We start from the raw sequence: 144179 nt of genomic DNA on the forward strand, positions 1-144179 counted from the left end.
GAGTTTTAATAGGTTATTTACTGTCAGCAGTTTCCAACATTTTATGATTACAAAAGTTACAATGCATTGTTTAATTTTACATTTAAAAATCAGAGGTCAACATTAATTTCGGTAGTATTGCCAATACTCATGATATTTATGTTCACACTGCAATGAAATTAGTCCATATAGTCAGACTATAAAGCCTCAATGTGGTTTATATTGTCAATTTCCATATTACAGTAAATTTAAAGTGACTTCTGCATATATAAAAGTTTTCAGATAAAACACATAAAGCATAAACCATAACTTTTACGTTGCAAAGAATACATTTCGTAACTAACGTTTAAAAGGCATCATACATATGTACCTTGTACTTTTGAAGGATTTTCAAAGGAGAAGGGTTTCTGAAGACAAATGCATGAAGCATATGGCACATATGACTTTAAGCAAATTATGAACCAAATGCAGCTGTATAATTTCGTGGGGTATAATTGGACATGGCAAATGAAATAATACATATCTTATATCATTGTATTAAAGATGCCTCGACTATTTTTATAAGAAATTACCACTTACGGAAAACCTTTAAAATGACCCATGTTGATATAATGTATGTTTATGTATTTTTGTATATGCATTATTGTATTCAACTATACCATAATCAATTGTTCTCTAAATGCACATTTTCTTGATTTTCGGTGGACAGGCTAGACACAAATAATTTGTTTTATATCTCATATTGTATCTAATAATTTTCTGTTAAAGAATGTATATACTTGTAGGATTTTACACTAATCCTAATTTGGATCAAATTGATCCGACAATACCATAATACGAATACTTATGTATTATATTGTATATCAATAAATTTGCAATGAAACTGTCCTGATTGTTTCGTTTAAAATTCCACCTTTTTATTTTATTGTATTTTTTTGTCGTTTATATACGAATATATATCAAATCTTTTTTTATTTGAAACCAACTATAGTAAGCTTCCTGCATTTACAAAAAGACCAAATTGCATTGAAATAAATTTTGAAAAAATTGGATGATTGTGCTATGTTAGTAGCACAAATGTACCTAGTATGTTCTGTTTGTCAAACATCGTTGCGCTGCAGTGTAACTGTTTTATAAAAAGCAATGACGACTGCACAAGTAGAAGATTTATCGACGTCAATAGATAATAAACAATGCTGACATCATAGCATTAGTCATATATATTGCAGTCACATCATATTTTTTTTGTCTGGTTGTACGAAAAAAATGTCCTTACCTTACTGTGTGTAGTGTGTACTACAACATATCGATTTTTCTCAGAAAACTAGTGAGGCGAAAAAACCAAAGATGACTGCGCGTCATATCGAAAGAAAGTGCACGTAATGAAGGTGAAGACCTTTTATATAGGTAAATACATACCTTGGGGATTCATCACTACCTGTACAGTTACTACACAGTAGTAAGCTACGTATACATATAGGACCGTTTGTATAAGAGTGGCAGTGTTACAGTTTAGGTACACAAACAGAATAAAATGTCATCTCTGTTACGACAAGGAGAGGGCAGTTGGATATGCATAGTATAAATAAAACGAAGGAGTATTAAGTGTATAAAATGATTGATATGGATTTTCTCAATGGTAAGGCGTATATTTTAACTTTTAGTATTTCGAACTAAGAGTTTATAAGTGAGACGTTCTTGCACAAAGATATCTTTATTGAACAAGAAAAGGTATACTCAGTGTTTCAAGAGTTAGACTTGTTTTCTGACAAGTGGTTCTATAAAGGCCAACCAACTAAATAAATTTACATAAAAACACAGTGTTAAAGTTTGTTTAAGTTTTGTTAAGTAATGTTAAAACAATTGAATATAAGTTAGCTACTGTGTTCTTTAATTAATGTATAGGTTTTCATATAACACTAGATAGAAAAATATGTCTTTCTGCTCAAACTCCATCCAGGGTAGCCATTTTGAAATAAGATGCACTAAAATTCTAAATTCTAATGTTTTCATCTGTTCATCATCAAAATTTCAATATGAATTTCCAAATTCATATTATGGTTATCTAGGAATAATCACCTTTCATTTTTTTACTTTTGAAATTCATAATTAAACAGCCAATCAGCGGCCGGGTTAAAATTCTATCCTGGGCTCAATCTTGTATACACAGGGGCTATTCCGAAGTTTTTGTTTTTTTTCTTCATTTTTGTTGGTTGTTCCCCAAATAGTGAAGAGTGAATACATGTTTTTTGGGGGGGGGGGGGAACTGTGGTATGTTTTACTATATCATTTTGTAATAGTAAAAATTCCTGTTTTTATAGTGTCACCTCACTGAAGCATGTCACCAAATGTATCGATATACACATTACACGCAAAACAGTCAAGACTACTCATTTTGTTAAACTCTAAACTGGATCTCTAACTACCATTATACACTATAGTGTATTCCAATAAGAAAAGTCTGGTTAGAGTCTTTCTCAGAAAGGTAACACAGATACATAAATGTATATCTATAAATAGTACGTTAATTAGTTTTTGTTGTTTTTATGTTGGTGGTGATAAAGCACCAACAGTACAGAAAGCCGTTCCAAATATACTGTTGTAACAATAACCAAAACCGTTCTGGATAGGTTTGATATTTAACCTTGGAATTCCGGAATACGATTTTGATACAGTTGATGTCGCCAATACGCAGCAATACGATTACATATTTTGTAATAGCCCTGATTGTGTATATTTATTTTTGGTAATCAATTTGCGATTTAAATCATTCATACCTATAATTTAATATACAATCTTTGAGTCAGAGAATCGGAAGAGTCCAAATATGTCGTAATAGAGAGCATCAGTAATGTGATTAATGACAGTTTTACATGTTGTTCTGTAATTAATTGCCTAAATGAAGTCATGGATTTATTTATTTACGCTGTGAAGTTACAATATTACACGAATTTCAATGACATATGGCACACGTATTGAACATGCTAAGGATTTGTGCACGCAAACCTTAATTTTTAGGAATTGTCAACCAACATGACCACCATTTTCTGATTTGTGATAGGTTAAAATATAGATATTGCATTTTTCAATTAAAATTTGCATACAGGGTTTTTGTGAGTTGTCAAACACATTTTCGAAAACCTCCTTTGTCATGGTAACAAAGTAAAGGGCTCAATTTCGACAGCGTCTCATCTTAGCTAATTATTTTGTGTGTTCTCATCTTAGCTAATTATTTTGTGTGTAAGGGTTTTGAGGGATGCCGAGTGCAATATATCACAAATCATATGTTGCCGTGTTAACGCAATAGTGGCTTCCGAATTCCTTGTCCACAGGCAGCCGGGAGATTGGGTGGTATCATCATGCCGGGATTCTATTCCCAGATTAGACAAAAAGACGTATGACCTTGCGTTGTCTACTCACTCCGGTTTCATGTTCACTATAAAGCTAGAGCTTACTGGTATAATGTATATGTTAAGGGAGAGGGACGACTGGTTTGTTCGCTATCAGTATAATGTGACCGAGTGGGTTATGACGTACTGTGTCTTCGTTGGTATGCTTCAGAGAGATAGCACTATAAAAAGCGCAAGAGTTCTTCTATTAATTCACAACACGGATGTACTGCAGCCTCCCAAAACATAGACATTCACACAACGCAACACATTGTATGAGGTGAGCCCACCCTGAAATGAGTTTGGCTGTTACTAGTTATAGGACGCTAAGCCCGACCAAGTCCTTTTACATTTAAACCCCTATCGCGATTCTATTTGTTATGAATTACTACGATATCATATTAAATAGGGGTTATTCTATTGTGTTTTGTTTTGCCACCAGAGGTTCCATAAAACCTTTGTCATCTGTTCTATAGCTTACAAAACAATATCGGTTCCTCTTTATCTTATTGTAAATGACTATTGCGCAATTCGGTGCCCTTCTGTTTCCACAAAACTTCGACAGGTTTAAATTCATATACTGCCACAAGTTATAATGATAACATGTATAGTGTGACCGAAAACAAATGTCAATGCATCATTAATCAAGCCTAGCTCTGACACATAGCTACATAGTGATACCCACCTACCAGTACAATTGTCTGATAAAATTATACAGTCTCCATAAGTGCGAATTAGTGCTAAGGTAGTAGAATGTAAATACCTCCTGCCTTGACAGATTTTTTTATTCTCATTCATGACTTCACAAGAACGGTGGGATTGGAGTGGGAGCTTACTCCATTCCTCGCTCTTGTACGACTATCTTCAATGTGGGAACCAATGGTCCACACAGCTTGGTATAGTGCATCCTCGATACTCTTGGGGTTCCGATTACTTACGCTCTCTACACCCCTGAACTATCTCATAATAAAATTGGAGGCGACAGAACAGGTAATTTAGTCATTTATGTACATCAAAAGAGCCGTATAACGGTACTGTGGATGGCTGTGTGGCTTTGACGTTGGGCGTCGCTCTCTCTGTAGTCTTCAAAAGCACTCTTAACAGGCCTGCGATTCGTTCAGCTGTTTTCCGCTGAGCAGCTTCCAACTTTACAATGAGATAGTCCAAGGGTGTAGAGATCGTAAGTGATTGGAACCCCTGGAGTATCGAGGATGAGTATAGTGCCATCTATAAAACTGGCCTAAAAGGGATCCCTATCAAACCCCTATCGATCCCCTATTTAGGGTCGACGGAAGAACTGCTTTCTTCGCAATCATAACTGAGATTAAGTCGTGATCATAACATAGACTAAAAATAAAACATTTAGTTCATCTGTGATATCAAAGTCCTTAGATACATCATTATGTATAAATATGCAAGACCACACACTTATGTTTTTCTAACGAATCGGAAAGCACGAGTTTATTGCGCGGACGAATATATTCATGAGTGCGCGGAGAATCAGAAGTTAAAGTCACCACAACATGTAGGCCCTTTGCTATTCTGATAACAGAAGTTAATGATCTCGAGAGCTTGACCCAGTTTCAGGAAAGTTCCTTTTCTTACAGGAAGTTGTCGTTACTAAGAAGTATATACATTAACTTCTGTAATGTTTCTCTAAGGGGACATACAGTTAAATAGTTCCTTATAGTTAACGTGTACACGGAATGGTTTGGTATATAAGGCTTGATAGATGTGTCATTGTATAAAATTTAGAATGGAGAAAGTACGAGTTTCATAGCGAATACGGTATTAGAGATAATGCGACTTTTCTCTAGAACACACCTGAAGCCCCAAGCCATTGACCCCGATTCGGGACCCCTGACCTGTGACGTCACGAGGACAACGGGACCTACTCTACTCGCATAAGATAGAGTGGCGATTTCTGTGTCTGCCATCTAATATAAACTATCTGTTTGTAAATATCGATTTTTACAGACACAAGTACCTGTGTACATGTCAGGTACCTATTTAATATTATCCTCAATCACAGATATGAGTTTGGAATACGCTTGAAAATAGGGATTTATACCATGCAAATATTGATGTACCTGTCGTAGATAAATGAACATTTCTGCGCGATTTCTGCACAATTATACACAATATAATGTGTATAATAATCCACGTACGTTGCAAATCTACGGTATTTGGAACCACATATACATGAATATTATGTAAAGGATTCTTGACTATGTTATCCAAAACCCGACTCGGGTCGTTGTACTGGTCAAACCCGCTTTACAAATTTCTGACTTTTTCATATAACCTACCCATACGAATTAAGTTATGATTCTAAACAGATTTTTTTGCATATATGTAAATGCATCTACTTATTGCGTTTTATCTTAAATCGATCCATTTTTTGACGAAATACATTCAGCTTTCATATAGTACAATACATCCGACGATTTGTTGATATTTCGCTCAAGTTCATTTATTAGTGTCTTTAATTGAAAAATAAATCATGCACGAGTCAAACGAAAAAAAAGACTGAAGATGTCTAAGTCTAATTCAAGTTGCAGATATCAAGTACAGAACAAAATCAGAACTTCCGAATAGCCAATGTCGTGCTGCGTTTATCTCTTTACCTGTATACTGCAGTAACTAAAACGCGTGGTCAACCGAGACTAATGAGGGGGCTAATAACCAGATTACGTAAGAAAGGTGTTTAGTGACCTGTCACGCTTCGTTGATTAGCTCACGTCAGGTGTCAAAAGTAAGATCACAGGTAAGTTAGCGATGGACCGTCATTTAATTGTTGTATTATGTCATATTTGTTTACACTTATAAATCCTTGGTTTACAGTAAAATATACCGTTCGAACATAACATATAACAAGTGTATAAATCACTAGATGTATACATAATTGTATATTTCAGAATGACCAATGTATACATTTGTCTCGTATATATATTTCTAGTTATATGTATATGTATTTTTATAACAGAAACTACAAAATTATTTACAAATGGCATGTCGAGAAAGAACAATGCAAATATGATGCACAATGTCAGAATTTTGATATTTCTGGTAGTTGCTAGATTTTGGATATCCAATTCTTTGTGAATTTCGGTCAATATCGATCATTATATAATACTAATAATGATAATCTATATGACCGATAAATGTACTGTTGAATATTGTTAAAATAACATATGTTCTCATACATGTAAATGTAGCTATAAAAGGAAGATAGACTCGTTACAGCTATAAATGAATTATGTATTTTAAATTCAATTTCTCAAGTGTTTTTTTTTTATTTACTCCCCTACCAATTTATGTCTATGATATTTACGTGTATTGAACTATGAAATACATTTAACACATTTTCTTTTAGTTATGCTGATTCTTGAAATCCATAGGCCAAGTGAATTTTTATTTATACAGAAACATATTCAAATGGATAATTATATGACCATCATTTTTCGAATTCGTCTCTTTTTATATGACATTATGAAAATTGAATATTCCCCAGGTTTGATAATTTAGTAAGCTGTTAAAACAGAGATATGATCTCTACTTAAAAGTTTTTACACAAGGTACACCTGGCTTATACCAGAAACATAAATAACTTATAATTTCCGCTAATCTACTTATGTTTTTAGCATGATTTCAGTTGCAATATTTCCTATATTATACATAATTAAATCGTCACCATAACTGTATACTGTATATATATCTGTAAAATTCTCGTAACCCCATTTTAAGAATACATATATGTCCACCTTTGTGCTATAACCCCACTACCAAACACCTCACTGCCGTTGTCCTCGTGACGTCACATCCGGTTATTCCCCAAATCAGCGTGAGCGGCCGATTCCCTGATTAGCAGTTGATATACAGGTAAAAATCGAGCACTTCGGAGGGCGGTATCTCGGTACTGAAGCGGCCGATTTTGATGCGGTTTTCAACATTCTTGTCAGGAGATCAAACATAATAACATATCTAAATATCATTTTCCAGTTCCTTATAGTTAACGAACGTTCGTGACACTGGGACCTGCTGTATTACTGTTTTTTCTGTACAGTTGGATATCATCATACAATTCAAAGACCAGTTCAGACCGAATGTGAACAACGAGATGTGATGGAGCATATTATTTTCCAGATATTACTAGTACTAATAGGTACGCTATTAAACTATAATCCTTCTGACATAAGGGACATAACTCATTATTATGATCCATACAGTAAAATGATAATATGTTCACGCAAATTACCATTACCTAAACATAGTACATCAGTAAAACAAATCGGTATCAGTATTGATAACAATTATCAGACTGTGACATTTGGAGTTTTGACAAAGCTTGTGTAAGCTTTAAAGTGGCAAAGTTTATAATCCTTATCTGATAGACATATTGTGTGCCTGGCAAAATATCCCAATAGTAGTTATTCATGCACGTCATACATACATATATTTTATGCAAGGTCTTCTACACAAGACAAAATAATAAAAATGGCTGCCATGAGGTTTTTCTGGTTGGCTCTCATTCTCCTGGTTTCTACCCATCCAGCACAAGTACCTGACAGACTGAAACAAGCTCATCAAAATCTGGAAAGTATTGCTTCCTCAAAGCAGAATGGCCGACATCCTTTGTCTGTTATGTCCAGAAGCAAGCGCGCCGCTGTTTCATACGTAAACGAAATGGACGGAAAGCTGTTACAGGAAAGCGGCCATGATGCATTTAAAGACATTCTTGCGTCAACTCCAGGTATGTTTCTTCGGTTAGGTGTAAATCTTTCGTTCCCTATTTCTGATTTGATGAAACTTACTTTCGAATACTCCTCATCGAATTGGAACAGGCAGAAAGACAAACTCGCTGAGGATCTTTACGATCCGTATTACTCGTACGCTTGGAAAATCAGTTTGTGTAACAGCAGAAATGCCTTGTTTGAGACTATGTTACGCCTTTGTTCTGACGGTTCTTTCTTTGGGAAAATGAATGAAATGTTACGAAATTACAAGATGAATAGAAATTCAAATCTACGATCATTTGCATTTTTGCTTAACGTCATCGTATTTGAGTGGCCGGAAGTGACGCAATACACACAGACAACATACCGTGGATTCTCTTCCGGTATCGAGGGCTACCAATTGGGGTTGACGTTTGCCTGGGCAGATTTTGCCACAGCTACCAAAAACATAACAAAAGCATGTAAATCTGCAAATACGGCGTTATTTGTGATAGACAACAGTGCAAACTCAAACTTCAGGCCGAGATCTTTAGCGGAATATTCCTCCACGAATGACGAGAATGAATATGTGTATCCAGTGGCTGTTCTATTCCACGTGGATCAAATCAGGACTGGCGCGTGCGGTGACGTCACTATACCTACTATTTATATTTCACTCGAGGCAGGGGACTATACTGTGAGTGGGAGCAGAATTATTACTCCACCGTATATATTTGTTTTACCTTTTGGACTATTGTTAACGCAACTTTTTATGTCATGTTTTTGTTTACATCTGTGAAACTTGTATTTCATATGTACTTGCACATACTATTGATTGTTATATCTTTTGTCATCCTCGATACCCCAGGGGTTCCGATCATTTACGATCTCTACACCCCTGGACTATTTCATAGTGAAATTGAAGGCAGCTCAGCTGAAAATTTTTGACCAATCACTGGCTAGCAAACATTTCCTTTGAAGATTACAGAGAGAGCGACGCCTAACATCAAAGCCACACAGTCAACCACAGTGTACCGTTATACGGCTCTTTTGATGAACATCAATGGACTAAATTACCTGTTCTATTCTGTTGCCTCCAGTTTCACTATGAGATAGTCAAGGGGTGTAGAGATCGTAAGTGATCGAAACCCCTGGAATATCGAGGATGATCTTTTGTGTGATGTACAGGAACTACATAGCGTTATCACATGTATGAAGTTTACCACAAACCAACTTATTTTCATGTGCTACTACATAAATATGTATACTTATTTACTCGTTTTTTGCGAGCAATTGAATTCGCATAAACAAATCGCTGCGAAAGAGTCCCAGCTACAAAGATCATAAGAGCTGTTAAATTATGTATCGCGTATGAACTCATTAGGTGTGGGGATGCGAAATTAAATCAACTGGTTCATAGTACCTGGCATAAAACCTAGTAATGTGGTTATAAACTCTGTGTCATTTGTGAAGGACCATGGCGTTCCAAACATTAGTGTTAAATAAGTGTACATATTAGAATTAACATAACGATTAAAGCTTCTACAAACGATTGAATATCTTCGAGAATAGCGTATAAATGACTGACATGTTGAAACAAAAGTTAACTGACATGTTTCTGTTCTGAGAAGTGGATCAGAAATAAAACATAAATTCATTATGGTTCTGTTCGCTGTTTTTTCTCCGGGTACTCTCGGCTTTCCTCCAGCTCCTTAACCTTGTATTTTTTTTAATTGACCCTGGTTATTTATAGAAGAAAACCTTATGTTACTACATAGGTATTTACACTATACATGTGAATTCGCGCACAAATTTCTTTTTTTTTTTATCATATATGTTTTCTTCTGAAATTATATTCATATTGTTTGTAGATAAATGTATTTGTTTTTAAATGAACAATATAATAAATACAATATTACTTCCACCGTCGTCCATTAGACAGATGTTGACAGCTGATTTTACATTTATATCAATGTACACATAAACATAACATAATATATACAAGCACGCCTCCATATATCAAACGCGAGTTAATGTGTACAACGTGATGTGAGCTGTGAAATGATATCAATTACCTTTTTGTCTCAAATCCACGTGCCTTTGTCAGTATATGACAATACATGTTAAACAGCGATTGAGATTGACCAGTGATCATGAAGGAAGTCTGCACATGAAGATCGCACACTTGGTCAAGCATCGTCAAGCTTTATTCCCTGGCCAGTGTTAAATATGTTCGAGGTCGTAAACGGGAACGAAGTACTAAATTATCATTGTCATCAATAGATAGATCGCTCCGGTAGTTAGAAAAACATTATACATGTATAAACATGAGTGTGATTACGTATGTTCGATGTATTCAAACAGCCTCATTTAATTAAATAATAAAAAGACGTACTACTATATATCAAAAGTACATACGAAAATACAAGTTAATTCAATGAAATAGAATTGTAAGATTTATTTACAGATTAAAAATAATAAAATGGTATCATGATTAGAATGATGAAGAGTACATATTGAACAAATCTAATCGCATTGGAAATAATAAATGTCGACCGAACCAAGATTTACATTTATAGCAATGGATAATAAATAGTGAATTGCATGACTAGCTCTATAGTTTTATAAAAGGACAATACAGTTCATACGAATTCGGTCTGCATGAGTAAGGGGAAGTAACTCCATCAAAACAATGCTTAACACCAAACACATGAATCGATATATGTTTCGTCAAAATAAATTTCCTTTCCTTCGAATCAAAGATTCATTTTACAAAAAAACATAATGAACACAAAGAAAAATAGCAACATTTCACATTCCATGTTCAGCGGAAATTTCGTAACAGTTTTAAACGCCATGAAAGTCACAGAAAGTAGTGAATGGAAATGAATTCGTGTACATAGACAAATGTATGGATACGTCATGTTAAATTTGTCTAATATCCCATATACATGTTTGGCATGAACCATGAGTTCCTCCTCCAAGGACTATAACGCCTCATTCCAGAATATCCAAATCGGTTGCCATAGAAACCACCGCCGTAACCACGCCCATACATCCCGTAACCAGGCCCCCCGTACATTCCGTAACCTCCTCCGTACATTCCGTAGCCACGCCCATAGAAGGGACTTATTCCATAGTAACCATAGTTATCGTTGTCGTAAAGGTCACTGTAGAAATCTCGATAATCTCCAAAATTGTCGCTATCGTAGAAGTCACCTGTAACAAACATGGAAACACCTGTTAATGCAAATATTCACATAAACGGAATACGGAAGAAATGTTAAAAATTAAATTAAAAATATGACGGCATTAAATTTGGTTATAGTTTTAAAGATTAAGCTAATTTTTTGTATTTGTTAATAATGTCGAAAGTATCCACTTTTTTTTAATAAACGAAAAAAAAAAAAAATCACCTAGTAATGTATATATCTTTCTTAGTAACTGTTAGGATCCCCACGACCCTCTTTATATTGCTTCATTATGCACATGTACTCTACATATTCACAACGAGACAATTTCACCCATTCTTTAACAATCAGTGTTAGTTCCCTTCGTTTCTCTCCGCCAGTAAAGACGGAATGAATAAAGTGCCCACATTTCAATCATTTTGATTGATTAACCATTTGACGTGTCTGTTAAGGGATATCCCTCCCTTTCGATGAGTTACTCCATTTATCAGATATTTCATGAATAATTTATCCCGCGCATTACTTTTTTTCCGGATCAGTAATGCTATAATAATTAATTTTCTCATTGTTACAGGCTTTCTGATTGGTCTATTCATTTTTTTCATTCCACGATGAAAAAAAAAAAAATCCGAGAATGGCGCGGAATTCTCGACGTTATCATGACGTCACAATAGAAACATTGACGTTGCGTATTGATATGGAAAAAATAATCCCCGGGAAAAAATCAATGGAATCGTACGTGTAAATGTATTTCATTTTATAAAGTAGCCTGGGAAATTAATTATAAGTATTGAAGTAACTATTTTTTTAATTTCATCTTGATATGAAATAAATTGTGTTTGCTAACTTTTGTTACGCGGATTCACACAGTTTGCAAACAAGATTTATTTCATACCCCGATGAAATTAAAAAAATAGTGACTTCAATGCTTAAATAAAACGCTTAGTATACATGTATTTCAAATTATGATCTCACATATAGAAGTATTTGCTCATTTAGATTTTTTTTTTCTTCGTGCGAGGACGGCATAGTTATTTGCCCTTGCGGGTACATGTATATACTAGAGTTACGTCATGTTTTATGAGTGTGACGTCATTTTATCCCAGAGAAAATGACGTAAGGTTTGATTGCAAAGTATTGACGTCACAATCGAGACCTTCCCGCAAAATGCAAAGACGGTAAAAGGGAAAATATGCTAATAAAAAGTAAACCATGTCTTATGATATTAAAAAACCTATATGGATATGCTAATGTTAAAACAGCAGAAATCTGAGTATTGGTTACATTTTACAAATATGTTGAACCATCTTAGTGTCCATAGACATTTGTGCGTTTCATAGTTAAAGCTGTCTAGATAAAAATTTAGCAAAACGATTCAAGAAACCGAAATGTTTTGAAACTGATCTCAAGAGGAAATGTCCACAGGGATCTGGAAACTAATTTATTAATTACAATTTATACATACATGTATTTGAATCTACCAGAGTGTCCACATATATTTTTGTATAAAATGCAGATTCTTATTTCACTATTCCGTCTTTTCATGTTACAGAGTAAGCTCCCTTGCGGTAAAGTTTGTTTGTTAATTCATTATTTTACGACCGCCATTCGCGTCTCCGTAGATTTACACTTGTTTATAATATGTAATTGGTAAGTAAACGTTGAGTCCCTGGGTGTGGTTATCTGTGGTAGAGGGGAATACCGTTTTTAATGGACAATAAACAAGAACAATCCAACCACACGTGTATTTTACTAATTACTACTTGTGGTAAAGTCTCGTCACGTGTCAGCATGATTGATGGAAAGAAAAACAAAAACAAATGGATCGTAATGGCGGAACATATTACCGATACACGAAAGAAATTACATGCACACAAGCAGTCACACTTACTCTAGAAATACAGTTACATATGCTTTTGTGGTTATTTCATATTGATTCGATCTTTTATGCAGTAATTATGGAATTTACACGTATTCTCAAGAAGACATTTTAAGAACGGTAGGCGGTTATATAACTGGAATATACATAGACGTAAAATATAAAAGATTTATATTGCAAATATGAGTCGAGAATTGAAAACAGTTTGCTCTGCCTTTGATCAACTGAAAGTGATTTATATTCAACAGGCTTAAATCCATACGGAGAAACCAAAATTTCCAATTACAAACTTTTCCCAAAATCAATTAAAAAAATAGTATTTTAAAGTATGGACGAACGGATGTGTTAGAGTGTTAGATTTTGATGGATTGAATGAACTAAGATCGGAGTAACAATATATAAGTAAACTTTTCCACTTACTTATTCCGGCTGCAGCGGCTATCAATACTGTGAAGAAAAACAAAGCGAGTAAATAAAAATAAAAGTACAATTAAAAACAAAAGGAAAGAACAAAAAACTATCAAAAATAAATAGTATACATACATGTGCGTTGCAAATTTATTAAGATAAAATGCATACATGCAGCTTTAGATTATCGCAAAATCAAATTCTTACTTCACAACATCAAAAATATATATATGCTTAGTATATTATTTACACGTTGAAATGTCTCTAGAACTACATGTACAATATTGCAGCTCATGTAAAATATAATTAATATACAATGTATGCCACGTGTATAAATATGTTTTCATGTATAAATTTCAGATTGAGATGCATAATTGCTATCTTTTCATAAAATAAATATTTTCATATACATGAATACATCAATAAAATCAATAAATGAAAATATTGATCTAATACATATTAAATATTAAAAATAAAAAATTACAAAAATAACAAAACTAAAAACTCTTTTTCCTTACCTGCAACTAAGGTAAATATCGCGATCTTCATATCTCTGAATGGTGTGGTGCGGACAAACGAATAAAATACCGTAACCTTAATTTGGTTCCGGACCCGGCTTTTATTTATAACCACACACCATTAACATATTGTTTTTTCATAATGCCTTGTATTGTGTGCCACGATCGCCCTATCACGGCCCGGCCTGGCGAAGGATAACCAGCCATTGGACATTGCTAATTATAGTTTATATCTGTGTACCTACAAGTTTTCCGGACATGATCACCGCTGTGGTTTGTATATTATAGTTATAACGTGTTTAGGCCAAGCCTATGTAAATATCAGTGTGATGTCCTTCATCTGATGATCCCGAAAGAAATAGCATCATGCATATGTGTAATCAATAATGCATTTTAATGAGGATCTGAATTTGAAAGGGCAAATCATTATCTTATTAAATTAGGGAGCTATTCAGCTGTGTCCAAATGTATACCGTACATGTAGGTTTGAAACATTTCTCCATCAATTCTTGAACAGTTTTTCTATTAAATACAATGAATGTTGGTTTGCAATGACACATGATATGAAACTGCATTCCAATCGAAATAATTCAAAAAGCTTTTCATTGTACTTTCCATATTTGTTTCATTAATCTTAAATTACCAAATTTACTTATTGACTTTGATGTGTTGAAACATTTTTGCATTTTACAGAACCGAAACCTCCTCGAATACCTACAAAATAATAATAAAAAACAACTCATGCTTCTTTCTTTTTTTTCTTTCTATCTTCCTATCTTTATTGATTTTTTCTTTCTTTCGTATTTTAAAAGATAACATAATATAGGAAATCCGAGTCAAATATCAATTTACATATATTTCAAAGCAAACTAAGTTTAGCAACATATATATGTTTCAAAAACTCCGTTAAGATGTATTGTCGCGGACATAATTATACACACATCTTTATATTTACTTGGCCTTTTTACATAAACAGCCCCATAGACAACATATACTGCGGACTTTCCGCCTACACACGAAAGCCATTACGGGGGCGCGATATTACACCTGGTCCCCCTTCCTTCACTGATTTCCTCACCTTTCCTGATCGGGACACGTGACTCGTGCGGACATAATTACGACCGACATCGATCTATTTACTTTTTTTTATAAACTTTTCCTCATCAAATGTAATCTGGCAGACTTATAGTAATGAGTGGGTTTTTTTGTTATGTGTACGTATAGACTTTCTTCATTGGTTCAGTTACAAAAGTACAAATTTGATGATGCGCAATGACGAATACTGTTTTGTAGGCAGCAAAATCACGAGTCACGAATAGTTACTTATTTTAAGTGAATAATGTATCTGTGTATACGCTGTATGTATATACAGCTGAATCCAAAATATTCAGTCATATAAAATAATTCCTTCAACGGCAAGAAACCAATAATCATCTAGCTTAGTACTAACACATGTAATTCTAACATATATAAGTAATTAAGTACTATTGTCTACTTCAGCCGTCAAGTTACTTTTACTCTAGTAATTGTACTTTTTACAACTTGACAAATCACTTCTAACTCAATAACAGTTATAACATTGTGTATCAAAGTTGTTAGACGCTTAGTTTAGAATTGGAAGGGCAAGATATCGTCGTTCATTAATGGGAGACTGGTCAATTATTAAATCAATGACACATGCTTAAACTTGTTTAAAGTTTATTTTATGGCAATATGGTAGTGATTTATATTTTGAAATACTGACTGGTTGATTGATAGAACCAACAAACGGATGGATAAATGTTATGACGTTACTGTATATTCTAAAACCAATAAACTTCTGCTATGAGCAGTGGAGCTATTTTACATGTACTATTTCTGATTGACCGGTATACTCAAGTCAACTGCCGCTGTCAACGGCTGTCAACGGCTGACAACGGCGATTACATTTACATGGAACAATACTTACCGGTAAGCGGATTACATATGTAGTTGTAATTCGTCTCCTCAATATGTATACTTATGTATGCTATAGTATACAAAGTTACCTACTATGCACTTAAAGAGAAACAAATACTGTGAAATAATTTATTTTCGTTGAGCTAAATTTTAGTGGATTATAAATTTTACAATTTCGTTGGCACTTAAATTCGTGTAGAAGGTCTTACAGATTACTGTTAAAAATACACACTCGTCACTTGTGCTGTGTGATCGCTCTAATATGCAACACAGCTATATGCGTACAATCACAGGTTTTTATAGGTGGGTCCATGAAACAATTATCGTGTCACATTTATATACATTCAATTTTCGTGAGGACTTAAATTCGTTAATTTTGGTGAAAAAGCGATATCCATGAAAGTTAAAACCCTCACGAAAATTCATGATTCCACATCAAGAAAAAATAAAGCAAATATTTGAAGCAAATTTAAAAAAATATATATATTAAAAGATGCTCCACCGCCGATAGAGCATAAACGATACTCATCATTTAACAACAATTGGTGTTTAATCGTGTATATATGTCTAATTAACACAAAAATAATATATAAATTATTTAATTTTGCTTTTGGTGCATATGCAAGCAGTACTTCATTCCATAAAGGGCATCAATGGGGCATAGTGTCAGGGATTTTTTAGGGATGCAATTAATTATGTTTAATATTTTTATCTTGAAGTAAAATTAGACGTTCAAAATTTTCAATGGTGATAATGGTGTAAAGAAGTTAACTTTTGCAACTGAAGAAAAATACTAAATCGTCTGCTCCTGTTTTTTTGAGCATACATTGATAACGTTAAGACTATTGAAACAGTTGTTAATTAGAAATTTGCTGAATAATAGATTAAGCATGAGAGAGGATACCTAAGTGCGTCTCTTCGTCAGCCAATACAAACACTGTTTCTCAATGTACCAACGTATGTTCAAAGCTCCTTTAACCTTGATTGGCCTATAGCGTTAGGTTTAACCTGATACAAATTAGGATAGATCGCTAGCAGGTACTTATATCTACACTAAAATCTATTTTGTAACTTTCCTAGAGGATTATCTTAACTTAAAAACTTATTATAGGTATTTCTCCTGTCAGTAGTAGTTGTTCTTCTCTGATAATGCCCCCAATTATATATTGACAGAATGTGTAGTCAGGTAGTTAGTGAGGGAGATACATGTAGGGTAGGGTGAGGAGTGAGGGAGATACATACATGTAGGCTAGGGGTGAGATACATGTAGGCTAGGGTGAGGAGTGAGGGAGATACATGTAGGGTAGGGTGAGGAGTGAGGGAGATACATGTAGGCTAGGGGTGAGGAGTGAGGGAGATACATGTAGGCTAGGGTGAGGAGTGAGGGAGATACATGTAGGCTAGGTGAGGGTGAGGGAGTGAGGAGGTGTGAGGGAGATACATGTAGGGTAGGGTGAGGAGTGAGGGATAGATACATGTAGGCTAGGGTGAGGAGTGAGGGAGATACATGTAGGCTAGGGTGAGGAGTGAGGGAGATACATGTAGGCTAGGGTGAGGAGTGAGGAGATACATGTGCAGGTGAGAGATACATGTAGGCTAGGGTGAGGAGTGAGGGAGATACATGTAGGCTAGGGTGAGGGAGTGAAGGGAGGGTAGGTAGGGTGAGGAGTGAGGGAGATACATGTAGGCTAGGGTGAGGGAGTGAGGGAGATACATGTAGGCTAGGGTGAGGGAGTGAGGGAGATACATGTAGGCTAGGGTGAGGAGTGAGGGAGATACATGTAGGCTAGGGTGAGGGAGTGAGGGAGATACATGTAGGCTAGGGTGAGGGAGGGAGATACATGTAGGTAGGGTGAGGGTGTGAGGGAGATACATGTAGGCTAGGGTGAGGAGTGAGGAGATACATGTAGGCTAGGGTGAGGGTGAGGGAGATACATGTAGGCTAGGGTGAGGAGTGAGGGAGATACATGTAGGTAGGGTGAGGGGTGAGGGAGATACATGTAGGCTAGGGGTGAGGAGTGAGGGAGATACATGTAGGTAGGGTGAGGAGTGAGGGAGATACATGTAGGCTAGGGGTGAGGGAGTGAGGGAGATACATGTAGGCTAGGGTGAGGAGTGAGGGAGATACATGTAGGCTAGGGTGAGGGAGTGAGGGAGATACATGTAGGCTAGGGTGAGGGAGTGAGGGAGATACATGTAGGTAGGGTGAGGAGTGAGGGAGATACATGTAGGCAGGTGAGGAGGTGAGGGAGATACATGTAGGGTAGGGTGAGGAGTGAGGGGAGATACATGTAGGTAGGGGTGAGGAGTGAGGGAGATACATGTAGGTAGGGTGAGGGTGAGGGAGATACATGTAGGCTAGGGAGAGGAGTGAGGGAGATACATGTAGGGTAGGGGTGAGAGGGTGAGGGAGATACATGTAGGCTAGGGTGAGGAGTGAGGGAGATACATGTAGGTAGGGTGAGGAGTGAGGGAGATACATGTAGGCTAGGGTGAGGAGTGAGGGAGATACATGTAGGCTAGGGTGAGGAGTGAGGGAGATACATGTAGGCTAGGGGGAGAGGGAGTGAGGGAGATACATGTAGGCTAGGGTGAGGGAGTGAGGGAGATACATGTAGGCTAGGGTGAGGAGTGAGGGAGATACATGTAGGCTAGGGTGAGGGAGTGAGGGTGATACATGTAGGCTAGGGTGAGGAGTGAGGGAGATACATGTAGGCTAGGGTGAGGAGTGAGGGAGATACATGTAGGCTAGGGGTGAGGAGTGAGGGAGATACATGTAGGCTAGGGTGAGGAGTGAGGGAGATACATGTAGGCTAGGGTGAGGGGTGAGGGAGATACATGTAGGTAGGGTGAGGAGGTGAGGGAGATACATGTAGGCTAGGGTGAGGAGTGAGGGAGATACATGTAGGCTAGGGTGAGGGAGTGAGGGAGATACATGTAGGCTAGGGTGAGGAGGAGTGAGGGAGATACATGTAGGTAGGGTGAGGAGTGAGGGAGATACATGTAGGCTAGGGTGAGGAGTGAGGGAGATACATGTAGGCTAGGGTGAGGAGTGAGGGGAGATACATGTAGGCTAGGGTGAGGGAGTGAGGGAGATACATGTAGGCTAGGGTGAGAGGAGTGAGGGAGATACATGTAGGCTAGGGTGAGGGAGTGAGGGAGATACATGTAGGGTAGGGGGGAGAGGGTGAGGGGAGATACATGTAGGCTAGGGGTGAGGAGTGAGGGAGATACATGTAGGCTAGGGGGAGGAGGTGAGGGAGATACATGTAGGCTAGGGTGAGGGAGTGAGGGAGATACATGTGTAGGGTGAGGCTGAGGGAGATACATGAGGCTAGGGTGAGGAGGGAGATACATGTAGGCTAGGAGTGAGGGAGTGAGGGAGATACATGTAGGGTAGGGTGAGGGAGTGAGGGAGATACATGTAGGTAGGGTGAGGAGTGAGGGAGATACATGTAGGCTAGGGTGAGGGGTGTGAGGGAGATACATGTAGGCTAGGGTGAGGGAGTGAGGGAGATACATGTAGGCTAGGGTGAGGGAGTGAGGGAGATACATGTAGGCTAGGGTGAGGAGTGAGGGAGATACATGTAGGCTAGGGTGAGGAGTGAGTGGGGAGATACATGTAGGCTAGGGTGAGGAGGTGAGGGAGATACATGTAGGGTAGGGTGAGGAGTGAGGGAGATACATGTAGGCTAGGGTGAGGGAGTGAGGGTGATACATGTAGGCTAGGGTGAGGAGAGAGGGGATACATGTAGGCTAGGGTGAGGAGTGAGGGTGATACATGTAGGCTAGGGTGAGAGGAGTGAGGGAGATACATGTAGGTAGGGTGAGGAGTGAGGGTGATACATGTAGGCTAGGGTGAGGAGTGAGGGAGATACATGTAGGGTAGGGTGAGGAGTGAGGGAGATACATGTAGGCTAGGGTGAGGAGTGAGGGGAGATACATGTAGGCTAGGGTGAGGGAGTGAGGGAGATACATGTAGGCTAGGGTGAGGGAGTGAGGGTGATACATGTAGGCTAGGGTGAGGGGAGTGAGGGAGATACATGTAGGCTAGGGTGAGGAGTGAGGGAGATACATGTAGGCTAGGGTGAGGAGTGAGGGAGATACATGTAGGGTAGGGTGAGGAGTGAGGGAGATACATGTAGGCTAGGGTGAGGAGTGAGGGAGATACATGTAGGCTAGGGTGAGGGAGTGAGGGAGATACATGTAGGCTAGGGTGAGGAGTGAGGGTGATACATGTAGGCTAGGGTGAGGAGTGAGGGAGATACATGTAGGCTAGGGTGAGGAGTGAGGGAGATACATGTAGGCTAGGGTGAGGAGTGAGGGAGATACATGTAGGCTAGGGTGAGGGAGTGAGGGAGATACATGTAGGCTAGGGTGAGAGGAGTGAGGGAGATACATGTAGGCTAGGGTGAGGAGTGAGGGAGATACATGTAGGCTAGGGTGAGGAGTGAGGGAGGGATGTAGGCTAGGGTAGGAATGAGGGAGATACATGTAGGCTAGGGTGAGGAGTGAGGGAGATACATGTAGGGTAGGGTGAGGAGTGAGGGGAGATACATGTAGGCTAGGGTGAGGAGTGAGGGAGATACATGTTAGGGTAGGGTGAGGGGGTGAGGGAGATACATGTAGGGTAGGGTGAGGAGTAAGGGAGATACATGTAGGCTAGGGCTAGGGGTGAGGGAGAGATACAGTGAGGGGAGATACATGATACATGTAGGCTAGGGTGAGGAGTGAGGGAGATACATGTAGGCTAGGGTGAGGAGTGAGGGAGATACATGTAGGTAGGGTGAGGAGTGAGGGAGATACATGTAGGCTAGGGTGAGGAGTGAGGGTGATACATGTAGGCTAGGGTGAGGGAGTGAGGGTGATACATGTAGGCTAGGGTGAGGGAGTGAGGGAGATACATGTAGGGTAGGGTGAGGAGTGAGGGTGATACATGTAGGCTAGGGTGAGGATGTGAGGGAGATACATGTAGGCTAGGGTGAGGAGTGAGGGAGATACATGTAGGCTAGGGTGAGGGAGTGAGGGAGATACATGTAGGGTAGGGTGAGGAGTGAGGGAGATACATGTAGGCTAGGGTGAGGAGTGAGGGAGATACATGTAGGGTTAGGGAGGGAGATACATGTTGAGGATGAGGGAGATACATGTAGGCTAGGGTGAGGGGTGAGGGTGATACATGTAGGGTAGGGTGAGGAGTGAGGGAGATACATGTAGGCTAGGGTGAGGGAGTGAGGGAGATACATGTAGGCTAGGGTGAGGGAGTGAGGGTGATACATGTAGGGTAGGGTGAGGGAGTGAGGGAGATACATGTAGGGTAGGGTGAGGAGTGAGGGAGATACATGTAGGCTAGGATGAGGGAGTAGGGTAGGGTGAGGGGTGAGGGAGATACATGTAGGGTAGGGTGAGGGGTGAGGGTGATACATGTAGGCTAGGGTGAGGGGTGAGGGTGATACATGTAGGCTAGGGTGAGGGGTGAGGGTGATACATGTATGTAGGGTGATGGGAGGGTGAGGGTGAGGGAGTGAGGGAGATACATGTAGGGGTAGGGTGAGGAGTGAGGGAGATACATGTAGGCTAGGGTGAGGGAGTAAGGGAAGATACATGTAGGCTAGGGTGAGGAGTGAGGGAGATACATGTAGGGTAGGGTGAGGAGTGAGGGAGATACATGTAGGTAGGGTGAGGAGTGAGGGAGATACATGTAGGCTAGGGTGAGGAGTGAGGGAGATACATGTAGGGTAGGGTGAGGAGTGAGGGAGATACATGTAGGGTAGGGTGAGGGAGTGAGGGAGATACATGTAGGGTAGGGTGAGGAGTGAGGGAGATACATGTAGGCTAGGGTGAGGGAGTGAGGGAGATACATGTAGGCTAGGGTGAGGGAGTGAGGGAGATACATGTAGGGTAGGGTGAGGAGTGAGGGAGATACATGTAGGCTAGGGTGAGGAGTGAGGGAGATACATGTAGGGCTAGGGTGAGGAGTGAGGGAGATACATGTAGGGTAGGGTGAGGAGTGAGGGAGATACATGTAGGGTAGGGTGAGGAGTGAGGGAGATACATGTAGGCTAGGGTGAGGAGTGAGGGAGATACATGTAGGGCTAGGGTGTGAGGAGTGAGGGATGTAGGGTAGGTGAGGAGTGAGGGAGATACATGTAGGCTAGGGTGAGGAGTGAGGGAGATACATGTAGGCTAGGGTGAGGAGTGAGGGAGATACATGTAGGCTAGGGTGAGGAGTGAGGGTGATACATGTAGGGTAGGGTGAGGAGTGAGGGAGATACATGTAGGCTAGGGTGAGGAGTGAGGGAGATACATGTAGGGTAGGGTGAGGGGTGAGGGTGATACATGTAGGCTAGGGTGAGGAGTGAGGGAGATACATGTAGGCTAGGGTGAGGAGTGAGGGAGATACATGTAGGCTAGGGTGAGGAGTGAGGGAGATACATGTAGGCTAGGGTGAGGAGTGAGGGAGATACATGTAGGCTAGGGTGAGGAGTGAGGGAGATACATGTAGGCTAGGGTGAGGAGTGAGGGAGATACATGTAGGGTAGGGTGAGGAGTGAGGGAGATACATGTAGGGTAGGGTGAGGAGTGAGGGAGATACATGTAGGGTAGGGTGAGGAGTGAGGGAGATACATGTAGGCTAGGGTGAGGAGTGTGAGGGTGATACATGTAGGCTAGGGTGAGGAGTGAGGGAGATACATGTAGGGTAGGGTGAGGAGTGAGGGTGATACATGTAGGCTAGGGTGAGGAGTGAGGGAGATACATGTAGGGTAGGGTGAGGAGTGAGGGTGAGGGAGATACATGTAGGCTAGGGTGAGGGAGTGAGGGAGATACATGTAGGCTAGGGGGTGAGGAGTGAGTGAGGGTGATACATGTAGGCTAGGGTGAGGAGTGAGGGAGATACATGTAGGGTAGGGTGAGGGAGTGAGGGAGATACATGTAGGCTAGGGTGAGGAGTGAGGGAGATACATGTAGGCTAGGGTGAGGAGTGAGGGAGATACATGTAGGCTAGGGTGAGGAGTGAGGGAGATACATGTAGGCTAGGGTGAGGAGTGAGGGAGATACATGTAGGGTAGGGTGAGGGAGTGAGGGAGATACATGTAGGCTAGGGTGAGGGGTGAGGGAGATACATGTAGGCTAGGGTGAGGAGTGAGGGAGATACATGTAGGGTAGGGTGAGGAGTGAGGGAGATACATGTAGGCTAGGGTGAGGAGTGAGGGAGATACATGTAGGCTAGGGTGAGGAGTGAGGGTGATACATGTAGGCTAGGGTGAGGAGGAGGGAGATACATGTAGGCTAGGGTGAGGAGTGAGGGAGATACATGTAGGCTAGGGTGAGGAGTGAGGGAGATACATGTAGGGTAGGGTGAGAGTGAGGGAGATACATGTAGGCTAGGGTGAGGAGTGAGGGAGATACATGTAGGCTAGGGTGAGGAGTGAGGGGAGATACATGTAGGGTAGGGTGAGGAGTGAGGGAGATACATGTAGGCTAGGGTGAGGAGTGAGGGAGATACATGTAGGCTAGGTGGGAGGAGTGAGGGAGATACATGTAGGCTAGGTGAGGAGTGAGGGAGATACATGTAGGGTAGGGTGAGGAGTGAGGGAGATACATGTAGGCTAGGGTGAGGAGTGAGGGAGATACATGTAGGCTAGGGTGAGGAGTGAGGGAGATACATGTAGGCTAGGGTGAGGAGTGAGGGAGATACATGTAGGGTAGGGTAGGGTGAGGAGTGAGGGAGATACATGTAGGCTAGGGTGAGGAGTGAGGGAGATACATGTAGGCTAGGGTGAGGAGTGAGGGAGATACATGTAGGGTAGGGTGAGGAGTGAGGGAGATACATGTAGGCTAGGGTGAGGAGTGAGGGAGATACATGTAGGCTAGGGTGAGGAGTGAGGGAGATACATGTAGGGTAGGGTGAGGAGTGAGGGAGATACATGTAGGGTAGGGTGAGGAGTGAGGGAGATACATGTAGGGTAGGGTGAGGGGTGAGGGAGATACATGTAGGCTAGGGTGAGGAGTGAGGGAGATACATGTAGGCTAGGGTGAGGAGTGAGGGTGATACATGTAGGCTAGGGTGAGGAGTGAGGGAGATACATGTAGGCTAGGGTGAGGAGTGAGGGAGATACATGTAGGGTAGGGTGAGGAGTGAGGGAGATACATGTAGGCTAGGGTGAGGAGTGAGGGTGATACATGTAGGCTAGGGTGAGGAGTGAGGGAGATACATGTAGGGTAGGGTGAGGAGTGAGGGTGATACATGTAGGCTAGGGTGAGGAGTGAGGGAGATACATGTAGGCTAGGGTGAGGAGTGAGGGAGATACATGTAGGGTAGGGTGAGGAGTGAGGGAGATACATGTAGGGTAGGGTGAGGGGTGAGGGTGATACATGTAGGCTAGGGTGAGGGGTGAGGGTGATACATGTAGGCTAGGGTGAGGAGTGAGGGTGATACATGTAGGCTAGGGTGAGGGAGTGAGGGAGATACATGTAGGGTAGGGTGAGGGGTGAGGGAGATACATGTAGGGTAGGGTGAGGGTGAGGGAGATACATGTAGGGTAGGGTGAGGAGTGAGGGAGATACATGTAGGCTAGGGTAGGGTGAGGAGTGAGGGAGATACATGTAGGCTAGGGTGAGGAGTGAGGGAGATACATGTAGGGTAGGGTGAGGGGTGAGGGTGATACATGTAGGCTAGGGTGAGGAGTGAGGGAGATACATGTAGGCTAGGGTGAGGGGTGAGGGTGATACATGTAGGGTAAGGTGAGGGGTGAGGGAGATACATGTAGGGTAGGGTGAGGAGTGAGGGAGATACATGTAGGGTAGGGTGAGGAGTGAGGGAGATACATGTAGGGTAGGGTGAGGAGTGAGGGAGATACATGTAGGCTAGGGTGAGGAGTGAGGGTGATACATGTAGGGTAGGGTGAGGAGTGAGGGAGATACATGTAGGCTAGGGTGAGGAGTGAGGGAGATACATGTAGGGTAGGGTGAGGAGTGAGGGAGATACATGTAGGGTAGGGTGAGGGAGTAAGGGAGATACATGTAGGCTAGGGTGAGGAGTGAGGGTGATACATGTAGGCTAGGGTGAGGAGTGAGGGAGATACATGTAGGCTAGGGTGAGGAGTGAGGGAGATACATGTAGGCTAGGGTGAGGGAGTGAGGGTGATACATGTAGGCTAGGGTGAGGGAGTGAGGGAGATACATGTAGGCTAGGGTGAGGAGTGAGGGAGATACATGTAGGGTAGGGTGAGGGAGTGAGGGAGATACATGTAGGCTAGGGTGAGGAGTGAGGGAGATACATGTAGGGTAGGGTGAGGGAGTGTGAGGGAGATACATGTAGGCTAGGGTGAGGGAGTGAGGGAGATACATGTAGGGTAGGGTGAGGGGTGAGGGAGATACATGTAGGCTAGGGTGAGGGTGAGGGAGATACATGTAGGCTAGGGTGAGGAGTGAGGGAGATACATGTAGGCTAGGGTGAGGAGTGAGGGAGATACATGTAGGCTAGGGTGAGGAGTGAGGGGATACATGTAGGCTAGGGTGAGGAGGGTGAGGGAGATACATGTAGGCTAGGGTGAGGAGTGAGGGAGATACATGTAGGGTAGGGTGAGGGGTGAGGGTGATACATGTAGGCTAGGGTGAGGGGTGAGGGAGATACATGTAGGCTAGGGTGAGGGGTGAGGGTGATACATGTAGGCTAGGTGAGGAGTGAGGGAGATACATGTAGGTAGGGTGAGGAGTGAGGGGATCATGTAGTAGGGTGAGGAGTGAGGGAGATACATGTAGGCTAGGGTGAGGGGTGAGGGTGATACATGTAGGCTAGGGTGAGGGGTGAGGGTGATACATGTAGGCTAGGGTGAGGGTGAGGGTGATACATGTAGGCTAGGGTGAGGGGTGAGGGAGATACATGTAGGCTAGGGTGAGGGTGAGGGAGATACATGTAGGCTAGGGTGAGGAGTGAGGGAGATACATGTAGGCTAGGGTGAGGGTGAGGGAGATACATGTAGGCTAGGGTGAGGGAGTGAGGGAGATACATGTAGGCTAGGGTGAGGAGTGAGGGAGATACATGTAGGGTAGGGTGAGGAGTGAGGGAGATACATGTAGGGTAGGGTGAGGGTGAGGGAGATACATGTAGGTAGGTGAGGAGTGAGGGAGATACATGTAGGCTAAGGTGAGGAGTGAGGGTGATACATGTAGGCTAGGGTGAGGAGTGAGGGGAGATACATGTAGGCTAGGGTGGGGTGTGAGATCTGAGGAGGGTGAGGGTGATACATGTAGGCTAGGGTGAGGAGTGAGGGAGATACATGTAGGCTAGGGTAGAGGGTGAGGGTGATACATGTAGGCTAGGGTGAGGAGTGAGGGAGATACATGTAGGCTAGGGTGAGGAGTGAGGGAGATACATGTAGGTAGGGTGAGGAGTGAGGGAGATACATGTAGGCTAGGGTGAGGAGTGAGGGAGATACATGTAGGCTAGGGTGAGGAGTGAGGGAGATACATGTAGGCTAGGGTGAGGAGTGAGGGAGATACATGTAGGCTAGGGTTGAGGAGTGAGGGAGGATACATGTAGGCTAGGGTGAGGGAGTGAGGGTGATACATGTAGGCTAGGGTGAGGAGTGAGGGAGATACATGTAGGGTAGGGTGAGGGGTGAGGGTGATACATGTAGGCTAGGGTGAGGAGTGAGGGTGATACATGTAGGGTAGGGTGAGGAGTGAGGGAGATACATGTAGGGTAGGGTGAGGAGTGAGGGAGATACATGTAGGGTAGGGTGAGGTGTGAGGGGAGATACATGTAGGCTAGGGTGAAGGTGAGGGTGAGGGAGATACATGTAGGCTAGGGTGAGGGAGTGAGGGAGATACATGTAGGCTAGGGTGAGGAGTGAGGGAGATACATGTAGGCTAGGGTGAGGAGTGAGGGAGATACATGTAGGCTAGGGTGAGGAGAGTGAGGGTGATACATGTAGGGTAGGGTGAGGAGTGAGGGAGATACATGTAGGCTAGGGTGAGGAGTGAGGGTGATACATGTAGGGTTAAGGGGTGTAGGAGAGTGAGGGTGATACATGTAGGGTAAGGTGAGGGGCGTGAGGGAGATACATGTAGGGTAGGGTGAGGAGTGAGGGAGATACATGTAGGCTAGGGTGAGGAGTGAGGGAGATACATGTAGGCTAGGGGTGAGGGGTGAGGGAGATACATGTAGGCTAGGGTGAGGAGTGAGGGTGATACATGTAGGGTAGGGTGAGGAGTGAGGGAGATACATGTAGGGTAGGGTGAGGGAGTGAGGGAGATACAGGGTAGGAGTAGGGTGATACATGTAGGCTAGGGTGAGGGTGAGGGTGATACATGTAGGCTAGGGTGAGGAGTGAGGGAGATACATGTAGGCTAGGGTGAGGAGTGAGGGAGATACATGTAGGCTAGGGTGAGGGGTGAGGGTGATACATGTAGGCTAGGGTGAGGGGTGAGGGAGATACATGTATGTAGGCTAGAGTGGGTGAGGTTAGTTGGAGGGAGTGAGTGATACATGTAGGGTAGGGTGAGGGGGTGAGGGAGATACATGTAGGCTAGGGTGAGGGGTGAGGGTGATACATGTAGGCTAGGGTGAGGGGTGAGGGAGATACATGTAGGCTAGGGTGAGGGGTGAGGGAGATACATGTAGGCTAGGGTGAAGGGAGATACATGTAGGGTAGGGTGAGGAGGTGAGGGTGATACATGTAGGCTAGGGTGAGGAGTGAGGGAGATACATGTAGGGTAGGGTGAGGGGGGTGAGGGTGATACATGTAGGCTAGGGTGAGGCGTGAGGGAGATACATGTAGGTAGGGTGAGGAGTGAGGGAGATACATGTAGGGGTAGGGTGAGGGGATGAGGGTGATACATGTAGGCTAGGGTGAGGGGTGAGGGAGATACATGTAGGCTAGGGTGAGGGGTGAGGGTGATACATGTAGGCTAGGGTGAGGAGTGAGGGTGATACATGTAGGCTAGGGTGAGGGGTGAGGGTGATACATGTAGGGTAGGGTGAGGAGTGAGGGAGATACATGTAGGCTAGGGTGAGGGGTGAGGGTGATACATGTAGGCTAGGGTGAGGGGTGAGGGAGATACATGTAGGCTAGGGTGAGGAGTGAGGGAGATACATGTAGGCTGAGGGTGAGGTGTGAGGGTGATACATGAAGGCTAGGGTGAGGCTGAGGGGATACATGTAGGGAGTGAGGGTGAGGATACATGTAGGGTAGGGTGAGGAGTGAGGGAGATACATGTAGGGTAGGGTGAGGAGTGAGGGAGATACATGTAGGGTAGGGTGAGGAGTGAGGGAGATACATGTAGGGTAGGGTGAGGGGTGAGGGAGATACATGTAGGGTAGGGTGAGGAGTGAGGGAGATACATGTAGGGTAGGGTGAGGGAGTGAGGGAGATACATGTAGGCTAGGGTGAGGAGTGAGGGAGATACATGTAGGCTAGGGTGAGGAGTGAGGGTGATACATGTAGGCTAGGGTGAGGAGTGAGGGAGATACATGTAGGGTAGGGTGAGGAGTGAGGGAGATACATGTAGGGTAGGGTGAGGAGTGAGGGAGATACATGTAGGCTAGGGTGAGGTGTGAGGTGAGATACATGTAGGCTAGGGTGAGGAGTGAGGGAGATACATGTAGGCTAGGGTGAGGAGTGAGGGAGATACATGTAGGGTAGGGTGAGGATGAGGAGTGATACATGTAGGGTAGGGTGAGGAGTGAGGGAGATACATGTAGGGTAGGGTGAGGAGTGAGGGAGATACATGTAGGCTAGGGTGAGGAGTGAGGGAGATACATGTAGGCTAGGGTGAGGAGTGAGGGGATACATGTAGGCTAGGGTGAGGAGTGAGGGAGATACATGTAGGGTAGGTGAGGAGTGAGGGAGATACATGTAGGGTAGGGTGAGGGTGAGGGAGATACATGTAGGGTAGGGTGAGGGTGTGAGGGAGATACATGTAGGGTAGGGTGAGGAGTGAGGGAGATACATGTAGGGTAGGGTGAGGAGTGAGGGAGATACATGTAGGCTAGGGTGAGGGTGAGGGTAGATACATGTAGGGTAGGTGAGGAGTGAGGGAGATACATGTAGGCTAGGGTGAGGAGTGAGGGAGATACATGTAGGGTAGTGGTGAGGAGTGAGGGAGATACATGTAGGCTAGGGTGAGGAGTGAGGGTGATACATGTAGGCTAGGGTGAGGAGTGAGGGAGATACATGTAGGCTAGGGTGAGGAGTGAGGGTGATACATGTAGGCTAGGGTGAGGGGTGAGGGAGATACATGTAGGGTAGGGTGAGGAGTGAGGGAGATACATGTAGGGTAGGGTGAGGAGTGAGGGAGATACATGTAGGGTAGGGTGAGGAGTGAGGGAGATACATGTAGGCTAGGGTGAGGAGTGAGGGAGATACATGTAGGCTAGGGTGAGGAGTGAGGGAGATACATGTAGGGTAGGGTGAGGAGTGAGGGAGATACATGTAGGCTAGGGTGAGGAGTGAGGGAGATACATGTAGGCTAGGGTGAGGAGTGAGGGAGATACATGTAGGCTAGGGTGAGGGGTGAGGGAGATACATGTAGGCTAGGGTGAGGAGTGAGGGTGATACATGTAGGCTAGGGTGAGGGTGAGGAGATACATGTGAGGAGGGGTGATACATGTAGGCTAGGGTGAGGAGTGAGGGTGATACATGTAGGCTAGGGTGAGGAGTGAGGGTGATACATGTAGGGTAGGGTGAGGGTGTGAGGGTGATACATGTAGGCTAGGGTGAGGGAGTGAGGGAGATACATGTAGGGTAGGGTGAGGGGGTGAGGGTGATACATGTAGGCTAGGGTGAGGAGTGAGGGAGATACATGTAGGCTAGGGTGAGGAGTGAGGGAGATACATGTAGGCTAGGGTGAGGGTGGGGGATACATGTAGGCTAGTGGGGAGGGTGATACATGTAGGGTAGGGTGGGTGAGGTGAGGGGATACATGTAGGCTAGGGTGGGTGAGGGTGATACATGGGTGATACATGTAGGCTAGGGTGAGGGGTGAGGGTGATACATGTAGGCTAGGGTGAGTGTGAGGGTGATACATGTAGGCTAGGGTGAGGGGTGAGGGTGATACATGTAGGCTAGGGTGAGGGGTGAGGGAGATACATGTAGGCTAGGGTGAGGGGGTGAGGGTGATACATGTAGGCTAGGGTGAGGGGTGAGGGTGATACATGTAGGCTAGGGTGAGAGGTGAGGGTGATACATGTAGGCTAGGGTGAGGGAGTGAGGGAGATACATGTAGGGTAGGGTGAGGGTCGAGGTTGATACATGTAGGCTAGGGTGAGGGGGTGAGGGTGATACATGTAGGCTACGGTGAGGGGTGAGGGTGATAAATGTAGGCTAGGGTGAGGGAGTGAGGGAGATATATGTAGGCTAGGGTGAGGAGTGCGGGAGTGATACATGTAGGCTAGGTGGGGTGAGGGGGTGAGGGTGATATATGTAGGCTAGGGTGAGGAGTGAGGGTGATACATGTAGGCTAGGGTGAGTGGTGAGGGTGATACATGTAGGCTAGGGTGAGGAGTGAGGGAGATACATGTAGGCTAGGGTGAGGGGTGAGGGTGATATATGAAGGCTAGGGTGAGGGGTGAGGGTGATACATGTTGGCTAGGGTGAGGCGTGAGGGAGATACATGTAGGGTAGGGTGAGGGAGTGAGGGAGATACATGTAGGCTAGGGTGAGGAGTGAGGGAGATACATGTAGGCTTGGTGGAGGGGGGAGAGGGAAATACATGTAGACTAGGGGGTGGGGTGAGGAAAATACATGTAGGCTAGGGGGATGGGTTGAGGGAGATAGGTGGAGATTTAAAGATGGGGAAACATATCTATATATATATATATATATATTTGTTCATACTATGAAGATGTAAACACAAAACCAAATGCAGATAAATTCATGCTGAATATTAATATTTTGTTGTTTTTGTATCAAACATGATAGGACTATAATAAGTAATCAAACACGAGTATGAACCGGATTTACTATTTAGTAATCCAGATCACATGATATATTTGATCCAGATCACATGATATATTTGAAAAAAATGTCTTTGTGATGTTCATTTGGATAACTATTAGATTCACTCTATCATGGTTTATTTTTGATAACGAGGAGTTACCTCCCTTACATTACATTCTGTAGTTTGATCTAAATCCAGGACGAAGTAAGGGAAATAACTGAACCTTGCCAATCGAAAAACAAACATATGGATCCTAAATTAAGTTAAAGTAGACAGGTTAACGTTTATGCTGTCTTCACACTGTTTGGGTCTGTATTAGTCCGGTAAACGTGCCTATATTATTATTATTATTTTTTGCCTAACATTAGGTTTCATCTTTTTTGTGTTTTTTTTGTTAATATATGTATCAGAATAAAGTCCCTAATAATTTAGAGATGTTAAGCCGACTAAGTGTATTTGTTACGTTCATGTTTGCTGCGATGATCCAGCTCTGAATGATGGACGGAGATTTAGATTTCTGACAGATGGTCGTCCGGAAGCGGGGATAAGATCATCCCCGACAATCCAGGGGTTACTATCGCAGACGTATAACGACAGTAATGGGTACGTTATGAGAGCTCGTTGTACGTACATGTACACTTGAAGTTATTTAAATCTCAAAGTTCAATAACGGGACTTTACATCAATTATCTGTCTTAAGAAAACCACGTTTGCGTGGTTAATTGTACAAGAGTCAATTAAATAACTCGTGTGATATGTTTTGACGTCAAGATCAGATGAGGTTTAATAGAAATATCTCTATCACGAATTTCCATTCGTTCCAACATACGAGTTGATATATAATAGCTATATAAATATAGGCTTGTCGAATCACGAATGGGGCGATCGGGAGTCTAACAAAAGATCTCCTATACAAATATAGCAACTATACAAAACTCTATTTTCTATCTTGAGCTGCATTTAGGGATCGGGTATAACAGAATTTAAAAGGTACTCTAAGGATTTATATAGTGTGAGTAAAGAGTGAAAGTGTTCACGATACACTTCTGATCTTGGATCAGCTGTATATAACATGTATAAAGCTTCCCATCCACTCGCTTTGAGTCCAAAGGTAGTAAATCAATTAATATTTAAAGGTCCTCTACGTCTCTATAAGAGATTCTATGGGAAATAAATTAACTACCAATAAAACATTAACAATTTTGATTTAATGGTATGAAAAAGTAGCAGCATGGATTTCCGTGGCAAGATTGAGAACAATTTTGTGTCATTTTTGTGGAAACGGGGCTTCTATCGTCATAGTGACGGCAGTTTGTATAGTTGTGTAGGATGATTTTGAATGGAAAATTATCGCACTTTCCAACGATAAACATTATAAAACGTCTAAAATGGTCTATGAACACTTGAGTGGGTGCATACTTATAAAACCTAACTTATTTTCACATCCATCTGTTCAGTATGACTGAGAAAGACAGAACTAGCTAGCCTACTTCCTTGCAATTGCATATTTACACGCATTCTCGATATTCCAGGTGTTACTATTACTTACTGTCGTTAAACAGTGTATTAACAACAGTGATAGTAACCCCGCGAACATCGAGGATGATTTTCACGGGAATTATTATATCATGTCGAATGCAAAGATGCCGGAAATAATGTTTGTTTTATTTACATGTATAGTATATATGCTAGAACGTACGGGGTTTACTGCCTACGTCTTTCTATTGGTGGTGGTACATGTACAAGTCAATACATCGAATTCGCTGGAAAGGTATTAATGTACAGTAAACAGATTGGAAATCAATTGACCATGACCTTGACCATTGAGTACGGAGTCTTTGTATTGAAAACATATAGATTTAAAATCTAGATGACCCTCAATGCTTGCGTAGTAGCCATGACTACACAGGGGACGTTAAATGATTGATGAATACACTTTTACAATTCACTCAATGAATGGTCAGGTCCTGGTCAATCAAGTGTATACGTAGTAATGGTCATTTTGTCCAATGTACATATTGACGTTGTCTGCCATGATCTCTTTATGTAGAACCAGACCTGGTCAGCTTGACCACTATATATAATGTATGTACATTGTACTGTGGAGCCGCAGAGTAGACATCACAATGTTAAATATTTTAATATAAAAACTGAGTCTACATACAAACACGTTAACAAGACCGTACGTAGATTAAATACAATACAAATGAAAATATTTTCTTACCACAATTGAATAAAGAAATAAGTCAAGATACAAGTATTTCAAGCTTGATAATAAATATAGAGCTACATGTATATCCGCTCTGGACTGAATTTGGAGTCGGTGTCTTCTCGGACATATATTGAAGTCTTCGTGAAATGGAAAATCTCTTCAAATTATCAAGATTTCAATACAACCTAGGAAAAGGACATTGACTTTGTGGACAGGGGTTATAATTCATTTCATATTAAAGATGCTCCATCGCCAACAGAGCATAAATGATATTCATCATTTGAACAATAATTGGTGTTTAATTAACACAAAAATAATGTAAAATAATTTACTTCGCCTTTGGTGCATGCGCAATCATTACTTCATTTCATATATGATATAGTGGCACGGAATTTTTTCGGGATGCAATTAATTATTTTTTATATTTTTAACGTGAAGTAAAATTAGAAACTCAAACTTTCCAATGGTGGTAATTGTCTAAAGTAAGTAACTTTTGTAACTGAAGAAAAATACTAAATCGTCTGCTCCTGTTTTAATAGTGAAAAAATACCATTTGTCAGCGGTGGAGCATTTTTAAGCCACACCTCAATATAACCGATTTCGACTTAAGTGGATCCCGATGTACAGTGGTCATATTTGTGTAATCATACTTCATACAGTGGTCATATTTGTGTAATCATACTTCATACAGTGGTCATATTTGTGTAATCATACTTCATACAGTGGTCATATTTGTGTAATCATACTTCATACAGTGGTCATATTTGTGTAATCATACTTCATACAGTGGTCATATTTGTGTAATCATACTTCATACGTGATCTAACCATGTGCACAGGGGCCTAGGAAACATTGTGTGTTTTAAAGTTATTTTTATACTGTTTGGTTTGGATTCTGCCACACAACCAATTCTATTTCGATCTAAGTTCATTTACACACGACCAATTCTATTTCGATCTAAATTCATGTACACACGACAAACTCTATTTCGATCTAAGTTCATGTACACACGACCAACTCTATTTCAATCTAAGTTCATGTACACACGAACAACTCTATTTCGATCTAAGTTCATGTACACACAACCAATTATATTTCGATCTAAGTTCATGTACACACGTCCAACTCTATTTCGATCAAAGTTCATGAACACACGTCCAACTCTATTTCGATCTAAGTTCATGTACACACGACCAACTCTATTTCGATCTAAGTACATGTACACACGACCAACTCTATTTCGATCTAAGTTCATGTACACACGAACAACTCTATTTCGATCTAAGTTCATGTACACACGACCAATTCTTTTTCGATCTAAGTTCATGTACACACGACCAACTCTATTTCGATCTAAGTTCATGTACACACGACCAACTCTATTTCGATCTAAGTTCATGTACACACGACCAATTCTTTTTCGATCTAAGTTCATGTACATGAACAAGTTTAATGTATGCAACAATTACCTATAGACCAGTAACAAGGATCTGAGAATCAGTTACAGTTTAAACGTTTTACGCTAAACCTTATGCACCAAGTAGTGTATGATTTTTACTGCTTGTTTAAAAAAAGGGTAATAAGCGAAGGGTAGACAACTCCAGATCCATTGTACATTTAACCATGAAGAGTGAGATTTCACCGAATTTTAAAATCTAGAGCCTTAAAACGCCTAACACGTGACCTACTGACAATGTTTCATACATGCATATAATCACAGGAGTTTGACAAAAATATATAGTATACATATATAAAAAAAAATATCCCTATATACTTTTTACAGTATATACGGGTATTTTTTATATATGTAGGCTATATATTATTGACAGAACGTCAAACTCCTGTGATATAATATGTATTTATACTGTAACTAGTTCGTAGATCCCTGTGACTATTATAAGGCCCTGCCACACACCGTATTCTTTCACAGAGTATAAGTGTTGACATTAATGACCGCAAACCATTGATGACTCAATATCAAGGTCATTGAATTGTGACCCATAAATGTACTTTAAAATGGAAGTATTAAGGCCCTAATAGTACTTAATCGCTTTGTGGTCTGAGCTGTATATAAACGTATCCATTCGAGTTTCATTGGAAAACTTTTATGATACCTTTGCAAACTTTGAACTGATTAACGTTTGACCATATCAATTGTGGGATTATTTAATTTATGACGTTAACTTAATAGCCTTTATTGTATGGAAAGCGTTTTCAACATTGTGTGTATACCAAACGAACGCGTGAACACTCTATAGATGATTTTTACCTCAGCTTTGGGTGTACCAGAATTTCGTTTTTAGATGCTCCACCGCTGACAAAAGGTATTTTTTCACTATTAAAAATAGGAACAGACGATTTAGTATTTTTTTCAGTTACAAAAGTTCCTTAATTTACACCATTACCACCATTGAAAAGTTTGAGCTTCTTATTTTACTTCAAGTTAAAAATATGAAAAATAATTAAATGCATCCCGAAAAAATCCTTGGCACTATATCATATATGGGATGAAGTAATGATTGCGCATGCACCAAAGACGAACTAAATTATTTTATGTCATTTTTTGTGCTAATTATGCATATATATACACGATTAAACGCCAATTATTGTTCAAATGATGGATATCATTTACGCTCTGTCGGCGGTGGAGCATCTTTAAGTGTTTATTGATACTAAGTAAAATGTAAAAATAAAATAATACATGACCTAATAGTTCATCCACGATACTTCAGAGGTTACTATTAATTACAGTCGATGTAGATATAACGTCAGTGATAGTAATCCATGGAGTATCGAGGATGTGATATGATATAGGGTCCAAGTTAATAACATCAGACAAATGAAATATGACTTCATTTCGCTGTTATGGAGCGTGGCAAGTGATACTAGTAGTCACTTTAGGCTACTGGGTGATAATTCGGGCGATGGTTGGAAACAGAAGACGGTCCGCGTCATACGAATCACATCTAATTAACTCATCTATTTAAACTGTTAGGAAAGTCTTAATGATACAGCAATATTATCAGTATATCTGTAAACTGATGGTTTCTGAGACTACAAAATCATTTTACAGTTACATAACTATTTCAAAAATTAAAGGCACACTACCTTTCCAAAATGGCTTTGAATTTGTAAAATGAGAATGTAAAACGAAATCGGTAATTTTTTAGAGTCGCAGAAGTTACACGGAGAATCTTGCATTTATTTCATGTTGTAGCATCAATATAATTATTCTTATGTTGTCATTACTTTTAAGAAACTATTAATTTTTCGGAAAGAAAGTTGGCCTTTAAATGCTTTGCACCTCCTCCACAATCTAATTAAAATTAGAACTTCTATGTCGCTCTCCGTACCGTCCGCTCGTACCGTCCGCTCGGTACGGAGAGCGACATAGAAGTTCTAATTTTAATTAGATTGACCTCCTCCGTGAATTACACTAAACATTGAGTACTGTATGTAATAGCGGTGTGGAATGGGGTTAGATTTCACGTACGTATTTTATCTACAATATATATTGTTGGAGAAAAGAACAATGCATTTGACTTAGTGATTCAATTTCGAAATGTCAAGCCTAAAACTTGATAAGATAAAAAAACAATATCATTTCTATAATAGTGTTCAAATATTTATGAAAGTAAAACGTAAATGGCAGTTATTGATAAGATTAAATGTCCTCATGACATTACGTCAATGTGATGTAAATAACTACGAAAGTGGTTGAATAAATAAATGGCGGACGAGCAGAATAAATAACTTCTGCATGACTCAAGTTATACACGAGAATCTTCTCCAGAACAAACACCATACTATTTACTTTCCGTTATTGCGTTACGTAACAACTATTCGTCAATTGTGATCTATTCTGTTTTTAAGCAGTAGATACATATATATTAGGTCAAGTCAAAACGAAATTCGGAGAAGGGTCTTCGTTTTTACATGTATACTTGACATTCATAGGAACGAAACGAAACCCATGTTGAATTGCCATATCGAAAAGTAACTTACGAGAAATGCATGACCTTTTGTGAATTTTTCCTTCGTAAATTTTTGTGTTTGAAAATGTAAATTTCCCATTGTTCATATATCATTTATATTTATTTTTAAAATCTTATTTCTTGATTGCGATTCTTTCTTTTATCAGTCGACGATATTTTAGTACTCATCGTGTTCCAAAATTTTAGCGCCGTTTGATGACGCAAGGCACAAAGCAAGGAAATGACGTCATGTTATTCGATTATTCTCTTCCGGCCTAGAACGTCAACTTTCGCATTCGAATCATTTTGACTTTTTGAATGATTACAAGCGGTTCAAGGTGGACACTTCCAGATTAGAGGCATATGCAAGGTAAGTAAATACTTAGGTGATATAGAGATGACAAAGTCTATAAAACGCGTTGTGTTTGTTTCAGAACGAGGGAATATCCTTGTTCGTGAACTTTGAAAAATGAAGTTGTGTACATATGTTGTAGGCCTAAAACATCAAGGACCCTTGCCTTCCCCGTCCCTCCCCGTTAAGTTTCATCTTCCTGCGCCACTCTGTCTAATCATAAATATTGAACATTGGTGGTTGAATTGTCGACTATTTTACAGTTTACGCAATACATTCTCTCACGGGCGCCTCCCATCGTAGTACACCGATGAAAATGCGGCAACATATAACCGCGCCCATTGCAATCATAGACATTATACAAGATCTCACCTTTCTTAGTATTTATTGATACATGTATAAAAATGTTATATTTCTGATGAGTTCGTTCATTCGTTTGAAAATGAATGTATAAGATGTATAGGATAAAAGATAAAATCAGTCTTGTTGATGTGTATAAATTTTATAGGTTTTGCCACTTACTTGATCGTTCTAGGAAATGTGCAGCGCAGCGGAATATTTTCTAAAATGGAGAGGGAAGCAATTGCTCTCCCCGCTTAATTGCTCCCCCGCTTCCCACTCCCCTGTTCGAGTGTTTACTCACATTTTCTTAACCCCATCGCTGCGAAATTCACCCATTTGCTGTATTGCCACGATTTCTGCTGGCATTTCAAAACTACTATTGTGACGTCATTGATCTATGACGTCAATATAGTTTTGCATACAAATATCGTCTCATCACGACGTCGGCGTCAAGAGTTTAAGAAGGACGGTATTTGCGCTAATTTAAAATATTGAATAAAGTCACGTCGAGCATTCCAGACGACATACCATAGATCTATGGAAAGCTGACATAATTATATATCATCTCATCTTATTGGATAACGTGTTTGCAGTGAGACTGTGCTGCCATCAAACGTACCGATGTCCAAAAGTTGTTAATATTCATAGATGTATGCTTTCCGCGCATGCAATTGAACGATAATAAAACATATATAAATAGTTGCAAATTCCCTTGTTCCCTGTTTCACCTTCATCATTTCTTGTCACTATCTACTTTGGTGGGTCATTGCCAAACGCGACAAAAGTAACCCGTCAATGTGAAAAAAACGACAATGCGACTAAATCGTACGCCAATGTGTTGCCTGAGTGTGTCGCGTTGTCGCTCTGCATAGCCAGCGGAAATGACTGACCCTTCAAATAACAACACTTGGTTGGAACCAACTTCAGATTACTGAAAACAGATTTTGTTTAAATTTATGTAAAGTGTGAGATAGAGGTTATTAATTGTTAAGATTTGCGGACTGAACATTTACCTAAAATAACCCCGCTAGGTATGCATACGGGGCCACTAAGGTGACCTGTGAATATGATATCTAGTGATTTACTAAATATATCGTAAATCATTTATCTACTGTTTATTTCTTTCCAACAATAAATGCTACCAATTTAGTAATGCTATTATATGTCGATATATACATTTAAGATTTGATTGCTAGAACATGGAGATCAGTGAAACAGTTTAGGGAGCTGTAACTGAGAAAAGAAAGTAATGCAGTGTTTTTGATAAGTTTCCTTTGTTACCGAAATGATATCAGTGGAAAGTTTTTAATAGCAAAACTTGAACACAAGTCTAATGTAATGTATACATGTGGTTGTTACTATGTAGTACGGAAGTTTAAATTTCGCTAAATTCGTGGATCCATCAAAATTATCGAAATTTATTTTACCTCAAAAATGATTAAAATCACGGTTTCACATATTATAGCCTGACTTTCAAAGGTTCCATAGATGATTCGCGAAGATGAATAATCGAATAATATGACGTCATATTAGTTTGGGCAATATGTTCAGTTGTTTAAAGAGTTTTGGTTTCGCTTTTCGTCTCCATGTGGTTTATTGGCCTCGTAATTCTTTCACTACTGATAAAACTAAAATCGAATTCTTCATAAACAGAAATTAGATATGGAAATGAGATAGAGATTGAAAATGGTGAAAAAACCACATTCGTTTAAATATATTGTTTGTTTTAACGTATGCATCTTATCTGGTATCGGAACTCTGTTGTTATGAAACAGATTTTAGTTAAATATACCAGAGATTTAATATCATATTTATAATTAATAATTTATAGTTCTAATTATCGATCATAAGCTGAAGTTTTTCATTTTTATTAACTTTTCTTCGAAATTACCAATCTACTTTCACTTTTGTTTCTGGGAAAATCCATATATCATGATGTTAGATCGGGGATCGTCTTTCACACATTTCACATAGGAAAATGAAGATGTATTATTGTCTAAGTGCTACATTTAATTGATATTGTTTCCCAATAAAACGCTGGATCGCCCAATGTTGTGCTACCTTCCTCGGCGAGAAACACCCACCGTGACCCTCGAAATTCTTATCATTATATTGTTCTAATTCTTTATTTCTTTAACGAGGATTGCACACAGCCCTAGGGCTACTAGATGCTCTCCTCGACACATATGACAATACAATATATACATGACAATACATTAGAATAACGCACACACTCTCACACACACAAACATTCCATGACAAAAAAAGAGAAAGGGAAGAGGGAGAAAGAAATCGAGAGAGAAGAGAGTGAGACTTAGAGAGAGACAGGCGAAGGAGGGGGAGAAAGCGATGCAGATGCAGATGGGAGGGGAAATGAAGTGTAAAGAAATAATTAATAATCATTATATTTGTACGAGCGCTCGGTTTCTCGACAGTATGTCTTTGTTATGTCCAATTTAGAAGGTTCAATGCCCTCCAAATGACGAAAGCCGAACTGCTTCCGGACTTTGGAGTAGGCAGTCCCATAATTATCAAAAATAGTGCCAGTTTATAATTAGTGTCATACAACGACATTTTGTTTCCATGACAAATTTCAACGACCATTCCGATTGGTTGTCGTATTGAGCTATTCAGCTAATCAGTGCCGTTGTTCAGTCTTTAGGTCTAGCTTTCAACGAGATAGAACTGTCCGGTTGATGTCATGAATTTTACGGGATTTTTGTTTGTGTAAATGTTAGTTATACAAATTGTGATCGATCATAAACGATTAATCGATTTCTGGGTAGAAACGACTAGACGTAGACTAAATCGATTGATCGGGACAACACAAATACAAATTGATGACGTCGTTAACAATGGAAAAGTGACGTCAAATGGAAAAAAATCACGTACCACGCGATACCCGATAACGTTTGTGTGGGACTAGTATCTTGTTTGAAGTGATGTTAGCGCGGGATATCACCTTATGACGTTATTCCATCACCAATAGAAACAATAGTACCGCACAATCTAATCGGCCCTGAGGCAGTCTAAGGGTGAAAAACACTCGATTTTTTTTTCTCAAATCAAGATAGAGATAGAGAGATCGTGATTGAAATAGATCCATAAATCAAAATCAAATAACGCACCCATGGAATTCCGATACTCGGCCATACATTGTGTATGTACATATCTTATCAGGGATTTCCGTTCTCTTTAGATATCTATGATAAAATCTGTATTGAGTCACAACGCTATTTGGTATGTATGTAATGTCTTTTTGTCTGAATGGATAATATCATTTAACTATTAAATAGATTCAATATAACTACTATCCCTTCACCCATTGGCCGAGACATTTTGAGGCAATTGCGTTTGGCGACAGGGTTTCACGAACTGTGGATGTTTTCTCACCAACCTGACCTGAAAAGTACAATAAAAAGTCTGGTTTGAATTGAAAGTATTACATCATAATGTATATCATATCTCTCTCTACACTTGCTTAATCCACATTCGAAATACCCTGGGTTTTACATGCTTTTCTAGACTAAAGCCATACATTTACATGTGCAGTACACACTCTGCAACAACTGAGTTTTTGTGTCTGCATATTGCTCACTTGTTCAAGTCAGAATAATGTGAGATAATGGGATATGCATGTATATACTCTATAACTAAAGTATATTTTTAACAATATGCTTCAGAGAGATAGCACTACAGTAAGAAGATTACTGTCGCAGGGAGACACAACACGAATACATACCACAGTCTCCCAAAAGGTGTACAGATGTAACGTCATTGGACAAAAAAGCATATTTCCTTATACCGTATTTGTTTCTTGGCGATTTATAAAAAAAAATATAAACTTATCTATTTTACATCGATTGAGAAACAAGTTATTCAACTTATGTAAATCATTCTCGATGGCCCGCATGTAAACGCGCGAGGGATCTTAGTGTGGGAGGAAACCGGAGTGCCGGGAGAAAACCCACGTGATCGGTCAGGTGACCCCTAACCTTTTCACATCCGTGACGGGGATCGACCCCCGGCCGGCCACGTGAAAGGCTTGACGATTTTCACTCACATGAGTTAAAGCCTTACGTGTAAGTGACATTAAAACGGTTCGTAAGACGTTCTGTAAGATGACAAAGAAAAAAAAAATAAAATAAATTACTTGCAAAAAAGCTACATGTTTGTTATTCTGATGTTCACGATGAAAAAAGATAGCTTAGTGCCTCGCAGAATCAAACCGACCTTGACATTGGAAAGATAATCCAATCTTATCGTAAGATTTAGAAACATGCCTTGGCCCGGGCCTTTAAGTCGTAAGAAAATTAAAGAAACAATTAAAGTAATAAGAATACCTTTTTGTGAAACTTAGAGTACCGCACAGAAAGAGTACTCGCACAAGGGTCATTACACCAAAACAAAGCGTATTGTTTAATAAAGATGGCCATCTTCTTGTGTCTATAATTACCAAAATGATAACATTTAAATTTAACCTTCGACACCTTAATATTAACAAGCACTGATGCATGTGTAAGTTTGATCTTGAGAAATAATCTGAGGTTGTCATTGACGTATACATGTAGGATTTAAATAACAGTGGGCGTGGCTTCTTCGTGAATCAGAGTACGTGAACTTATGGAGTTTTGGTTATAAGAAATTCTATATTCAAATGTTTACGTTTAAAGTAGCCTTCCTCACAGGGGTCTGGATATTAGTTACAGTTTATTCTGTACTTAATCTGTCCTTGCGTGTAGATATTGCTTGTGTCGTCATGTGTTTGCGAGCGTAATGTCATACGTTTCGGAGAAAACTGTGTGAATTGCGCTCACAAAATAAAGACGTAACAATCGATACCTACCTGCAAGGGAGCTAACTCTGTAAAAGCTGGAATATTTGGACCCCCAGAGTGTCTTTAGACAATTTTAGGCGTTAAACACGTGTGCCCCAGATCAACAATCGGTAAAAATCATATTCTACATGGTGTATTTATGTTGTCGATTTTTATATTGTACACAATGTAGAGTATCATTTTGAGCGATTGTTTTCATCTCGACCCTTAAAACATTTAGAATGGTCTATTTGCACTTTGATAGCTGAAATATATGTAAACTGTATGTAATTGATGGTACATTTCATATAAATAGTACGGTACATTCTATGGTATATTTTATCATATTATTTGGTACATGCCATACCTGCTCTAATTGACGTGTCGCTTCTTTTTTTCTTTCTCTTCAACGCCAAAATTTGTACCATATTTGTATTCTCATACAATGTTGTATCGTTTTATGTTATATCTTTATATAATGGAAAGCATGAATTAAGTTGATGCAACTCTTGTTCAATTCTCTTCTTTATATTACGATAAAAAAATACAGAAAATGTGTGTGATTTTCATGGTGTAATAGTTACTTCATGTGTAGCTGGCTGCTAATTTGGGTGTCTCCACATTTGAAAATGTAGAAATACAACAATTACACGTGATAGGTATACAAGACGTGTTTTAATGCTGATACTTCAATAACTATTGCTCGTGATGTAATGGCACTCCAGTCTTATCAGATCTTTTAACGTTCGCGGAATTTATCATACCAATGCTAAAATACCATAAATCGATGTAAAGCGTAGGTATATATATATATACCATGAATCAATGTGATTTACACACATCTCAGTATCGACAAACATTTGTAGGTATATACCCTGAATCAATGTGAACTACACACACTTCAGTATCGATAAACATTTGTAAAAATCAGCACCTCTCTGTTCAAGCTTGTTTCAAATGTTATCCGTTCATGGCATCAGAACGACATTTTTTTCGACGGAGTCTACCCAAAACGAGGACACCCACTTTCATATATAGACCAATTACAATGTTTCTTTTCGCGTAATTTTGCTCGCGCGAGCAAGCTCAAACGAGAATTCAAATGCTTCGCGAATTGATCGGGAAAATAACGTGGCACACTTAGTTGGGATTCCGTATTTGCATATTACAGAGTTATCTCCCATTGCGGGTAGGTATTGATTGTGACGTCATGTGTTTCGGAATGTAACGTCTTACTTAAACAGAGAAAACGGCGTAAATCGCGCTCATAAAATAATGACGTAACCATTGATACCTACCCACAAGGGAGGTAACTCTGTCATACGGAACATATGTTTAACAATTAGTATCAAGATTATATCAAAGAACTTACTCTAGTCATGTAAGTCTGTATAATAGAAAGTTGTCCGTGTTAGAGGTGTGTAGGACTACCCTGTTTCGCCCGCTGTGCTTATCGTTAATCACAGTTGTTACAATGCATCCTTTACCATCTCCTAACTTCTAGACCAGACGTTAGCTCTTGTGAATAAAGCTATGGGTCCCGTGCTATGGACGTGATACATAGATGAACATTTTTCTGTTGTTGCTTAATGTTACGGGAGAGGGACGATTGGTTTTCCCACTGTCATAATGTGACCGTTGGGGGATGTGTGTTGCTCGTTGTTTCTGATAGTATGATTCAGTGAGGTAGCACTAAAAACGAGGAGAGTTTTCACTTTCTAAAAGAGACACAACTCGAACATACCGCAGTGTCCCAAAACACACACGCATTCTCCACACACATTTCCCCATCATAACCAAATTATTAGTGAGAACTCTCATGTTGTTTGTACCTTTCAAAACCAATTACTATCGTCAGAAAAACGTCACCTAAATCTTTTAAAAAGTTGATTAAACAACGGATTAAATAATTAAAAAACAACAACTCTATAATGGTTATATGTTGGATTTTGTCAAGGAAATAATGTAATATGCTCGATTAATTAATCGGCAAAGGAATCGTGCTCAATCAAGCTGCTGCAAATGGTGCTTATGTCATAACGAGAAGTAAAGATAATGACGGGTAATAAGATATTGTGTTAGTTTAAGACACCCCTGTATTCTGTCAGTGTTTGGGAGGTGGAACTTGTCTTTAGACAGCCCGGTATTCTGTAAGTGTTTGGGAGATGGAACTCGCCCTAGACACCCCTGTATTCTGTCAGTGTTTGGAAGGTGGAACTCGTCTCTAGACACCCCTGTATTCTGTCAGTGTTTGGGAGGTGGAACTCGTCTATAGACAGCTTTGTATTTTGTCAGTGTTTGGGAGGTGGAACTCGTCCCTAGACAGCCCTGTATTCTGTCAGTGTTTGGGAGGTGGAACTCGTCTCTAGACAGCCCTGTATTCTGTCAGTGTTTGGGAGGTGGAACTCGTCCCTAGACAGCCCTGTATTCTGTCAGTGTTTGGGAGGTGGAACTCGTCTATAGACACCCCTGTATTCTGTCAGGGTTTTGGAAGGTGGAACTCGTCTATAGACGGCCCTGTATTCTGTCAGGGTTTTGGAAGGTGGAACTCGTCTATAGACGGCCCTGTATTCTGTCAGGGTTTTGGAAGGTGGAACTCGTCTATAGACGGCCCTGTATTCTGTCAGTGTTTGGGAGGTGGAACTCGTCTCTAGACAGCCCTGTATTCTGTCAGTGTTTGGGAGATCGAACTCGTCTATAGACGGCCCTGTATTCTGTCATTGTTTTGGAGGTGGAACTCATCTATAGACAGCTTTGTATTTTGTCAGTGTTTGGGAGGTGGAACTCGTCTATAGACTGCCCTGTATTCTGTCAGTGTTTGGGAGGTGGAACTCGTCTCTAGACAGCCCGGTATTTTGTCAGTGTTTGGGAGGTGGAACTCATCCCTAGATAGCCCTGTATTCTGTCAGTGTTTGGGAGGTGGAACTCATCCCTAGACAGCCCTGTATTCTGTCAGTGTTTGGGAGATGGAACTCGTCTCTAGACAGCCCTGTATTCTGTCAGTGTTTGGGAGGTGGAACTCGTCCCTAGACAGCCCTGTATTCTGTCAGTGTTTGGGAGGTGGAACTCGTCTCTAGACACCCCTGTATTCTGTCAGTGTTTGGGAGATCGAACTCGTCTATAGACAGCTTTGTATTTTGTCAGTGTTTGGGAGGTGGAACTCGTCCCTAGACAGCCCTGTATTCTGTCAGTGTTTGGGATATTGAACTCGTCTCTAGACAGCCCTGTATTCTGTCAGTGTTTGGGAGGTGGAACTCGTCTCTAGACAGCCCTGTATTCTGTCAGTGTTTGGGAGGTGGAACTCGTCTCTAGACAGCCCTGTATTCTGTCAGTGTTTGGGAGGTGAAACTCGTCTCTAGACAGCCCTGTATTCTGTCAGTGTTTTGGAAGGTGGAACTGACGTCCCTAGACAGCCCTGTATTCTGTCATGTTTGGGAGGTGGAACTCGTCTATAGACTGCCCTGTATTCTGTCAGTGTTTTGGAGGTGGAACTGATGTCTCTAGACAGCCCTGTATTCTGTCAGTGTTTTGGAGGTGGAACTAGTCTCTAGACACCCCTGTATTCTGTCAGTGTTTTGGGAGGTGGAACTCGTCTATAGACAGCCCTGTATTCTGTCAGTGTTTGGGAGGTGGAACTCGTCTATAGACAGCCCTGTATTCTGTCAGTGTTTGGGAGGTGGAACTCGTCTCTAGACAGCCCTGTATTCTGTCAGTGTTTGGGAGATCGAACTCGTCTATAGACAGCCCTGTATTCTGTCAGTGTTTGGGAGGTGGAACTCGTCTCTAGACAGCCCTGTATTCTGTCAGTGTTTCCCTGTATTCTGTCAGTGTTTGGGAGGTGGAACTCGTCCCTAGACAGCCCTGTATTCTGTCAGTGTTTGGGAGGTGGAACTCGTCTCTAGACAGCCCTGTATTCTGTCAGTGTTTGGGAGGTGGAACTCGTCTCTAGACAGCCCTGTATTCTGTCAGTGTTTGGGAGGTGGAACTCGTCCCTAGACAGCCCTGTATTCTGTCAGTGTTTGGGAGGTGGAACTCGTCTCTAGACAGCCCTGTATTCTGTCAGTGTTTGGGAGGTGGAACTCGTCCCTAGACAGCCCTGTATTCTGTCAGTGTTTGGGAGGTGGAACTCGTCCCTAGACAGCCCTGTATTCTGTCAGTGTTTGGGAGGTGGAACTCGTCTCTAGACAGCCCTGTATTCTGTCAGTGTTTGGGAGGTGGAACTCGTCTCTAGACAGCCCTGTATTCTGTAAGTGTATGGAAGGTGGAACTGACGTCCCTAGACAGCCCTGTATTCTGTCATGTTTGGGAGGTGAAACTCGTCTCTAGACAGCCCTGTATTCTGTCAGTGTTTGGGAGGTGGAACTCGTCTCTAGACAGCCCTGTATTCTGTCAGTGTTAAGGAGGTGAAACTCGTCTCTAGACAGCCCTGTATTCTGTCAGTGTTTTGGGAGGTGGAACTCGTCTCTAGACAGCCCTGTATTCTGTCAGTGTTTGGGAGGTGGAACTCGTCTCTAGACAGCCCTGTATTTTGTCAGTGTTTGGGAGATCGAACTCGTCTCTAGACAGCCCTGTATTCTGTCAGTGTTTGGGAGATGGAACTCGTCTCTAGACAGCCCTGTATTCTGTCAGTGTTTGGGAGGTGGAACTCGTCTCTAGACAGCCCTGTATTCTGTCAGTGTTTGGGAGGTGGAACTCGTCTCTAGACAGCCCTGTATTCTGTCAGTGTTAAGGAGGTGGAACTCGTCTCTAGACAGCCCTGTATTCTGTCAGTGTTTGGGAGGTGGAACTCGTCTCTAGACAGCCCTGTATTCTGTCAGTGTTTGGGAGGTGGAACTCGTCTCTAGACAGCCCTGTATTCTGTCAGTGTTAAGGAGGTGGAACTCGTCTCTAGACAGCCCTGTATTCTGTCATGTTTGGGAGGTGAAACTCGTCTATAGACTGCCCTGTATTCTGTCAGTGTTTTGGAGGTGGAACTGATGTCTCTAGACAGCCCTGTATTCTGTCAGTGTTTTGGAGGTGGAACTGATGTCTCTAGAAACCCCTGTATTCTGTCAGTGTTTTGGAGGTGGAACTGATGTCTCTAGACAGCCCTGTATTCTGTCAGTGTTTGGGAGGTGGAACTCGTCTCTAGACAGCCCTGTATTCTGTCAGTGTTTGGGAGGTGGAACTCGTCTCTAGACAGCCCGGTATTTTGTCAGTGTTTAGGAGATCGAACTCGTCTATAGACAGCCCTGTATTCTGTCATTGTTTGGGAGGTGGAACTCGTCTCTAGAAACCCCTGTATTCTGTCAGTGTTTGAGAGGTGGAACTCGTCCCTAGACACCCCTGTATTCTGTCAGGGTTTTGGAAGGTGGAACTCGTCCCTAGACAGCCCTGTATTCTGTCATGTTTGGGAGATCGAACTCGTCTATAGACACCCCTGTATTCTGTCAGTGTTTGGGAGGTGGAACTCGTCCCTAGACAGCCCCGTATTCTGTCAGTGTTTGGGAGATGGAACTCGTCTCTAGACAGCCCTGTATTCTGTCAGTGTTTGGGAGGTGGAACTCATCCCTAGACAGCCCTGTATTCTGTCAGTGTTTGGGAGGTGGAACTCGTCTCTAGACAGCCCTGTATTCTGTCAGTGTTTGGGAGGTGGAACTCGTCCCTAGACAGCCCTGTATTCTGTCAGTGTTTGGGAGGTGGAACTCGTCTCTAGAAACCCCTGTATTCTGTCAGTGTTTGGGAGATGGAACTCGTCCCTAGACAGCCCTGTATTCTGTCAGTGTTTGGGAGGTGGAACTCGTCTATAGACGGCCCTGTATTCTGTCAGTGTTTGGGAGGTGGAACTCGTCTCTAGACAGCCCTGTATTCTGTCAGTGTTTGGGAGGTGGAACTCGTCTCTAGACAGCCCTGTATTCTGTCATGTTTGGGAGGTGGAACTCGTCTCTAGACAGCCCTGTATTCTGTCAGTGTTAAGGAGGTGAAACTCGTCTCTAGACAGCCCTGTATTTTGTCAGTGTTTAGGAGGTGGAACTCGTCCCTAGACACCCCTGTATTCTGTCAGGGTTTTGGAAGGTGGAACTCGTCTATAGACACCCCTGTATTCTGTCAGGGTTTTGGAAGGTGGAACTCGTCTATAGACGGCCCTGTATTCTGTCAGGGTTTTGGAAGGTGGAACTCGTCTATAGACGGCCCTGTATTCTGTCAGTGTTTTGGAAGGTGGAACTCGTCTATAGACGGCCCTGTATTCTGTCAGGGTTTTGGAAGGTGGAACTCGTCTATAGACGGCCCTGTATTCTGTCAGTGTTTGGGAGGTGGAACTCGTCTCTAGACAGCCCTGTATTTTGTCAGTGTTTGGGAGATCGAACTCATCTATAGACAGCTTTGTATTTTGTCAGTGTTTGGGAGGTGGAACTCGTCCCTAGACAGCCCTGTATTCTGTCAGTGTATGGGAGGTGGAACTGACGTCCCTAGACAGCCCTGTATTCTGTCAGTGTTTGGGAACATATGTATTTGCGTTCTTTGGTGGGATTATATCATGTTTGTACGATTTTTCAATAAGTAAGTCTATTGGAGTTTCGTAGAATTAAAGAATTATCCATTTCATTAAGTCGATAGAATGAAATGATAATATGATAGAAAGAAGTCAGTGGTTTGTTGTAGCAACGAAATCCGTGATATTCATATGAATTAGATTTTATTATTTAACTGTCCTTACCTTCAAAACACAAATCTTGTAATACATGTATTTATATTCAAGTCGGTAAAAGTCAAATGCTTATGATTAAAACATTTGAAAGCATAGACATCAAAAAGGACAATGACTTGAATCCCTTGCGTAAAGACTGCACTGAAAAATCATGTAATAGTTAAAAAAAACCTGTCTGGATCCCATTTCAAATACATAAAAATATCCCAGTTGCATTTGTAAAATCTTAATTCTGTACAGAAACATCTCGAACAGAATTTTAAGTTCGGTTGGATAAATATAAACAACTTTTTATATAAAAGCATGGATTTGCTATTGACACTTACGTCAACTTGACTTAATACGTAGTTAAACTTTGGTCATGGTTTCATTTTAAGTTAATCTGAAATAATGAAACATTTCTTTGATAACATACTGGCATTCTGTATGATAGCGTAATTGTGGTTTGTTTGTCTCCATACAATGCAGTAGTTTGGGTTTGTTTTGGTTGTCAAGTACCATCCTACTGGCAGCAAACGAGGCTAATTTTGCAGAATTTATTACACTAGCCAGTCTGGTTATCATCTTACGATAGCAAAGTGTGTGAGTGTGTTAGTACGGAGTCAATGGTACGTTTTACTAGTATTTAAAGATGCTCCACCGCTAACAAATGGTATTTTTTCACTATCAAAACAGGAGCAGACGATTAAGTATTTTTCTTCATTTACAAAAGTTACTTACTTTACACCGTTACCACTACTGAAAAGTTTGAGCTTTTAATTTGACTTCAAGTTAAAAATATGAAAAATAATTAATTGCATCCCAAAAAAATTCCATGGCACTATATCCTATATGGAATGAAGTACTGATTGCGCATGCACGAAGGCGAAATAAATCATTTGTTTTATTTTTGTGTTAATTAGACATATACATACACAATTAAACACAAATTATTGTTCAAATGATGAATATCATTTATGCTCTGTCGGCGGTGGATCATCTTAAACCATATGAAATAATAAAACTTTATATTTACAACTTTTTCTTCTTCACCTCTGTAAATCTGATTACGAATACATTGGAATACACGAAGTCTATTTAGCATAGCAACTACGGCGTCCGTAGTTACCATAAATATATAGTTATACGGTGGTATGAACTCAATTGCCAACGGGCATATTCTAGGGAGCGCTATTGAATATACACTGTCAAAATGAAGATCAGTCCATAAAAAATGATATCTTAACAATAAATAAAGCGGTATGCTTTCACAATAAATAAACAGCTGCTGATATGTTGTCACAATAAACCCTTGTATTGTCAATGTATTTGTGAGGACTGTGCAGACAGAGTCTCTCTCGCGTTACAACACATCTTATTGAGATCATTATCACAATGAGGGAACTGGAATAAAGTAACTTTAGTCTTCTCGTATATTTGCACGCCACCGTCGCCATGTTGGATCTGTGTAACTGCAGCAGTTACTATAAACCGGTTCCCCTGTGATAATGCCCTCAAGGAGAATTAGTACTAAGTGCCCTACTTCCAAACAAATAGAAATGTCAAATCCAGATTGTATAATCTCTGTATTTAACTTGAGTCGATCGATAACAAAAAAAAAAAAAAAAAAAAAAAAAAAACTTATTGAGAAAAGACGAGCTGCAATATTTAGAGTCAGCTTTCAACTGGCATTTTTTAATGTGAATGCATATAAAAGTTGCTAATGGTTATATGTGATAACAGTATCAGTTACAACGAAAATATATGGTTGAAATATGATTTGTTGTAGCAACGAGACAACATACAAAATACTTAATGGTTAGTCTCTGATCTTAATTCTTAACGCGTGCCAAACGTCTTTGTATTCATCGAAGTTAAAAAAAGTAAACCGCATGTTTAATTGATACTGGATATCCTTTGATATTTTACTTAATTGAATCCGTCAGAGGCCTCTTTTGAAACTTGAAATTTAACATTTAAGTGACACCGATCATGCACATGTAATTGTCTCTATTCATAACATCTGTAAGTAAATGTATGGAGTTAGCATATCCTCAAGCTTTAGTAAAAAAATAATACCCCCGCCAACACACACACACCAACACATACACTGATGGGAATAGTTTTAGTTGTGTTTCTACATGAATAATTTAAAACGACTGCAAGACCAAATTGTCCAAATTTCATTTGTGCAAAGTAATATATATAGATATGGAACATCAGCCTACATAAGTAAAAGATTAAAAACTCCCTATCAATTGGTTCTTGATGTTGGTTTTTTTCGTAATTCTTCAAACGTGTTATCTAATCCGACTGCAAGATCGTCGTGGCTTATTTTTATTTGAACAAATCATATGCTGATACTAGAATGTGACGAAAATAAATTACGGGGTGTAATAATGCTACTTATTGTATACTTAGTCAACCGATCCTTGCCTGTTAATGTATTCATCTAATAAGAGAAATATTATATTTTTGATCTACTTTTTCGTTCCTTCCACATTTATTTTAATTACTAGTCAACATACAGCCATGACAGAGTAGCTATATGATACGATATTTGAATATTTATCGTGGAAGGCTCAGGGAATATGACATTTAAAAGGGAAATTTTAGGTATCTTTACTGGTCGCTTATTCCGTCTTTGCATATTACAGAGTTAGCTCCCATGCGGGTAGGTATCAATTGTTACGTTATTATTTTGTGAGCGCAAATCACGCTGTTTTCTCCGAAAAGTATGACGTTACGCTCGAAAACATATGACGTCACAATCAACACCTACCCGCAAGGGCAGATAACTCTGTGATATGCAAAGACAGCATAGATAAAAAAATCAAGTGTTGCGTTTATTATAATGAAGTGTATTTCGCAGACAGTGGCATGCTTTTACCACCTGTATGTCGCACTTCAAATAAAAATTATTTTATTACTTTTTACTTACAATATATTCTACTGAACAGATGCATGCATTATACTCATTTCTTTCATACCTACACGTGTAATATTGGCTGGTCCAGGGCAATACACTCATGTCGCCTGAGGCTGTATTGCATGGCTACCCATGCAATAAAGCCTCGTGACGTCACGGCGTCAACAAAATATCTATTTCATCGGTAAAATTTTAACATTTTTTTCACAAATATGACTGGTTTTACTATAAAAGATGCAAACAACGGAATTTGTGCTGGAAATATCACGTAATTTTTCACGTAAGGAAAATTGACTTCCAGTCGTGGATTTCTCCGAATTTATTTCAAATTGGCGGGATATTATAGTTGAAAAATTGCAATAAAACTTCGAGGTATGAAAGAAAAATACTCTTTCATAAGTGGATATGAAGGATAGGGATATTCTACCCTCGGATCACAAAATGTTGCAAAACCCTCGGCAAGCCTCGGGTTTTACTATACATTTTGTGACCCGAGTCGGATCACAAAATGTTGCAAAACCCTCGGCAAGCCTCGGGTTTTACTATACATTTTGTGACCCTCGGGTAGAATATCCCTATCCTTCATATCCACATATGAAAGAGTCTTATAGGATTACATATGTACATTACTTCCCCCTTAAATATTGCTGATGCTGATCATAAATTATTTGCTTGACCAGAATAATATATGGTTATAGGTACGATTTGTTCAAGTGACAGTATGGTGTTCTGGTGATATTAGATGTACTTATCATATCACTTTGTAATCGCATTATGTTTATAGTGCTATCTCACTGTAACACACGTATGATCGAATTACAACACTAACATTTGCCTGATCACATACAAACTTATAGCAGAGGAGTTGAAACTGATACACAAGTCAGGTTTTGAAAATATCGGCGTATCCTGGCCACAGAATTCGAATTCGTCATAAAGAAAGACATACTCTATCAATACCAACGGCATGTGAGGCGCAGAGGTGAATTATTTGAGTATTATATGATCAGCTAGTTTGCTATTTGCAAATTAATGTATATGAATGAAAAACATTTAAAACAATAATAAGTCAGAAATATTGCAGAATTTTACTGGTAGTTCTAGTTTCAAAATAATTCTTTCCGAGCTAGTATGAAAAGCCAAAATGATTGGTTTTCAGAGAAATAACTCTTTTTTTGTGCCAATTTTACATTTGTTTAGAGGGGAGTTTCAACAATCTAATATGTACTTACAATATTTAGTCGGATAGTCATGGTCGTGTTTCTAAGAATCGTAACTGCGGAAATTTATCTATAAAATGAATACTATAAAGGTGTATATATTGAAGAAATGCTATCTGACACACTGTTTGTTTATTATACATCGTTAATGCTATCGCCATTAAGAATGTGTATATTGGGACATTGGTGTGACTGTTCGTCAATAAATAGAACCTCATGGTTGCCATTTACTGGTATGATGTCAGTGACAGTGTTATTAATTGTTTATAATATCGGTGAAAGGTAAACAAACTTTTAATCTGTTTAAATAAAAATAACCTTTTCGCTAGTTCTTCCCATGCACCGGACGAATTGACATGTTTTTGTTCTTCGCCTAAAATAAGAGGACACTTCTGAAAAGCTTCACAAGATAACGGAAATCGATACCTTAGATAACAAAATGAGGTCCTCTTATGTAACAAATATCCAAGTTCTCCGTTATATCAATGTTAATATCCGCCACAAATGGAATGTGTTAAAATGCTACCCCTTCCCCTCACAAAAAAAACCAGCATTTTTTCAGAAAGGTACCCCTATGTAATTCATTTAATAAATAATAATAATAATAAAAAAACACACAAAAAACAACAAAAAACGTATTTTCAGATAGGTATCCCCATATACACGTATACACGTATTTATGTATTTAAGTACACCGAAATAAAAAAAATAAAAAACATAATAGGTATCCCCATAAATATGTATTTATGTATTTTAGTACACCGAGAGAAAAAAAAATCAAAAAAAATCAGATAGGTTTCCCCATAGACATGTATTTATTTATTAAGAATACCGAAATAAGATAGCATAGACCTATAAATAACAGAAATCGAAGACAGCGAAATAACTCAAATAAATTGCAAAATAATCAATAACAAAAAATTATTCATAAACACATATATATACGTATGTAAAAAAGGTATTCATAGTTCCGCTTACCGCAGAAAACCAGGTTTATGTGCGAATGTATACATATTACATGCAAGTAATATTTTGACATCCACCTATTACCCAATCGATAGGCAGTGATGACGGGTTTGTGCTATTCTACCTGCTCTCTGTACTCCGCTGTAGCTCTCTAAGTTATCGATTACGTTATTGAATATTTAATCACTTTATGTTGTCCATCTACTGCCTGGGCAATATCACGGGTCATTTTTGACCAGCTGTTCGGACGCCCAGACAGCGGTCTGTCAGTTGCCTGGTCAGCTGTTTATAAATTATTCTGATTCATCAGGACCCGTGACGTGTTTCAAGTGTTTTGAATTAGGTGGTCGACGTGATATTGTGAAAAAACATATTTCCAAAATATGTGCAGAGACCTGTAAATTTTACATTGATATCAGGTATAGGCATCAATACACACGTGGCCATAGATAGTGGCTAGTCTCTACGTATGGACATTGCAGTGACGTGTAACCGTATGTATATATACATACGGGAGTCTATACCGGCAGGTAGGCGAGCTATATTTAGATAACAATACAAGAATTGAATGAACAAGTTTACGATCATTTAATAGGAAGATTTCGTACCTGTACGAAGTGATAGAATTTAAATCAAGTGTTTGTTTTAGGAATGTGACATTTAGGATAATAGTATGGCATTCACATTGAGTGTCGGGGATAATTCGGTACATTGTGGATGTATTTTACTTTGATGTGTAAATGTGCTACGCCCATAGGAGTGGACGAGTACAACTGATCGAACTATAAAGGTACAGTAAACTGTTTATATCTTTATCATAGCATCACACACAAACTGGAATTGATATTAATTTCAATACTTGATCGAGTGATAGATTTCCCTATTTAAACATTCGTTTCAGTAATCGTTTATTTATTCTGGCTTGTTTCCTGTCTTGTTTTAATTGTGACGTATGAGATACAAAAAATGCCAGTAGTGTTTATGCGTAGTATATCGTTTTGTTTTAACGTGGATTCACGACTCCCTTTTCCAACACAACCCATGTAAATTTAGCACCTCGCTGTGGATAGATATTCCGAGGGTGACCCGGCATTGTTTTATTGCCTTAATCTAGGGTTCATCACTCCTTGAATATATGATGTTCAGTCACGCATATCGTATAGAAGGAAATGACATGCAAGAATTTCGATAGCCAGGCATCTCCCGGGTATCCTGGGACACGAGATTCAGCGATGCTCAACCGAATTTGTAAGGAGTTGATATCACATTACAGAAGTTAGCTTCATAGAGCTAATGTTACATCAGTGCTGCCCGCATTCAACCCACATCACGTTTTTGGCATATCTTATTTGGGCTGAGAGAATATGTTAGGCTTTTGTGGGTAATTGATAAGACGAGGAAGGTAAATTCATTAGAAAATGTGGGAGGAACGTGTTATTAAGAAGCCGAGGTCGGGTTTACAAAAAAGTTCTTGTCAAGTGTAGAAGAGGATAGAGTCGGTACAATAAGAAGGCAGGGCTGGGGGCAGAAGATGGACATGCAAAAAAGGGCAGTGTCTGCCACAGATCTAGACGGTGTCGAGTTGAACACACAGTTGTTAAATTTGCAGCTCAATACAAAGACAGAAAGAGCGATAGGAGACGAGAGGACTATAATCTATAATTGGTTGCGAAAGTGGGGAAATAAATATGAGTTAAGTCATTTTTGCACGTTCATACGGAGGTATGGTGGGTGGAAGATGTTTAGAAACTAAGAAATCACACTTGTCTAACATTGATTTCTATTGTGGAAAACGTATTGTGAGCATTGGAAAGTTTAATATGTAAAATGGATCGTTTGCATTTTTAGAAATACTAACAACAGCTTGTCGCATTCTTTGTATTTTAGTTTTATTTGAATAACAATCCCAGGTACTAGTAGCTAAGCTATCTATAAATAGCTATTTGTACATGAGGATATTTGTGTAATTTGAGCAAATACAGCTGTCGGTGCTGCTAAACCTATTTTCTTTAAAGCTGACTTATCGAACAAAAATGAGTTGGACCAAGACTTTATAGAAATCCAGGTACTTGTCTAGTATAGAGACAAACATATTGTATGTGACATTTCTCATTAGTAAGTATTATAGCTTTATGCAGCTTTACGTAAAAATTAAGGTAAATTACTCCGATAAAAATCACAAATAAGTGGGTAACAGTTCTCCTGTATATCCTAGCCATGTATGGTGACAATACTAATATCTTACTCACATGAAACTGTCAACTCTTTCATTTGAATGAAAGCAGTTTGATCTTTGTTCTCGGCACTGAAGTTTCATTATCTTTCCATATATATTGGCTTTAAGAGTAGACGTTGTAGATAAAGATTTAGTTGATATGAGATCATTTTTCAATGTCTTAATATCTATTATCGTTCCGTAAAAAATAAATAAAATCCATTGTATGATTTGACATCTTTAATGCAATTCATTAAAACGACTCAATTAGGCAACAATGAAACTCATTTTGCCACATATTTGCAGAATATAATAATGGAGATACACTACATAATTAATATATTTTGTATGCTTTTATTTTGACTTTTCAAAAAAGTATTGTTCGTTCGTGTTTTACAACACAAAGCCACGCTATGACGTATGTAAATAACGGTCTTATAATTTAGCCAGTGATATGCCTATTGCATGCAGATAGGGAGATTTGGTACGGATCATGTACAATAGGTAAATGGCTCTGATGGACAACTCAAACCTCAACGTACACAAATATTCGAATAAATAATTCAGGCTTTGCATTCCGTGGATTGAGGACAAATGTCGTATATTTGTTGTAGTTACGCACAGCTGGATAAACATTTACAATGGTGTAATTGTTGGGTTGAATGTCTTAACTATACAACGCCTCATTATAATCTCATCTTAACGAAACCCTAGGTTTAAACCATACTTAGAATGAACCGTAAATTCACGAAAAAATTATCAAAACTGCTTACTGATCATTAAAGCAAGCCTAAAAGATTCCAGTTTTTCGCCACCGATGAGCTAAATACTTTAATTATTTTCATAAGCACCAATAGTAGCTTCAGGCATTTCCTACCTGGGCACTGAGAACCATCACTATATTTTCGTAGATGTAGCTTCGAAAAAGCAAGCTTGCCAATATTTTGCCAATATCAGCAATCTGTATCACATAATTCATTCATGATGATCAAAATGAAATAGATGCTCGCGAAATACACGACAACTAGTTATATATCGTTTATGAATCGTGAGAATACGATATTGACTTCTGAAGATATGGAAATGATACCTATCTTTTATTGTCTGTTTGGACATACAAAAGCTTCAATATTTCTGCCATTAATGAACGACAACAGGGTTTATAATTCTGGTTTTGTAGCAGGATTAATGAGGTACTGAGATACCTGGTATTAATAAGTGACTTAGAACCTCTATCTGGTTACAATGCATTTTTTATTATTAGGTTGGTCTCCACTGTATACGTTACTGCTATTTCATTATAATTAACATTTCTATAGAACACGACGCAAAGCTACCAGTTCAGTAAGAGCATGACATCCTTTAAATACATGTATGTATTGTTAAGATAAGGTCTGATTAGGTTAATAAAAAGAGCTCTAGACACTTCCGTGATGGATGGGTGATATCAAATAAGCACCGCACAAGATCGATTCGATAAAGATAAAATGAAATACACCAGGTTAGCTCAAACTTGGTGACCGTGAGGCAGTGGACAAGCGGTAAATGATAGGCACTTTAACCACTTTGTCATTGCGACCATCGATGGTTGTCTAGTGGTAAATATTAGGCACCTACCAATATTAATGTTAAGCATCTTAACCACTATGCCATTGCGATCATGCGGTGCTGTAGCGATACAGTTGGGGACATTTAACTCAAACGTATCACTGTGAACAAGACTTATGATTGCTTATCGCAGATAATATTAGACACGTTCGCCACTGAGCATCTGTTGTTTAACGTTGGAGAGCTATTGGTAAGTTTTATCAGAATCTTTAACCTCTTTTCTACTGTAGTCAACGGGCTGAAGGCTCATGGTAGAGATGAATGCCAGACTCATTAACTATTTAGTCAAACCTACATTTGATGGTAATGGTAATCTCCTTATTGCAGAATCTATACTCTTCCCGATAGTTTACGGTTTGCGACCGGGTGTCTCTGGGTATATCTTATTGTACAGCACAGTTTACAATGTTGCTGGATAAAAGATCATGATGTGTACTTGATTGTCGATTAGAAAACCCTTTCGTCTACAAATGAAATATTCCTACTGATCCTTTACTAAGTAACACTAAAACAACCGACAGCGCATGCATTAGTCACAAACAGAAACTAGTTACAATTAGCAATGTATGCCATTTGAAATGGGTTGTACTGACTACATACTATACAGTTGTTCTTATTCGTGGGGACAAAAATATCGCTGTAGTTACGAATAAGTTAATTTCCGTGAATAAAATTGATAGAAAGACAAGTAAGATAGTATCGCTTTTAAACCTATTCTGCATTTGGATATTACAAAGTTATCTGCCCTTGAGGGTAGGTTTTGATTGTGGCGTTATGTGTTTGTGAGCGCAACGTCACGCTTTATGGAGTAAACGACGTACAAAATAATGACGTTACACTAGATTCCTACCTGCAAGGGAGCTGACTCTGTAATATGCAAAGACAGAATACATCAGCCTGACTAAGTGAAGACCTGGTAAGTACAAAAGAAAATGACAATAAAAGGATAACAATAACACGTATATATATATATATGTAATTATCACGTGGTAATGATTTCATTATGTAAAGCTGGCTGTCTCTCGGTGATACTGTATATTGTAAAAAAAAGAAGAAGATATTACCTACAGCTAATACCATAACAGATTGATTCACAAATGCGCGAACATTACTACGACTTAATTGTTAATGTGAAATTCATTACAATTCGATATTATATTATTTTTTGCAAGCATTTTGGTTGGCAATAGCTACTAAATGGTATATTTTTTCATTCCTCTGCATTCAAGGACATTGGAATCAATATTTTCAAATCATGATAAAGCTACAGATGTTATCCTTTACATTAACTTTCAGTGGTGATGTAGACAGTAACCTCTCGGTCAATAGAAGTTAATCTGGTTTATGAAAAGCTTATAGCCAAATGTATGGATTAACCTGTATTCAACCTATTGGAGCACTTGCTGAGATATGCTACTGTACGCCGATATATCATTCATTCCCGGTTGGGAAAATCAGAGAAATACAGACACGAACGTTCGATCCTTCCCTTATTCAGTTGTAATCTTTAAACACCTATGTCGTCTGCAGTTATATCTGAGGTTATACAAATGTCAGTCTGAAAATTATTAACCTTTAAAGACATTACTTTGTAATCATCCAGCTATTAAATAAGGCTACATCTAACATGCTGACCACGAATTCGTCATCCCCGAGGAAATCACCAGCTATGTATTTTTAATGGTATATATTTTAGGACTATATATACTAATTAATAACTTTAACGTAGTTATTCATTAGGGTTTCATTTTATGGCTTAATGAACGCATCTGTATCGTTTTGCTAGCATTGCACTTAATATTTTATAACTTAAATCCAAAATTATTATTTCAACAACTCAATAACACTTGATATTTTAAGCAAACCATTTGTTTTATTATGGAACATTCTGAGGTTTACACCAACGTGTGGCAGTGGTCAGTTAAGTAGAACCCTATCTGGTCACTCGCATGTCTGATACTAATCGCAGTCAACACTTACTCCTGTCAAAATAAATATAGCCGAGGAAATGTGTGGGTAAATTATGCTATTTTATCATCGGCATATTTTATACAATTGTAGACGTGCCGTGTGAGGCTAATCCATTTGTTATTCGTCACGACTGTGGTCATTGAAATTTAAATTTCTTTAGGTCTGTATTGAAGTTTTAATCGCTGCTGTAGTAAATTAATATCCCACTTCTATTCTCTATTCTACATATATTTAACCTGTGTTATCGTATCGGCGGAATACACGTTAGAATTTGCCAGATGATTTTTTTTTCTCCTATGATAATTTAATGAAATCTATAGGATAATATCTTACCATGAGACATTATAATGACTGAAAACCTATCCAATGATAAGAAACACAATCAACGAATAATCACCCCGATTTATATACTCATTATTCTTATACCTTTATTGAGGTCCATGTGGTGTTATATTATCCTGGTATAACTAATAATGACCGAGGGCGTATAAATGAGTGTAACTTAACATTATATTAACCAAATAAAAGTCATTATCTATAATTATTTGATTAGATAACATAATTATTTTATAAAAGGTCAACTTTTTGAGATGCCAAATGACAGATACATGACGAGTTGATAGGGTACGTTTGGGTATTATGGCGTTCAGTTGTTATAATGGCAGTATCGACGCGTCACAATAGTGTGATGGAAACACCGAGTCTATCTCCTCGTTACTGTGTCAAAGCAAATCTTAATACTTTTGAATGATGCTTATTTACAGTTTTAACGTTAAATGTCGAAGGGTGTGTGATTTGTAATATTCTTCATTAAAATTTATTTCTGATGATACAATAGTCTATAACGTACTGATTCGTACTCTGTTTTACTTCTATAACTAGTGAACCATATAACTTTGTTAAATTACATTTTTTATAGTTCAACAGCTTAATTTAATTTACTTATACAGTATAGCTTTTTAATGTCACATGCATACAATATATGTGGTGTTTCCCCCTCTATCTCTTTTTATACTCTAGCTTCTGTGATAGATATCATAACTTGGTTGATTACCTGTTTTGTATGTATCCGCTATGTCGCATAAGAATATACATTTTTAAATGTCCTTTAAGTATACTATTTGTCTATACATGCGCAATGGCCTTATTCAAACAGCTGACAAGACGTATTTTATACAATAGAGATGTACAAGAGAGTAGTCTTCCAAAACGCGGGTCAACATCGGAAGGTCATTAGCTTAGAGCACATTATATACGTAGTCATCCGCAATACTGGTGTGTAAATCGTAATGGTATCAAACACACGACGGAATGTACTAAAGGACCTATACTGGATAGCTTTGTAGACAGGAAAGGCCATTTAAAGCGTCAACAGAAGGAATAAGACCAACTCCTCACAAATGTGTTAAATTACAGTCACACACGATATTGCGTAACCTTTAGTAGCCGGTTTGTGTGAATCGGAATGAAATGAACATAGACAGATACAAGAACAAGAATCTGTCTAATTTCCTTTTAATGTTTTGGTTGAGTGGGTATCAGCGGGGAACTGTTACTAAGTTGTAAGCGCGAAGTAAATATCAATGCATTGTATGTCGTTTCACCTTGTTAAATTTCATTTTCTTTTTATAGGTAGAGGCAAATAGGTTCGTATTTGATGACACTTTTTACAAAATAAATAGATAAATAAATAAAGTTGCTGCTTGATCCGTTAGGGTTCCATTTTGCCCATCAGATATATCTACTGTAGATATCATTGGGCGCATTTAACGTTTTGCTTATACAGTACATTGTAGCTGTGCTTAAAAGATTAGTAAGGGACAAAGATTAAAACTATATGTATATAACCCCTTATTCTTAACAGCCAAATCACCATTAATCGTCTAACCCTCTATGATCGCGAAAAACTCCGAACCTAATCCGAAGACCTTGACATATTTGATTGGTAAAACATACTCACATACAAAGTCCGGGAATTTTCTACATGTGTCGTTTCGCAATAAATGTGTAACTTGTTAAATCAAACATTTTTTTTCAAACTATTTGTAACAACTTAGCAATTCAACAGCAACATATAACATGGTAAATATGGTCACACAAAAAAAAAATAGAAAAAAACAACCCCAAAACTGGGAAGCAAATGTTACCACAAATGAATTGTTATTTTTATCAATATATGCATAAATTTGTAATATTACACCTAACTGATAGAGTAGTCTGGTCATGGTGATTTCAATACAATACGGTACATATAAAATGTGTTGCGTTAAACCTCGGGTATCAAATATAAACTATATGTATGTTTTTAAGCGGATATATATGATACCTTGCATCTGAATTATTAATTTATTCAAAATATCGTTTTTGTCTGTTTTTAAATGCTTTCTAAACTGCGGAGTATATCACCAATGTATCGTTTGTTTATAGACCATGGAAACAATGTAACCGATAGCCTATAGCAAGGCATTTAAACCCCGCGGTGACGTACATCATCCACAGGGTCTTGAATTATGTAAACAGTCTTTGTCTATATTGGAAGATGATATTTTATCAGTTTTACAAAATATGATAAGTTTCTATTTTCAACACACAGGGTTGAAATGCCAACGACGTTTTTTGTTGGTGAATGACTGTTTTGGACCGACACGTAAACTGAAGAACGTCGTACCTTATTTACATCTATGTGCACATATTTAGCTTTCCAATATTAATAAACCAATCATGCAGAAACTATGAAAAGGGGATGTTGCATATCGTAAGAATATCTTTAATTTAATTTTCGAGCTCTTTGAAACGATCATTCGAGACAAACATCATGAAAAAGTATCCTAATTAAATGGAATGGGTGTAGTTCATTTGTCAGATTATTAAAATAATTCTGATTTTGGTTGAAATCCGAACTATAACTCGGTTGTATATACATTGTAAATTACACAAGAATCGCTAACGTCATTGAAATAGATGCGACTACCGACGCTGTGATTTTAAACTCGTTTTCATTATTGACAAAAAAACTGTGCTTATCGATTAGTGATCTGCTGTGAGAAGGTAATTGCCCTCTTTTGGTGGGGTAGATATTGATGTTGCTATTTGTAATCGTTTCAAAGGCGTGATCATGCGATCACTAGGAATTCAGATTTGTTTATTGAACATAACGATGCAGAACGGACAAACATATCGTGTTTTGGAAATCTTAAAATGGAATATTATTCTTTATTATGAAATATTGATGACTTACATCATGTAAGTGATTAATCTGTACAGTTTCTAAGAATACAAATCATTGATTGTGAATCGGTCATAAATTGGAGCATTCATTGTAACATGACTCTGCACACAAACCTTCTCCGATGGAGTGAAGTGATATTATTTCAAAATTTTGCCTGAAAGCGACTCAGATAAGATATATGTCTTCATTATCCATAATTATCATTTCACTAACACTGTCAGATAAGTGCGATCCATTAATAAATAGGCTGTGAAAGATATCATAATATTATTACTATTCGAGAAATAACTATGATGTGACGACAGTAATATATTCATTGTGTGTTCATTCGTCTATAACATAGGTCCAGCTTTTCTGTCGTTTTTACAGTAAACACTAGATGTAAATTATGTTGCATTTAATTGACATTGTTACCCTGGTCGACGTAATGTCTTTAAAAACAAGTTGCATATCGATATGATATGTGTACATGACCCACAAGCACGTAATGTTCCCTTAAGATTTCATACCATGCTAAATCCTACGTGGCTGTAATTCAATTATTTGGTGTTTAACGAAATTGATCACAAGTGTGCATGCATCATGGACAAAATATGTAAGCAAATATGTTTTCCTGGAAATAAACGCAGTAGATATGAATCAACGGTAAGACTCATGGATAGTCACCATGCATACATGACGAACAACTGCATAAAGGAAGTGATTTGTAAACATGCAGATGTACCTTATGTTTCAATTAATTGACATTGTTACCCTGGTCGACTTATTCTTTTTTAAAAACAGGTTGCATATCCAAGCACGTAATGTTTCCTTAAGATTTCAGACCATGCTTTATAGACATGCAAAATCAGCTATACATATAGGGTATAATAGTATAATAGGTATAATAGACACCATTCCCCAAGAATTTTACTATTACTAAACAACTTCCCGCGTCAGTATAAAATTTTCTCAGAAATGTAAAACGTCAATTCTACATCTGACAGTGACATGATCACTAACGCTCTAGTCTTTTTTCGGACATCTAGGTATGAATGTGCTATGTTTTTATTGTCGACAATATGAAGTGTACTTAAAGTTATATGCCGGTATAGGTGAGAAATACGTCATTTCGTGGGATAAGGAAGTGAGATTTAATAATGTAAAAGTACAGCACTTTACAGGTACACAGGTAATATCTAAAAACATGTTTCTATCAACAGCACATGGATAAATACTCCAATAATAATATATATGTAACACGCAAATATTAATGCGATCAATCACACATTTCTACTGACATTTTGGGTCTACATGTGTAAAATATCTTAGATAATTGAGTATTTGATGTGCAATTTATTAAACCTAAACGAATTTATTATTTTGAAATTTAGTGAGCATTTTCGGGAGTGACATATCGAATAGTTAAACGCGCTAGATGGTTCTTACGACGTATCCTCGAAATAAAATTCCTTTATGACATATATGTTAAACATTTATTTGTTTCTTCATTAAACATACGAAATAGTGTTTGGATCTAATGAGACAAATTACTGACGTTACATATTGATTATGACGTCAAAATTACCTGTGACGTAATAATAGTGTCATTGCACATGCGCCGTACGATATTTATAAATGTATGATCGAAACAAATCACGCTTGTGCTCGATTTTTAAATCATGTTGTAGGGCCATTAACTATTATAACAATGAGTCAGTGCATGCAATAGTTATCACGGAAACTAATGCACGATATACATACTGGAAAGCACGATGCCTGGTGTAAACACATTCCCTGGTGGAAACACGATTCCTGGTGTAAACAATGTCACTTCTCGATTTTCCCTCACTGTAAATGACGAGATCAGTTAGATACCCGATATCTCTGTATTTACCCAGAGGCGATATAATGTGTTCGTATGGTTCAATTTGATTTCTCCTTGTTAGCAGGTTGATACCGATTCTATCGATCAGGTCGTTATCTGTGTAGACAATCAGGTCGATTTGGGGCCAGACAATTGCTTTAAGCATTGGTTTTATTTACAGGGTGAAATTCTTGGAATTTGTTTTTATTCATATACACCGAAGTAAATGCACACATTCCTGTTTCTCGTTTATGATGACGATTCACTCTGGTCGATTTACCAGCATTTAATATACCTATAATAGCTACAGTATGTGTTTCAAACAAGTCAATTACAAGTTATTACACAAATGTTGGATTTAATAACTAAAACGTTGAACACATATTCCCAATTACTCCGTTCACTCCTCTGTCCGACGTGACAAAATTTCAATCTTGAGTTTGACGAAAATGACCTGAAAATAAAAGCTATCTTAATGAAAGGTCTTTATTTTATGACATGACTACAAAATGCCTTTTCACATTGTCATATTATTCGATAAATACATTGTACCTTAAAACATTTCATCAAAGTTCGTCAATTATAATAGCTTTAAATACTGTATGTTCACTTCAATGTTAAATGCATACACAGTCTTTTTTTAGCTCCGGTTTCATTGACGGTTTCTCCGTTCACTGTACGTTAGATTGTGTCTTGGCAACGCTTAACATAATATTTTCGATAATTCCTAGACAATACTGATTGATCTACTATACGGATATTTGTATTGATCGTCACTCAATTCCCATTATAAGAGCACGATATAGCTCTTGACGTTACGGCGGCATGGCGACAGAAAAAAACACCTGGGAATATGTTCACTTAGTACATTTATGCTGATTTCATCATATTGTTTTTATCGATTTAAGTTAAGATTACAGTAACATCGACTTTCCCGATGATTTCGCTTTTCATCATTCCCGATGGTTTTGCCTTTTAACATCCAGATAGTATTCCTCTTTGATCACTTAGTGTCTAATCATTGTTATCAGACACTACCGGTCATGGTGTTTCTAGAAGACATAGCAAATACCGGATCTGTCATGGTATTCGTAACGAGTGATACACATTGATACACATTGATAATGGAACAATAAATTAATGCAGATCATCTGCAACTTCTCACAAACGGTGGATATATCGACTAAAGGGTTATTCGATTGTATAGGCAATCCATTGCATTAAACAAAGGATGGTATACTTTGCTTATTTGGCATCTCAATAAAAGGTTGGGCGTTGGAGAACACACTGATCAGTCGTCAGCACCTAATTGATATGGTTGAGGGGTTGTTATCTAGAACATATCACATCATTGTCATATATAAAAAAAATACGAGAAAAAAACAGTGAAATGTATCTCAGAAGTATCTTTTTTTCGGTGACAGTTGCTTTTATAAAATTTTGTTTTACCATTGTTAGGGTCAATGGATAGTTGCCCGCCTTTGTTGCTTTCCAATTGAGGAGAAAAAACACATGAATAAAGCATAAAAAGAAACACGATATTGTTTCAAGTATTATATTTTCAATCGATACTCCGGATATATCAATCAGAATGCTGTATACACATTGCTGAGAACCCTTAGTGACTAGGAAATTATTATTCATAATAAGATAGCATGCAACAGCCACCAGGTGAAACTGATCCAATGGCCTTGTTGGGAGGCTTACTGGATACAATGCATAAATCAATAATATAAACACGATGTGTGGTGTGTATATTTGTACATAGCATACTATCGGACAATGCTCATATCACGCCAGTGTCACCTCACTGTATAACATCTTCATGAATTCCAATTTGTGCATGATTTACATCATAATATTATTGCGTGGGTCGACCGTCGGCGGTGCTACCTAATGACTTTGCACTAATGTCCAGGTATGGGTTCACGTTACTACAGGTAGACAGCATATTACACACGTACTCTACACATGCCACCGGTGTCGACCTAGATGAAAACTGGTCACGAAATTAAGTCTCGTGCTGTTGATGATTTAGATATCAAACCAATGACGTCACATTTTACAATTTTACCATATATTGAATGAAAGGTTATTGCAGGACTGATGTTTGATTGGTTGTTTCCCTTAATAAACGAAAAAGCATTCAACATCGTCCACAGTATACAATAAACCACTCCTTTTTCGTGAGATATAACTTTTTGCCTAATTTCACGGGGGAGCTTGAACGCGAATCATGGAAACCTACCGCATTACGCCCCTTTATTTGACGCCGTTAGCCGTCGGGCGGCGCTGCCTACTTTTGGTTGTTCCGGTTTGGACGGCAGTGTAAACACGGACATGCCGCATCGTACGCCAAGTCGACGTGCTTCTGTGTAAAATGTTACATGAATGTAAAGTATTCAGTAAACGCGTTTTATTGCGAATTTATGAATTCGTAAATATGTTGTAACGTGGAACTAAACTGTTGTACCGTGACGATTAGTGTCAGTAACAGCTGCCGTCCTACAACAGATAGAAAATAAACTGAACTGATGTACAGTGACGATTGGCGTCAGTAACAGCTGTTGTCCTACAACAGATAGAGAATCTATACACAGACAAACACAAAATCACACCAACATATATTGATAAAAAGTAGAGAGAGAGGGAGAGAGTTCCTTACACGATCGTACTATGTGTGTTGTCATAAATCTTATTCTCGTTGGGTTGGAGAGTATACCGCTTTGATACCTTCAACGATCAATAGCAGGTGAAAAAATGGTACACTGGGGTAGTGCGAACATGTCAGAAAACAGTTCAATTATTTAGAGTACAGGCGAGTAATGATCTAAATCTTCTTGGCAAAGGAGTCAAAGATGTTTACGGTATAGCATACTAGGAAGTAGATACATTGATTAGGTTTAAGTGCACATCACGGATGTCATATTCAGCTCAGCATTAAACAAATCGATGTGGCTGAGTTTTCGCCTTTTCCATTTACTGTGAAATGATTTATTACAATACTTGTCTTTGATCTTGTAATTGTACTCCCTGAGTAGACTTTATGCAGCCTGTTAACGCGTAAACTAACCTGACGTTACAAGGAGATGTACATTCTTTGATTTTGATAAAAATACTAAACCAGGTAGCTTACAACCCTACAAAAATAACGTTTTCACAGTACGTTATTGTCGTTTCACTTAAAATGTTTAGGTCTCGTGATTTTTGTATTGTTAGTGATCTTATCGATGCTTTAGTAATGATGACGAACTTTCGATAATGTACTTAGTATGCTTATTTGTGGTTCGGAAGAAAGGTAATGATAGGCGAACAAGTCCGTTTAGAAACCAAGATATGTAATATACATGATTAATTATACTTGAGCATTGGTGTCACTGTTTTTTTAAATTTCATCGGGGTATGGAAAAATGTGTAATGTAGTAATATTTTTGTTTCCAATCAAGTTTCCTATGTCTGCAACATGTGTATTGTGTAAATATGTTTATAACGAAATGGCTTCTTTAGTCCCAAAGATAATGGACAATGATATTTAAATGAAATTAGATATATCATCGTATATGGCATTAATGAACTCATTTGATATCGAATTGATCTTTTATTACTTCCTTTCACAAAATCTTTTGTTTGAACACTTCATTGAACAGGAACATAAATTCATATGCATCTCAACAAATTTTGCTTAATAATGTTGTCTAGATATAATGAATTTTATTTGAAAAAATGGCCAAATGTGTATTTTATATATGAACAAGTGTACATCATAATATAGTATTATCAACATTTATAAGCGAACAACACTTACGCATAATGCATCACCATTTGTCTAATTTCCCTCAGGAGAAAGAAATCAATTCGAATCGATAACTGGTGATGTTCAGTAATTGCCCAACAACAAGCGTTTGATTGATATTCAAACGTTCAGGTGATGTCGGTTGCGTACGTTGCCTCGTTATCGATTTAATCAATGGGCGAGTTATTTTTATTCGTTAATATCACGGTTGTGGTAGTATTTAACAATAACTTGTTATTCTTACTTAATGCGTACAGACTTACATTAAATAATACAGGCAGTAAATAGGTCTTTGAACATTAAAACACAGATTGCCCTTGTATTGCTGATGTATGCTGGTCCTTCAACAATCAGCATACACAAGTGATGGTGGGTTAATAGGGTCAGTCTATCGGTGAGCAAAATAGCATACAAAGGAATATATATGAAAACCTGCCGAACAGGTAATGCTAGAAGGTTGATATGACAAAGGAAATATAGAAACTAAATTACTTTTTAAAAGCCATTCTTAAATAATTTCTTTATTGGTCAGTATTCATATATTAAAAAACAATGTTTACGAGATACATATCTAACCTCCCATACATAAACAGTGAAGTAGAAAACCTCGGATGTAAATGTTTATTTCCAGTCCAGTGTGTTATTTAATATCATGACAGTCAAAACAATCGGTTACTGACATATGAATTCCAAAATAACTTAAAAAACATATTTTTACATAAAACCACGAAGCATTTTTTTTTAAATAAGAAGCAATTGTTCTACTATTTTTATGAAATATAAACATACCGATGGAATTCATGATCGTATAGCTTCACAATACGCGGGCTTCGAGATCCCAAACGACGTGGATATCTTACTGTACAATTTACCGTCGATTAGTCCAACCTTCCGGTGATTTTGAAGTCACGAAACTCAAGTCGGATGATAACGTCATAATCACCGGATGATAGGACTAATCGTAAATTTGTACTTTACCCACGTCGTTTTGGGATCTCAAAAACTCCCGTATAAAGCAGGTCTGATCTGTACGCTAAACCCATAACGGAGCCGGACTCGAGGTAGGTTCACAAACGCAACAGATGGCTAACTTTGAGTCAAATTTTGTGTCTCAGATAATAAAAATAATACTTTAAACAATCATGCATATTAGAAGGTAAATTCACTATTGTGCGAGCTAATGGAGTTACTTTACTCCTCTGGCGCAAGTTTGTGTTAGGACTACAAAAAGATGCTCCACAAATGTGTGATGGGGGAGAAAAACTACGTAGATGATAAAAGTGACACTAACTACCCGAACTTGCATTATAACTGGATTGTCTTTTCTGCAAAGTAAATCGATATTTCAATGCACGTTTTGACTAAATTTTCACCTAATTAATATATTTTGTATACCTAGTATATACAACACTAAATTAATTTTAGATAATTACATTCCTGCATAACTTGTAGCCTACAAGTAATTTGTGGTTGCATAAAATACCCCTGAGCAAATTTCAAACATGAATGATTAAAAACTGTGTTTTGGAACTAAAGCCTTTGATCCTTTGTACTAATCGGATTGTGAATCGTACACATGTTGTCCTCGGAATGGGACTCATTCACGTACCACGTGACACCCGATAACGTTTGTGCGGGGCTATTGTTTCTTTTGGTGATGGAATGACGTCAAATGACGTTATCGCGGGATAATGTCATTTCAGCGGGAAGATTGCAAAGAGCTACGTTCCATCAACACTGGAGATACTAGTCCTGCACAAACGTTATCGGGTATCACGTGGTACATGAATAAGTCCCATTGGAGCTCACCTTTTTATTGCATGTATTGTTTAACCCTCAATGAGTATTCAGGACGTCAAAGCATTACTCGTATTCATTTGTTTTTAACAATATATTAAAAAATCGTTACCAACCAAATAACAACCTACGATCAATAAGATGTTATCTTATTACAAACGCAGCTTTAATTGTTTCTCAACAATCAATTTAATTAACCTCGTCTTTACATCATAGGTGCAATGTTTTTGATCTACCTGTAAAGCAATAAGGCTATGTAATAGCCCGGTGCATATGCAGAGATAAACATATTTTCAGGTGTTCTGATTAAATGGGTTTGGCTATGGGTGCAATATACTGTTTCATGGGCATTGGACTTGTTATTTAAACTCTAGTCCTGCTTTTTAAATCAAACAAAGATCATTGAAAAAAAATAATATCGGTTTGCCGATAGCACTCAAAAGTAGGTTTATACCTTCATGACGAATTTTTTAAGGAATTTCATTATCAATTTGTTCATGAATTGATATTCACAGCATGAACCCAGTACTTTCTACGAGATCGGGAAATATATTAGACTCGGTGCTATACGTGTATACAACAAACAGTAATTCCTGTAATTATCGACATTGTAATTCAATGTTTACATCACAGAAAAAAACGAGTTAGCGCTGTTTTTTTATACACGACAGGCACGCCACCTACAAAATAAAATATACTGGGCTACTGAAATGTATAACTCTGTGATAGCTTTGTAAAAATCGGTGAAAGGAAACAATAAAATTCTGAATGTAATCGCTTCGAATCGAAACAGAAACTCCCTAAATGCCATCTCTTTAGAGGGATTTTTCTTACGAAAATAAATTAAATGCTTTAAAAGAAGATAATTCCTTGGCAATAGTTGATAATAGTTTCTCGTGAATTACTTTTAAATTGTAGCATATTTCGTGAACCACTAGCATTCACAAATAAAATGAAATAAAGTCATATCTTCATCCCATCAGATTTCATGTTGCTAAGATACATTTAACCAAGAACACTTTGATAGAAAATTACATACATATATGTACATTTATAAGCGTAGTTGAAACCCACCTTCTCATCTCCGTGACCTTGACTGTTTTCTGAAATCTATTTATACACGGTATTACACTAGAAACGTTAATCGCACGCGTAAATTAGGTGATGAACTGAAAAGTTAACAATTGTTGGCTGGGTTTGAGGGAAACAGATGATTTATTGGACCCGAGGACAAACTGTTGCCCAAGGCCGAAAAAAACCCAGTCGATAACTGTTTTGTCATACCCCATTGTGACGTCAGTCCGGTCAAACAGCACAATCATACTTTTAAATGTCAATTTCACAGTCGATTTTAACAGTTCTATGGACCGCTCGACCAAACAGTTCATTTATTGGCATTTTTGTCAATAAAGTGTATATATACATCCTTTTATAGTGGTATAACTATATATATTACGGCGAACAGTGATGGTATTTGTGGATAGACATTGTACTGCATTAAAATAAGTAATATCCAAAGTTTGCATTGCAATAAAATTCATAACAGATCAAATGGGAAATGTTCTCTATTTCGAAGCTGCAAACGGTTTACTTTAAAAACAGGTATTTCGTAAAGCGGACTGTGCATGCAGATCATTTAAATACGTGTTCTCCGCCGTTTGCATTGTAATAAACACTTCACTTCCAAAAAGATAAAAGGGGACTGTTCTGTATGTCGTAACTGCAAATAGTTAACGTTGACCTCCGTTTCAGTTTATGGAACTCCCTCATTGATCCTCAGAATAAAATGTCATTGTAGAACTATGGATACATATTATTGATGAGGAATTTGGTTTCCATATTTGAATAGATTTGATATCGACGTACGCGACCGTTTTGAGTAATTAAGTGATTACAGTGCTAGATAATTTAAAATCCACCTCGTCTTTTTTTCTAATCTATTTGTACAATTGTCGGAGTCTCCTTTGTCATCAAACTTCTGCGAACAGTTGGGGACAGCCTCTGATTCTCCAATTAATGTCGTAGCGATTCATATCTAAACTTAGAACAATTTGTATATAGAATGTCTTTACACAAACCTTCAATTGGTAATTATTTGCTTTTTATCGTGGACACAGTATTGGGAAATAGTGATCACCACGTGGGAGATTTTGGACTGAAAAGACATTAAAATAGTTTGTAGCGTAGTGTGACCATGACTACCACGTATACATACATAAACAATGCTACGTAAACAAAATTTGACGAAGTATTCATTACGTTCCCTGCTATATGCGGTTATCTGTCAAAGCCAGCACATAAGAATATCAACATGTGCCAATAAATAAGCTATAGAAGATACAATGCAAAGATTATAGATAATTCAATAATACTTCTGTTACAAAAATACATTAATACCCGAAACGTTAGGACACACAAGATAAAGCATGCGTAAAGAATAACACAAAAACGTATTTTGGTGTTTTGAAAGATGTGCGATATTTGTTTCATAAATACTACTTTCACAACGAATTGTGAGGAAGTTTTAACTCCTCAAGAACCTTAATATCAACAATTGATGTCTGGGAATTGATATATATTATGCAATTCATCAATTGAAAACACAGATGGAATCAATTTTAAGTAAAACCTACTTACATTTAAAGTTTCCGGTAACCTCGTTTTTCAGTTTCTTATTTTTCTTGCAATCACTCAAACAATACATATTCCCTATTTTTTTGGTAGCATTTCGCAGAAATATAGTTTTTTATCTCTATAACAAACCTCCTTAAGCTCATTACGATGGACAATGGCAAACTGATGCATTAACATTGAGCAAATAACCCCTAATATTGTTAAGTACTCACAAGCATAATAGGTATAGATAAATCAAAATAATGATCATTGGGAGAGCGGGGGTATAGGATGAAATATGTGTGTTTTTTCAACTAACCTATCGTTGTATTCGAGGTTAAGAAGTATGCAGAAAGTCAGTTATTGAATGATTTCTTGTCATTTTAGACGTATTTACCCCCTCGCTTCGCTCGTTCGTATATTCAAAAGCCATGCAAAAACCTTTATGGACCGGTCTCCTAAATACTACTCAATTAACACCACACGGTAAATCGATATAATTACTACACAGTTAAGGCTACAACAATAAATTAAAGACTTACGAATAACAATATCAAAAGTTAAATGACTAGTATGTATTATAACACAATTTTAATATTATTTAGCGAAACTGTGTAACAAATAGTCTCAAATAATATAATAGACCGAATGTACATAAATGTTCTAATGAGCACTTTTTTTCCCTTTTGAAACAACTGACTGATTGACTAACTAGTAAAAAATGTCTTTTAAGTAAAACACAAGATCGGATTAATGACTAACATCGCGTCTATCCAAAGACATTGAAAACGTAGGTCACACAATTCATAGATACCGAGATTCAATACTGGAGTTATCTTTCCCTTGTGTAATTGAAATGCGGTATAAATGAAATACAATACGAACTAATCGTGTTGCTCTTGACTGATCGCGATAATAATAATTGGCATTGGGTTTGATTACCGTTTCTATGTTGACTTTAACATTTCTCAACAAAATTATATCGCCACAGGAGACTTCGCACTACACTAGGTCAGAGGGGATGCATTAGCAAAAAGGCATAAGAGTTTTTCGATATTCAGATTTGTAAGCTCATTGATCTTGTTTAAGAAAATTTAAACGATAAAGAAACGATAAATAGCTAAAAACTTCGGTCAATAACGGTAGGCAACAGGTACAATTCGTAAAAAATATCAACCTGCATTTCATATTCCGACAGCCTTGCGTGTGCACGCTGTTCAATATGTGTGTGGTTAACCCTAAGCGAGTGTCTTAAGATTATTTACATTAACATTAAACACCGTCTCTAGGGTGTAAAAGCTTGAAAATTGCTCGTTGACTAGTATTTTAAAAAAATCTTTATTAAGTGAACCTGATAACATCTGCTGATAATAAAAGGTCAATTGTTAGATATTTTTTTTTTTTTTTTTTTTTTTTTTTTTTGGGGGGGGGGGGGCTGCAAAGCCGAATACATTTTCTTCACAATGGGAATCTGTCGTCAAAACGACTTAAAACGTTTTCCATTGATACAAACGCCGTTTTTTTATTTGGGGAGGTTGTAACCCAATCAACATGTATATATATATAAACACTATTGTTTGCTTGTTGTTGAAACCCCCCAATAAAACAAACGAAAAACATAAATCAAGTAATACATCTCTCTAAAAACTTATAACAATGATGAAAGGATCGAGTAATGTTCAATTGTCTTATTAACAAACACAGAGATGTTTACCTTCAGTAACCTGGCAGGAAACACAGCACGTCGTTATCTTGACGAAGCAAAACGATTATCAGTAAATACAAATAGATTTGTATAGCGTTCATCTGTCCACTAAGGGTTATAGATAACGGCAATTACTTGTGAAATATTGTGCATGTTCCTATGCATTTTCCTTTGCATTTGAACAAGTTAAATCTTGACTTGAACGTACAGCCCATTGTTATGCAAAGTTTGCGTTACTATCAACAGACATTACAGACAGATATTTCGTAATAGCGCTCGTAGACTAAGTAATGTGGTCGTCATTTTGTAATAGGGACAATGAGAGAATAATCTTAGATCAAGAATATCTCCAGGGAACATTACTAAAAGGTATGTCACCTAACGCTTATTTTTATTTTTTCTCCTGCAGATCATTAGGTCAGTTTGCGGTTTAGTGGAAATATTCTCATCATCTATTTGAAGCTACATTGCATCGTAACACTGCGACTAGTATTTGATAAGCATCTATATATATATATATATATATATATTTCAAGGATGAAAAATGAAGGTAGAGGTATTTTTGGTGTGTAAGAACTATGTTTGCATTTTGAATAAGATTCTGTAATTATTTGATTTAGTAATTCTTATGCATGTGACATTGTCTGATTTCCAAAAGTAGCTGTATCAGTTTATAATCGTTAAAATATCAATTTGAACGTGAAATGGAATTATGTCCAGATTCCATATACGTTTTGTTTTAAATCACATTAAGCCTATAGTTATTTGCATTGAATAATGCAATGTCCTTTTTAAGCAGTGATTATCATATGAAGTTTAACATGAAATAACATATAATCTAAAGAAAGATGTAAGCACCTTAAACTCAGCAATGAGCGAGAAAATTAAGTTTTTTTTAAATCACGAAAATTGATGTGATATTTATCATTCATTATCTTTATATATTTATATGCAATACAAAAAAATTAATTTTATAATAAGACATTTCATTCCAAAAGAAAACAAAATCTAATTGCAAGCAATACGATTACATGAACGAAAAAATGCAGCATTTTACATTCATTGTGTATTTTAAAATGTCAACGAAGATGCAAAAATATAAATGTTAAAAGACATGTTTTATTTTGGCTATATTGCAAAAGTAGTTTACCTTTTCAGTATAACATGTATATTGCAATTATCAAACTTCATCTTTGTAGAATCAGAAAAAAATATTTTAGCTTACAAATGTTATATTGGAATACGTGCATACAGTAATTGCGAAACAGGGAATATGAGAATAGAAGTCAAAATAAAAGAAACATAACAAAAGTAAATACAAATATAAATACAAACTTCGAAACCGCGAACATAGAATCGAAAACCATTAACTCATTAAGTGTTGTTCTTGTAACTTCTTTCAAACATGTTTTAAAATTAATAAAATTGCAAACAATTATTCATTATTTTCACTTTACGAAAACCTCCAAAAATATCATCATAGTCTGTAGATAGTCTGTTACTATGGGCACGGACCAATACTCGAACCAGAATGTTTGGAAAAACCAATACCAGGAATTTAATCATATAGCATATCTAATCTACAGCTCTATAGCGGGACGTCTTTTGTGTTAGCGTTCTGCGAAGATATGTTCTAAAATTTGCCTTAGCCCGTCTTGTTGGTTGTCTCAATAAGATAACCATTTTTCTTCAACAAAAAATGACTCTAATTAACTAAACTCAATGTGCATTTCATTTCAAACCGAATTATTTAGTCTTTATAATTATGAGTTATGGTTATATGTAGTAGTTAAGCATATATATAAAAAGTGAGCATTACTGATAATAGTGAACAATATCGTGTTGTTAAAAAATCCAATCTACAAAGGTGGACCATTTGTGTCTTTAAAAACACCCCAAAATATTCTCTTTTTGAATTAGTTTCATAAAAGTCAAAAGTAATACAATTAAATATCGTTAAATTCACGATTACGATGTTGTGTTATATAAAATATAAAGGAAACAAATGAAATCAATAGGAAAACCACAACAAGAAAAAAAAATATTTAAAAAAAGCAATGCTGCAATTAGCGCTTTACTTAAAGATGCTCCACCGCTGACAAATGGTATTTTTTTTCAAAAACAGCAGCAGGCGATTTAGTATTTTTCTTCAGTTACAAAAGTTACTTACTTTACACCATTATCCCCATTGAAAAGTTTGAGCTTCTAATTTTACTTCAAGTTCAAAATATGAAAAATAATTAACTGCATCCCGAAAAAATTCCGTGTCACTATATCCTATATGGAATGAAGTACTGATTGCACATGCACCAAAGGCGAATTAAATTATTTTATATTATTTTTGTGTTAGTTTGGCATGTAGATACACGAATAAACACCAATTATTGTTCAAAAGATGAAAACCATTTAAGCTCTGTCGGCGGTGGAGCATCTTTAAGGGATTTATATATATATATGTGTAAATTTTTTTTTTTCGAAACATCACAATAAAATATTTATTTCTGAAACAAAACAGAATCTCAATAATACAATCAGGTAATTAATTAATCATGATATGTTTTTTGCGATGACAGTTGAGTTTGTCCATCTCCACCACAGTGAGTTGAATTGTTTTCCCGAGCAGGCTAGCGTGTCTATAATCTCAACGATCTGTGACTACAAGTATTTGGTAAGCTTTGAGGTTCTTTGTTCTAGATAAAGAAATCAGTAATTCAATATCTTAAATAACTACCTCTCCTTGACACTGTAGGTGGATCTTTTGGTGTATGGTCTCGACATGTATTCTGGATAATGGTTTTCTTTATCGAACATTGACACGTAACACTGACTACACTGAACTTAAAGGAGATACCCAGTTGAAGATAATTTTGTTTTGAAAAGTGAATAGGTAATTGCCGATCCTAATAAATTTGAATTTTTAAATTGATTTTTGCAAATCAAATAAAACCCAAAACGTTCTGTTCATGCGGCGATGATAATTCATTTCATTGTTATACATACGAGAAATGCTCCCTCCACCAAGTCCGCCCCAACTGTAACACACATAATCATAACTGGGTTTCATACTATCTGAGATTTTATGTGTTTCTAAAAAGCATTAATCTACATTTGGGACAGGATTGTAATTGAATATTTATCTAAATAGCCATTTAAATCGAACATTTATTAAGTTGGGGCACTTTTTACTTACATAGTTGCAATAAATAGTTGCCAAACTAACGCCATTCTATCATAAAATAATTAGAATATAGAACCTTTTACTCCTTTCGTTTTTAATGCGGATTTGATGACGTACCGCCTTGGGACCTTTAGGACTGTCCAATCAAATTATTGGCTAAAAGGCATCCTTTCGTGTGCTAAGTTATTTCGCTGATATAGCTTGAGGCTAGCCTTTAGGTGCGATGGCCAGATTTAGTAGAAACATTTATATTGAAGTACAAGGAACATAATCGTCACCTGGACTGGGTGCTGCCAGAACCTCTATGAAAGAATTTGTGATTCATTATATCAATTCATCATCGACTTACTGAGGACACGTTATTATTCAATGACGTCATATCATTGTTCGTGATGACGTCAAAATGAAATTCTCGCCTGTCGATCCAATATACGACGCTCTAGGCCACATTTAATTAGGTCATGCCCTATTTCCGCGAAATGCAATGCACTGACAGTCAAATACAGTAACTGAAGCAGTTACCTGTTGATTGCGGTTTCGCTAGAGATGAGAAAAGGTCACTCCCTAGGCCTAGCGTTTGCTAATAAAATCGTCCGAAATTTTAAAAGATGGAAATAAATCAAATCATCCATGTCATTGTTATTTCGGAGTTTATAAAGGCATCTGTGTTTTTCTAAATTAGAAGAAATGAAATTAAAATATATATATTATGAATTATTCAAATATAGAGCAAATCGAAGTCAAGACGAACAGTACCGATTCGAAAGTTTTTATTAAGGCTAGTCGACATTCTGGCATTGAGCTACTCGACATTGTGACATTGCGCTTGTCAACATTCTGACATTAACGTAGACGTTCCTTCTGTGATGTCATACGTTTGTGACGTCGCTATCCGGATCCCGGCAAACGTATTATTTTTCCATATCCTTCTATTATAACTTGCTTCTGACATCGGCATTCGAACAAATATTTCGTCTAGACCCTTTCCGAGTGTTTACTTGAAGTGTATCAATCTAAAGGTTTGGAAATCCGTAAATATAGCATAGTTTTGAAGATTTATGCACGAAGTAAAATCCAAGAATCGCTAAACAATCAGATGGAATAACACATGGATTTACCGGGACCAAAAATGAAAAAAAAATGTCACGTCATTAAAAAATGAATGACCGTTATCATTATAACTGTATACCTATTGTTATGCAGAATAGAAATACATTTACACAGTATCGGATGCCGAAGGAAGTTAGTGGTGTTTTGAATGGAAATGTAATTATTGTGTAATCTTCTATGCTCCAATAATATAATAAATACAGAAAGCTACCAAGTGTAAATGAATAATATAAAACGTTGAAAAGAGCTACGGATTCGCCTATCTTTAACGTTTTCAGGCCAACATTTATGGGGTATTAGAAAGCAAATAGGTCTCTTTTGAAAAAATAATGCGGGTGAATACTTTTTATTGGCTTTTCTTATTGGAAATTAGCCAATCTTCATGGAAATTCTTTAAAAAATCTATTTTTCTTGAGATCATTGCTTCAGAAAAAACGAAAACATGACTAAGTCATTAGTACATATCTTAAAGCAACCATGGAAGAAATATTAACCCGGTGACATCTGATTTTTATTTGGTTTTTGTGATCAGGGTATACCTAAAATCAAAATATGAAAACATGAACGAAATCCTTGAGAGGAAACCAGAAGGGACGGTCTACCTCAAGATAGTCAACATTCTGACATTGAGCTAGTCGACATTCTGACATTGAAATAGTCGACATACTGACATTGAGCTAGTCGACATTCTGACATTAAAATAGTCAACATTCTGACATTGAGCTAGTCGACATTCTGACATTGAAATAGTCAACATTCTGACATTGAGCTAGTCGACATTCTGACATTGAAATAGTCAACATTCTGACATTGAGCTAGTCGACATTCTGACATTGAAATAGTCAACATTCTGACATTGAGCTAGTCGACATTCTGACATTGAAATAGTCAACATTCTAACGCTGACGTTTCTTTGTCGGAAATGAAAACAAAGTGTTTTCAATAGATCTTTAATAACAAAGACATGTTTTTCCCCATACTCCATTTTTCCATGAATAATCGAGCTTCCGCTGCAAACACTGGACGGTTAAACAAATGAGTTTCCATAAATTAAAACTAATGAAAAATATGAAACTGTCTGTCCTGTTGCATCGACCTAAATGCTTAGCTCGGAAGTAATTATTCCTCCACCAATTAGGTATTTATTTTGACGTAGAATAAGATCAAAATATCCAACCAAATACAACATGATCTAACTTTAAAGTGTTGCATAAATCTATTTATTCGATTTCCTATCAATCGATATAAGGTTGACAGTACTTTTGTCAAACACACGTTATTCTTTGATGTGTGAATGCAGATGAAAGTTAATACTTAAATCACTGTGCTTCCCAAGTGAAAATCATTTAAAGTAATTGGCCAATTGTGATCGGTTTTAATGACAAAGCCTCATGTGGACAGTATCAATTACCACAGACGTCACTTGATAATAGCAAAAGTATTGGACGGTACCAATACTTACCTGTGTCGGAATGGCTATGTCCTTTATATGCAGTACATGTATATAACTTAAATTTAGACTCCAAACAATTTAGACCTGTTCTCAAGTAATACAAATATTTATAGTCTCACCAAGTAATGGTCACTAGACGTATACACGTGTCCAGCTTTGTGCCACAGTAGCCAGTAGAAACCATGGGGTCAGTTGATCACCTTCGATGATCCATGGCACGCTTTCATTTAGAAGTGTTGTTATAAGCTTGGATTTATCATTTCGTGACTGTGCGGATTAGACAATGTAGATAATGTCTCGCATTCAGTCGGTAAGATTTTTGTTTTATTTCCGTTATTAGTGCATATATATTTTCTTTACATGTAAGAAGCGAATGTATGTGTGTTTGTCATGACAAAAGAGTTTATTTTTACAGCGTAATAATAATATCCAGATATGTAAACATGTGTATCTTCTGTATGAAAAAAAAATAATGTAATCCAACACTACGGAATCGAAATAGTTTATGAGTTGGCGGTAGGTGGGTCCAATACTACCCACTAACACGCACAGTACATGAAACACGTAATTAGTGTCATGTATTTGCAGAGTAAATATTCAAAACAAAAACTTTTTTGAATAATATAGATATCTGATTAAAATCAAATGGTCATGGCTTCTTTTCCTAAGTAGTACGCTTGCAGGCATGGCGCCATGACAAATGATTTAAACAGGACTGTATTACATACACTCGTAGTTGTGCAGACTTGTTCAGTAGATTTGTGTGTAAATCCAAAAAAAATAAATTCTCGTATGTCAACAACCCTTGTACAGATCTATGGTAATACAAGATATATAATGTGATAATGATGGCGATTGCTTGGTAATCATCACCTTATTTGGTAACTGAATGGGATTATCTGGGTATGGGTTGGTACCGGTTCTAAAAATAAACTCATTGAACACGATCGTCTCCGTAAGGATCCTGTCCATTCTCGCAATTCCATTTATTTTTGATTGTGATTAGAGACATTCTCGATCGTTGAATCATTTTAAACAAAACTATCCTCTACCCTAATTTCGTAATAAACCAATATTAATAGAGATATATTGATCTATATCATCTTATGCAAATGCATATTTGACATAAGCTTTTAGCAATAGAGCCCATAGAAACATGATAATCATATCATACGATTGTACCATACCGTTTACTGTAAATGAAGTTTCTATTGAGGCTAAATTTTGTGATTATTAACTTATCTTACATAGCACATGCTTTAAGTATTTAGTATTAACTAATGGTTTTTATTGAGTATTTATAAAATGCTGTCCGACAAGCAGTAAAATTTTTCTCTATATTCTAATGACCTCATCAAATAAATGACCAGGCAGCATAACTACACAATGGCTTCTGATGCGTACATGCACGCGGCGTACTAGTCATCGAAACATCACATAATAGTTACTATGTAACAACGTCAATATATAAACCAACCACTATTGTCATATACAAAAGCTAGCGTATTTCTGGACCAAGTTTTATGTAGATTCCCTCAAGATTCCCCGAACTTAAAATTCTCCATCGGAAAGCAATACAGAATTTAAGGATGGCTTCTTAACTTATGGTTTTTCCTTAACTTTTGTAATGTATATCAATTGAGAATTTTAAGTAAAGGGATTGCTTAAAGTTAAGGAATGTTCATGAAACTGGGCTCTTAAATGTTAGAAATAAAGTATCTTGATAATGTGCTCAAAGATGCTCCATCGCCGACAGAGCATCAATGATATTCATTATTTGAACAATAATAAGTGTTTAATCGTGTATATATATGTCTAATTAACACAAAAAATAATATAAAATAATTTATTTTGCCTTTTGTGCATATGAAATCAGTACATCATTCCATAAAGGATATAGTGCGACGTATTTTTTTGTGATGCAATTAATTATTTTTGATATTTTTGACTTAAAGTAAAATTAGAAGCTCTAACTTTTCAACGATGGTAATGGTGTAAAGTAAGTAACTTTTGTAAAAATACCAAATCGTCTGCTGCTTTTTTTGACAGTGAAAAATACCATTTGTCAGCGGTGGAGCATCTTTAACAAGGAAATACTCTTTACCATAAGTAAAGTCATACTAATGTTCATATCATATCTTGGGTTTCAATATATAAAATACTTTGGAGTAAAAACAACCGCGGTTCTAACTGATACGTTCATACTTACACTGAGGTAAGATTATATGTAAAGAGATTTAGCTATGACTAGGACAGTGGTGCTTATCGTGAAAGTGAACATGGAACATCAGCCTACTGATAAACCAGTATACATTAATGTTAACAGAAGAAAAACAATTTATATATTATATAGAAGAAAGTAAATGCCATTACTTAATTAAAAAGTTTTAAATTTCCTAATTTGATTTAGTTTTCTGCATGATTTACTAAGAAGTTCAAGCACAGCCCTGATGAAACAGTTAATGGAATATAAAGAGTTTGGGGTGTAACTGTTTTATATAACGACAATAGCCTATACATCCCATGTCGTATTCTTTACGGTTATGATAACGCGATCCGACTCCATGTTATTTCTTTAATAAACAGGAGATTTATGAAAAGGACAAAGCCTGCTTTTGTCGACAGAATCATCCACAATATTAAATTTTAGTTTTTCAGAGCAAGTCAAAATGAAGTAAAATTTTATAACATGATATGTCATTGGTCTAAACTAAAATGTTTTGATTTAACATTCTTTGTATAGCAGAACAATGAACTCCTCATGGTAGATTCTCTTTGGATCACAATAGAAATTTCTAATACTTGATGAATTGTCGCTATAGATACATGTAGGTGGTCTCAATACGATAGGTGGCTATTAATCTGCCATATCAGACCATTATCGTGATTATCATGTAAGTATTTCTCCAAAATAATTTCGGTTGTGACAATAGGTAGATATCTAGATAACTAAGACAGGTCTACATGTAGGTGTTATTTGAAAAAGGGTTTCAATTGTGGCCAAAGGCATGCTATTTATGGCGTTGTAAACAAGTGAAAACTACAAACGTCTGATCATTCCACTGTAGGTCGGCTGTACTACCGTCCTATATTGTAATCCTATTTGTTGAACAGATAATCAAACAATACCCCGTGTCACTCTAGAAACAGCAGTTAACTACCGTTAATCCTCTTAACTGTTCAGTACTTAATTTTAAAGTTCCTTTCCGTACGCTTACTGACAAAGTCTTAACCAGTAACAGGGTATACTTACGTTTGCGAAGTCATCAAACATCCGCTAAGTTCGTTGTTTATTCAACCGTTCGCCTTATTTCTTATGTACAATCAATATCTCACCAATACTTAAAACTTGTTGCTATACACATTCACAAAAACAGGGTATTGGTATTTATATAACTATTTTTATCATGTTTGCAAGGCAAACAGTCGTTCTTTAACACTCTGATATTCTCCGAATACAAACATAAGAGAAGTTATGGTTCGTATCGAGGTGAAGTTTGTTTATTCCATCTTTATTCGTGTATCTTATGAACAGTGGACACTTCATCAATAATTAGCCGATTTGCTATAAAGTTCATGGAAGATAAACGACTTCACTAGTATAGTCTATCTTACTCACTACAAAATATACTTTAATTACGTTCTCAAAATTAAGAGACATTCTGTATGGCTGTAATATTCACCATAAGACAACAACGAGGCTTAAATAATACAAACATACGCAACTTGATAGATATGTCAAGGTTAGATGGATATCATACAGTTGTGCCTGAGTGGATGTGAACCAAACTGCATTTTATTGTAAAATAATGGACAATCTATATTCGGTAGAGCGTAGTTGCAGTCAGCTTGCAATACGTTACATGTAAGACATACGGTGCAATAACTAGGCATGCGTCTTAGAGAACACTAAAACGCTTAAAAACAACTGCGTAAGTTTAGTTCTCGAGCTCAGTTGTTGAGAAATGAAAGTCTCATCAATCAGGCGATTAATCTAATCACCCTTTGAACAACCGCACCTAGCAGTGCACTAAGGATATTAAACATGGTGGACACATCGTCCTTAAAAAAACACCTATTTTTCCTTTTGTAAACTGTTCTTGGCTATACTCTAATCTATACCATTTACATGTACTTGCCTGTTGTTTGAGGTTTGATGTCAAAACGTCAAGTTCGCGTACAATATGGGGCCTTTTTGATCTTTTGAGGTATTTGTATTTATCAAGTTTTGGCACGTATCAATAGATCTAGACACAATAAGCGGGTAGTTTCATGTTATTACTCAATTCAACATGTTAAATAACTGAAACAACTCAAAGCCACCTCAGTTCCAAATGGGTTTGATATTTTCTGTTTATTTTTTTCATTAAACCGTTTGAAATGTTATTTGATTAATCAATTGATTCTTATAATATTCCACTTGAGCAGTTAATATTTCACTTTAACACTTAATAAATATTTCCCGCACAATTACTGCAATTCAGAGTTTCAAAGCTTTAATTATTTTTGCTATGATCAAAAGATATCATTAACCAAAGGCAAAATGCAAACAATACATCATTAAAGTTGTAATGTGTCAGTTTAAATCTCGATATAGGAACACCCATAATTCAATAATGAACTCAGAGTATCGGGTTAATGTAATTTCATAAATTCTTTGTGTTTTGAAAGATCATCTAAATATCTATATCAACCCACATGGCCGTGATTTTTACACTGAATATGACTTCAAATATGGACATAAGCTTAGAGGAAATTTAAAATTGAATTTGAAAGGTATCGTGTTTTAAAGATCAGAGTCCAGGTGCATATGATGTGATTAGTCTAATCACAGTTTAACTGCTTGTATTATTTTTCTATTTTCTTTCTTTAACAAAATATTTTTTAAAAAAATGTCTTTACCTACTTTCTGGCTTTAGTGAAGTTATTTAGTATATCCATATTACAGATTTATCTGCCCTTATGGATAGTTATTGATTGTGACGTCCTTTATTTGCAAGCATAACGTCATATCTTTAGGAGAAAACGGCGTGAATTGTAAAAAATAATGACGTAAAAATCGATACCTACCCGCAAGGGAGCTAACTCTGTAATATACGAAGTCGGAATAACCATGTGTTGTAGTAAATATGAAATAGATAAAAAAAATCACTAATCATATAATTAAACTAATCACCTTAAAAACAACTGGGCTCACCTGGAAAACTCTTTTGTCGTATATTTGGTCTCTATACTTGGTTTAGTTTTTACTACTTCTAGGCATCAGATCAGACAATGTGTGGCACGCTTCGTAAATTTCTTACAATTACATGTAGTAACAGGTGCGTAGCATTTAATTCATTTGCTAGGTCATATAGGTCAACAGGGTTGAACTGGTCAGTGTAGTGGTCACCGGAGGCATTAGACACTATAAATTCCGTCACGACACAGGTTAAATCTCATGAATATCCGATACACATGTCGTATAAATGCAGACATATATGTGTATCAGAATTTTAAATATTGATTGGTCATTCCTTTAATCAAATGTACTTCACGTGATGACGCTGTTAGGACAACTGTCATATCAATAGCTCGAATTTAATGAGATTTCTACATAGTGTTATGGTTCCAACCGAGAGATACATAATGATAAATATACAATATTTAGCAGAAGTAATTTGTGCTGAAGACGATTGCATACGCATTTGCTGTTGATCGGTCAATGCAATGTTTTCACTAGACTTGATGGTTCGAAGTTTTCCTGTTCATGTGAATATTATTTCATATTTGTCAAACGTCAATATATTTTATCATTAGGATATACAGCAGACTTACGAGTCACATATGTTGAGCAGTTTCTTTAGTGGACAGTTTATATTTTTATATCTTCAGTTTATATCTTCAAATGTAAATGATGTTTGCGGAAGTAGTTTTCTGAAAACTAGTAAAAAGACAACAATAGCAACATTTAGAGTCAACAACGACATTTTCTAATATTTTATCCAACTTCGAATTAGCTACGATAAATGATAATATATTATCATACTTCAAATTAATAACGATAATACTGATGTTTTATCTAATTTCAAGTTAAAAATGATACATACTAATAATTCAACAAACCTAGAGTTAACTTCGATAATATTAATATTGTATCAAACTTCGAGTTAACTTCGATAAACACTAATATATTATCAAACTTCGAGTAAATTACGATACATACTTGTATTTTATCAAACTTCGATTCGAGTTAACTACGATACATACTTAAACTTTATCAAATTAACTACGATACATACTAATATTTTATCAAACTTCGAGTTAACTACGATACATACTAATATTTTATCAAACTTCGAGTTAACTCCGAAAACCACTAATATATTATCAAACTTTGAGTCAACTCGGATACATATTTAATATTGCAATATCAGCTCGAACTGCAGCACCAAGTAGTGATTCATAAGCTAAAAACCATATCAGAGTTGTTCATTGCATAAAAATACGGTTCATAAAATCCTTAATCGGTAAGTGCCCTATCTTTCATTTTTATGAAAACAAAATTCATCCGTGTTTTTTAAATATCATATTTTATCCCATGCTTACTTGAGTAGAACAATGTACTCATTAACGACAACAAAGGGGACAAATAATACAATAATAGTCTTCATATACAAACAAGCAAGACCAAGAGCTTTATATACAAACAAACACGACCAAGAGCTCAAACAGAAATACAAAGCATGCAAATCAGAACTACAAAAACGCAATAGAAATGCATATCTAAACTAAAAGACAAAAATGATAAAAGACCTTCCAATAGATGAGTCACCCCCCAAAAAAGAAAATACAACCCCAAAAACTATTTTCATACATCAAAACATCAAGAAAAGAGAACACAGATATCACAGCACTAAGAAAGGATGGACATCCAATGACAGGCACCACTAGTAAGGCAAACATATTAAATGAACAATTTAAATCAGCCTTCACAACAGAACAGGATCACCCCATACCAGAAAAAGGACCATCACCACACCCAGTCATGCCTGAAATTAACGTAACACAACAAGGAATAGATAACCTCCTTAAAAACATCAACCCACACAAAGCAACAGGACCAGACAATATACACGGCAGACTATTAAGAGAACTTAGGGACATAACAGCACCCATACTTACCAAACTGTTCACTCACTCTCTAAATACAGGCACATTACCAACAGATTGGAAACACGCAAACGTAAACCCCATATACAAGAAAGGCGACAGATACAACCCCACTAACTACAGACCCATATCACTCACCTGTATCACATGCAAACTTATGGAACATATCATTACAAGCGCCACAATGTCATATCTGGAGAACAACAACATACTATTCAACTTACAACACGGCTTCAGATCATCCAGATCATGCAAGACGCAACTTGCTACATTCATACACGACCTCGCAAACAATAATAACAGCAATAAACAGACAAACTTCATTATCATGGACTTTGCCAAAGCCTTTGACAAAGTCCCACACAGACGCCTACAATACAAATTAAAATACTACGGCATAACAGGCAACACACACAAATGGATCACAGACTTTCTCCCACAACGCACCCAAACAGTAGTACTTTAAGAAAAACAATCAAATAAAATACAAGTAACTTCAGGAGTCCCTCAAGGAACATGTTTGGGTCCAATTCTGTTTCTCATATACATTAACGATTTCCATCAATACATGCAGTACAGCACACTAAGATTATTCGCAAACGACAGTATTATATACAAAACAATAAACAACAAAGACGACACATTAAAACTACAGAAAGATCTGGACGCAGCAGCACAATAGGAGACAGACTGGCTAATGAAATTTCACCCAGATAAATGCAACATCATCAGTGTTACACCAAAACACAACAAAATACATCACAACTACACACTCCACAATCACACACTCGAGCAAGTAAACTCAAGCAAATATCTAGGACTAACACTACAAAAAAAACCTAAAATGGGACATGCACATGAATAATATCACCGCAAATGCAAACAGATCACTAGGGTTTTTAAAGCGCAACTTAAAAATTAATTAACCACATATAAAAGCACACGCATACAAAGCACTAGTCCGACCCAAACTGGAATACTGCTCTTCCATATGGGATCCCCACAACACACACCAAATTCAACAGATAGAAAAAACACAACGCAGAGCAGCAAGATATGTTCACAACAAATATCACGACACCAGTTCAGTTACAAACATGATACATCAACTCAACTGGCCAACATTACAGACACGACGGCTACACACAAGATAGATACTTTTCTACAAAATAATACACAATATAGTTGCCGTCGAATACCAGACCATACTCATACCAGCAGACCACAGAACCAGACACTCCAATCCACACTCCTTCAGACAAATCTCTGCTACAAAGGACACATACAAATATTCATTTTCCCACAAACAATAACACAATGGAATCTCCTTCCTGTAGCAGCAGTGCAATGCACTACACTCGAGGACTTTAAGGCACATATTTCCAACGTAGCTCTTTAAGCCCTCTCGCATTAGTTCTGCACACACCTTTTATCTATATACTAAAAAAATCACAAATTTAATCCTTTCACACCCTTGCACCCCTACAGGTCACCGTGACATAATCGTCATATTTTGACGGCGTCTTGTAAATAGAAGAAGAAGAAGAAAGAATACACGATGAATTCCATTCGCTTGTTAATGCATGCTTCATACATTATATGAACAGTCGCGTTCATGAGGAAATTTGTAGATTTTCTTAGGATTCCAAATGAGTCTAGTAAAAATATACTTTTTATTGGAAAGGTTTTAATCAAATCGAAATAAAAAGAAGTGAAATGATTTTGACAGAAGTAAAGTTTCAGCTGCAAGCTTAAAATGTCCGATTATCAACTATAAAAATATATTTCATTATCCCGTTCATGAAATATCTGAAGAATCTCTGATAGATGCATGTCTCAGTATCGTTACCATAATCGGCGTATTTCTTGCGGTGAAATTGAAACATTCTTTCACGATGTCTTCACGCAACCCCGTGTGTATTACCGTATATCGTATTGACAAGTCCTCTTTGGTATTCAATTAATAGTTAACAATAGACCAAATACGTAGGTCTCTTGGCTAAAATACACCAGCGTTCTTTGTTGTTTCAGTAGCATTGGCGTGGTCTAATCCTTCCGATACACAAATTCGCACAGAGGTATCCAACCGTGCCCATCTGAATGTTAAGAGCATTTTACTTATTCGTCTATTCTTATAAGATATGTTCTCTGTCTGAAATATACTTTCGTCAAAATGTCTATGTTATTTTGTTTTTGTCTCTGCAAAATATACAGTCGATGGGAATATACTCAGAGTATCAGGTACGTGTGGATGCAATTAACTTTCGAAATTTGTTTTTATACATTTAGCATTTTAAACATTATAACAACGACCTACTTTTTCCGGTATATTCGTTGGTGAAAGATACTATACATAGGGAATATACCTAGTTTCTTGATGGATACCAGTTATATTCCATGGAATGAGGTGGGAACTGATATTTTGCACGATTGCGAAGTCGCATGTATTACAGTTTTATCTCGCTTCCGTATACGTAAACATCACTACTAGCTTCAGCAAAAAACGGAAGGACATTCTTCATAGCGTCTATGAAAAAGAATGTCCGTTTTTTTTGTCTATGACTTCATAATCCCAAAAGATTTTGAGAATAATACTTACAGTTTACAATGCAATTAAAAAAAACTCACTCAAGTACAAATTAGGCGTTTATTTCGTGATTTTACTTACCTTTGCAATAAAACAAATTGAGTTGATGCGCAGTGATATCTTATCCAATAATTCAGTTTGGCAAATGACTGTGCCGCTTTTAAAATTCCCCGCTGTTTTGTATCTATGACGTCATAATTCTTTCGGTTTATGGAAAAATAACCTCAAAGATCTAACCAATAGAAATGAGTGTAACATATGAAATTGAATTCATTTTCAATCACAAAATAATGAGGTAATGATAAGGTACATGCCTAACAAACATTTTCCTTTTTTGTCAATAAATAACTTTCGGCTAAGGAACAATAAGTTCAGTCTTCTATGAAGGAGCATTTTTTGACCTAAAAATATCGTCTTATCAAATTAATAATGACGTCACCGTTTGTAATGTTGTATATGACGGACTGAACAAGAAACAGAACAATGACTTCATTGCGTGTATGAAGTGCTGGTGTGTGTTTGGGAGACGGTGGTATATTCATGTTGTGTCTTTTTGTATAGTGGAACTTTTGCAATTTTTATAGTGCTATATCACTGAGGCATGCCGCCGAAGACACCAAGCAACAACCCCATCCTGTCACATTATACTAACAACGGCCGAACCAGTCGTCCCATTCCCTGTATGCTGAGCATAAAAAATCAACAGAATATATTTGTTTTTAAGGATAAACCGGAATACATTGTTTTTATGTTATGAATCTACAAAAATCCAGAGTGTACGGTCTTCATATACTGCTTTGTATTTGAAGAACCTGAGCCTTCAGATAAAATTCCTCAACAGAATCAATGTCGTCAAGTTCAGAGAGTAAACAAAATATGGTTCCACATATACTTTATCGTTTTGCATTTCGTTAAATACAATGCTTCCTAAATATTTATTTGTCTGGTATATAATTGAAAATTGTCATTGCATTAAAACTCATTTATATATTGAAAATTTGTCAAAGATACAATAATAGGCCCAATCGGATACGCATTCACTAACTCTACTTGCGGAAGTCAGCGTTCCTGTGTTTATATTCTTGCGCGACAACCTTTTTTACGCATGTGTAAACGATTTCCCAGCTGGTGAGGTTAACAACAAAGACAAAACGGAAATGGGAATATCTCAACAACAATAAACAAACCAATCTCTCCCAGGGTGCATTGCGGTCTCCACAATTTCACCTTAGTAAACGGCCCAATGAAATTTCAAGATTCTTGAAAAACGTATTTCGGACGTTTACCAAATTCTTAGATACATATTGTAATTTTCCTATTGTATCATTTTCCTGTAACCGACTGCCAGTTCTGATATGATATAATTTGATCATTCAATACCAAACCAAACAATAATGGATTCTTTTGTGGATATACCATATTTACTTGTAAGTAAATAGTCACGATTTTGCATACGACGTCCGCCGTTTCAAAAACAATCACTGTGACGTCATACAATGTATATACATGGGGCGCAATACTCTGTGACCCGAGGTCAACAGACGGCCAGTTCGTGAGCCGTTGACAGAGGTGAATGTGGGGACCGCAATGAACTCTGGGAGAGATTGTAAACAAACATGTATCCATTGCCATGGCATCAAATGACTTTTACAAGTGATTCGGATCGCGGTTTATTTCGAATTTAATATTTATACTGAAAAAAAAATATATAAATTGTGAGATAATGAGAAAACAGCAACATATATTCCATTTTCTATTCAATTCATCTCTTCGTCGACCGTTATTATTCACAGGAACTTAATTAATTAAATAAACAAAAATGTAAAAATAATTTTCCTTCTGTTCACGCCTCAACTACAATCTCACTTCCTGTCAAATCCGCTTAACCTCGGAGTCTACTTCACTGTATGTATCCCTCACTTTTGTTTCTACTTCTGCCACGCGTTGACCTGACCGATATTTCATGAACATGAAGACTCTCTATGATTCTCTAAGCAAAAACATGTCAATAGACTTTCCATTACTTTTACAAGTAAATCAGGGCTTTGCTATGAAAAGAAAATAAGTAAAATGCTTTTTATTTGTCAAAGAATGTTTATGAAACTGGACTCGCTCTGCTTCCAAATGACAGATGGTGTGGGCATGGTACATAACGTAATTGATGGTTAGATAGTGACACAGATTTGAATGAGAATAGAACGGCTGCAGAGATATTTTCTAAAGAAAGCTTGCACCAGTTATTTATTATCGCGCCTGAAGTCCTACAATAAACCCTATTAAAATGAGACGTGACCTCAAACATTGACTTTATTTCTAGATCAACCACAACGCTCACTCACAATCTACATCCAATGTTTACATTCCATTTCCTGACAAACCAAACACTTAACATTGGGAATAACGAAGCATGCACCGTGTGTCCATACCCCGGTACAACATGATCGACAAATACACAATTAATGGATGAATGATATCATATAGCATATGTCTTTTTGTCCGTCAATTTGTAGGTAATTTCCGCTTCAATCAGTAATGTGACACTAATTAAGCGATGTTTGATCATACGAGTTTGGCTGAATTCGGTTTTTTTTCAATCGCAAACATAAAGTGCCATTTGAAAACTGCCAGCTTCAGTTTTCACGGTGCAAACTTAGAAAATACAAATGCCAATAAATGCCATAGTGCATGATTGCACCCAATTCGAGGTTGACCTAATTCGGTTTTTCCATTTGCAAACATAAAGTGTCATTTGAAAACTATCATGACGCAAACTTTTAAAAAAAATCAATGACACAGAAAGCCATACTGCATGGCTGGTGCGTTCAATAAGTATGACTAATGTTTCGTTTGACAATGCATTGTCCCAGTGCTGTTGCTATATCGGTTGATATCAAAGTTTTCCTTGAATACAGAGAAAATGTTTGCAAATGACGTAATATTGCAACCGGTTAATAAACTAAAACAAGGCATTAATCAGTGCGATAGTTATTGAGCGAAATACAAATCCGGACCGCCATCCTTCAACAAACCCGAGTGGTACCGGAAATGGTCGATAAAATCCGAATGTAGTCGTGATAACTGTCCAGGACGTATTATTATTGAAATAATCCTTACAAAAACAAACGCGGTTCTGTTGTTGACTTTACCAATTGTGTTTCCTCCGGCATTTTCAATGGTATTCCATTCCAAACCAGAAACAATTTAAACAGTTTAAAATCAATGAACTGATTTGATTCGACAGTGCGTTGAGTCAATTAGGATGTGAATTAATGCGGTGAACCACATGCAGAATGAAAAGATAGACTTTTTGTCATTCAAAATATTATTTCACAGGATAAAATAGCGATGGAAACAATAAAATGTAAAATCGCAACAGCTTAGGTTATTCCGAAAACTATTTATTTCTGTAGGTGAATATTCTTGAGTAGATTCCAATTGGTTACTTTTAAAAACATATTAAGTGACAAATGTACGTGTGATGTCATAGAAATCTTTGTCATTCCATTAGCGATAATACAGCGTGGAATAAATGTTCGTAAGATTAAGACTTTTTCTTTCTGACTGAACAACACAGGTTTATTGTTGCAGGATCTCAAACTCTTGACAGGTTCATCAATGCTGCAAAAAATAGTAACACAAAAGCAGGAGGCAAAGTACCAGTTGTGGAACGATCCCCGCGTTCACCTCCAAATGTAAATGACAGGTCAAAAAAACACAAGGACAAGGACAAAAATATTTAAAGGGATATACTATATATTAGGATTTTTTGGTAATGGACTCCCTTCTACATATTTTGTCCCTTAATACTCAAGGGATACGAGATAAAGGTAAACGAGAACGTCTTAAACAATGGTTAAAACAACAAAAAGGTAATATATTGTTTTTACAAGAAACTCATTTTACAACAGAAATAATCAACTTACTTCAATATGAATTTCCTGGTGATTTATTTCTTTGTAGTAATGGTACTAGTAATAGCAGAGGTGTAGCTATTTTTATAAAGGATTGTAGAAAAAATAGTTATAACATTATTAGTGAACACAAAGATGACGACGGACGCTTTATTTTAATAAATATCAAGTATAATAATAACATATATACTTTAGTCAACATATATGCACCGAATGAAGTGCACGCGAGAAATGTTTTCTTCAAAAATGTACAACAAAATGTTGAACGTTTTTCAGAAGGACACATAATCTTGGGTGGTGATTTTAATGATTCCTTCCAAAGCATTGACAGAAAGACAAAAAATAAATTTACATATACAAAGAAACCAGTAAATGGTTTGATAAAACTGACAAAATCATGCCAATTAATTGACATATGGCGTGAAAAAAACCCTACATGTTTACAATTTACCTGGAAGCGTAAGGCAACAGGTGATGCTAGCCGAATAGATTATTGGCTTATCGATAAAAATATGTCAACACTGATTAAATCTTGTGACATCAGACCAGCTATGATTCGTTCCACCGATCATATGGCGATTTCGTTAAAAGTATTTGACGAAGTAAAAAAAAACAGGGGGAGGGGGTATTGGAAATTAAACAACAGTATTATAAACGATGAAAGATATGTGCATGCAATAAAAAATGTTATAAAAAACACAATAAATAACAAATCTAATACAACGCTAAACAAAAGACAATTGTGGGACGTGTGTAAAATCAATATAAAAGAAACAACAATAGCTTTTTGTACAAACAAATGCAAAAACCAGAAAAACGAAATTGTAGAATTAGAAAAGAGATTAAAGAATGGAGAAGATGGTGAGATAGAAAAACAATTAGAGGATTTATATGAAAAACGTGCAGTAGGAGCACAGGTCAGAGCAAGAGCCAAATGGATAGAACATGGTGAGAAACCAACAAAATATTTTTTTAAATTTAGAAAAAAGTAGACAGTCAAAAAAGGTTATACACAAGTTAAAAGCTGATGATGGATCAATTATTACCGGAAATAATGAAATTCTACAGTTCGAACATAATTTTTATCAAAAATTGTACACCAGTAACAAACCGGATGCGAACGCTATAAAAACTTATATTAATGAAACAAATATCCCACATTCTTTATCAGCTACTGACAAAAACCTATGTGAGGGGCAGTTAACCGTTGATGAATGCAAACAAACCGTGCTTAAAATGAAATTGGGAAAGAGTCCGGGGATGGACGGTTTAACAGTAGAATTTTACAGAAAATTTTGGAGCGATGTAGGCGATTTAGTTGTAAACTCTTTAAATGAAGGCTACGCCGAGGGCGAATTTTCAAATATGCAAAAATGTGGAATTTTATCTTTAATACACAAAAAGGGTGACGAGGATCTTTTAAAAAATTGGAGGCCAGTGACACTCCTCAATGTCGATTATAAAATAGCTGCTCAAGCTCTATCGTTCAGGTTAAAACAAGTTATCGAAAAAATTATTAATACAGACCAAAACGGGTATATAAAAAATAGGTTTATTGGTTTCAATATTAGACAAATTCAGGATGTTATAGATTTTTCGGAACATTTTAACATTGATGCATCGGTTTTATTTTTAGACTTTACTAAGGCCTTTGACACGATTGAATGGGAGTTTATGTTCGCTTCATTAGAAGCATTTGGCTTGGGGGAATCCTTTATCAAATGGGTAAAATCTATGTATAATAATGTTTACGGGTATGTTTCTAATAATAACTGGATTTCAGACAGATTTAATATACATCGTGGTATTCGACAAGGTTGTCCGTTATCTTGTCTACTTTTTATCATAGCGGCCGAAATTATGGCAATTAGGATACGCTCCAACAAAAATATATGTGGTGTAACGGTAAGAAACAAACATTTAAAAATAAGTCAATTAGCAGATGACACAACTTTGTTTTTGAAATATTCTGATATAGTAACGGCCTTAGAGGAAATTGGAATGTTTGGGGAACTTTCTGGGCTAAAGATTAACAAAGACAAATCAGAGGGCATTTGGCTAGGGAGAAACAAATTTAGAAATGATGTATATGAGAATATAACCTGGAGTAGAGGGCAAGTAAAATCGTTAGGATATTTTTTTGGACCAGATAAATTTGCCTGTCAGAATCGAAACTGGGAGTTAAAATTAGAGGCTATAGAACGTGACATTAAGAATTGGAAGAAAAGAAAATTAACTATGCTAGGTAGAATTACTGTCGTAAAAGCCCTACTTTTATCTAAAATTACATATATAGCGTCGACTCAAAACATAAGTAAAGTACAGATTAGTGTATTGGAAAAGATATTTTTCACCTACATTTGGGATGGAAAAATGGAAAAAGTTAAGAGAAAGACACTTATCGGTAAACACGAGGACGGCGGGCTACAAATGATCGATGTGGAATCTCATATATATATGTTAAAAGTGGCATGGGTTAAAAGATTTTTTGATAATGTTGGTGCTAACTGGACCTCTATTCCATTTTTCTATTTTGATCAATACGGTATAGATGGCCTTATTTTCTTATGCAATAAGAGTCAAACTGACCATGTAGTCAACTTTAAATCAGATTTTTATTTAGATATAATAAATGCGTGGAAAATTGTGGGGGGTGGATACAAATGCAATCCTCGAAATTACCTAGATATAAGAAAAGAAATCATTTGGGGCAACAGACATATTAAAAACGGGAAATATTCCTTATTATTTCCAAATTGGGTTAAGGATAATCTATTAACAATTGACAATGTAATCGATGATTCTGGAAAAATCTGTGAGAAGTACATTTTGAACAAGCTGACCTCGAAACAGAACTGGATGTCACAGCTTATTATGTTGAAAAAATCAATTCCAAAGTGGTGGTTACAGGAACTCCAATCTAATTCTTCTATTAATACAACAATCACGCATGATGCTTTGAAATTGCAAATAACGACTAAGAGTAGACAGTGTATTCCTCTTGAAAAGCTTACCAATAAAGTAATTTATGACTCATTAGTAAAGAATAAGAAAATTAAAACACATACATTTAATTTTTGGAAAAATAAATTTGAATTGTCAAGCGATACTCAATTAAAAACAAGTCTCAACTTTAGTTTTCACTCTTTGGATGAGAATAAATTAAAAATCTTTAGGTGGAAACTTTTCATGTGTATACTACCCTGTAAAAAATTACTGTACAGATGGAAAATAGAATCCAATCCTTTGTGTACTACATGTCAGGTAACGGAGGATTACGATCATTTCTTTATTTTATGTGAACATGTTAAAAGATTCTGGGAAAAAGTCAATGAAACTTTTAAGAAAATTAAAATTGGAAGAAACTTTGCAAATATCAAATATATTATTACCGGCTATAAAACGGAATCGCCAGTATATGAAGATTTAAATGTCCTAGTATCGATTATATATTTTTCTATTTATAAAACATACTACGTTAGTGAAAAAAGAACGAAGGAAATTGACATTTTTAGGGTATTAAAAAACGAATTGAAAATGTATAGCGATGTAAGGAAAATTAGACATTTGCCAAGCAACACATGCATAAATAGCTTTTTACATGCGTGTAATGATACTTTGTAAATTAATTTCTTTGAATTATCAAATTTGTATGTACAGGTTTGTAATAATATCATGCAAAATATGGCAATTAGTATTCATACTTGAAAAAAGTTATTTATTTATTTATTTTTTTACTTTCTCTGTATAAGTTTTGAGTGTCGTAGCCTTTTTCCTTTTTATATGGACTGTTTCGTGGAATATAGGGCAATGACACTTGATGTATACCTGTACAAATGAAGATTGTGTGCGCATGAAATCAATTTTGTTAAGTATAATTGTATGTAATGTGTTTGGTTCATGACTCGCTTAGAAATTAAATACAGTGTATTTGAAACAATGGTGAAAAAGATAATAATAATAAAAAAAAAATGCACTATGATGACACTGAAAGAAGAATATCTTTAGCAGATATGGAAAAAGTGAGACAATGGATATTTACAACAATTCAAAAAAAAATTACTCAAACGATATATAAATATTCACATTTTTTCTTTCCGCATGATTGTATTGTAATTGAATATTAGCGTAATGTGAATCCTTGTAAGAAAGATGAAGACTTCATGACTCTCACATAGCTTACTTTTAGCTTTCGCACTTGCTCTAGCTTGACTCTCATCTCTCCACTCACTCCCTTTACCGGATATTCTATTTTTCTCTAAGCTTTCTCACTCATCTACAGTAGTCCTACTTGCCAGGCGCCCATGACCGTCTCGCTTGCCTCAGCATTCTCTCTATTCTCTAACTCCCTCTTCCTGTCTTTTCCGCCTGCTTCCCCCTCTCTCTTTTTCCTTTTTATTCACTCTCGCTGTCTTTTCCCTCTTACCCTCTCTCGTTCTGTTTTTTTTTCTCCCCTTCCCCCTATCGCTTTATGTATTTTCTCACCATCTCTCTGTATTTCTCTCTATCTTTCTGTATCTTCTCTCCACCCCCCCCCCCCTCTCTACGTTGCTCTTCACTCTCACTCCCCGCCTCTCTATCTCGATTCTCCTCTCTTTCTCTCTATCTCTGTCGGAAAAATTACTGTTAGAAACAATGAGACTTGTTATTGTGTAAGATATATAAAAGATATACACATGTTATATACCATTGTCGCATTGGGACCATATATGCATAGAGAATGACTTTTGTCCTGAGTGCAAAAAAAAAAAAAAAAAAAAAAAAAAAAAAAAAAAAAAATTGTTGAAAAGATGTAGGGAAATTGACCCCAACAATACCATACCCACGCACAATATCAACAAGTCCATACTGTATAGAAATAACTTTCTATCTTATCAAAGTTATATGCGACTTAACTTGGCGAATAAAAATAACATGTACATGTACTTTTTCTTGAGTAATCTATTGAAAGCACAAGGTTTGAAGAATTCAGCGGTGAACATCATTCCACTAGGCACACGAACATTTATGATGTCTTATAAACATTACTTACAGCACAGAATTGATGCACTATCAAATTCTTGTTTTGTTCACCTTATGTATCTGTATCTTTACAATAACTATTAACACTGTCATCGTGTGAAATTAAATTGTTGACCATAACTATGCTTCAGGGTCTGTCCCCGTCTGAGCGTATGTGCCCATGTCGCTGCACTGTAAAATTAAAACTTATGTGTAATATTCGATGGCAAATAAGATTAAAAGCTCTTCTTGATTCGTGAGTATGAAGATTACGGCACATATAACTTAAATATTTAATTTATTGTTTTATGTTTTTGCAGATTCTGAGTCGACCAGATAACAAAGAGCAGCAATTATCCGGACAGTCCATCAAAGCACATTAGAATGCAATTTACAGCAAACTTTATTTTGACGATTCTTCCAAATCTAAATTCTACAAAAGAAAACCACCGTGTGTCTTTCGGAGCCTCATTTTTACAATAGGATATTGATATTTCTTTTTTTTTAATTTTTATCTTATAAAAGTGGCTGCATTATTTAGAAGAATGGCTATACAGAACGTAGTACTGAGTTCAGACTCCATGAAGTTTAAAGTGAAAAAGCATATCTGATGCAAAATATTGATATAAAGGTGATATAAGAGGAGTTACGGCAGCAGAGTATTCAAATTAGTGCCGTGAACAAATAATTCACTATGAGGCCAAGATTTCTCCTTCGGAAGTTATGTCCTTTATTGTACGTCCTTCCTGCACTGTGGCTGATCCTTTCGGTCCAACAGCTGTCCGACATCGAATCCAAGGGGTCCCTAAGGGACCGTCTGTTCGGAAGTCGCGTGATGCGAGCCCTAAAGGAAGTTCCTGTGGAACCAATATCGTACCGAAGGGAATTTATGAGGAATTATCCACTTCAAGTAGATTTACTTCCGTATGTGATGGATAAAATACAGAACGGCACCGAAATACCATTTAAAAAGCAATACCCGCACAACTACACATACATGCATCAACCGGATGGGTGTAGATTTTACAGCAAGAAAGGAGCCAAGCTAGCGATTCTTGTGAAATCTGCCGCGCAGAACTGGTACCGACGTCACACCGTCAGGACCACGTGGGCAAAAATACATCCGGGCATTATTAAAGTTGTATTTTTAGTTGCGTACAATAAGTCTGTGCAGGGAATGGTGGATTATGAAGCCGACTTCTACAAGGATATAATCCAGGAGGATTTCCAGGACGCGTATTTCAACAATACACTAAAGACAGTGATGGCTTTTAACTGGGCGATGGAATCGTGCGCGGATGCTAATTACTTTTTATTTGTTGATGACGACCATTACGTTAACGTCCCCGGAATAGTGCAATTTATCAAAAGTTTATCGCCTGAAACGAAGGAAAATCTATTTTTAGGATTTTTAATTTCATGTGGAGAACCTGAAAGGTCCAAATCATCAAAGTGGTATATTTCATTAGAACGTTACCCTTTTGACCTCTGGCCGCCATATTTGGCCGGTGGTGCTTTCGTCACTTCCTTCTCTGTGACGCAGAAAATGCAGCTAGCGTTTCCTTACGTAAAACCAATCGGAATAGACGATGCTTATTTAGGAATGGTTGCTAAGAAACTTTCAATCCGGCCAATGGACAGTGTCCACTTTCATACAACCGGACCTTATGCATCTTATGAATATTTCATTCATGGGAAATTAAAATCAAACAAAACTAGTGAAACACCACATGATGTTCTTTCGCTTCCAAAGGCAGAATGTGTATGACGAATAAGCATATTAGTTTGTATGAATGATATGAATGTATTTATAGCTATATCTTAAATCGAGACATCTAAATGTTGTATGTTGCTTTACGCTGTCTTTCTGTTGCTCTGATTCATACACGGATGCATTTTAATATATATCTTTTTCGCATTTTGAATTATATATCTTTTAACATTTAAGCCGTTATCTATGCGGTATTTTCTCCAATAACATACTAGTGTTACACTTTTTTTAACCTTCAATTTTGGATTATACATGTATATATATTTCAAATCTAAGGTTCAAAGAGATTTACTGCATGCATCCTTAGCATATGTGTATACATTGCTTACTGGACATCAAATTTGTTTGTGACACTTTTAAAAAAATCACGTTAGAGATAGCCACAATGCAATTAAGCAAATTGTGTGAGACAATCGATAGACTGGTTCCCTTCCCTTAGTTCTCAACTCTCCGACAGGATGAGCTCCGCTCACGCAGTGAAGCGTACGCAAGGGAGGTAACTGAGGCGGAAACCAGTCTAGGACAATCGATAACAACAACATTACTTCCGGTGCATTTTAACAAAGACTAATATGTGTATGAACAGATGATTTTGTTAAATTCTCAAAACATAACACTTTAATTGATTCTTTTATAAAAAAAAAATATAAGGAAAGTCTAGGCATAAAAAGTAGGTGAGCCAATTTTAATGCAGGTTTAATTAAACAGACGGAGCTGCCATTTAGGATCGTCGGCTTTATTGAGAAATAGGATCCATTGATATATTTTATCAACTAAACAAGTGGTCAACCACTACACCAGAGTGCCTCTTAATGACAAGCTTGTCTCATACTGTGTTAATACAGAAACTAATTATATGTCAATTATTAGTGGTAACCTTTTTTTTATAATGGACATCCTTACGTATCCTGTTGTACGGCAAGACATAATGATATAAGCTTGAAAACAAACAAAGATATTTATAGTTTGCTTTATGGTTCACTTTTATTTCAAAAGACCTAATTGCGTTTTTTGAATTCAGGTAAATTATATTTGGTTCTGGGGGTAAAAAGCGATAGTTTAGTTGTGTAATTGATATTTTTATCTATTCAGGTTGCGCATACAGCTTTTTAAAAATATTATTTTTACCATTTATTTTATATAAAGTATGGATTTTATTGCTCAAAGAAATATACTTTGTGATAATATAATAGTATATTCAGTATTCGGAATTTGACTCTGTGTGTGCATGTATGTGCTATATCTGAGAGCGAAAAAATGCCAATATCCTCAGCTGTGTTTGTGGAACATGATGAGCCATTTTGAACATTGAGTGTTTGATTAGGCATACCTATGACGTCATACCGACTGAGGTGTACCTATGATCACTCACCGATATATTTTCTGTAAAAAAAAGTTGAATATTTATCATACTATATAAAACAATTTTAGGTATACTATGACAGAGATATGCGGTATTTTAGTGAGATTTGCATGTTGTTATAATTTTTTTTCAATTTTCAATAACATCTGTGATATTTTTGGATGTGAAAATGTGATCTGGGATATTTATAATACCTTTTCTTTATTTGCTGAGAGGTCCAGTGAAATCCACATTGTGTCATAGCTATAAAATAGAATAACAGACATTGTTTGTCGAATTGAAGTTTTATTTCCGTCAGATTTATCTCACTTTTACCAGATCGTTATAAGGTTGGTAGGGAGGTTTTGCTTTTAGGAATAAAGAAGTAAAATGATAAAGTTACAAACATTTCCAAAGTTAAAATTGAATTATAACTATTTAATAATTTTAGTTTTTACGTCCTAGTAGTTTTCGATGTGTCCGGTAACGCTAAGCTAATTGGAAATTAATTTAATTTACATGTTCAAAGGATATGGGCATGTGGCTCAATAATAAAGCTGTTTCAAATGGATACCGTGTATTATTTTATTTAAGACTTTTTAGAATTTCGTCTTTGCCAAATAATTTTTTAACAGACGCGACGAAAAGGTGTTCTATTCAAATTGAAAAATTTAAATAGAAAATTACCTCCGTTTGATATTTTAGATATTCTCAAATTAAAGGGAAATGATTCTGGTTAAATTAATTCATAGTAAGGTGTATATATTGGAATCACTACAACAGGGCGGTTTTTTTAATAGAAATAATGTTTTATTCTGGATAACTTTCCATTTTGTGCTCGTGATGTAACCTGACTATTTCCAACAGTTAAAACCTAATCGGTATATTAGCTATAAAGTGATGTATACGGATAGTATGGAGTATATATATATAATTATATAATTATTGTATATTTTTATTTATATTAGTAATATATCAGGCTGCCGTCCTAGCGTTAACCCTTTTCGGATGTGAGCTTATATATATATACATATGTATGGAAAAAAACAAAACTAAAACAAATCTGCGATAAACATCTCCTGAAGAACAGCGGCAGCTGGGAAAACGTTAGAGATCGATCGCAGATTTGTTTTAGTTTTGTTTTTTTCTATTTGAATTGCATCACAAGGATATTCAACATTTATTTATTACACATATATATGTATACATGTGTGATTTAAAGAGTGATCTCAATAGAATTTTGGTTAAAAGTCGTATTAGTTTGAAAGAGAGAGAGAGAGAGAGAAAGAGGGGGGAGGGGCTGCATTGTATGACAATCACTACAGTTGTATATGACGATCACCTTACAAGAACGTACATGTATTCTCGTCTGTCAGTTTGTTAGGTATGGATCGGTTCTCTCCCTTAGTGTATACTACTCCATGCCGGGATCCTTCATTGGTTAGTTTCTATATTCTATGACATAAAAAAAATGTCCTCCTGTGTTTAATATTCGACATTTTTATCCAGATGATTCAAGCATACTTAAATTTTCGGAGCTAATCGAAAATGATGTGTACTTATTAGTGAAAACATACCCCTGTCAACCTTTTTGGGGGAATATTTAGAGCAATTTTTGAGAGAACCAGCCCATATCTTTGTGTAGTCTCGAAGATCCCAAACTCTCGCCGCTGAACGAGACCAGCCGTTCAGTGGTGAGAGTTTCGGGTATGCGAGGCTAATATATAATATGTGTATTCCGTATTGTGTGTTACAGAGTGATCTCCACGGGTATCACTTATGACGTCATGATTTCGTTAGCAAAATTCACTAACAAAAATATGACATTACGCTTAAAAGCACATAACGTCACAATATATGCTTACCCTCAATGGCAGATAACTCTTTAAAATGCAAAGACGGAGTGACATTTGATATCGAGGCGTTGATTATAACGTCGTGTATTTTGAACTTTACGTCATACATCTAAGAGAAAATAAGGTGATTTTCTCTCAATAATGTTGATGATCCTTACGTCATCATCAAGGGCAACTTACTCTGTAATAAGAAAATACGGAATAATTTTGTGAGACCACATCCGTTCCTACGTCAAATTTGCATTATTGTTGTCATACTCGATACTTCAGGGGTTACTATCATTAACGTGGATATAACGTCAGTGATAGTAACCCCTTTAGTACTAATGACGTAATGACCACTACCTTTTAACAGCTGTCAAGGACGAATATCTACGTCACGGGGTATCAAGGTAACATAGCCTAAATAGAGGAGTGTCGTATGTCCACGTCACCGGGTTGAAAAGTTAACATGTTCTTAATATAGGAATGTCGTTTGTCTGTAGAATGAGGTGTGGGTGGGAGAAAACGAGTGTGTTAGAGAAGTGTTATTGGTTAATGCTATAGTAAAGAAATGAAAGTACTCAAAAGTTATAACGGTGCGTATATATATCTTAAGTATATGCAAGACAATAACAGATTTATTAAAGAGTGAAATAAAGAATATGTTTAACACTGTATTGTTTTCCGTTCTTGTTTTCAGAAATATGAGTAATAGAGCGCGCAGCGAACGGGCCTTCGGCCCGTTCGAGAAGCGAACTCTTATGATAGAGGTGTCTCCGTAACGTTATTCTATGTAAATCATCCGATATATGTAGCGTTGGAAAACTTTCTCAGAAACCGAAAACAGGAAGTCAACACAAGATCCAGCATCGCACAAGACAGTATTCAAAGTCACACTCAAGCGTGATTACAAAATCACACTATCAGGTGATTACAAACAAGTAAAGCTTTGAAAATTCAAAATGAAAATATAAGTAAAAGATAAACCTTCCAATTTATTCTTACTTGAATCGAACACTTATATTTTGACACTTAAAAGCCATTTTACGTGAGCAGTTGCTTCGGAATTTTCCGCCTGATAACGGAGAATGACCTTGAAATATAATTTGTAGCCGCAGTCACGTAGTTTTGCAGAAAGTGAAAGTATAATACCCTGTTCAATATCGTTTTTCTTGTTATAAACCCAATGCCAGTTATTCAGCAAAGCTTTGAATCTAATAAGTAATAATTCTATAAATGGTTTCTAGCAGTACGGTTAGTCAGCGCACCCAATAAGCTATAAAAAACAAAACACATGTCAATATCGATAAGACTGATGATTCTGGGGAAATTACTCTTTTGTCGTTGGAAATCCTTTATTTCTATTTAGTTACACATTTAAAAAAACCAACAAACGAAATGGATTAATTGCTGCGCTCTCAGATAGGTTTTGCCTAAAATTATTATTATTTTTTTAAATTATAATGGGGAAAAAAGAAGACGACAAATTAGCCTTCGTACTATATCATTCTTATCTATCTTGGTATCTCTACATAGCATAGAGTTACTTCCCTTGGTATCTCATAGCTTAGAGTTACTTCCCTTGGTATCTCTACGTAGCTTAGAGTTACTTCCCTTTGTATATCTACTTGCATGTACATGTAGCTTAGCAGATTGAATTGGTGCTCCAACATTTGTATGGTACGGCGAGACAAATTGGATTAAGCAAATTATTTGTTATGTTAAGCAACAACAATGTTCTAGGATGATTATCTGACGCTAAGCGAAGATGGTAAATATATATAGGAGCAATGCTTTACATTTGAGAATGATCTACAGCTTCTAAATTAAAGGCCCAGGCGCGCGGACCCGGCATACACGACAAAAATAAGGACACACTTTAAACTATCGAAGTATATGATGTAATCATTGTCTAGCATAAATTCAAGGAAATGAACACAAAGATTCTGATGTCTCTGTTCATTCAAGGCCTGGAATGCCGCGTAAGCGAATCCTGTGATTTCGCGCCATTTGTTGACGTTATGTGACGTCATGATTCCTTGTGCTCATCTTCGCCTTGGTGGATATTTTGACTGCATTCTATAGCTTTTAATTTTCAAAGTGTTTTATAAATATTTAAAAAAAAATAATAAACAAATGTTTAATTACCCCTGTTATGCATTTGCATTAGTTAAATATATATTTAATGGGGAGAGCAGTACCAGAGCAATGCACAACCTCCCCATATGTATGAAAAAAGGGCGGCCGCAAGCTGAAGCTGTCAGTGTGTAGGATTGAATTTCGAAAATTGTGTTTTTTTCTTTTATTCTCGTGTATCTGTTACCTTAGAAGTGCCATTTGGGCACGAAGGGCTGTGCCCTTATTATTTTTCGTATTTCGTAGGCGGCCCCCAGACCCCTCGCCTGATTTACTTGGTCCAACGCTCCCTCTAACTTCAAAACTTGAATCCGCCTCTGAGGCTTACTACCTTTCCGAAACGGCTTTTAATTTCTAAAATGGGAATGTAAATCGAGATTGATGATTTTGTAGAGTCGTAAAATTATTAGTTTACGTTATTAATACTAGACTCATTGCCATCTTCTAAACAACTTAATTATAATAAATTAAATGTTAAGTGTCATAACGCGGTTATTTTTACCGCCGTCATCCGTAGCTACCGCGCTTAAGTTGACTTCTCACACACACATATATATGCGTATCTCTGCGCCTGTAGACAAAACAGCAAAATGAATATGCTTGATGTTGTAACCTCATCTTAGGCCATCGATAGAATTTTTATATTTGTGTTTAAGAAGCTTTTAATGTTTGTTTTGGAAAGGTAAGGTACCTAATAACATCTGGTTAGATTTCTATTAAAGGATTTGTGCAGCCAATTTTTTTTTTAAAATACGTCAGGATATTGCTTTGGATGAGTGAAAAATCCCACCCAACAAATCGCCTAGCTTTTAGCGCTATCGGTTGGTTTTGGTCGTAATTTACGGGTAGTGTCGACTACGATTCAGAGATAATGAGCTAGCTATAGGCGGTCACGTGGTCTTGTGATGTCAGAGTAGTCCGCGGCTACACAAGCTTAAGGTAAGCCTATATAGCTAGTACTATACATCTATACAGCACATATACGTATACGTTAGATCTACAATTTGAGTTTTTCGAGTAAATGGTTATTCTAGCTTTATGATGTAGATATTTTCAGTTTCAAAATATTCCATTTACACCCTTTCAAACATTCAAACAAGTATATTATATATCTAACTTTAGATTAGATAATCAGTCCAATTTGATAGCGATATCAAAATGATGTTCGGATCAGTCTGGACTGAGATTTAGATAGAATATTATGTGAATTTCTGTGTAATAAAAGCATTAAAATGTAACACTATCTTTTTACGGGTAAAATCACAAAAATAAGCATGAATATATAGCGGAATAAGTATATTTAGTGTGGTAATGCTGTAACCCTTCTTGTATGACTATACATGCAGATTCGAAACGGTGAAAATACATGCTTAGAATTCTTACTTATACCAGAGATTTAAATAGTATTATATTTAAATCTCTGCTTATACGTTACAAATTACGGAAGATTGCATTATGCCTCGATTCCGTAATTACAGTACTTGACTGGAATAATTTTTAAGGTTAAACCTTTAGTTGAAACAGTTCTTAGAACCATTTTTGTTTCTGAATAAGTCAACTTCAATTATTATATATAATTTATTATTATATATGTGTGTGTGTTTGTGTAATATATATTCCTAGGTATGATCAGGGATATTTTATTTCTATTTGCAGTAGCAACATTATTTTTTGTTGTTTCTTGTAATATCCTTAAAAATCGTATACAAGTAATAAACCAGCTATAGTATAGCTAAACTTCCCCTCGCTTCACTCCATCAGAAAGCGATGAGTATGAAGAACGAAGAAATATAACTGAAAGTAGATCCGGACAATTGGGATTTCAACCAAGGGTTAATATACATTGTACTTTGTATCCATATCATAATACATACATGTATATATATCTTGATCACAACTTGGACATTCGAGCCGAGTGACTGAGATCAGTAGATGGAAAGTTTACATCAGTATATGGAACTTGAAGTAAGGCAGCGAGACAAGAACAGCGATTAGCACAACTTTGGTCGTTAGCATCCCTTCCTCCTCCTCTTTCTGTCTCTCTTTCTAAAATCATATAAAAATGTAAATATGTATACTTTTGGCATTTTCCGTTCTTTGTCATACATAATTAGTTATAACTCCGTAGGGAGAAGTTGGAAACGTTGTGCCTAATCTCATTGTATTAAAAATTACTCAATAAGATATGTTTAAATCAAAAGTACATGGAAAATTTCACCGAGTCTGTTTTGGGTTTTTTTCGAGGTCGAGAGTCTAAGGAATCTAATATACTTTTTTGAGCACTGAAACTAGTTTACGCGGTCTGTTTACGGAAAAAAAAGATGAGCCAAGGGAGACAACTAAATCGAACTACCCGATATCTGGTTTCAGAATAGTTTGATGGACCAAGGTAGACAACTCAACTGAGCTTACTGAATATTATCTTTCCACCACAAATCCTAGGCCCCCTTTTAACACTTGTTCTTATTATATTTCCTACACACTCAATGAACAAGGAATACCCTCTGTGTATTATGATGAGTCGCAGCTTTATTGCTAAAGGGATATTATTCGCAGCACAGAGATTTTTCCCTTCTTTGTCTCCATTAAATCACAGCGCCTATACTTTAAACCTACATTTAATGTTCACACATAATTCGGCTACAAATAACTGGAAATATTCACGTATCTGCGACCGTCGATAAAAGTGATAGCACATCAGTTATAGTTAGTACAGCTATAAGCCACGGACTATTATGACGTCACACGCTTTAGAGCTAGAAAATATGCAAAATCGGGTGGTCAGAAAATTTGACCTCGATATCGATGGCTTACGGGTTATTCCGGTCGCGCGCGGTACGGAGAGGTTTCTACACGTGCTAATAAAGCCATTTCCAGCATAAACTGAAATTATCATTTTTTACTGCACAAATCCCTTAAATAATAAATCATACAGTTTGTTTACAATAACTTCTCTCAGTAGATTAATTATTTTTATCGGTAATGTTTAAGTAAACTATTCGCTTAAGATTTGGATGCTGCAGTAGCAACATTATTTTTTTGTTGTTTCTTGTAATATCCTCAAAAATCGTATACAAGTAATAAACCAGCTATAGTATAGCTAAACTTCTCCTCGCTTGAAGAGCGTAGAAATAAACCTGAAAGTAGATCCGGATAATAGGGATTTCAACCAAGGGTCAATATACATTGTACTTTGTATCCGTATCATAATACATACATGCATATATATATATATCTTGACCACAGCTTGGATATTCGAGCCGAGTGACTGAGATCAGTAGATGGAAAGTTTACATCAGTATATGGAACTTGAAGTAAAGCAGCGAGACTAGAACAGTGATTAGTACAACTTCGGTCGCCAGCATCCCTTCCTCCTCCTCTCTCTGTGTGTCTCTCTCTTTCTAAAATCATATAAAATGTAAATATGTATATTTTTGGCATTTTGCGTTCTTTGTCATACATAATTAATCATAACTCCGTACGGAGAAGGCTTCATATAAGTTGGAAATCTTGTGCCCAATCTCATTGTATTAAAAAATACTCAGTAAGATGTATTGAAATCAAAAGTACATGGGAAATTTCGCCGAGTCTGTTTTGGTTTTTTACGCGGTCGAAAGTCTAAGAAATCTAACATACCTTTTTTGAGCACTTAAACTAACTAACGCGGTTTGTTTAACCAGAAGATTTTAAGCAATTGATTACGAAAAAATGATGAGCCAAGGGAGACAACTAAATCGAACTACCCAATATCTGGTTTCAGAATAGTTTGATGGACCAAGGTAGACAACTCAACCGAGCTTACTGAGTATTATTTTTACACCACAAATCGCAGGCCTCATTTTCTCACTTGTTCTTATTATATTTCCTACACACTCAACCAACAAGGAATACCCTCTCTGTATTTTTGATGAGTCGCAGCTTTATTGCTAAAGGGATATTATTCGCAGCGTAGAGCTTTTTCCCTTCTTTGTCTTCATTAAATCACAGCGCCTATACTTTATACCTATATATAATGTTCACACATAATGCGGCTACAAATAACTGGAAATATTCGCGCTTACAAATAAGACTACAGATAAACAGCACGAAAATGATCAGACCGCGAACAGATCCAAACCCGATGAAAAAAACCCACGCGAAACTATCCAATTGCACAGTAAAAGATGTAGGCCCACGGCCACAACACGCTACACGTCTTTGGGGAATATGTTTTTTGAAAACACAGAGTAGAAGTGACGAGAGTAGAGAAAGAGTGCGTCACTCGCACGCGTAAACGGAGGTATGACCGTACGTCACACATGGATACGCACGTTGGATGTGCTTATAATGTGCGAATCTACGAATGTTTGGCACGTTATTCGACGTAGACTTAGTACATGTATGGACATATACGTGCTTCTCACGTGCAATGTCAATACGTCTACATAAGTTGTTATTTCAAGCCAACGATTTGGGATTATTGCATTGCATCCAATGATTTGGGATTTTGATGCTGGAAGTGCAGAATCATATCAAATGTGCTGAATTGATATAGCACAGCCTAATGGACATCCTCGATACTCCAGGGGTTCCTATCACTTACGATCTCTACAACCCTTGACTATCCAATAGTAAAACTGAAGGCAGCACAGGTCAACAAATCTGAACCAATCACAGGCCTAAAACAATTTTCTTTGAATATTACAGAGAGAGCGACGCCCAACTTCAAAGTCACACAGTCAACCGTTATACGACTCTTTCAATGTACATCAAAGGATTAAAATAACCTGTTCTGTTTGGTTTAGGGATGTAGAGATCGTAAGTGATATGAACCTCTGGGGTATCTAGGATGCCAAATAGAACGTGTTTGAGTTTTTTACAATATGTTGGAACCCGCTTCGAATTCAAAAACTAGTTATTTTTTTGCATCACCTAAAGCCAATACATAACCTACGACTTGTTTTCATCCCAAGAGAAATACATTGGGTTCGCCATCTTGGATCTAAGTGCATTTGTATAGGAAAGGGCAATTTTACGTTGTACAATTACTTGTGCCCAAACCGCATGGAAAGATCTGCGGAGAGACACTACATATACGTGCGGTGTGCGCATCTTCCACAATCCGTGGTCTGAACGCACCCAAGACGCAGCAGACTTCTGACTTGAACGTATATACGTACCCGACCTATTATACGTTTCGGCCGAAATGATACCATTTTATGGCTAAAAGTCTTTTGAGCTACAATAGTGTAGCTAAAGTTCAGACATGGTCTAAAAATGCCACGGCCTGCCTTCGTACTCACAAGTCCGGATATAATTAGTGTTTGGCTTTGCAAGTAGACAGAGCATACTTGCAAAAACGACAGTTTTTGACCAACACTATATATTTTGTTCTTCCAAACGTCATTCTGACATTTATTTGTGTATTGCCAAAGAAATGTATGTACACATGTATATAGTTTGACAGCGGTAAAATAGAATCCTTTAGTAAAGAATTGGCTGATCTGGTCATTTACAATACACATTATCAGTCATGGTTTAGTACATGTAACTGCATATGAAAAGATCCAGGTTATTTTAAGAACAATACACGTAGTTAAACAACCAATACGATGTCGGGTTCCTGACAAATGCAGGTCTACATTTTGAACCTTCAGTCTACAGTGAGTTCGTTCCAGTCTACAGATATCACAAGTACACGAGAACTCCAAATTGTTTGACTGGCATGCGTGCATTCTAAATTTATATATATTCCACACTGTTTCAATTGCATCATTTCAACCATACATATATATTCATTTTTTTCTGATAAATTTTCTATCAATGAAAACGCATCATCGATAACCCAAGTGTTATATGAAATCACTGTCGTTATATCCACACCTGGACTATCTCATAGTAAAACTGAAAGCAGTTTAGGAGAAAAAACTGACCAATCACATACCAGCAGAAACTCTCTTAATTTGGAAGATCGACGTCCAACTTCCAATTCACAAAGTCAACTACAATATACCGTTATTAAATTATTTTGATGTACAGTGTACATCAAATGACCAAATTAACTGTTTATCCGTTGTGGCAGACAGAACCTTCATTTTTGCTATGAGACAGTCCAGGAGTGGATATGGGACACAATTCCAGTTGTCACTGACCGAATAGGACCGTTTAATTAGAGTACTAGTGTTTTACATTTGAAGGGCCGAAACCAAAAAAAAAAAACAAAAACAAAAAAAACACCACTTGAAAGTAGATCCGGACAATGGGGATTTCAACCAAGGGGCAATACATTGTACTTTGTATCCGTAGCATAGTACATACATGCACATGTATATATATCTTGACCACAGGTTGGACATTCGAGCCGAGTGTCTGAGATCAGTAGATGGAAAGTTTATGAAAAGGCATAGCTGTCTTATGCGGTAAATCTTTAATATATGATGTGCTTTTGTCTTTATATTATGTGCATACACCAATATATGATGTGGTTTTGTCTTTATATTATGTGCATACACCAATATATGATGTGGTTTTGTCTTTATATTATGTGGTTTTGTCTTTATATTATGTGCATACACCAATATATGATGTGGTTTTGTCTTTATATTATGTGCATACACCAATATATGATGTGGTTTTGTCTTTATATGGTGTACATACACCAATATATGATGTGGTTTTGTCTTTATATTATGTGAATACACCAATATATGATGTGGTTTTGTCTTTATATGGTGTACATACACCAATATATGATGTGGTTTTGTCTTTATATTATGTGCATACACCAATATATGATGTGGTTTTGTCTTTATATTATGTGCATACACCAATATATGATGTGGTTTTGTCTTTATATTATGTGCATACACCAATATACTATGTGGTTTTGTCTTTATATTATGTGCATACACCAATATATGATGTGGTTTTGTCTTTATATTATGTGCATACACCAATATACTATGTGGTTTTGTCTTTATATTATGTGCATACACCAATATATGATGTGGTTTTGTCTTTATATTATGTGCATACACCAATATACTATGTGGTTTTGTCTTTATATTATGTGGTTTTGTCTTTATATTATGTGCATACACCAATATATGATGTGGTTTTGTCTTTATATTATGTGCATACACCAATATACTATGTGGTTTTGTCTTTATATTATGTGCATACACCAATATATGATGTGGTTTTGTCTTTATATTATGTGGTTTTGTCTTTATATTATGTGCATACACCAATATATGATGTGGTTTTGTCTTTATATTATGTGCATACACCAATATACTATGTGGTTTTGTCTTTATATTATGTGCATACACCAATATATGATGTGGTTTTGTCTTTATATTATGTGCATACACCAATATATTATGTGGTTTTGTCTTTATATTATGTGCATACACCAATATATGATGTGGTTTTGTCTTTATATTATGTGGTTTTGTCTTTATATTATGTGCATACACCAATATATGATGTGGTTTTGTCTTTATATTATGTGCATACACCAATATATTATGTGGTTTTGTCTTTATATTATGTGCATACACCAATATATGATGTGGTTTTGTCTTTATATTATGTGCATACACCAATATATGATGTGGTTTTGTCTTTATATTATGTGCATACACCAATATATGATGTGGTTTTGTCTTTATATTATGTGCATACACCAATATATGATGTGGTTTTGTCTTTATATTATGTGCATACACCAATATATGATGTGGTTTTGTCTTTATATTATGTGGTTTTGTCTTTATATTATGTGCATACACCAATATATGATGTGGTTTTGTCTTTATATTATGTGGTTTTGTCTTTATATTATGTGCATACACCAATATATGATTTGGTTTTGTCTTTAGATAATGTGGTTTTTTTCTTTATATGATGTAGTTTTGTCTTTATATTATATGCATACACCAATATATGATGTGCTTTTGTCTTTATATGTGGTTTTGTCTTTATATTATGTGGTTTTGTCTTTATATGATGTGGTTTTGTCTTTATATGATGTGCTTCTGTCTTTATATGATGTGGTTTGGTCTTTATATTATATTGTCACATCACGTCAACAAATGGCGCGAAATCATAGGATTCGCATACGTAGCACTCAAGGCTTTTTCATGGCATTTTCAAGAAAATAAAATAAACAAGTACTTTCGCTCTTCCCGGCCGTGCATGATTCATATTTAGTCCGAAGAAGGGATAACTTAGGCCTATAAATTTCATTCCCAGGCTGGTCATATGTCACCGTTTCCACCCCGACGTCCCACGGCCTCTCTGAAACGCATCCTGTCTCCGATTGACTGTAACCAGAGGGTTGTAAGCGCGTTGTCAGATAAACTCCAACATAGATTTACGTCCAATTTGTTCGTTTAGAAGTTGGGATGTAGAGCTGTGAGATCGATTCCTCACAGTAGCTTCTCCAATTTTTTTCGTCGAATTAAAACAGTCTCTCTCAAAAAGACGTTTGTATGTGTGTCGGTCAAACAACGGCCCAGACATTTAGTTCCAACAGAATCATCAAAACGTTTGATATATAGGTGTTTCGATACAAAGAAAGCACCACATAATATATTGGTGTATGCACATAATATAATGACAAAATCACATAATATAAAGACCAAACCACATCATATAAAGACAGAAGCACATCATATAAAGACAAAACCACATAACATAAAGACGAAACCACACAATATAATGACAAAACCACACAAAGTAACGACAAAACCACACAATATAACGACAAAACCACATCATATAAAGACAAAACCACCACGCAATATAACGACAAAACCACACAATATAACGACAATACCACACAATATAACGACAATATCACACAATATATTAAAGATTTACAGCATAAGACAGCTATGGCTTTCCATACTTCTCACGTGCGGTGTCAATACGTTTACATAAGTTGTTATTGCATGAAAGTACAATTTAAAATTACACAATAATAAAAAGCACAACCTGTCCTACTTGTTTTGTCCCTAGATTCCAACGATTTGGGATTTTGATGCTGGAAGTGCAGAATCATATCAATTGTGCCGATTTGATATGGCACAGCCTAATGGACATCCTCGATACTCCAGGAGTTCCTTTCACTTACGATCTCTACAACCCTAGACTATCCATTAGTAAAACTGAAGGCAGCTCAGGTCAACAAATCTGAACAAATCACAAACCTGAAGCAATTTTCTTTGAATATTACGGAGAGAGCGACGCCAAACTTCAAAGCCACACAGTCAACCGTTATACGACTCTTTTGATGTACATCAAAGGATTAAAAATAACCTGTTCTGTTTGGTTTAGGGGTGTAGAGATAAGTGATATGAACCCCTGGGGTATCTAGGATGCCAAATAGAATGTGTTTGAGTTTTTACAATATGTTGGAACCCGCTTCGAATTCAAAAACTATTTTTTTCTAGCATCACGTAAAAGCAATACATAACCTACGTCTTGTTTTTATCAAAAAGGAAATACATTAGGTTCGCCATCTTGGATCTAAGTGCATTTTATAGGAAAGGGCAATTTTACGTTGTACAATTACTTGTGCCCAAACCGCATGGAAAGATCCGCGGAGAGACACTACATATACGTGCGGTTTGCGCATTTTCCGCAATCCGTGGCCTGAGGGCACCCAAGACGCAGCAGACTTCTGACTTGAACGAATATACGTACCCAGACTTCTATACTTTTCGGTCGAAACAATACCATTTTATGGCTAAAAGTCTTTTGAGCTACGTGCTCACAAGTCCGAATATTTTTGACCAGCACTATATTGTTTTCTCCCATAAGTCATTCTGACATTTATTTTGTATTGCCAAAGAAATGTATGTACACAAGTATATAGTTTGACAGCGGTAAAATAGAATCCTTTTGTAAAGAATTGGCTGATCTGGTCATTTAAAATACACGTTATCAGTCATGGTTTAGTAACTGCATATGAGAAGATCCAAGCTATTTTAAGAACAATACCCGTAGTTAAACAACCAATACGATATCGGGTTCCTGACAAATGCAGGTCTACATTTTGAACCTTCAGTCTCCAGTGAGTTCGTTCCAGTCTACAGATACCGCAAGTACACGAGAACTCCAAATTGTTTGACTGGCATGCGTACATTTTTAATGGTATATTTTTTATCAATGACAACGCATCATCGATAATGCAAGTGACATATAAATTGAAGTTTGTAATAACAAACGTATTTTTGTAAACTGCATACCAGTTATACATATATAATTAACTAGTTTGAATTTTCGCGCTCTCTGCATGCCATATATGGTATCAACATCCGGGTCATAAGTTAAAGGTCAATTTTCATTGGTCAATACCACAGACATCATGTCACAAGAAGAAAAAATTTTCAACGATCGCCATCTTTGTTTGACACTCAACATTGTATCACATTTGATTTCATCGTATTGTGCTTAAAGGCTTACAGATTCCTATCGCCTGACGGAAAGCGTTTTTCATGTTCACCATACAGTGAATTTTTTGCATTTGAGATGTGGTATTTGTCAACGCAAGCTCACCATGCTGTCGTCGCTTGAGCGGAAACGAAGCTGAACAACAACAACAAACATGGCGTCCTGTCAATATTCCGCTGCGATATAAACATCCTTCATACAGGGAGAGTAACATTTTCATTTTCTACATTATCGTAAGTACTGATAAACAATATATATAATAGATGATGGATAAGCCTCCGAAGTCTGTACTGATTTGGGGACACAGTCTCATTCGTCGTTTAGCAAAGTTTTGTGATGAAAAGCCCACCACAGTCAATTTAGGTTTTCGTCCAGACTCTCACCAGATACATATGGTTGGTTATTCCGGAGGGACATTAGACACTTTACATAGCCACATGGACGATATTTATTATTTTCGCCCTGACGTAGTATGTTTACAGATTGCTGGCAACGACATTAGTCGACCGGACATGACTCCCGAGGTGGTGTTTGACAAGTTCTCAACTTTCGTAGAACAATTATTTACGGCCCCATTTGTTCGATATGTGGTGGTTTTAGAGCTTTTTCCTCGTCTCAGGACTCGTTCACACAAAGGGGACGTTGACATTGACACTTACAACCAACGAGTGAAAGACATCAACAATCGCCTACAAACTTTGTTAGCTGGCAGTGTTTTTTGTAAATTTTGGAGTCACGAGAGAATGACAGATTTAGTAAACCTGTATGACCATGACGGAGTTCACTTTAAACGTCAACAGCCTTATTTTAAGTCGGTACGCGGGGGCGTTTTATTCGGCATAAAGGCATGCGACTCGACCCCACAAATTTAGGTCAGTTCATATTCTCGAGTTGTCTCCCTTTTGACATATAATCAAGTATCTTACATATGTTGTCTTATGTGATGCAGTTTTCTTTTGGTGAGTTATAAATTAAAGGTCCTAACAGTTATATTTCATATTAAATGGCAAACTTGAATGATGAATGATTGACACACTCCATTCTTTCTATTTAAGAATATATGAATATATGCATTAAAAAAAAAAAAAAAAAAAAAAAAAAAATGTATGGTTCAGCAGTGTGGTTCATGCTGGTGATTTATCACTATTGCCAATGCTGCTTTAGCAGTCGGTATATATGGCATGTTTCCCCTGTCTGTCATACTTATTTTTTATTACTTATATTTATATTTGCTTATATAGGTCTATATCAATTAAAAAAAAAAAAAAAAAAAAAAAAAAATCCTGGCCTTTAATGGTTTCAGGTTCATATATAGTCTAAAAAAAAAAAAAAAAAAAAAAAAAAAAAAAAAAACTGGCCTTTAATGGTTTCAGGTTTATATAAAGGATTGACATTTAAACTGTGTATGGTTCAGCAGTGTGGTTCATGCTGGTGATTTATCACTATTGCCAATACTGCTTTAGCAGTCGGTATATATGGCATGTTTCCCCTGTCTGTCATACTTGTATGTTGTAAAAAAAAAAAAAAAAAAACTTATTACCATATAGTGTTTCGTCTCGCTTCCTAGCTATAGTAAACAGCCGGTATAAATGGTTTTGTTTTCAAAATTATTACAGCTTCATGTCTTGTAATACTTGCAATATTGACTGGATACTTAAAAATCATACTTAGTTTCACGGACCCCCTTTCTATCCCACTGACATGTAAATTTTGTTTTTTCAATTTAGTTAACAAGAAATGCCACCAAAACGAAAGGCCGCTGCCAACCATTCCACTGTATCGCAAAGAAAATCCTCACGCCGTGACACCAACACACAAAGTATTCCAAATGAGTCTAGCACCCAGTCAAGCCGCACATACACGGAAGTGGAAGTGGAAGCCATGATAGCCAGAGCGGTCCAAGACGGGGTTGAAAAGGCCTGCAGGCAGTTCGGCCAACCATCAGTACGACCACAAAATGAACTTAACTCTAATAACACTAACAGAACAGTGAACGTGTCGTCGCAGGTGGATTCATCGATGGCACCACCTGTGGAGACGGCCATTGGTGAGACGTTAAATGATGATAATTATCATGTTTCTTTTCACAATGCAACAGAGGTAGCAGCCACTGTTTCACAGGCCACCCCAACTGATCATGAGGGTACACAATTCATATCCTCTGCTCTCCCCTTACCTGCCATGGTCACCCAGTCCACTAAAGACAAAATTTGGGCTGGTGATTACATCGATATGGCTCTAATTGATAAAAAAGAGCAGGAGAGCTATGAGCAAATCATCAAATATAAGGCTGGGGTCCCTGTGGTGCAGTGGGTGCCAAAACATAAATCAAAATCTTTGTCCATTGATCAATGGACCAACAATTTCCATATCTTCGCATCAATTTTTTGTGAAAAATATCCAGAAAAGTTTAGTGCAGTCCTAAAATATATGTCAGTGGTAAGAAAACTGGCAAGTAAAGGGGCAGATTGGCAATACTACGATACTGCATTCAGACGAATGCATTATACCTCAGCAAATGACAGGTCGTGGGACCATATTGAGTGGGAGCTATGGCACGAAGCTCTCCTACGCAAGGGAAGCAACTCTTCCCCAGCACTGAGAAATACAGTCTCACCTTCCTATCCTAAAGGGTTTTGCTTCAAATTTTTAGATGGTCGACCCTGCCCTGGAGCTGAAGGGGGTTGTAACCATTATCATGGTTGCACTTCCTGTCAAGGATCACATCATCCCAGTGCTTGTCCTACCTCCTCTCAAACTCCACGTTCCCATGTGGGGTCTTTTCGTCCCCAACGCTTCCAAAACCCCTATGTATATAACAAGTTTCAGTCCTATTCCCCCAGACCAAGAGGCTTTAATAGATATCGTCACCCCTATAGCCGTCGATAGACTAGATGAAATGCTGGATGGGTATGATCAAGAGAAGCGGGAATATCTTGTTCAAGGTTTTAGAGAGGGTTTTCGTATCCATTTTCATGGAGGCGACTTCAAGCAAACATGTCAAAACCTCAAATCTACAAAAGAATTCCCCCAAATTATTAAAGAAAAGCTCGGAAAAGAAGTTACAGCAGGTCGTTTAGCGGGTCCATTTCCAATACCCCCATATCAAAATTTCCACGTTAGCCCCATAGGAGTAGTTCCAAAGAAGGAACCTGGTAAATATCGTATGATACACCACCTTAGTTATCCAAAGGGACTTTCCATTAATGATGGTATAGACATGGAGTCATCAACAGTTCAATACGCTACAATATCTGATGCAATAAATCACATCAAATGTTTAGGTCAAGGTTGTTATTTAGCTAAAACAGACATAGAATCGGCTTTTAGAATTGTACCCATCCATCCTGAGGATAGAAATATGTTAGGTATACAATGGGAAGGGAATTTCTATTTTGATAAATGTTTACCCATGGGCCTTTCTGAAAGTTGTAAAATTTTTGAAGAATTGAGTACAGCCTTAGAATGGGTAGCTTATTCTAAGCTTAAGGCACCAGCAGTGGTACATGTCTTGGATGATTTTCTCTTCATCTCCAAGTCTAAAGAAGAAAGCCAAGCTTTACTTGCGTCTTTTCAAGAACTCTGTAAATACATTGGTATTCCATTAGCTAAAGAAAAAACTTTTGGTCCTAATCAGATATTACCATTTCTTGGTATAACACTTGATACTCAAGTCATGGAGGCTAGGCTTCCCTTAGACAAACTTGAAAAAAGTAATGAATTAATAACAACATTTAAGACACGCAAAAAAGTTACTCTGAAAGATTTACAGTCTCTGATAGGGACACTACAGTTTGCAACAACAGTTATTGTACCAGGTCGTGCTTTCTTGCGTCGCCTAATTGATCTGACCACTGGCCTTAACAAATCATTCCATTTAATTCGCTTAACGCAATCGGCTAAAGCCGATCTATCTATGTGGGGAGAATTTTTACAGGGCTTTAATGGCAAACAATTTTTTCTTGATGACCGGTGGTTGTATAGTGATAACATACAATTCTATACAGACGCTTCAGGTTTAGGCTATGGTGGGGTATTCAGGGACACTTGGTTTTATGGCCTGTGGCACCCAAAGGTAAAAATCAAGGGCGTTAACATAGCTACACTTGAACTTTATCCCATTGTGCTAGCTATTTTACTTTGGGGTGGTCAACTTCAAAATAAATGCATATGGTTTTTCACAGATAACCAAGCCCTTGTTCCAATAGTGAATAAACAGTCTTCTCGAGACCCTATGATAATGCGTCTTATTCGCAAGTTAGTCTTGGTATGTCTTCAATTTAACATACTCTTTCGGTGCGTACATCTAAATGGCCATGAAAATACACTTGCAGATGCTTTATCTCGTTTACAGGTAGAGAAGTTCAGAGCATTATGTCCATCGGCTTCCCCCGAACCAACTCCAGTGAACTCTGTACTGGATCAGGAACTTTACCTATTACAATAAAACAATTGATGACAGCTTGTTTAGCACCATCAACCTTGAGAACTTACAACAAGGTTCTGTCTGATATAGATAGCTTTTGTATTAACATACTACACACCAAGCTTCAGTACCCACTTAACTATGCTACAATTGCTCTATATATAGCGCATTGCTATGAGAAAGGTCTGTCAGCATCAACCATTACTTCCCAGTTGTCAGCCTTAGCATATGTACATAACTTAGGTGGTTACTCAGATCCTACCAAACATTTTGTTATTAGAAAGCTTGTCGCTGGTGCTGCAAAACTTGCCCCAACTCATGATACTCGTCTTCCCATTACAGAACCAGTTCTTAAGCTGTTGATATCATCTCTCCCATATCTATGTCCGAAGCGGTATGAACAATGTATGTACCATTCAATATTCACTTTAGCATTTTATGGTCTAGCACGTATTGGAGAGCTTGTTTACACTGGTACAAACACAGCGAGAAATGTTCTTCAGTTGTCTGATATTAACATTAGCTATAAAGGGAGCACTCCAACATGCATCCAAATTGCCTTCGCCAATTTTAAACATAATGCTAATCATCAGGTACACAATGTCACAGTTGCAACCTTGGAGAAAGACTCTCAATTATGTCCTGTTAAAGCTTTAATTGATTACCTATCTGAAAGAGGAGCATCTGAAGGTCCTCTATACATTACTCCAAATAAAACTCCCTTGGTCCGACATACTTTTGATCACACTGTCAAACGTTGTTTAGGTTTCTGTAGATTAGACAGCTCTCTGTATAAAGGGCATTCCTTCCGGATAGGAGGGGCAACTCTAGCAGCTGAACGAGGAATGTCAGATTCACAAATTCGTCTGCTTGGTAGATGGAAATCAGAGGCATTTAAGAAATACATTCGTGCAGTCCCTTTGAAAAGTGCAAACCACCAATTTTGAGTTTGCTTTTATCATGCTAATTTCATGCACCTCTAGTGTACAAGGTATCTAACTAACTAGTTCTAGCTATAGGGGCTTAGGGTTATAACTCGGCAGGCGCGTGGGTCCCTGCTATATTCTAGATATAATGCTGTAGGCCAACCTTATTGATTTATATATGATAGTACAGGTTTATGTATGGGAAAGTTTTATGTGTTACACAGGCAGGCGCGTGGGTCCCTGCTTTGTGTAGCTCATGTTTAAATGAGATTAGATTTGTGCAATCAAAGTATATATCCTTTCAATTCGAACAAGCAGGCGCGTGGGTCCCTGCTAAAGACATTTAACTTCTACAGACAGTGTTAACGTTTGAAATCAAGAGTTGGCGCGTGGGCCCCTTCTCTTATTTTTGATGAACATTTAATTAAACTGTCTGCTTATTGCATAACAAACTCTAGATATCTATTGTATAAATATATAGCTATAGCCTTTGATACAGCATATGTACTTTAATTGTATACACTGTCAAACTTATTTTGTACGCCGGACAGTGTCCATATAAATGTGTGTAGCAAATAAATTTTTGAAATAGAGGTATTTTTTATTTTTGTTATCCATCCCCTGTTTTTATCAGGATATTAGTGTTTTACCTGTATATATTGTTCTTGTAATCAGATGTTTTGTAGCAGTTTTCTATAATTCATGTTGGCAAATATGTTTTTACACAAGGGAAGATGTTAGCTTTTATATTGATTTGATAAGTAAGTATCAATAATTCTCCATGCTGTTTGGGTGGCGGATGACAATATCATAATATTTATTGTCATTTTGGCGGATATTCCGCTCACCTTTGCATATTTACTTTTATGTAAAATTGGTCTTTTATGTCTGATGTAAGATTGTTAAATGATAATTTTGATGTATATGTTTTTAAAAAAGAATTTTAATAAATGCGGCCACTTTAATAAAGAAGTGAGCCAATGATCGCCACTCAATTCACTGTTTGTTGTTCAATGGTATACCAATCCGAGTATTCAATATGCAAACAGAGCTTCACAGCATGGAGAGTTTTTACGCTTGTAACCAGTTTAAACTGACAATATATATGTATTATAATATTTGTCACATTATACAGACATTTTGTAAGAGGGATGGCACATGACGACTGGAAAAGCAATTTCTGTACATGTAATATTGCAGGATGGCAAAAATTGAAGTTTGTAATAACAAACGTATTTTTGTAAACTGCATACCAGTTATACATATATATTTAACTAGTTTGAATTTTCGCGCTCTCTGCATGCCATATATGGTATCAACATCCGGGTCATAAGTTAAAGGTCAATTTTCATTGGTCAATACCACAGACATCATGTCACAAGAAGAAAAAATTTTCAACGATCGCCATCTTTGTTTGACACTCAACATTGTATCACATTTGATTTCATCGTATTGTGCTTACCCTCCCTCTCCTCCCTATTTGATGTCTCATTTGTTTTTTGTTTAAGCGTATATATTGGTTTCAAAAAGGCAGATATTCTGCTCATCCTTTCATATTTACTTTATGAAAACATTGTGGTTTTTTATGTCAGAAGGAAGATGGCGGATATTCCGCTCACCTTTGCATATTTACTTTTATGTAAAATTGGTCTTTTATGTCTGATGTAAGATTGTTAAATGATAATTTTGATGTATATGTTTTTAAAAAAGAATTTTAATAAATGCGGCCACTTTAATAAAGAAGTGAGCCAATGATCGCCACTCAATTCACTGTTTGTTGTTCAATGGTATACCAATCCGAGTATTCAATATGCAAACAGAGCTTCACAGCATGGAGAGTTTTTACGCTTGTAACCAGTTTAAACTGACAATATATATGTATTATAATATTTGTCACATTATACAGACATTTTGTAAGAGGGATGGCACATGACGACTGGAAAAGCAATTTCTGTACATGTAATATTGCAGGATGGCAAAAATAGATTTTTTATGATTTCCATGAAGATTGACTTATTTGCAATAAGAAAAACCAATAAAAAGTATACCTCACCGTATTATTTTTCAAAATATGACCGATTTGCTTTCTAATACCCCTTAAATTTTGACCTGAAAACCTTCGAATAGGCAAATCCGTAGCACTGTTTAATGTTTTATACTATTCATTTACCCTTGTTAATTTTCTATATTTATTATATTATTGAAGAATACAAGATAACACAATAATTGTATATCTTAATGATTTTTATTTATTTATTATATGAAATATAACAAACAAGTTTGCAAGCTACATGTAGGCCTGACCTCAAACTTCCAAAAATAGTCTAATTCAGCAGAAAATACATCAGTTTTTTTCTGAGACGAATATTTGCTCTGTGTGATACCGTATAAAAATGAACTATTTCTCCTTATAGCATCTTTCAAATTATAAGTAAATATTTTAATAAAATAAAATGAAAATATTTTCCAGCAATTTTATTTCCGCATTTTGTTTTTTTCCGTTTCCGGACGAAAATTAGTATACCGGTATCTTACGAAGAGTGCATATCGAAGCTCGAAACTCTAATGTTTCCATTCAAAACACCACTAACTTCCTTAGGCATCCATCTACTGTGTAAATTTATTTCTATTCTGCAAAAAGATAGGTATACAATTGTATCGATAACGGTAATTCATACTATTGACGTGAAAATTTTCATTTTGGCTCCCCGTAAATCCATGTGTTTTTCCATCTGACTGTTTAGTGATTCTTGGATTTTACTTCATGCACGAATCTTCACAATTATACTATATTTACCTATTGCCACACCTTTAGATTGACACACTTCAAGTAAAAACTCAGAAAGGTTGCAGACGAAGTATTTTCTCCAATGCCGATGTCAGAAGCGAGTAATAATAGATGGGTACGGAGAAATAAAATACGTTTACGGGATCCGGATAGCGACGTTACAAACGTATGACGTCACAGAAGGGACGGTCTACGTTTATTTAAAAATTAACGACACTGCAAATATGAACGAAGAATAGAGTAGGTCATCATGGCTGTACCCAATTTCATCAACGAATTGAGATATACACCTTTTGGACGAAAGGGAGTTCATGAATAGTCATAAGTTAGAATGTTAATATTAGATAACAAAAGAACGCGACGCCCATTTAGAATTACTGACTGTCGTTATTCTGTTTGAAATATACAATATGGAATTTTGATCAGGGTAAAGAAAATAAAACAAGTCGGACCTATATTTCAATTTTCCTTTATTTGCTTTGTCGCCATTGGACACTCTTTCTTATTATTTAAACATTCCTCACATCCGTTTCTCGTTTATATATTTGCTTCTTTGTTTAAAACGTTACAAAATGCTACCTTCTTTTATAATGTTATTGTATATATGTTTTTTTAATTTTAAGACGCATTTTGTGTTTTTATTTCCATAAATTAATGTTTCATAACTACTGTGCAGTATTGCTCTTTTATTTGCGCATATTAACCTTCAGTAATAAATAAATGACGAACCGTTATCAATATAACTGGATGAAATAAATGAATTATTATCATGAACAATTCTTTATAATGTATAGCTGAGGTTTTTCTTGTGTAATCGTTAATCCTGATTTAAACGTTTTATCATCGCATCACAGACCTACACTGCCTTAGGCCATGCTATACATCGCTTTGTCCGTCATAGGCCAAACAAGGAAACCGTCACTTTATAAACATATGTAGATAGCCACAAAATATAGAGGTAACCTAAGATATATCCAATAATTAATGAAAAATGTCATTTCTATTGTTTCCCTTCGTCATTTTGTATATAAGGGTAAAGATGTTTTGTGTCTTGCATAGCTGACTTGTTTGACTAGCAGTAGATATCTCTGAAAACAAAGGTCATAATTTTTACAATATACTTGTTCTAGCTGGACGATGCTCACAACGTCAATGTGTAATATTTGTTCTTCGTGTGTACTGTAAACATTGTATATACCTAACTGTTGTTCATGTCCCAGAATGTATAGATGCTAATAATATTTGTTATTTATTATTTATTCTTTTATTACACTATATTGGTTTAATTATCATGCAGATCCATCTTTCTTGAAATTATTTAAAAACTCCCAAAGTAAATTACCCAAAAAAATGATTCACATTTTATTTGAGGAATATTGAAACGATCGTTTGTATGTAAACCAAAACGTATGATACCAGAGAAACATATACATGTATATGCATAATAATGTTTCTGCAAATACCTAATGTTATTAGTTATTCAAAAATAAGAATATCACCTACTTAGTAAAGAATAAACATTAAAATCACAGGAATCATAGAATAATAAAAATCGCGTTTAATCTGTTCCTGTAAAACTAATTCCATTAGAGTATGAGGAAAATTGCTATCATAATGTGAAAATTTCCGTTATGATCATGTAAACGCATAAATGTCTTTTTTTTCCATTTTTTGTAATTGATTTTGATTTTATGTAAATGTTTTCAGAAATTCTAAAAACCGAAGATGCTGAAGCTGATTGTACTCTCCTGTCTCGTGGCCTGTGTCGGTGTGCCAATCGTATCGTAAGTAATTTAAAACAAAAATATTTTCCATTACTTCATACGTATTTCCATATACATTTTAGGAGTTATCTGGTCTTGCGTGTATTTTGTATTGTAAAGATGATCCAATGGTAAATGTGAATAGTAATTATTAATCATACAACTCTTAACCATAACTCAAATTTTGTTAATGTTTTGAAACTGGTTAAGTTCATGAACGCAACCAATGATCATCTGATAATGTCTGAATTACGTTATCAAAAATATAGGGTATGGTATCAAATATAAGCGCACGTCAGATAATCTGTCTATCTGTTGTGAATCTGAAGTAAGTGCTGTTGAATTAAACGTCTTTACCAAACGATCGATTATATCAATAGTTGATGTAGCATCACATCAAATGAATTCTCCTTTTCGCAACACAGGGACGAAGACATGGCATGGCATCATTAGTAAATGGCATATATAAGCGGTTTTATTAATTGGCTTCGAAATTATAATATCGAATGCTAGAACATAGCATTAACATGCATTTTATCAGCTGTTATCCCTTGTGTTTTTCCGTTTATATCAATATAGAAGACTAAATACACAAAATATGGATTATTATACCAAGACTTAATTTTAATTGAAGAATATCCAATCAATATCGACATATCAATACCAACCTTCATAATAATACTTAGCCTTCAATGGGAATATTAAACTATATTTGAATATATTTTTAACGCTAATAGGAATGGCCAGAAGTTGGCCAAAGCTACAACATGAGTAATTAAAAACAGCTATATATTAAAATGGAAACTGGGAACAGGAAATTCCACAAAATAGAAGCTGTATGTATATAATAGACTTACAAATTCTATATCAGCATTTTCTGTTGCTCATAGTGAAACACCGCCAAATGGAATTTACACAGAACAATTAATTTCACGACAAAGTTCAGATAATTCTTGCTACCGCAATATGTCCCAAACAATCTGTGATGCCCTGGAATATAACTTCCACTGCACTCTGGGAAATCATGCTGAAGCCTCGACGAAGGATCTTCACACAGGAAGTGATGAGCTGAAACATACAAATTAAAAACCGACAGCAGAAACGCAAGATATCAATCAGCACACTAGCAATAGAAAAATGGGTGGGAAGGGTGGGTTTTTTTGGCAAACAAATCTATGGGAGCAAATATTGTGCACCTTCCCTGTACGTAAACTAGATTAAAAAGGATTTTATTCACCTCCCAACAGGAGAGTTCCACTGCTATAGAAGGACAGGGGGCGTAACTCTTTTGTCTTCATCTGATAAACTGAACTAATTGAGAGACCATTAGTTCTTATTATCAAATAGAAGACAAACACAAAATTGATATTTACCAAGACTTAATTTTAATTGAAAATATCCAATCAAAGTATTTCTAATTCTATACCACCTTCATAATTATTACTATTATCCTTCAAGTGGAATATTAAACATAAAGTATGAATAATACTTTTTAACACTAATCGATGAAAATGTCAGAAGTTGGCCAAAGCTTCAACATGAGAAATTAAAACAGCCTAAAATAAAAATGAATACTGGGGAACAAGGAAAATTTCCACAAGAGTAATAAGCTCGTGTATATAGTAGTATACAAGACATTCTATTATATACTCCAAGGTACAAATGGAATTTACATTCTAGTTCAGTATCACCGCAATATGCATGATGCCCTGGAATAACTTTGCACTCTGAAATCATGCTGAAGCCTCCAAGGTGAAAACACCTGCCAAAATGGATATCAATCAAGATGCACACTAGCAATAGAAAAAACAAATATGGGGAAGGGTGGGTTTTTTGGCAAACAAATCTATGGGAGCAAATATTGTGCACCTTCCCTGTACGTAAACTAGATTAAAAAGGAGGATTCACCTCCCAACAGGAGAGTTCCACTGCTATAGAAGGACAGGGGGCGTAACTCTTTTGTCTTCATCTGATAAAAAACTGAACTAATTGAGAGACCATTAGTTCTTATTATCAAAAGAAAGAAGACAAACACAAAATTGATATTTACCAAGACTTAATTTTAATTGAAAATATCCAATCAATATTCAATCAATAACAACCTTCATTATAATACTTAGCCTTCAATGGGAATATTAAACTATATTTGAATATATTTTTAACCTAATAGGAATGGCAGAAGTTGGCCAAAGCTTCAACATGAGAATTAAAAACAGCTAATATTACAAATGCTGATGGAAACTGGGAACAGGAAATTCCACAAAATAGAAGCTGTTGTATATAATAGACTTACAAATTCTATATCAGCATTTTCTGTTGCTCCAAGTGAAACACCGCCAAATGACAACATTAGATGTTGTCACCGCCAACAGAAATGCGTTACAGTCAGGACAATTCCAAGAAAAAATGGCCAAATATAAATAAATTTGCTGCGTAAAGCCATATCAAAAATGGCAACAATGCTAAAAATTCAAGATGCACCATACAAATAAGTGCCAAGCCATATCAAAAATAGCATATAAAAACCTGTGCTAAAATAACAAGATGCACCATACAAATAAGTGCCAAAATAACAAATATGAGGAAGAGCAGATGTCAAAATGAGCCAATTGCTCTGCTGAAGCGTAACCAAACAAATGTACGCACAAAAATTATGCAAATCGCATAAAAGAGGACACCGACCCAACCAAAATTTGGGCGTATTAGGGCGACCACAAATAAAACCAGCAATATCAAACTCTTCCTCAAAAATATACAAATTAATGCAGCATAGCAAAACAAAATCAATCAATAAATTTTGTATTCAATTTTTTTTTTTTTTTTTTTTTTTTTTTTTTTTTTTTTTTTGGATTTATGATTGTCCTGACTGCAAGCACCAACTTAACGAAACGTGCACCAAACAATTACCAACTACATTTGCTTAAAACTAAAGCAACCAGGCCCAAGTGCCTAATTCGCCAAAAGGAGAAGAAAATTTCTGTGCTAGTTACAAATGCTGCAAACGATACAAAAAAAAAAGATTACTATCCGACTCAAGTGAACACCATCCGAAAACAAAACTTAGTTCTTATCAGTTATTTCTGGATGTCTCAATGTAACAACCACCTCACCTACCATTGCAAGACCCTATCTGGCTAATGATTCTCACTGGAATCAGTTTTAACTGTAAATTAACTTCACCCCGCCAATTAATGCGAGGTAAAATGGCTGACACACCAGTCTATTGGTAGGGAACATATCCTGAAAATTCGTCAACAATCCTTAATATCAGCCTATGCCTTAACTCACATGAATTAACCTGTGCTACATCATTCACCCCACAATGTATAACTAAATGGGCTGGTGGTTCAACAATTGTAAAAGGCGAGCTGAAAATAATACCGACTACAAACCACTGATAATATCTGTATTAACTTAACTAACAACTCTGGTAATCATGAGATAGGAAGATGGCTATCAACTCTATCATTTATAGTCTTAACATGAATTACAGACATCTGTTTGTTTTTGACCAGACTTATTACCTACTACTCCAGAATTTCCATACATATAGAGGAGCCACAACTCCTGGTGAAACAAACTGATACCATCGCAATGAATTGTGACGAACCTTTTTAAGGCGAAACTGTTCGTCATAAAATTTCCATGTCAGTCCCCAGTTCTCCTGGCCCCTAACTTAACTGTATGCATATACTTTAACAACCACCAACCCAAATATCCTCAGGATGGGCAGATATATATGGACAGAAATGAAAATAGTAAAAAGCATCCGTCCACATATCAATGTCATTTATCTTCACACTCTTTTGTTTTTCTTACATTACCAACTGCCCGTTAACAACAGAAAAATGTTTATCTTCAACAATTGGGGCAGGTTTTCACAAAAGCTGCCCAAGGCCAAAAATTCCCTAATGATTATCTTTTGTCTTATAGTGCATGATACTGAAACACCCAAATCGTCACAAAACGCTTTGAACCTGATGTAGGATTGGTTGGGTTAAAATGGCTTACATTTCATGCCAAAGTATTGTAATTGAATGCGTTTGAATTACTAGTACCTTCAGGCGGGGAGTTGTGCAAACCAGCTCAGTTTCCTGATGGACTGCTTCCACTAGCTGTTGGGCAACCCTGGCAGACACCTGCTCAAAACAGACTCTAGCTGGTCTGCTGATAAAGGACCATGGACCGGTTCCCTGTTACCCTTTGACTTTTAAACATATCTTATTGTCATAAATGTACAAATGGATTAGGCAGTTATTTCAACTTAAGAAGCCTTCTTCAATCAACATAAAATATTTACAGGTGATGACATACATACTATAGGTATAAATAATAATTACGGGTATATTTGTCAGAGTATATAACAACAAGATATATACTATGTATTATAATATTATGTAGAATTCCAAATCTTCTGCTGGACTTTATAAATGAATGCACAAGTTCAAATACATGACAGTTTACTTCCAAAGCCAAGTTTTCATTTCCATAAAGTAAATAAATTTAAATTTACTTGTATATCTAAATCATTTAAAACTTGGAGCATTTCTGTATGGGCAGCAGCATAATTTTAACATACAAAAAAGAAATGGTTAGCATTTTCACAAGTGTAGCCACAATTTATACAAATAGAATTTGGTGCCAAATTTACACGGAAAAGGTCATCGTTTAGAGAACTACACTGATGACTTAATTTAGTATGTATAATATTAAATTTTCTTTCTCCATAATTAAAATAACATGGTAGACTCATAGATATAGACTGAGAAAGAGCTAGTTTAAAGGAAGAAAAAGGTAAAGATTTAACTTTAACATCTAAGTTGTTCGAGCTTCTTTAAGTAGTGGGAAAGAAAGATTTTGTTGTAGTGGAGTCGATAATTGGAATTTGGAAACTTTCACAATTTCTTAAAGTATAAGGATTATATGATAGCCTAGTAGAACTGTAGTTTTCTTTTAGCTCTTCTGTCTGAAAGGGGTTCCAAATTTGTTTCAAAATATAATGATTCATTTATCGCTCTATCGTAAGCTCGAATTGGTAACTCAACAACTGTGTTCAGTCCTCAAAACATTGTCATCTATTTGAGTATCCTTAAGTCACGCCTACTGTGTTGGGTTATTACTTCTGATTCTTATTAATATATTTGTCATTTGTTAGGTCTTTAATCCATTCTTTTCGTAATAGTTGTCTTCGCAAGTTTATTAACATCATTTTTTCTACAGTAGAAAAATGTTTTTGCCCATTTTTTTTCTCTTTTTTTTTTTTTTTTTCTCGCTTATTCAGTGGCAACTATCCTTTGTCCGGTGATATTGAAATAAATCCCGGTCCTTCAGTCTCTGAATTCATCTTCATCATCACTTTTTTTTCAATATAAGTGAACAGCTTGAACCTTGAGCATATTTTTTTTCATTCGTCCATCTCAAACGTTCAAAGTCTGAATAAAAAAGTCGATATACTTTATACCGAACTTAACAAATGCACTATTTTATCGTTTTACCGAAACTTGGCTAAAGGTCACAGATATCTCTCCAGAACTCAGTCTGCCTGGTTACTTGACCCATTCTGTTACTGTAGGCCTGATCGTCACTACTGGCGGAGGTATATCTGTCTATGTTAAAGATACTATACCTGCAAAGCGTAGGCAGATGTTGAATTAACCAACCATAGAATGTGTATGGTTGGAAATAGTTTCTTGGCACAGAAAGTTTTTGTATGGTACTTTTTATAGACCTCCGAATTCTCCAGTTACCCACACCTGGTCTCACATATCTCAATTGTATTGAACAAGCCTTTATAACACGGGTGATAACTAACATTGTATTTACAGGGTGATTTCAATAGCTAACTTGTTGGTCGACAATCAGTCCTCCTCTCACTTGCGAGGGGATATGCTTATTCTATATATTGTTGTCTCAATTAGTAGAATCACCTACATTTTTTACTGAATCCTCTAAACTCACTGTTTAGATAATTGTGTGTGTTAGTGACAGTAAATAATTAGTTAATGTATTGTTGGAGAGAGCTTCCTCGAGCAAAAAACCGGTTAGATACCACTGTCCCTTCTGTCCCCCTGTTCTTTTAAAACCCCATAATTAAAAAAAAACCAATTCAGCAGTTAAGTTTTAAAACGTAACATTTAGGCCTCTTCGAAAAGGGTAAATTATGATTTATATTTTAGAGTAATAAAATTGAATGATGTTAACCGATTATTTAAACCTATGCATGTTATAAAAAAATTGAAAGTACTGTAATTTTCAAAAAAGTTGCCGTTGGTAATTTTTGGTGATTAATAACATATTAAAAAGCTCATCTTTGATTTGGAGAGTATGAAAAAATACGGCACATATAACTTTAACTGAAGTATATCACACAGTTACAATGATCACAGAGGTATCTACCCCACAGGGATCTGAGAATTAGTTACAGATTATATAATCATGGACCCAACAGAGTGCCCTAAGACCATTTTTAGACGTTTAAGAGGCCTAGATTAAAAATGATAAAAATCATACTCTACATGGTACTATAGGTCTGACCCGCTATATATAATTAACCTTTAGCGGTTTTAAAAACACATTTCTAGTACATTGTCATAAAAAAAACGGTTACTACCCGTTGGAAAGAGCGATTATTTTCCTTTTAAAATCATCCAAGTTTTACATCTATACAAAGTGTCGTCATTATGACGATATGAGCCCAATTATGACAAACATCTTGAAGTCATCTAATTAAAAATGCATACTGGTTTCGTGGCTGATATAATATGCATGACCGTGGCTTCGGCTGCAATCTCATTGGCCGGCTATAAAAAGTGTCTTTCTTATCGAGACGTTGTACGTCTATATATGGACGCCGTTACTATTCAAACATATACATCTGTGGACAATAATAGAGTTATCTACCCTTGTGTAGTTGTGCATCACAGAGTTATCTTCCTTTGCGTCTGCCACATTCTCATAGTTATTTACACCGAACCGCCGTGTCTATGTTTTCTTCGGAACGCTTCTTGATTTTACATATTGCGAATACATTATGCAAATTATGTAGTGTTGCGCTGGTCGAAAACATCGAGAAGGGTTCCAAAAAAAATCATAGCGGTGGTGGTAAACGTTAGTGAACTACAAAATACTTTGCCAATTTTGTTCACCAAACACTCATTGCGAAGATAAAGAATTTCTCCTTAGGATAAGATATGCGTCACTGGTGTATAGAGCCCGTTTATTGAAAAATTATAGTTTAAAAATTTTGGTCGGTTTTTCTCTATCTTCGAGTTCATACCCTTGATAGTATAATATGTATACACATATATATTAATACTGTTAGGACATACTTAGAACTAGTATGTATATTGTAACAGAAAGTGGTATCAATCCCCAACGTTTTAGTGAGTACATGATCTATTTCATAAATGTTCGTTTTTTTTTTTGTTTCCACTCACTATAACAAATGGTCATACTGGAGTCTAGCTGCGATGACGTAGCTCTGAATGACGGACAGAAGACTTCTAACACATGATCAAAAACGGTTGGGATAGGATAGAATAGGATTAATATTATTCGTTTTAACTGTAATCATGATCTGGCCCTCAGGGGCGTAGGAAGCGAGGGGGGTGCAGGGGAGGCAACTGCCCCCCCCCCCCCGTTCCCCAGGACGGGGGAGGGCAAATATGTCTTTTTGCCCCCCCATTTTCGCCAACTGAAATGTTCTAAAAATGCATATTTGAAAGAAAAAAGGGTCCTCCTGCACATTTTTTTGTAATTCATTCTAAAAAAAAACTTTCCGCTGCGCGGCGTATTTCCTAAAACGTTCAAGCACATAATGTTCAAATCTTTAATAGTAGAAATTCAAATACACATGAACTACACTAAAAATGTCAATTAAGGGATTCTACATTTGTATTTCAAAAAATGTCTCTTAATAGATTACTTTGTTTATATGTCTTAGCAAGACAAGTAATTCATTATCATTTTGAGTTACAAAACAATGTACCGATAATGTGAAGCCTGTATGTTCATATCGAGCAGGGTTGCACAATGATATGACGACTTAATTATTACAATTTATCATTTCTAAATGCAGGTGACTTTAAATCGAAAAATTACCATGGTAAGAACCCTTTAAAATCATTACAATACATTGTAAAACTCCAGGGTTTACTATCACTGCCGTCAGGGTTTACTATCACTGCCGTTATATTTTTTTCCCGGGGAAGACCCCCAAACCCCCAAAACACCAAAATCTCTCGCAAATTCATCAAAATGCATCGTAAAACTCACCCTAGCCATTCTAAAATCGTAATATTTTTCCCGGGGGAGACCCCCGAATCCCTCAAACACCAAAATCTCGCGCTTTCGGGATCGCGCAAAATCATCAAAATATATTGTAAAACTCATCTCAGTCATTCTAAATCGTAATATCTTTCCCGGGGTCGACCCCCAGACCCCAAAATCTCGCGCCTTCGGCGCTCACACGCTAATTTGGCCAATTTGCGTATTCGCTAATTTCCTTTTAGCGACCCCACTGTATATAAATGTGTACAAGGATTATATTAAATGATATATGAAAAAGTATATAAAGTATATATGGTTGTGTGTTGAATTAATTTCCTCCTGTAGGTGCGGCGCGGGGATTGGATTGGAGGGTGGTGATGGGGAGGGGGTTACAAAATATTGAGAACCTTTGCACCCCCCCCCCACCATTACGTTTCATCTTCCTACGCCACTGGTAGGTCATGGGCTAGGAGGGTCCCAGATGCAACCCCCCCCCCAACCTCCAAACCAATATTTTTCTTAACCCTTATGAACCACTGATCACAAATCAAAATGTTAACATTGCATAAGTTGGGATGAACTTCCGGTTATGACGTCATCAAGATTGTCGCCATCTCGAATTTCACTAAAAAGGGAAAAACAGTCATAACATTGACATTTTTCAACTGAAGTAAACAAATGAGGTATCAAAATGACCACAATAGAACAACTAATACATATCGGGACCAAATGATCCAATATGTGTAGTGATTTGTACGCAGGGAATGAAAAAATACGATTTTAAGCTCAAAAATGAAAAAAAAAATCAGCAAATTTTTCATATTTGGCTTGATGCAGCAAAATGTTTCCAAACAACAAATTATTATTCGTAATCAGTTATTCGATCTCTTATCAATCAGGAAAAACAAAAACAAAAATATATAGAAATGCAAAAGATAATTATTGTTATACCCTCATTAGGTTTACAAAACATGACCGGGTGCGTATAATGGGCATATGCCATTTTTCGAACTCCAAACCGCTGACACTACAGTTTCCTGGTGTATTATAATTTCATTAAATAGAACATTGACTATTGACAATTTAAAAGTAAAAAAATAATAATGTAAAATTGACAGAATATCTAGGTGGGACAAGTCACAGTTTTACATAATCCATTTTCATGTTTGAAATTTTGAAGATTATCAGCGTCTCGAAAATAATTATTACAGCACAACACCTACTGAGACGAAACAAATATAACCTAAGCTAAGCCTGTGTTTCCATTAATACCATTAACAGTTTACAGAACGTTTGTGTCTTTGAAAATGAGCACATTCATTGTTTATTTCCTATGCATAGCATAAGCAAAATGTCAGATGGTTACTACAGTGTCACATATTTCTTTCACTGGTTCTTATTGATAACCATTATTATTGTGCGTGCTTTCTCGTCTCACTGCTCTAATCCAATGAAGAGACTCGGCATGTCTGGTAGCTAGTAGTCTAAATCAGAGTAGTCGAGATATTTGAGAATCAAATTCGTCGAAATCCAGAGCGTCGTCTTCAATGTCGATGAGCTGATGTGACACTACATCACAAGCGTTGTTCTAGCCTGTCATCTTTCATGACCCATACATGGCCAGAGGTTATATCAGAAACAACAAGTTCAGAGACGTGGGATCTACCTCAGATTCTTAGATATCGTATATGCTGTTTCAGACTTCTAAGGCATAATGGAAATTACACCAGATCCATATTCTTCGAATGGTGGAATTAGTTCTCCTTAGCACATAGCTCCGTAAATGGCACAGGTGATATCATCGAGGTCATTAATAAGGCCATAAATGTTAAATGTTTTTCATTGGTTTGACTTTTCCCCACTCCTTTGAAGGTGCTAGTTGTGTCACATCTGGTGTATGCGTAAAGAGAGCATTGAAGACATTCCAGAAAAAAAAGTTGGCTACAGTGCTTTCCAGACTTGGCAAATAGTGGAACTTAACTGCAGACCTCATTTATGACATCAAAGATTCCACATGTGTCATCTATGGTCACTGAAGATTCACAAGAATGGGCAATTGTGCTTCATACGAATTAAGGAGAACCAGCTCAGCCCTTCGTATAATGTGGATCTGGTGTATTTTCCATCATGCCGGGGAAGTCTGGAACATCATATACGATATGTGAATCACTAGGTTGGAAACAGGAAGAGCTCCCACATCCATGAAACCGACGTTTCTTATGTTAACTCTAGCCATGGACGGTTGACAAGTTAGAACCACGATGGTAACCCGGTAATGTAATGTCACATCAGCTTATCGCCATCGAAGACAGAGAACTAGTGAAAGAAATATGTGACACTGTAGTAACCATCTGACATTTCCTTACATTCTACACTGGAAATAACAATGGATGTGCTCATTCTAAAAGACACAAAACGTTTCGGAAAGTGTCATGGTATTTACGGAATGACAGTCTTACCACAGTTTTAATGTGATACCATATAGCTAATAGTTGGCGTTTTGCTGTAATAATTCAGTTTGAGACGCTACTAGTCTAAAAATTTCGAGCATGAAAATGGATTATTTTGAAGTCCCACTTAGATAACAATCCTATGCTCTGTATACGTACCCGCTGATGTTTTGTAATTTTAATGAGGGTATAACAATAATTCTCTTTCGCATTTCTATATATTTTTGTTTTTGTTTTTCCTGATTGATAAGAGATCAAATAACTCATCATCATCATTTCTTTTATTCCCCAAAACTGAGATACAAAGATTAAATACAAGGTAAATATATGCATTTGAAACTATAGTATATACATATATACTTTCTTGATGTATGGTATCAAGTTGACTACAATAGCATAAAGACTCAATCATGTTGTTGATTCATAACACAAGAATAATTTTACATAATCATCAATAGAAAGACAGTATAGCTAATATATAACTCGAATCATTCAAGATATTGAATATGACATTAGTTAAAGTACATTATTGTATAGACCATAAATAGATCGAATCATTATATAGTAATATAACCTTCTAAATATTAATTATTAAACTCCCTAGTCATGAGTAACACTATTTAGATAGGCATATTGCGGTGATATAAAATATCAAAGTCAGTTTTCAGTGGGATACAATGGCACAGAAAGCGCATTCCCAGCACCAGGAGTTCATGTATTCGTTCCTCTGGAATACCCAGGCGCCCATAAATCCGAGGCGTCCCACCCAGCAATATATGCAACATCTGTTCTTCATTCAAGCCTGAGAGGCATGCAGCGAGTTCGTAACAAGTGTCCTGCAAAACACCAAAGTAGGCATCTCTGAATAGCTGAGTGGCCCAACATTGCGTCACTAGATGCAGCACAGCATCCCGATATAATTCGCCACACGATACACACACTCTTATCACATCTGTATATGGAACACACACCAGTATTTTCATAACATGTCTCACGAAATTCAAGTGTTCGGCTGTTCTGATTGTATTTAGCAGAACATAATGGTTTTTGTATGTGTTGTGTACGTATTTAAACCTTACAAAGTCTTTATCCCTGCTTAATCGAAGTTGAAGTTCTGTGTTCTCATAGGTTGAGACAATGTCTTTAACAATGGAGTTCCACTTTGTTTTGTTCGGGAAATATCCATAGTTTATGTACTTAGAAAGAAATTCTAAAAGATTGTATTTACCAAATAATGTTATCACATCCGGTATAAATCCGCTGTGCCTAAAACGCTGATCGACATCACTAATGCTGTACTGAACGCTTCGAATGAATATTTGCTTTGCCTGTGACGTTGGCGGAAGTGAAACTAGCACACCAAAAAACATTAGTTTTCTTTTATCAATTTCGGCCGACATTCGATGTGTTCCGATGAGACTTTCTACCATGTTTGAACGGGTTTGCTTTTTAAGACCAAGTATCCGTTTGGCTACATAATGTTGAAATTGGGCTATTTGTACGTAATCCATATTTAACATGTTATTCCAAAGTTCGCAACCATATAAGGCGCTAGGTAAAACTACTGATTTGTATAATTTTGTCACTGTAGATGGATTAATCGTTGTGAGATCATTACCTATTACGGAAAAAGCGTTCAGCTCATTTCTCCCTCCCCTACAGGACTTTTCGATTTTAGTTGTAGATCGCAGTTTCGAGTCAAGCGGAATTCCCAGATGCTCCTGAACATCCCGTGTCGGTATCAGCTCGTCACCCATCTACCATTGTATCTGATGTGGTTTATCTCGTTTCTGATTGAAGACAACAACTGAGCATTTACTATAATTATACTGATATCTCCAGCGTTCAGCGTAATCTGATGCCACATTTAACATATATTGGAGAGCCTTTGGGCTTGTTGCAATGAGTGTCATGTCATCAGCAAGGGTTGGATTGCCACAATTGATATCGTAGATCATAGCACCACATTTCAGTTCTTCTAGTTGTTGTAATAGGTCATTGATAAAGGTTAGGTACAAAAATCCGGAGAGTACCCCACCTTGCCGGACTCCCGAGCGCACGTTGTACCAATATGTGCGCACTTGATTTATCCATACACAACTTTTGATATCTGTATAAGCGGAATTGATAACGTTAAATAGAGATCCCGTTATGCCCATACGCTTTAGCTTGTACATTAGAGCTGCATGCCACACTGAATCAAATGCCTTTTTCGTGTCTAGAAATGCCGCGTACGTTTTACTGTTTTGTTCCAGATTAGCGAGAATTGTTTCTTGAACGCTAAATGACGTTGTGATGCATCCCAGACGGCGTTGAAATTCTTGTTGTTGTCGCTACGGGAAAGGCGTATTCGACATTTCACACTGCGTTAACAATCGCTCGTATATCACTTTTTCTAGCAGTTTATACAAGACCGGAAGTAGGGAGACCGGCCTGTAGCTATCCGGGCTGTCACGAGGCTTATTGTTCCTTTTATAAATTGGTATGGTCAGGCCCATCCTCCATGTCTTCGGTACGTATCCTTGAGACTTTATTGCGTTGAACAACTTCATAATCATAAGAACGGTTTGTCTCCCTCCATATCGAAGATGTTCGTTATTCACTTCATCGACGCCTGGTGCCTTTGATAATTTCAATTTTCGAATCGCAGCTTCTATTTCACGAAAAGAGAATGACGGAACAGCTATTGGGTGTTCTTTCATTTGACCGTTAAAATATCGATCTGTAAAAAAACCCTTGTCAGTATATATATGCTCAAAGTATTCCGCAAAAACATTCGCGACAGCCTTTGGTTTATTACAAACATACTGATCAATCGTCAATTTGTTGCATACTTGCGATTTCCTGTTTTTCTTTCTAGAAATCAGCTTCCAAAATTCTCGAATATCGTATTCTGCCGATTCTTCAAGTTCTCGGTCACATTTGTCAATATAATTGTTAAAGGCGGTTTCGTGTTGCTTCCGGAAGTTAGCTTTAGCTTCTTTGTATTGTACGTATGACGGGTACGATCGCCCTCTAGGCCTTCCGTGGTTGATCCATGTATTATGTTTATGCCTTGCTATCGCGTGTGCATTTTTCACATTTTCATCCCAATAAGGCTTTTGATAACTTTTGTACCCCTTTTCCGGAATAGTATCTCTCGCTGCCATGACCATGGAGAGGGTGAGCATTTCGATTTCAAAATTTGAGTTAATTTCCATGTTTTCCAGCAGCGTAGTTCTATTAAGCATGTCTAGTTGATAAGCTATTAGTTGTTCCGGTGAAGCTTTGTACCACGCTGTCCGAAACCTTCCACGGTCTATACCGTCGGATTCAGTATGAATATTGTTCTCTACAATAATGTCACAAGCGATAGGTAGGTGGTCAGACGCAACATCTGTATCAGCTGTAGAGAATACGCTGACGTTTTTCACCGCTTTTGAGCTTTTCTTCACGAATATATAATCTAGGACAGTTCTGCATGGCGAAAATGTATATCCATATCCTGTTGTATCCTTATCGAGGTTTGCAGCCCGAATATTACACTGTGTTGCAAGCGATCGTAACAGTTCTGATTTACGTCTACTAGTGTAGAATAGTGGTAGTTCGTTAAGCCGAGCGTTAAAATCACCCGCGAGTATAACTTCTCCCATGGCTGAGTAGTGACTATACAAGTCTATTAGGACATCGATGACGTCATTGTACTTTTTTGTATCGTTATCACTTGGCATATACACACCAAATATGTATATTGGGGTGCTATCATTTACCGTTAAAGTCGTCCCTACAATCCTATCACTTTCTATACCCTCAATGTCGTGTATGTTGTAAGTCCACTTTCTATTAACCATAATAGCAACTCCTCCTTTTGACACAGGTGTGCGATCCACGTCTTCTAAATTGACAGACGGTAGAGCCAAATAATCGCAATGGATGGAGTCTAGAAATGACAAGGAATGTCTGCTAAGTTTATGTTCTGTAATTACGACAATATCAGTTTTTCGCTGATTCAATAGTTTATCAAGACACATTGCGGATGACATAATCCCTCTCACATTCCAGACCAGCATCGATAGTATCATTATATTAAGAATGTACGCCGCGACTCCCGGTTTTCGGTACTTGGTTGTAGACGTAGTCATTGTCCAGTGTAAGTATCGGCGAGATAGTCTATATGTTGCCCCCAGTGCTCACTTCCATTTCTATTGTAGAATTCCCTATTATCGTCTTGTCCAAAATTGGCATTCATACCATTATTCCCCTCCGTTCTATTATAGTACTGCCGATTGTCATTCCTGTGTTCCCAATCATACGCATTCATCCATCGCCGACATCTTACTGCATCCGGCCACAAATTTGGATCCTCTAGTTTTTCAGAATCAGCTTTCACGACGTTTATTTTTGCGGACGCAGTGCCGTTTCTACTAGCAAATAACCGTACTGATGTTATCGTAACCCCTTTCCGCCTCAGATAGTTTGTTATACCGCTCCTCGTTGATTTTTCACCTATTCCACTGATGTAATATCGAAATGTTCGCGGTCGTCGCTCAACCCCAACAAAAATATCCTCTTCATTGTTCTCCAAATCTTGGTTTACAGTTGGTCGTGAATTACCCATTTGTGTCGTATCAAAAAGTTCTTTCTCACATGAAGCATTGTTAAAATTTTTATTTTGACTACGACGCTGGTCGTTGTTTCTCTGTATATTGCGTTGTTTATCCTTTATGTACTCGTGTGCTTTACCGTTATGTACACGTGTGTCGCTTGTCACTGTCTGAACGCGAGTACCTTGCCCGACCACTACAGGTATGCGTGCTCCGCTATTGTCCTTAGGAATGTCATTGCGTTTCAAAACATTGTGTTCTTCTTGGGGTACGGGAGGGGTATTCGCGGTGTTATGTCCGTTGACGATCTCGGCGTATGATTTCGGAGAATCTATCTGTTTATCTTCAGTTCGGTTGCTGGGGGAGCTTAACTTTATTTTCAATTGCTCATTCTCAAGTTTTACACTGTTTATGTCTTTTTTCAGTTCATTTATGGTGTTCATTGCGTACTGTCGCTCGTTTTCATATATAATCATTTTTTGTTCTAAAGAAACAACACGCTCTGAGAGAGATTGTATTTTCGAATTTATTTCCACAACAGATATTTGGTTGAGTCCTATTTCCCGTAATTGCATTCGGTTTGTTTGTCCAGAGGTACACGAGGGTGTAGTATCCCCACTCGCCATTGACTGTTGGGTTTGTGTCGGACCATTCCCTTCGGTGGCCTCCGTTACCGATTTACCTTTGCTGAACACATCTTCTATTTCCCCGTCATCGCCGTTTATGAACATTTGAATAATATAGCAATCTTTTGCATATTTGAAGCATGCAGTGCTCTTAGCTGTCGTTTTTCTATTAGCTAGTTTTCCTTTAGGACAATGTTTAATATGTTAACTCTAGCCATGGACGGTTGACAAGTTAGAACCACGATGGTAACCCGGTAATGTAATGTCACATCAGCTTATCGCCATCGAAGACAGAGAACTAGTGAAAGAAATATGTGACACTGTAGTAACCATCTGACATTTCCTTACATTATACACTGGAAATAACAATGGATGTGCTCATTCTAAAAGACACAAAACGTTTCGGAAAGTGTCATGGTATTTACGGAATGACAGTCTTACCACAGTTTTAATGTGATACCATATAGCTAATAGTTGGCGTTTTGCTGTAATAATTCAGTTTGAGACGCTACTAGTCTAAAAATTTCGAGCATGAAAATGGATTATTTTGAAGTCCCACTTAGATAACAATCCTATGCCCTGTATACGTACCCGCTGATGTTTTGTAAACTTAATGAGGGTATAACAATAATTCTCTTTCGCATTTCTATATATTTTTGTTTTTCCTGATTGATAAGAGATCAAATAACTGATTACGAATAATAATTTGCCGTTTGAAAACATTTTTGCTGCGTCAAGCCAAATATGAAAAAAAAATGCTGAAAAATTTCCATTTCTGAGCTTAAAATCGAGTTTTTTCACTCCTGCGTACAAATCACTATATATATTGGATTATTTGGTCCCGATATGTATTTGTTGTTCTATTGTGGTCATTTTGATACCTCATTTGTCTACTTCAATTGAAAAATGTCAATGTAATGACTATTTTTCATTTGTTAAGAGAAATTCGAGATGGCGGCCATTTTGATGACGTCATAACCGGAACTTATACAATGTTAACATTGGATTTTGTTGTTGTTGTTGTTATTAAAACTGATTGATAAGAGGTCAAAAAACCTATTAGAAATAATAGATTGCTGTTCGAAAAAAATTTTGCTGCGTCAAGCCAAATATGAAAAAATTGTTGAAAAGTCACCATTTTTTAACTTAAAAATCCATTTTTTCATTTCCTGCGTAAAAATCACTACATATATTAAATTATTTGGTTCTGATATG

General features: G+C 37.0%; 3 protein-coding genes and 1 long non-coding RNA gene across 10 annotated transcripts in view; 3 read left to right on the forward strand and 1 right to left on the reverse strand.

The window, feature by feature from the left end:
* Positions 1 to 862, forward strand: part of LOC138306020 (uncharacterized) — a 2260-nt gene extending 1398 nt beyond the window's left edge. The window contains exon 2 of the long non-coding RNA XR_011205761.1: positions 1 to 862. This exon is cut by the window's left edge and continues 277 nt beyond it. This is a non-coding gene — a long non-coding RNA (uncharacterized lncRNA).
* A 9664-nt stretch (positions 863 to 10526) lies between these two features.
* LOC138306144 (heterogeneous nuclear ribonucleoproteins A2/B1-like) lies at positions 10527 to 14334 on the reverse strand. The gene is made up of 3 exons (XM_069246529.1): positions 14080 to 14334; positions 13574 to 13600; positions 10527 to 11302 (listed from the first exon to the last, which is right to left on the reverse strand). Exons 1-3 carry the CDS (start codon positions 14108 to 14110, stop codon positions 11019 to 11021), a joined length of 342 nt encoding a protein of 113 aa, XP_069102630.1. The 5' UTR covers positions 14111 to 14334; the 3' UTR covers positions 10527 to 11018.
* Positions 14335 to 37384: 23050 nt separating this feature from the next.
* Positions 37385 to 105233, forward strand: LOC138306687 (beta-1,3-galactosyltransferase brn-like). 6 transcript variants are annotated; one of them, XM_069247138.1, is made up of 3 exons: positions 75453 to 75584; positions 77789 to 77883; positions 99928 to 105233. In XM_069247138.1, exon 3 carries the CDS (start codon positions 100302 to 100304, stop codon positions 101373 to 101375), a length of 1074 nt encoding a protein of 357 aa, XP_069103239.1. In that variant the 5' UTR covers positions 75453 to 75584; positions 77789 to 77883; positions 99928 to 100301; the 3' UTR covers positions 101376 to 105233. The 6 variants fall into 6 exon arrangements, with proteins under 6 accessions (XP_069103237.1, XP_069103233.1, XP_069103238.1 ...); XM_069247136.1 differs by lacking the exons at positions 75453 to 75584; positions 77789 to 77883 and adding an exon at positions 37385 to 37516; XM_069247132.1 differs by lacking the exons at positions 75453 to 75584; positions 77789 to 77883 and adding an exon at positions 54766 to 55228.
* An 11657-nt stretch (positions 105234 to 116890) lies between these two features.
* Positions 116891 to 124434, forward strand: LOC138306781 (integrase/recombinase xerD homolog). Of its 2 annotated transcripts, none has more exons than XM_069247265.1 (3): positions 116891 to 118006; positions 118862 to 119181; positions 121489 to 124434. In XM_069247265.1, the coding sequence occupies exons 2-3, from the start codon at positions 118872 to 118874 to the stop codon at positions 122505 to 122507; spliced, it is 1329 nt and encodes a 442-aa protein (XP_069103366.1). In that variant the 5' UTR covers positions 116891 to 118006; positions 118862 to 118871; the 3' UTR covers positions 122508 to 124434. The 2 variants fall into 2 exon arrangements, with proteins under 2 accessions (XP_069103366.1, XP_069103365.1); XM_069247264.1 differs by having other exon boundaries at positions 116891 to 117367.
* The last annotated feature ends 19745 nt before the right edge of the window (positions 124435 to 144179 follow it).

The sequence above is a fragment of the Argopecten irradians genome, chromosome 13 (assembly GCF_041381155.1).
Source record: "Argopecten irradians isolate NY chromosome 13, Ai_NY, whole genome shotgun sequence".
Taxonomy (NCBI): Eukaryota; Metazoa; Mollusca; class Bivalvia; order Pectinida; family Pectinidae; genus Argopecten; species Argopecten irradians.

Bases quoted from the DNA above. Each gene is read 5' to 3' on its own strand.
- LOC138306144 (XM_069246529.1), bottom strand. From the start codon at position 14,110: ATGAAGATCGCGATATTTACCTTAGTTGCAG. The intron at 13,601-14,079 runs GTAAGGAAAAAG...TTTTCTTCACAG, and splicing joins GATATTTACCTTAGTTGCAG to TATTGATAGCCGCTGCAGCC. The intron at 11,303-13,573 runs GTAAGTGGAAAA...TGTTTGTTACAG, and splicing joins AGCCGCTGCAGCCGGAATAA to GTGACTTCTACGATAGCGAC.
- LOC138306687 (XM_069247136.1), top strand. From the start codon at position 100,302: ATGAGGCCAAGATTTCTCCTTCGGAAGTTATGTCCTTTATTGTACGTC.
- LOC138306781 (XM_069247265.1), top strand. From the start codon at position 118,872: ATGCCACCAAAACGAAAGGCCGCTGCCAACCATTCCACTGTATCGCAA. The intron at 119,182-121,488 runs GTGAGACGTTAA...TCTCGTTTACAG, and splicing joins ACCTGTGGAGACGGCCATTG to GTAGAGAAGTTCAGAGCATT.